We start from the raw sequence: 130407 nt of genomic DNA on the forward strand, positions 1-130407 counted from the left end.
AAGATTATACACCAAAACATGCTTTGTCTGGAAAACTAATCCATGCACTTGAATATGCCCCAAATACCTTTTTATTATTTTAAGTCAGAACAACTTAAACATCGTCTAGAATTAAGACATAGCATTACAGTATTTGATTCCAGAAAATGTCAAAGTTCATCTGGCCAAAACTTAAAAAACTAGACACTTCCTCCTTGCCCCTTACTGGTTGGACCAATGTGATCAACATAGCTGTATATATAATAATCTACCTTAACATTTCCATTCATTAGCATTTTATCTTCACATTCAAAGCCTGGCATGCAATTTCCTTGCAAAGGCTTCCCCCCAAAAGATGTAAGCACAAAACACCAGGCAGACATTCTTCAAAGTTTTATTTCACTAACTTCAGGTCAAATTTCCACAACTGTTTTCTGATCAATTTACTATCCTCGCTTGACTTCCCAAAATGGTAAGTACCAGAAGATTTGTCGGGTAGGGAGAGGAGACCATTTTAAGAAAGACTGCATTTACTCATCTTCCACAGGGCAATAGAGTTGGGCATCTGATTGTTCAACAAAACAAAGCTTTAACAGCATCCAGGAGGGCAGGCAGGCAAACCAGGCTGTAGACACTCTTCCGTTTGTCAAAATCAGACCAGAGAAAACCTACTTCACAGACAGAAAAAGTAACACCACTCATCTTTTCTTTTTCTGTTGCCGCAACATTTTTCTTCTTTTAATTATCATATCATGTAGTTTCTCAAGTCCTTCCTTCAGTCCGTCTCCTATGATTGCACAGGCGGGCTGCAAATGCCAGGGAGTTGATGAACTCAGTTCACTCACTGCTAACAGTTTCTCAATTTCTAAGAGAGACAATGAGTTCCTCAGGTCTTGTTTGTTAGCAACTATAAGTACAGGGACTCCTTGGTTTTCTGATATCCTGGTTATTTTATGAAGTTCAGTTTTGGCTTCTTCCATCCTTTCGACATCAACAGAATCCACAACAAACACAATGCCATCTGTGCATCTGGTATAGGACTTCCACAGTGGCCTTAATTTCTCCTGACCACCTACATCCCAGAAGTGAAAAGTGACTGTTTTAGAATTTCCCAAGGTTACCTTAATTTTTTCAGTGTTAAATCCTTTCGTAGGTACGGTATTTACAAATTCATTGAATTGCAGCCTGTATAATACAGTTGTTTTTCCAGCACAGTCCAAACCAAGAATAACAATGTGGAAGGACTGAAATGAAGGCAGGCTGGACAGGATAGAAGTCTGGTCTGACAGTCCATTCCCCATTTCCAGTTGCAAATATGTGTTCCAAATAGAAAATGCTTTCTTCTTACTGCTTTAGAACTTCTCTTCCTAGGGGATCCAGCTACAACACTGCTGAGGGGGAAAACGAATAAGTTATTCTTGTGAAATAATGGACTACACCTGTTTTCTTTCTGCTAAAATAAGCAACACGAGGAACCTGATAAATAAAACTTGCTTCAGTAAACAAACCAAAAGAGATATGAGACGTACAAAACCCAAGGCAAAAGACAGAGTAATCATTGCCATTGAAATATTTTAACATTCACTGAAATTTCAGTAATATATACTTTACTCGCCTGGATCCCTAGACCTCAAGCACCTCATTCCGGAGACAACCTAGTCACCTGCATCTGGTCCAAGTCGCAATAACCACAGAAGTGCCTTTTTTGGCAGAAAATTTGTAAGACATAATCCGATCTTCAGGATCTAATTCCACATGTTTAACATTAGACCCAAGGTCACTATTATCCTCAGCCACCCTCCCAGTAAAAAACCCACAAAGTTCTCACCTCCTGAACTGGAGACGGGGTCCAAACGAGCAAGCATGGGTAGGCTTTTCAACGCGAGGGCGGAGAAGAACCCCAGTTCACTCTGCTTAGCTCTTCACGCAGCTCTGGCGATCGCCGCACTAGAAACCGTGGATTCAGAGTCCGGCCACGCCCACTCCTCACGGCCCACCCCTGAGCTCAAATCCCATTGGCCACCTGCGTCAGCGCGACCCTGCCACTACCGCCCCCGCGCCCTTATTGGTGAGAGCAACTGCCGCTCTCAGCGTGGCGGGCTCGCCCTCGGTCCGCAGGCACCACCTGTTGCCCTCAAGTTAGAAAACAGGGCACCTGCGGAGGGAGCCGAGCGGCCCCTGCAGGGGAGGGGGAGCCTCAGCAGTCGCTCCGGCCCCCACCAGCTGGCTCGCTCCGCCCGCCCGGGCGCACCTGCAGCGCGGCCCACGGACGCTGCGCCGCGTTTCTCACATCCGGGGCCCTCGGTCACCGCCGGCGCCTTAACCCTTTGTCCGCTGGCCGGAGGGTGCTGCGTGCGGCCGCGCCGGCCTCCTGACGTGAAAGACCCGACCTGCACCACCCACCCAGCGGCCGCGCCGGCCTCCTGGCGTGAACGGCCCGCCCTTTGGCACCCAGGAGCCCTTCACCTCGCCCCCCAACCCCCGGCCGGCTCTCTCCCTCGGCAGGGCGTGGCCACACCAGCTGCCCGCCCCGCTGCGGCTCACCTGACTAACCGTCTTTCCCTCGCCTGGACCCAGCGTGGCTCACAACGGCTCGGGAGCGCGTAGTTACCAGCCGGGGAACACCAGCGAGGCCTGGGCGGTGGCCAGGGACCAGGCGCCGCTTCCCGGGGTGCTGGGCGGGCGCCGCGCGCCAGGCTGCCCTAACGGCGCTCCGCCGACCGCCCCCGGCGCTGGCCACAGCCCCGCCCCCTTCCAGCGCACGCCGGGACGCCGGCCCGTGGGGGGCGTACGGGAGCCGGTCTCCTAGCAACGCCAAAACAAGGTCACATTCGAACCGGCCTAGCGCGCCGGAGGTGGGCAGTTCGGGTGGGGCTTCCGGTCTCAGCCCCCAGAGCCGCTGCTGTGTCAGACGCTTTCTGCAGCCGGCCGCAAGCTTCCGGCGAGCCCCACCCAGGTGGTCCCACCCTGCGCCGGCTACCCTCAGGGCATCGTATGGCGTCCTCGGCGCGGTGGCCGCTGACGCAGGGTTAGGGATTTCAGAGGACAACGGACGGGCGGGCACCTTATATAACGGGGTGACGTGGATGTACCTCAGTAGCTGCCCAGAGCGTCTTGGGCTGGACTGGTGTCTGTAACACACCCTCCTTTTGCAAAGCAAATAAATGTTGTCACGTGATCCTAGCAATATCTCCGTGAGGTGGCGACAGGTAGAAATCTGCCGGTTTTACAGATGAGGAAATCCACTGGCTGATTCTAATAACCCAAGGAAAATTAGTGGTAGTCCTAGAACTTAAAGCCTAGTCCCTAAATGCATAATGCTTTCCACTGGATAATTCTGACTCTATTTGCGTTTGTGTGCTCGACCTATAAATTTGCAGGTATTTATGGAACACTTAATAGGCAGTAGGCACAATTCTGTGGGCTTGGGGATAGAACAGTGAGCATATCACTGTCTTTGCTCTCGTGGAGTACTGGAGTCTCATGAGAGAAAAAGAAAGTAATCAAGTTTCCACACGAGTAAATTTAATTACAAAATATGATCATTGATAGTTTCAGAGTACTTATAACAACAGATAAGGAATACTGACAAAGTTCTGAGAAAGTGTTAATGAACAAATAAATATCTCTTTGGTGGAGACTGTAAGATATTGGAAGAATCTTTGTGGTGCACTTTTTTTTTTTAATTTGCACTTTTTAAATATGGATTGAAATTTCCTCAAGAAATTTCCTGGTTTTTCTCAAGACCATTATTGCTGTATTTATCTCATTTATGGCTAACAGGAACAGTAACTGTCAAACTAGATTTTAAAAAATAACTGACATAAAACCTAAGGACTAAGCACAATGCATATTTTCAAGATGGCAACACTAATTTTGGAAATAAAGCTACAAGTCTCAAATGGCATATTCTATCAAGTTATTGAATCTAGTATAAGCTGAGGCTTGCCCTACTAGTTATAGTTGTGGAATCTCATTAGCCATTTACAATAATCAGCAAGTAAGTGATAAAGGACTAGTCTCCTTGGAAATTTATTAGAGATTCTTTATTAAGCTGGAAAAAAAACTTGCAAATTCTCATTAAATAAAGAACTAAGGACAAGATTCTATGACAACTTTTGTTTACACTAGCTTGTAGTCAGGCAGGCTCTTTCCATATTAGTTACAGGGAAGCATTTCTGCATACACTTCCCTGAAACAAAAGAAGGATGAGCTAGGAAAATATTGAGAGCTTACAGCCTTGCAGAATCATCTCAACTGAATTGTACTTTAATGTTGTATATGAGGCTTATAGCTAGAACCTGGTTGGAGAACCACAGCCCGTGGGCTACATTCAAGAGATAAGAATGGGTCTTACATATTAAAAGGGCTGCAACAGAAAAGGTAAGGTAAGACTATGCAACAGAGACCATTTGGGGCCCTGCAAAACTTAAAATATTTGCTCTCCCACTCTTTAAAGAATGATACTCCCAGGGGGGAGGGTATAGCTCAAGTGGCAGAGCACATGCTTAGCATGCATGAGGTCCTGGGTTCCATCCCCAGTACCTCCTCTAATAAATAAATGAATAAATAAAAACCTAATTACTCCCCCATAAACAAAAAATTTTTAAAAATAAAGAATGATACTCCTTCTCTATGAGCAATAACACCCATGTGAAAAATGCAACAAACAATAGAAAAAGTGATTAAATTCATGGAATATACTGTCTACTTTGTCGCACAATCTTTCTAAAGAAGGTCCATGCAAATACTTAATTTTGATGCTATGCCAGGAGAATGCTCCCTTTAGGCTATGATTCATAGACTGTGAGCTGAGTTGCTCTGGGGTGCCTCAGGGAAATTACAGGAATTTAATGGGACATTTTTAACTTTTTGAGGGAAACACAGCGCCATCTGTTGGACTCTGTCAACAACTACAACTATTAAGTTTTGTGGATCCATCTACTTAATAAATGGAACTTCAGGGTATTTCTTTTGGCTTGAGGCACCATGAAAAAATTACTGAGACAGTAGGCACTCTGTGAACCTCTGCCTTTAGTTATAGTTTTCCAAACTTGACTAATATGATTATTCAAGTTCATGTATGACTAATGCATTATGCTGTACACCAGAAATTGACACAATACTGAAAACTGACTGTTTATCTAGCTATCTATCTATACATATATATATCTGACTATGTATATATAAAGAAAATCCTAAAGACTTTGTGGGGAAAAAAACTGTTAGGACTAATAAGCAAATTCAGTAAAGTTGCAGGATACAAAATCAACATACAAAATCAGTTGTGTTTTTATACAATAACCATAAAGTATTTGAAAAAGAAATAAAGAAAACAATCCCATTCACAGTAGCATCAAAAAGAATAAAATACTTGGGAATAAATTTAACTAGGGAGGTGAAAGGTGCATTCACTGAAAACTATAAAACATTGATGAAAGAAATTGAAGAGGACACAAGTAAATGAAATGACATCCTCTGTTCATAGATGGGAAGAATTAACACTGTTAAAATTTTCATACTAACCAAAGTGATCTATAGATTCAATGCAATTTCTTTAGAAATTCCAGTGACATTTTTCACAGATAGAAAAAAATAATTCTAAAAATCATATGGCTAATAGCTAAAGCAATCTTAAGAAAGAAGAACAGAGCTGGAGGCATCACATTCCTGATCCCAAACTATATTAGAAAGCTATGTAATCAAAACAGTACAGTCCTAGCATAATAGCAGTCATATAGACAAAGAGAATAGAATCAAGAGCCCAGAAAGCACCATGCATATGTGATCAACTAATCTATGTCAACGGTGCCAAGAATAGAATTGAAAAAGAATAATCTCTCCAATAAATGGTGTTGGAAAGTTGTATTCATGTGTAAAAGAGTGAAATTGAACCCTTATCTTGAGGCACACACAAATTTTCACTAGAAATGGATTAAAGACTTAAATGTAAAACCTGAAATTATAAAAGTCATAGAACAAAACATGGGGGAAAACTCTCCTTGACATTGGTCTTGATAATGATTATTTGGCTATGACACCAAAAGCACAAGCAGCAAACGCAAAAATAAGTAAAGGGACTGTATTAAACTAAAAAGTTTCTGCACAACAAAAGAAACAATCAATAAAATGAAAAGATAACTTTACAGAATGGGAAAAAATGTTTGTGAACCATCTATCTGATAGTAGATGTATAAGGTGTAATATCTAAGATATATAAGAAACTCATACAACTCAGTAGCCAAACAAACAGAAACCCCACCCAAAACACCATTCAACTGAAAAATGGGCAAAGGATCTGTATAGACATTTTTTTTCCAAAGAAGGCATACAAATGGCCATCAGGTACATGAAAAGGTAGTCAACATCACTAATCATCTGGGAAGGGCAAATCAAAACCACAATGAGATATCGCCTCACACCTTTTAGAATGTCTATCATCATGAAGACAAAAGATAAGTGTCGTTGAGGGTGTGTAGAAAAGGAAACCCTTGTATGTTGTTGGTGGGAACATAAATTTGTTCAACCACTATGGAAAACAGTGTGAAGGTACCTCAGAAATTAAAAGTAGAACTACCGTATGATCCAGTAACTCCATATCTGGATATATATCCAAAGGAAATGAAATCACTATCCTCAGATACCTGAACTCCCACGTTCATTGCGGCATTACTCACAATAGCCAAGCCATGGAAACAACCTGTCTGTCAAATAGATAAATGGTAAAGAAAATGTAGTATACATACACAATGGAACATTATTCAGCCTTAAAAAAAAGAAGAAAATTCTGCCATTTTCAACAACATGGATAAACCAGGAGGGCATTATGCTAAGTGAAATAAGCCAGAAAGAGAAAGACAAATACTATATGATATCACTTAGACATGAATCTTAAAAAGTTGAACTCATTAAAACAGAGTAGAATGGTGGTTGCCAAGTGCTGGGGGGAAAGTGAATGGGGAGATGTTGGTCAAAGGATATAAACTTCAGTTGTAGAACAAATAAGTTCTGAGGATCTCAGGTACAGCATGGTGACCATAGTTAACAGTACTGCATTGTTACTTGAACATTGCTAAGAAGCTAGATGTTAATTATTCTCACCACATACACGCACACACACACACACACAGTAACTATGTGAGATGATATAGGTGTTAGCTAACCTTACTGTGGTAATCATGTCACAGTACAAACATATATCAAATCATCACCTTGTACATCTTAAATTTACACAATATCATATGTCGATTATATCCCAATAAAGCTGGAAAAAAAGATGTGCTCAAAAAGCAATATTTTCCTGCACCCCAAATAATAGAAGAAAAATGGATGCATTTTATTATTCTGAAGTGTATCAATATCATTCATACTCAGTAAGTTATTCATCTTTTATAACCATATAGTCAGAAGGAGTTTTTGAGCTAGACTCAATTTTCAATTGCCTTTTGAACGGCTCTGCCAAATATCCAGCATATTCAAAACCTAATTATCACTTCAGTATCATTTCTGCTGAAATATGCCCCTCCTTTTTTAGTCCCTGTTTTGGTTGATGGTGATTTATTTAATAACCTCAAGTAGAAATCTCAGAGCCACTTAAAAAATTCTCCTATGCTTCACTTAACGATTAGCCACGATTAGTCTCTTTAATCCATTTTTTTCTTTACATTCCCATTTCCACTACTTACATCTGGTTCTCATGATGTCTCTCCTAAGTTATTTAATTCACCTCCTAACTGATTTTTCAGTTAATAGGCAGTGGCGCTGGGACTTGCTTCCTATGTCTGGCACCGGTGTCTGTTCTCTTCTCCATAACATTCAAGGGAGTCCACATTTAGCTTAATTCACTTTGACTCACTGTAGCATCAAACCCGGGTATAATTTTTGCCAAGACTTTTCAGAAAGATGTCAGAAGGAAAGTACAAGCCAAAGTTCACTTAGAATGGATGCCTAGTTAAGAATTCACTGGGCCCACAGGTCCAAAACCCTCCTTATTAACTATTTTTTATGGTCGGCTTCCAGGTCTAGCTCCACCACTTTCAAGTCACAGGACAGATGGCCTCATCCTCCAGGAAGGTCTCCATGCGCTTCTGGACACTTCATCCAGGCCCAGCTGCAGAGAGACCCAGGGCAGAAAGATGACATGCCACATCACACACAAGGCCTCCTCACTACAGCCCTAGTCTCTGGCCTTGAACCTGCCTCTTCAGGGATGATTGTGACAGTGAGAATGTCCTGTCCACCAGAGACCCAAAAAGGCCATCACATCAGCACAGATGAGTCCTGATTCTTCCCAGTTTTAACTCACACTCTGTGTTATGTTTGATTTCGACAGTCCAGTTCTGTCCAGTCTTCTTTAGCACTTCTGTCTTCTGTCATGAACATCTTAATCCTCTCTGTTACAGGTTTCCCGTCCTCTGATTGGAGTACTTCAAAGCTCAGTCCTTAAGTCTTTCTCTTAGGTAATCTGATCTAGGACCTAGGCTTTGAACACCCTCCATGCTCCCAAATTTGTCTCCAACCTGGCCCTCTTCCCAGAACTCCACAACTGAGCTGAATGTAAGGATCTCAGACAACCTCTAACCTGCTCCTCAGACTCAGAATTCCTCATCCTATTCACCGGCAACACGATTTACCTGCTGGCTCGGAGCAAGACCCCAGGGGCCATCCTCATGCATTACATCTAGTCCACCAGCGAGTCCTGTGGACACATGTACCCAAACCTGACCCCTTCTCACCAGTCCAGCACTGTTGCTCTACTTCGTGTCCACTGTGTCCCTGGTCCTCTCAGATGGTCCCTCTACTTCTGGGAGAAAGCTCCTCCCCCAGGCTCACATATCACCTCCTGAAAAGCCATTCCCTGAGTCCTTTATCTAAAGTATCTTCCCTGCCCTCCCTTCTCCACCATCACTCTCTTTTCCTTATCCTGCTTTATTTTTCCTTCCTGGTACTTGTCACTACCTAGTCTACAAGAGGCATAATTTGTACTTGCTTATTGTATGCCCTTATTAACTGCCTGCTTCTTTTCCATTGTAAGTTCTCAGAGGCAAGGATCACGTCAATCTTACACGCCGTTGTATCCCTGGTATCTGGTGCAGTGTCTGGTACATAGTAGGATTCAGTGAATTTATCAAATGAATATTTAATATCCTAAGGAGAACTGCCCAAATAGGAACCCATGGATCTCCACAAAAAAAATAATAATTTCAAGGCACAGTTCCACACAGAGAAAAGAAAGCAAATGACTTGTACCTCTTTGTGCTTAAATAGCTAGCAGATCCTGTATAAACAGTTTTGAATGTATCATTGTTACACAATGGAATGCTTAGCTTCTCAGTGTAAAATATCTGCATGAACAGTCATCTCAGTGTTTTTTAAGACTAATCGTCAGGTACTTGCTGTGTTTTTATAACTAATGGGCCCATTCAGGTGGTTTTCAAGAGCTGAAGGACCCAAAGGAGTGTTCATATCTTTACAACTTTTGAGGCAGAAAACTAATAATTTGAGGCAGAAACTCATTATAACTTTGAGAATAAGAATGTTCTTCTACCTTCAAACCATCCATGTTCCAAATATTTTCAATCAAGTTTCAGCCAGGTGTTTCCTGTTTTAAGCATTTCCATTTTTTTGTTTTGTTTTGTTTTCACCTAGTATTTGCTTCTTTGTATGACTAGTTGTGGTCCTCCTGTGGGGGTGGGGGGGACAGTTATCAAAGTGAACATGGTTAACACTGTCACACTGTTCCCCTTGGATAAGAAATGAAAAACATTATCATCATGAGTCAGGAAGAGGCAGAAATTCCCCTTTTCAGTTCCATAAAACGTATCCTGATACTTTCACCATCAAGAGTTCACAGGGGCCCGGCGTACAGTGTGTAACAATCACTCTGGAAATGACTATTTAGAACTGTCATATATAATTGCAAGTGTTCCCTCTTTTGTTGAACACAGAATAAAAGATTAGATAACTAATTTCAAATTCTCTAATCTAAACTGAACATCTGTGTAAGTTAGTGAGGGAAATTGAGTTTTTACTCAAGATAGACTTGCTATCGTAACACTTTGGAATGTTTTAAATAAGATAAAACAAGATTTTAGTATCTATTGAGATGGTACAGAGTAGAACTAATGCCTCAAATATTCCCTCATTATTGAAGAATTCCCAGCAATTTAAATCAGCTTTAAATGAGCTTTATGGATACATATAAAACAAAGAACTAGACTAGTTCTCTTTACAAAAAGCTACCTACACAATAATTGTATTAGGATAAATTAGAAAGACTATGGTTTGATATTTAGTGAAAATAATGGAAAGGGAAAGTTTTGTTACATTTCTTTTAACCTCATTTTTTTTTTATCTATTAATGCACTTAGTTAAAAATATACTTCACAAATATTTGATAGAGCAGTAGGCTAGTACCAGAATACATATGTAAAAATCTACAACTTGCTCTTTGCCTTAATGAGTGTGTGTGTGTGTGCGTGTGTGTGTGTGTGTGTGTGTGTCTGTGTGTGAGTGAGTGTGTAATGGTGTTGGAGGAACTGACCAGGTGTGGCAGGTGATGATCTGGAAGAAAGATAAAGGTTAAGTCAAGTAATTCAATTTACTAATCCTGAGGAAAGAATAACTAATTTATGATGATAAATAATTGATAAAATACCTTTTCATTATCGTATATTTAACATTTAGCAGCAGCTTGGATTCTTTGTTTATTTTAAAATTGTAAGTCAGTTAGAATCTTTGCTTCCATTCAATGAGTTCTCATGTACTGATGAAAACCAGCATGCTTTACTGGAAGCTGTTCCTGATGCATGATAAGAAAAGATTATTTAATTAAGAGAAAGATGACAATTAAAGTACATCACATATGTTTGAGTATCAATATATCTCTCACTCTATAAATAATGTTTCGGTTGCCTATAGAGAACATTACAAAACTTAAGTGAGCTTTCTATTATGATGCAAAAGTTGTAATTAAAGTCTAACCCAGTAAGCCATTAATTACAAAGAGTCCCTTACACCTTATTTGATTTTAAACTTCTACTCCTTATTTTATGTTTCAGTTCACAGGAAGGAAATCTTTGATCACTTCTGAGATGATTGTTGAATGCTGCAATGCTATCACATGTATCACATCAGTTATTTTACTTTAAGTAAAATGACGTTCAAGTTGCTGGACACAGAAAATGTTTTTGTGGTTCAAAATATAAGTGGTGGTTGTTCAAATGATGTATCGAATACCATGGTTATCCTTTAAGATGACATTTTAACAATAAGTGGCTATAAAATGATTCCCAAATTAACCTGTCATCAACAAACTTAGTCTAGTACAGTTATGATAACAATAATCCAAGGTAGGAAGATGTGAGGGCAACAGCAGAGGTACGCGTGATGCCGCGGAAACGTCTGGTCGCACGGGTCTACTTTCAATCAGGAAGAGCAGGCACACGTGGCGGAAAAGGTGACATTGAAGCTGGGTCCTAAGAGAAAGCTTTGAGCCCGTGTGTGCCGGGAGGAGGCAGGGAAAGGACAGGAGCCAGGAGAGGGAGGGGCACGCCAGGGAGGAGAAGGAAACAGCATAAGCAAAGGCAGAATCGGATATGTTCCAAGGACACTGCAAGTAGCTTACCAACTGATTAAAAACATAGGGTTGTGTGGCATGAGGCAAATTCAGAAAGAAAAAAGAAACTGGATCCTTATGGTGGAGTGTCTCATGTCTTAGTAAGGAGCTTGGACTTCAGCCATTGATGACGCTTTCATGTTACGTCCCATCCAGTTACCTCCAAGATCCACGTACAGTACTTAGTAGAGCACCTGGCCCAGAGCAGAAACAACTCAAAAGTAGGTGACAATGTTCTATTTCTCAACCTGGGTATTGGTTACATAGATGTGTTTACTTTCTTACAGGTTATTAAGCTGCACACTTATGATTTATGTGCTTTTATGCTTTTCAATGTATGCGTGTTATGCTTTTACTAAAAAAAATTAGAAAAAAATTAAGTTTAAGATGCTGCAAAAGAATAAGAGTAATTAGGGCTGAACCAACTTCTGGAAGCAGTGGTCACGGGCGCCACATTACTTACCATGCAAAAAATCACCAATGACCTCCCAGAGTGTTGTTTTAGTAGAGATAGAAAGATAACTATTCAATTAAGTTACTAAAACAAGTCTAGTTATTATTAAAGGAATAAACAAGAGGGCTAGGGTATAGCTCATTCGGTAGAGTGCATGCTTAACATGTACAAGTTCCTGGGTTCAATACCCAGTACCTCCTCTAAAAATAACTAAACCTAATTACCTCCCCACCAAAAAAAGAAAAACAAATAAATAATAAATAACTTGTAAATAAATAATCTATTACTTTTTAAAAAGGAATAAACAGATTAAATTTTAGTGTAAAGAAAAAAAGAATTCCTGTAAATCCCCCTCCTCCCAAGAGAAAGTGAAAGTATTTCAGCCAAATGCACCATGTTTACACTTTAGATTTGCATACCCCTAAAATACTCCCGTGGATCCCTGAAGTTGTAGTGCTTCATTCTGCAGACCTCGGATGACTGTTTTAGCTGGCTTTCTAACCTCACCTGCACCATTCTCTCATTCTCACTCTCCCACCCTCATTCCCGTGCGCCATCCACATGGCACGACTTCTGCTCCTCCAAGTGTTCCACAGCGTACTGTCAATGAAAAAAAAATCAGTCTTTCTGTGAAAGAAATGGACATTTTAATTCGGGTCCCATTAAGGATTATAACTCAGAAACAGCTTCTCAGAAAGCTCCAAGAACTGTTCCACTGGTTAGAGGTAAAACCACAGTCATATGTTTCTGAGTCAGAGGACTATAGATTAAATGATGTATTATTGACAGTTTATACAATCTAGCAAGCAGTGAGTGGGCCATGGGTCATCGTGGCCCCTTACGAGATCAAGAAGGAACGTTATCTCTTAAGGAGCTGTCTTGTTGGTGCCAGGAGAACGTTGCGCTGTATGGTTGAGCAGGTATTTCTGCCGATGGCGAGGTCTAGTCTGATGCGTGATACAGATACACGAGGCACAGGAGAGGGGAGTGAGGAGGCCAGAGGACAGAGAAAATATGTTATGTTTGTTTTTCTTGTCTTGCCATAAAATATGAATTTTATTTCACAGTACCATGCTAATTCATGCCTTCTCACTTTTTATGTGATTCCTGCAGCACCCCCCATCCACCCCTGTTCAGCCCTGCGCTGACCCTTGTCCCCCTGGAGATCCGTGTACTGCTCAGCACGAGGTTCCACAGCCTGCACTTTGGTGAGGCTTCTCTAATTTTCCCAGAGTAAGTCACTCTTTCCTTTGTGCCACCTGTAGCTCATGTACTGAGCACTACTTAAGCACTGATCACTTTGAAATTCTTTGTTTTCATGTCTTACTCTCCTGCTGGACTCTGGGATCCCCAGCACACAACGCTGGTACAGAATTTATCATACCTTATTTGGCTGATTAGCGTTTTAATCCAGACACAGCTGCCATTTAAAACTCATCAGGTGCCTTTCTGACCGGTGCTGAGTGTAAATCTTCTTGAGGCCTATCTTTGGTTGGAAAGAAGCACTTTAAATGCCTCCTTTTCATTCAATAAATGTAAGGCAATTAGGTAAAGATTGCCTGGGAAATAAGACAGAATAGGGTCTTTTTTGTGACTAGTCAAATGGAATTGTCACCTGGGGAAAGACAAAACTTTGTCTACAACATCCTGGGTGGAAAAGAAATAAAATACATGTATCTTATTGAGTCTTTTCTTCTAAATTGAGATATTTTCATCCAAGGTCTCTGGCAGGAGTGGGCCAGAGTGGGGAACTTCTGCAAGAGAAGAAGGGGGAAGGTCTGCACTGTGGCCCGGACTTGGACACCAGGATTCGGATGTGGGTGGAAGGAAAGCCTAGTTCTGGTGCACAGTGTAGGTGAATCAGAAAGTGCCCCCTCATCCTTTCATCCTGTCATGGTGGACTTCCTCCCGAGGTGGGTGCACGCTTTCTTCATGTCGTAGCTACTGCAACCGCTGTAGAGATCTGGATAGGTAATCACATTGTGATAGTAGGTCCTGTTTGGAACAGCAAGTCTGCAGACTAGAGCAGCAGCGGCTGAAACACAGAGGCCTCCGGAAGACTGGCCCGATCATCCTGGACTCTGACATTACGAAGCATTTAGAGGTGGGATTGTCTCTTTAAGGTTATGGGATCACTCAGGAAAGAGGACAAGCCCCAAGAGAAAGATGCTGGTATTACTGCTAACCTAATATTTGATCCTGAGGTGGTTTTATTTAGAAAAATAAAATTTGTGACTTTACTGGTACCCCCAGCTCTTAAAGAAGGTCGTATCAATCACAGAATAAATAGTCATGAAAACTTTTTTTTACTCACTACTATATATAAAATAAACCACAACTAAACTGTACGGCACAGGGAACTATATTCAATATCTTGGGTAAACTGTGATGAAAAAGAAATATGAGAAGGAATATATGTATGCATATGTATGACTGAAACATTATGCTGTACACCAGAAATTGACACAACATTGTAAACTGACTATACTTCAATAAAAAAAAAAGAAACATTTTTTAAATTTAAAAACGCCAAGGTCAGATCTGTGCTGCAGGAAGATTACTCTGGCCAAAAAACGGGTAAGAATAGAGGGAGGAAGACTAGTTAGGAGGTTTAGTAAGACTCCTGATTAGAGCTTAATAACAGGAAACAAATGGATTGAGGAGGAAACAGGAGTTAAGTAATTTGGAGGGAAGGTTTACAGGTCCTAGAAACTGATTAGATAAATGAGGTAAGGGAGGTGTCATATGGCTCTTATGTATTTAGCCAGAGTAACTAGAAAAATATTGGAACGATTAACAAAAAATAGAAGGCACACAAAAAATAGGAAACACAAAAGGTGACATTAGTGTGACAGAGAAGTTAACGAGTCTGAAATAAGTACGCACGTTTGAAGTGGTGGTGACACAGATGCACACATACAGGGCAGTCTGGTCCTGTGGTTTTCAAAACTGTTATCAGAATCACCTGGTGAGGTTTGTTTGTTTATTATAGAGATTTCTGTTAGTTGGAATTTTTAGGTTACAAGTTAGATATATCATGATTGATTAAGCAGGCAACATATTTTGATCGCCTCACACTGTGGACAAACTACCATTGAATATAATGCTGTCGTGAGCAGAAAGTAGCAGGAAAAATGATTGGAAACCAGCATTAGGCATTAAAATAAGACCTGTTTTCTTGGGCAACAGCTGCTTTGTGTGGCTCTGAGCCTCCAATGTCAACAATTTTTCAAGTGGTTAGTTGTATATAAGAATTCCACAGCTAATAAGAGTTCTGGTGGGGGGAGGGCCGGTAACAGACAAGCCTGTATGAAATCAAATCTGGATTTGTTTGATTTTATATCTATTTTACAGCCATCCTTTTATTGTCGTTAAAAAGAAAAGGTGCAGGAAACATTACTTTTCTATATGACTAAAAGTTTCCAGCTTCTAACTCTCTTATTTTTCATTGAAATATTTATCTTAATAGCACACTATTTGATAATGCACGGTCTCTTTGGAATACAACTCTAATGTATGGTCGAAGATTTTAGTTTCCCCACCCAGACCTACTAAATCAGACTACCTAAGGGTAAGGTCTTTAAAAACCTCTGGAACGAGACATAGCTGGAAATCATCGACTGATGCTGAGGATGAAAGTTGGTGCAAGACAAATGTGCAGTTTCTGGTGTACACACAGGGTAAGTGATTATTAGAGGGGAGGACAGAAATTTGGAAGAAAGTCCGTGCTTTCACATGCATAGCAATTTTTACAATTACATTACTTCATTTAATTCTTCAGCTGTCAGGAAGGGGGTCAGAAGAGATGGTGCCAAAAGAGATGGGGGGTCAGAAGGAGAGGTGTGTTTGCTCCAGCAGGGGAGACATCGTCTCTATTATGCATACAGCCTAGATGGGTGTGTATGAATATTGTGATCTTTGTGGACAGAACTAAAAGAGGGCTCGGGCAGAGGCTGAGGGGAGATTTGCTACTGTTCGGCTACATTTAATCATCAACTGCTAAGTACTGAAACGAGGGTCTTCCTTTGACTGGAAGGGAATGTATGTCATCCGCGGGCGGGAAGGCTGTGCTGTGAAAGTAGAACGAGCCCAAGGGGAAGGGCGCCCTCTGCAGGTGGCACAGGATCAAAGGAAGAATCAAACCATCTTCCTTTTAAATTCTACTAGTCCAGTACCTGGCAACTGACAGGCATTTAGAAAATATTTGTAGCATGAGTAAATGAGCTAATTAAGTGTGTCTTAGAGTCTTTGTACCTAATTTTCTCCTTTGGTTGTTTTTGGGCACTGAATGAAATTACTCTATGCATAACAGTAATTGTTAGATAAAATAGTACTGTTTTGACTTATGATTTCTTTCATTTTTAACTTCCTGAAGATCACAGGACTTATTAACTGAACAGCACTTTAGTCAAAAGCAATCATGATTTAAAAATTGCTCTAAGTTACTGAAATTTTGGGGTGGTGGTGAAACAAGTAAACTGAGCAAAGAGGCAGCATAATTTCTCACCTGCTGAATAGAAAGATAAAAGTGCTGGCTATTTGCAAGCAATTTAATAAGCAAACTGAGTCCTAAATTTGGTGTTTGATAAAAATGTGTTTTCTATAAAAAATCAGTATTTGTTAAATAAACGAATAAATAGGTGTTAGTTTGCAAAGTTATTTTCTATATTTATCAAATATCCTCCAAACTACCTTCAAAAGAAAGCAAGAGCTGTGTGATTTATCCCAATTTTATAAATAAAGAAACTGAGGCCCCATGAGGTTAAGTGATTTATTTGCCAAGGGTGACTGTGTTAGCGTTTGGGGTTGTGACTTGACTGACTCCGGAGAAGATCTTTGCCTGGGACCATGTGCTGACTCGCTTTGGGATGTGGAGTGAAAGGGAGGGAGGAAGGTTCTTTCAGGAAGCTTCCATTGCAACAGATCAGGGCAGCAAAAAAATGTGGAAGATCAATATGTCCTTGCTTTGGAAGCACATTTTCTGTTTTTAGCCCAATAGTCCCTCAGTATGCTTCATTTATCATAAGGATATAATATTTAAGGATTAATAACTATCAGCCTGGAATCCATCGAGAGTTGGCAGCAAATTTATGATGTTCTCAATTCTAAAGGATTTTATTATGGTCTTAAGACGGATCCAGATGTAGTTTTAAAACCAGGAAATGAAATAAAGTTTGAAGTTAATATCACTCACACAGAAACAACTAGTGCTGGCTGGGGAACTGTCCTGCTCTCTTCTATTTAAAGATAACTCTGACTTCTCAGTGAAAACTAGGGGTGTTCATGCCCCATGTAATCATCATACATTAAGCCAGCAACTCTTTGTACTTGTTTTTCAAGTAGTAACTCTCTGTGATATAAATGGAAAGTCTGCTAGGATGGCTTATTAAGCTTAGAGTCAATATGCTTTTTCAAGAACCTGAAAATTAAATTAGCCTGGTATGCAGGCTGGGAAATCGCTTCTGTTTTAAACCGTATCTTAAGACATTAGATAGAAAAGTTGTACCAAGCCAGGTTCGCAAACATTTCTGTTATTCTGAAAATAATTGTCTCCAAGATGTCCCAAACACTAAGTATAATAACGCAATGTTGCTTCAGGAAAAATCTGAAATATTAGAAAGCTGTGTATTTAACTTGAAATCCTGCTTTATATGAAATAGTTTTTGATATAGACCACAAAAAAGAACTCAGTCTTACCAGTTTAGGCCCTAGAAAAAGATTTATTTAATTCTAAAACAGAGGTATAGAGAAAGTATAACTGATCTACCAGAATAACTTGAGGTGACTTCTGCTCTCAGTGTGTGTGTGTGTGTGTGTGTGTTTGAACATCTGATCCTAACAATAGATGCTGTTCACATGAGAAGATCAATTTACCTAAAAGTAAAATCATAATTTCTTATTGTTGCTTATTCATATATAAAAATGGTAAACACATCTGGAAAATATTAAGAATTTTCTATATTCTATTAAATAAAGGAAATTATCAATAATGGACATGGGCATTTTCTACTTGAACTTCATTTAGTCAGAGTTTAGAGGTGAGCATTGGATTAGCTTATAATGCAGGAATGAACGGTAGAATGTAATTGGATCTTCTGAAGTTCATAAACATCTTGTAAACTTATAAAATTATAATTATATGTAATATGTAATTATAATTATATGTAATATATAATTATATGTAATATATAATTATAAATATATTATAATTATATGTAATAAAACAAAAAATATATTTTCCCTTCTTTAAAGAAATGGTAAAATCAAACTTCTAAAAATCAATTTCCTTTTAATATTTTGGATATGAAACTATACTTTCCAAACAATTAAAAAATTCCATTTGTTTAAATTTTACTCAAATATTAAGTACTATATTATATATAATATGAAAGTTATAAAAGTTTAAAGTTTTAATAAATTCCCAGAATATTAAAATATTTTGATATTAAAAAACTATATGCAAGTCCTGATGGGAATACAAGATGGGCAGTTGCTTTGGAAAACTGTCTGGCAGTTCCTCATAAGGTTAAATATAGAATTATTGTATAAGCCAGCGATTCCATTCCTTGATATCAACCCAAGAGAAATGAAAACACATGTTCACACAAAAACTCATATATGAATGTTCCTAGCAGCATTATTCATAGCAGTTAAAAGGTGAAAACAACTCAAACTGATGAATGGATAAACAAAACATGGTGTATCCATACAAAGGAATATTATTTGGTCATAAGAATAAATGAATTATTGATGTATACCGTAACGTGGATGAATCTTGAAACATGATGCTAAGTTAAAGGACCCAATAGTGTATAATTCCATGTATGTGAAATGTCCAGAGATAGAAAGTGATTTGGTGATTGCCTAGGACTAAAAAAGGGGAAGTTTGAGGAAGAATGGGGAGCGACAGCTAAAAGGCATGGGATTTCTTTTTCGGGTGATGAAAGTGTCCTAAAATTGATTTTGGTGATGGTTGTACAACTGTGGTGAAAAGATGGCAATAGCAATCTCTTTTAAACTAATCAGTTTGTGCCAGTAAATCTTGTTTCTTCACAAGAGGCTTGACCACCTGCCAATGCACCAGGATATTTAAATCTAGTACATTTATAGAGGTAAAAAAAAAAATCATTTGCAATACTTCAATACTTCAGGATATATAGGTAGGCTATTATTCATGTTTAGAAGAACTAATATTTCGACCGAATTCATTGTAGTTCTTTTACTGCAGAGGGAAAGTATCATCAGGCTTTAACAGATCTTGAGTTTTTATAGCAAAATATCTGATCATCTGAAGAGTAACTGGCTGACAAGCTAATAATCAGCACGTACTAGCTGACTGTCTCCAGTTGCGTATGCAAGACCTCGCAAAACAACAGAATGCCTTTGAGGGGTTCACTTTAGGATTGTGTCCACTCTGTGTTTTCACCTCTCAAATTATCCATTCCAAATAAAGTATAAAAATCGCACTGCGAGAGCATCAAAGAAGAGGACTAAACAAAGATCAAGCGAAGGTATTTGGCAATCCATTGCACCAGTGGATGGAGATGCAAATCTCAGTTTTGGCAGCTGTGTTTGTATACATTGTAATCCAGGCTGAACATTTGGACTCCTTACCAAGCTGAACACTCATGGGACTGAGAAAACGTTGGCGTAAACACACACAGTGTTACGTATATGGATTCCATTTGCAGACTGATATTTATGTCTTGGAAATTAAACATGAATTTATGCAAAGATAGAGTGTATCCGTACATATGTACAATATTTAGAGACTGCCTTCTTGCCAGCACTGTGCTAGGCTCCGGGGAGTTAAAAATGCATGATGATACATATTTGTAAAAAACATGCAAAAGAGATACAAGAGGTTCTTTAACCATTATTACAGTAGGTCTCACCACATTATTTTTCCTCGTAATTTTAGCTCTAAACACACTATAAGATTTTTAATCAAATTCATAGAACACATTTAAGTTTGTTCTGTTTTCCCCTGCGCCTCTTCTTTGCATATAACTTGAAGTGACTTAAAAGAGATCAGGATGCCAGACTTCTCTTTTTCCATCCTGAGGAGCTCTGACAACAAATCTTTCACACATGGAAGGGAGAAGCTGTTGGCTCTTCCTTCGTTTTCGAGATATCTGCAAATATCCACTAAAGCCACTCTGGGGACTCTTCTGAGCTCATGGAACAGTCTGCATTATCCGCTAATATTCTGGAATTCTGGACGTGCAGCCTCCACTGAGGCCGGAATTAGAGGTGACTACATGGGAGGATCCTTTATTTTTTCCCCAGAAACTCTCAATTCCAACACTTTGATCTGTGTATAGCAGTCAGTATTCTTAGTTGTCAACAAATGGAATCACTTCTAGTTAGTTAAGCAGAAAGGGGATGTGCAAAGGGACAGAGAGCCTTGCTTAGAGGCTGTACAGCCAAGAATCATACCTCCAGTCCCACCCGCGATTACCAGCACCAGCCAAGTCACCACCGCAGCAGTTGCTGGGGGATGCCACCACGGACCACACTGCCCACGCCGCTGAGGGTGAGCCCTGGACAACACTGCCAGAACCTGGGCCACAGGCACCTCTGTCAACTAAGCACATCCAGCATGGCTCTCAATCAAGTAGATTCCACAGCACCGATGCCACCAGCTCCCAATTCAAGTCTGGTAGGGTTGCAGATGATGGTGGGGTTTAGGCCCTGCACTTGCCCCAACAACTGCAAGGAAAGATGGGAGCCCGGGCTTCCAGCCTCTTGGTAGGAGAGGGCTCTCAAAAATAGGGGGAAACATTGGCCGAAAGTGCCAGATGGCCGCAACAACCTAAAATATTCAACAGGACATGAAAAACACATTGCTTTTCAGATTACTTAGCTAATTTGTGGACCGTGTGTCTCTCTGCACTGGGAACATAACTTCTATGATAGGTGGAGAGGATGGGGGAAAGCGATTCTAATTAGTTATTCCTTCCCAATTGTGCTACCGCCTTAAGCAGAGTTCTTGCATTTACATGTTCACTTATATATAATTTTCAGCATCATAAAATTTCAATGCCAGAGTGCAAAATTTTATAATCAATTTTTGGAATAATTTTTAAAGGAGAGAAATAAGAGAAGCTGAAAATAAGGCAGAAGAGTCGATGTGACTCTGCCTTCGTCATGTACCTGGAATGCTTCTGGGAATAACTTAGGTACACAACCATAGCATTTGACACTTTCATAAATTCGTGGTTTTGAAACACAAATGGGCTCTCAACATTGCTCCCCTCTCATTTAAGCTTTTCTTTTCTCAAAACAGTCCTCTCTCCAAGATGGTTATTTTAAACTTCAGCTATGTGCCTTGAATATCCAAATACACCATCTCATCCTGCACAGGGCAGGTAATTGTCCCTCATTTTTTGACCCCCATTCCCCTTCCCTCTCTTGATGGTGGAAGCGGAGACCCTCCTGCCTGAGGCTGCTCTCGCCTGGGCTCTGGGTCCCTTCTTCTCCGCTTTCTCACAGGACCCCACTATCACTTATTTCACTGTCTCATGTGTTTGCAAACTCTTTCCCCTTGGCTTGTAAACATGCTTAAGACTCTAACGTCCCCCAAAACATAATTCTTCAGTCAAAGGTCTTCCTGGAGGAACTGAGATTTCCATTGCCGTTGCTGCCAAACTTCTTTCAAGAGTTTCCTGGACTAGCTGCTTCTATTAGCTCATCCCATGGTCTCTCTTCAGCCTCTGAGATCCTACTGTCCTCTGCTCGCAGGAGTCAGCAAAGACTGCGAGAGCTGAAGCTCACAGTCAGTTCTTAGACTTTATCTTCCTTGATCACTGAGCAGATCCAAGACTAATGACACTTCTTTTCTTTTCTTTTCTTTTTCTTTTCTTTTCTTTTTAAGATTTTTTTTTAAGTGGAAGTCCTGGGGGTTGAACCCAGGATCTGTGCCTGCTAAGCATGCTCTCTACCACTGACCTAAATCCTCCCCTCAACACATTTTTCTCTGAATTCTTCTGATACCACAGTCTCTCATTCCTCCCCTCCTTCTTCAGTCTTCTCTTCTAAGACTCCTTGGAAGGCTTTATTTTCCTTCCTTCCCGCCTGTCTCTTAAATGTTATTACTCCCCAGCCTTTATCCTTGACCTCACCTTTTCTTTTCCTTCATACCTCCTTGAACTTCTCCATTTCCTCTCATGATTCCAAATATCATCTAAATGACAATGACTCTGAAATCTATGTCCTCTACCTAGAGATATACTGTAAGTTCTAGATCTGTGTTTCCGACACTTTAACTCACACAGCCTCCTGGAAATCCCACAGGCATCACAAACTCAGAATTCTCAAAACTGAGCTCCTGATGGCCACCTCAGAGCCTGCCTGTTCCCACGTCCCGTCTCTCTTCCTCGGCGAGTGACACCGCCATCCTCCCAGCTGACTGAGCCAGAAAACCGCCAGCACCCTTCACTCACTGAATTTTTCTCGCCCTTTATACTCAACCATTTGCAAAGTTCTTCCTACTGATTTACCACTTGAGTATCTCTCAGAACTGTTCATGTCTCTCCATTCCTGAAGCTGCTCCTCTGGTTGACGCCATTACCATCTCACATCTGGATGGCTGCCTGGCTTCAGTGGTTTTCCTGTCTCCATGCTTGTCCCTTGCATTATAGTCCCTATATTGCTGCCAAGGTGGGCTTTCTATTATGCAAATTTGGCTGCTGGTTTCGTTATCAAACAGGCTCCCAGGATAACGTCTAAACTCTTTGACGTGTGTGAAGTCTACGGTTAACCTTGCTCCTGCTCGCTTTGTCAGCCTTAATACCCACTCACAGTGCACCAGTCACGGTCTGCACTCTTTCTGTCGGCTCAGCCAGCTACTCTCTGTTTATTTTTGTGCTTGATCATGCTGAGAGGTAAAAAGGACAGTAACACTAAGAGCAGGAATTGGGCTGGAAGGTGAGGACAGTGAGGGTGGGAAGAGGATAAGAAAAAGCAGGAAAAATGAGCAGATTCTGTGAAGAGCAGACAGAAGATGTGGGGGAAGACTTGCTCTGGGTTCTAAAATATTAATCCTCCTCTGTTGCCTTCTCCAGGGGACGTCATCCACACTGGAACTACTTCAGCGGCTCTTGGGAGCTGGGTGTTTTTCCTCTAAGATGAATTATCCTGCTGAGGTCAGTGGGGTGATGGGGAACATTTATATTAAGTTACACTTTTATAATCAGAAAGCAAAGGTAATTTTTTTCTGGAAAGACAGGATGCGTAGGAACATGTGTGCAGATGTGTACCAAGCTATGCTTGATCTCCTGTATTCAGAGATGGCTACAGATGTTCAGGAAAAGAAAAGATTTCTTCTGCCCTGGCTGGGGGCACCTGATCCATCCAGACTTAACACCGTTGGGACTTTTGCTTCTAGTTGGACAACAGATGTCCTCTCATCTTCAGAACTTCCAGCCCTGCATGATTTGACTGGGAAACTGGCCCCCGAACTATTACTTTCACATCTAAAAATGGAAGTTGCTTGACACGTCTCCCTTCTGGGCCCTGAAGCGCTAATCCAGTTATAATCCACTGCAGCCCAGAGCAACTGCAGAGAAGCTCCAAACTCCTCCTTCGGCCGCATAGCCTGCATATCTTAGCACTGCAAGTGTATCATACTTTACATGCAGGGCACCTCCCAAAATTGTAACAGCAGCAGCAACAGCAATACTGCAAAACCCTCTGGAACCCCAGCTGTCAGTTTACCAGGGAGTGAGAGATAAGGCCCAAACAGGAGAATATCTGTGCTCTGAAACTGTGCTTTTGTTGAGTCTCATCTGGCACTGAACGCATGAGGCCATCATGAGCCCCAGATACCCACCAGCAGCAGGCTATGTGTATGAACACTCGAAGGCCATCTGTGGGACACTCTGTGTAAAGTGGGGGACTATATATTTTGCATGGAACAGCCTATGACCAGGATTTGCCTCTGGGCCCTTTTAGCCAGCCACTGTGGCTCTGTCAACATATTAAATATAGTTTAGAATAGGGACAGTGGTTGGTGTTACATTTACTTGTGATACCTGTCTCCAGGGAAAGTAGTAGTATAATCATTATTTAAACCATCTTCTGCCCCTGAATAACCATGGAGACACTTCTTCTGGATTTTATCTCCTTCCTAAATACATGGTGCTGTTAGGTAGCTACATCAAAATGGCACATGTTCCCTAGCACATGTCTTATCCTCACTCCAGACATTGCCAGTTCAGGGAATCTCCTGACTCTGTAGACAGGTCCAGCTACCTGACTTTTTGGCTCCTAATTTTTAAAGATGGTATTAAAATACAGCCAAGTCTGTATTTACCTTTCCATTGTTCACTATCCATAGAGAAGTAGATTAGTCCATCGAGAAATGGGTGATCCAATGTGCTCTCAAAAAACATAAGCAGTGGTGTCCTTCCCTCTGTTCACACAACTGAATTTAAAAATATGACAGCTCCAAGCAGAGTACTTCATACTCCGTGGCAACTACAATTTCTGTTCCTCATATTCCATGAGTTCCTAGACTTCACTGATACCCTTGAGACAATCTGTATCTAAAAGAAATGATGAGATGGATACAAACATTTCCAGGACTCCTTCCCACAGACAAAAGGCAGGATGTAGTGCCAAGCTAGAGAGAGACCATACCAGAGAGTCCTGGCATCACCCTTCATCACAGGCATCCTTGCCAAGCACGTGGCTCCTCTAAACTGACGGGGACAGTCAACCTTACCTCGGCTGCCCCACTTCCGTGTTTTACCTTATGCCCCATCCTCTATCTCCATGGACTCCATCATGCATGGCAAAACCTGAAGTGTGGAGCAAGGCTTTCCAAAAGGTGTTAGGTTACTGAGGACTCCATGCTTCGCTGCTGTTTCAGTTCAGAAAGGGAATGTGTCAGGAGGATTTTCTAGCTCCATAGCATCTTTGATGGGTCAATGGTCCAGCAAAAACTTGTCCACATTCATCTCTTCCTCTGACCTTTCTAAGGCATTACAGGCCATTCCCTGTCATTCTCACTCCATTCCAGCTAGGGCTCATCGGTCCTGCAGGAGAAAAGGTCTGACAAAACATATTCCAGCTGCAGACCTAGCACAAGCTAATACCAATGCCAGGTAATTAGAAAAACTAAAATTAGTTCATTCTTGTTTACTTGTTTACCGAGGAGTCAGCATTAGCCAGAATGACTGGAATAACATCAACATTAGTCTTAATTCATGAATTATTAAAGCCTTAAACTGAGTCATAGTAAATTTGCAGGAATAATGTTTTAATTTGGTACTGTTTGCAATCAGCACAGAAAGAATGGGAAAGCATTTTATGATCAAGCATTTGTAATAAAGGTGTCATTTTTATTTTAATAGCATTAAAAATAATCCCTCTAAATATGATGAAATGTGTCTTGTTAACTGAATTAAAAGACCCATTTTTCACAGGTAATAGAAAACATTATGACTACTGAATTCTTCTTGCACTAGAAGAAAACTATTTTACAAACCATCATTCTGAAGAGATGGAGACCTGATGAAATACATGCAAATATCACAGCCAATTATATGCTGAAAAGGACACCTTAATAGAGACTTATGTTTTCAAATAACAGTTGGCTGCTGTTCATGTTATTATGAAAGAGAGAAACACAGCACAAGTTGCAAAGCACAAGGGTAAATATTAATACCTCTGATTTGTCTTCCACTGATTGCTTTATACAAGGAAATTGCTAATCGGTATCTCCATTTCTTTGCCAATGCACAAAGAAATTTATCACTTAAAAATTCAGTGACTTTCTTTGATGCACTTTTGTATGCATTTCTGCAGGGTATTTATCATGGAGTGGAATTTCTGGGCCATAGGGCTTGTGTATGTTCATTTTAATAGAAAGTGAAAGTTTTTCAAAATCAATGTGTCAGTTTCTTACTTTGCCAGCCTTGGATGAGTGTTCCAGTTTCACTGTATCCTCACCAGTGTTTTCACTTGGTATTGCCACATAAAATATTTGATTTTGACCACTCCCCTATGAATACTTGGCTTGAACCACTTTTTATAGGTTTAACGGCTTTTTTATATCATTCTTTGTGAAGTGCATTTATACGTCTCCTCCCCACCCACCTCCCCCACGTGTCTGTCTTACGCGGGACAGCAGCAAACTGGAATGAATGATCATTCTATTTTTAGCACAGGCAGGCTTTAAAATTCAAACTCAGTTCAAATGCATAAAAAATACTTATTTTTTTTCCTTTTAACTCAAATAATCTTCCACTTATTTTTTTAGTAGAAGGGCCAGTTCCTCTATATGACGATGTATGTTGACAGTGTGTAGCTTTGGAAAATAACGGGTGTGAAAACTGCTGCACGACTGATGGTGAGCCCGGTGGACAGATGCTTAATGTTTAAAGCTAGAGAGGGTTCCTAACCATTCCTGGGGGCCGGGCATTACTACAAATACAACATGGAGGCAGTTCTCTTTACCAGGACAGTTAGAAATATGTGGTGTGAAAATTTACTTGATAAGCTTGAGATAGGAGATGAGAATACCAGGAATTATGCTTATAGAAAGATAGATGATCTCTAAATGGCTCTCAAGGCAGAGGGTAACTGCAGGATTTTTGACTGATGGGGTAGGGTATGTACCTGTGGGATCAGAGAAGAGGTATGAGGAGAAAACAGTAGGTCTGGATCCCTGCGAGATCCAGGAAGAGGACCTGCCTTCCTTGCCTCTGATTATGTATCAGATAACTGTGCCAAAAAATCAGCTTGAAGGGATGTTACCCTATTAGCTTACTTAGGAACACATATGTTCCTCTCTCTTCCATGGGTACCCAGCCTAATGTCTTTGATTTTCAAGCGGTGCATAATTTGATAAATACAAAATTTTCAGGTATATTTTTTACAAAAATATTGCTGCACTATAGATCAAATGTTTTGACCAATTTATATACCCACTGGTAGTTCATTTGTGAATCTGTGTCCCTCTACTTTGCTGACCACTAACATTTTGATATTTTAACATTTGCTAATTTGGTAGATAAATAAAAATGTTTATTCTGTTTTATTTTGAATTTATTAAATTATGAGTGTCACAGAACATCTTTTCAATATTTATTGGTCATTTTCACTCTTTCCCATGAGCTGCCTCTTCATGGACTTTGACCATTTAGCTCTTGGACTGTTGACTCTCTGTTGATTGGTAAGCGTTCCTTTTCAGTGACACAAGTTAGTATTTGTGTAGCTATAATGTTCACTGTATGCATTACACATTAATTCCTGTTTCTTATCTGGTTTTGGTAGCATGTGTGTCATATTTTTATGTAGTAAAACATATCATTTCTGCCTTCTGAGTGCATGTATTTTTGCTGTGATTCATTCAGAAATTAGATAGCTCTGTTTTCTTCTCTTGCCTTCTCTTGGGCAGGTGAAGACTGTGACAAAACTGAGTAATCATTTTAGTTCTCAAAACATTCTACCTTACCTTGCCACCTGTCCCATTTTTTAAATTGCAATTCAGTAAATATGAACTGAGACCCAACTACTTGCCTCAGTCCATGCAAATTAGAGATGAGAAGAGCCACTAGCAAGACAGTGTCAAATACAATCTCCAGCAACTTGCTCTTTACTAACTTCTTGATGTCTTTGAACATTTCCTTCTCACTAGCCTTAAACCGGTATAACATTAAGCTTGCCTCATAAGATACTTATAAATACATATTTCTGATTATTCTGTACTCCATTATTTTTCCTAGAAGTAGTTAAATGCCTTCCTCTATCACATTTGTTGAATGCAGGGGAAGGGCTACCTTTGTTAGCGTACAGCTTAAGCTGCTAGAGCAAGAAGATTACTTTTTAGGCAAATATCTTATTAGGTAAATATCAGCCCTGAGTCACATGGCCACAATCAGCTCCAAGTGAGGCTGAGAAATTTCACTTCTACTTGGACAGCCACATGTTTGCTCAGATTTTGGTGGGTTCTATGATTAGAAGGAATTAAGAGATAGTGAATACCAGGGGATGCTCAGCAGCTTCTTCCATAACCCATGTGTGTGGCCACTCAATTATCTCATTTCTTTCACCCCATGCAAAAGGACACAACTCTATTCCAAAGGTGAACAATGTAGAGGCCAACCCAGTTTCGCTCAAAGTCTAGAATCTTGCCTGATGCAAAATTCTTCCCATGAGTCCTGAGGATGCACCTTCTGGTTCTGTGACTGACAAACAAGTAGGTAATTTCACTGTCACTCCCCCAACCCCCATGTCCCCACACACAAACACGTAAATCCACTGATACACAGTAGTGGGGAGAACGAGGATAAAAATTCCTACTTGGAAACAGAAGAATGGGAATCACACAGAACCACTTGTCTACAGCAATGCTGAAATCTTGTTGGGCAGAAACCCCAAAGACTCCTCTCATTAGCAGTGGAGTGAGTTCCTTGATGAAATTCTGACTCTGCTCTCTGGGAAAGTCCCTTGTCTGTTGTCTTTTTGGTCTCCTGGCTTTGTCCTTTGAGAAATTCTCCCCTGCCTATGATCTCCTGGGACACATCTACAATGCACATTGGAAAGCTGACCCTCTGTTCCCTTTAGCCGTGATGCTGGACAAGGAGTTCTAGGTTTTAGGTTGAATGCAGCAAAAGTTTGTCAGCAGATGCAGGGTTAGGATCTCAGGAGGTGCTTTATGGTCAAACAATCTCAAACTTTTGTAGATTAGACTTGCAAGTTCTTCAGCAATATAATTTGCTGAAAAAAAAATAGTTGACTTCTTTTCTATTTGGTTCCAGGTAGTTGTATATAAAGAAACCACAGGCAAAGGCTTTATCTGGATGTAACTCTGACGATGCTATCATCTCTCTCTCCTTTGAATTAACAGCAGCTACACTGGGTATGAAAACAACACCCTTAATCAGATTTTGGGCTGACTCACATTCTTGGTCGAGAACACTTAAGGGAAGGCCCTTGAGGGAGGTCCTGGGTGACAATTTTATCTACTGTTATTTTGTTTACAGAAACAGTTGGCTTTTCCAAGTTACTAATCCCTGAGTCAGTTTAGATTAAAGGCCACCTGCCGAGAACAGAGCAGAGTTAGAGTCCCCCTTCATCTCTGCTTTAAACTGGTTAATTCTTGCCTGACTCATCTCTCTCTTTAGAGGGCGTTGCTAAAAGCTGCAAGGATCAGCCAACACACATTATCATTCTGAATTTTCCTAACCCCTTTCCAGGAGATACAGACTTGGTAGGCACATGATCTGCCTTCTTAGTTACCATGGGTAACAGTTTTATTTAATGTTTGCCATAAAAAGGATTACTGGCTTCCCAGCCTGCACTCTTTATTTACTCACTCTCAGCAAGCCTATCATTAAGGCAGGGCCACAGATATTAGAACATTTTTACAGTAAAACTCCTTTTCTGATACCGGTTTTTCTATTAATTAGGGTACAGGCTGAACTGCTCTAAAAAGGAGACTCAAAAATACAATGGCTCAGATAAGAATGTTCTTTCTATCTGCTAGTCTTAAATACGCAGATCGAGTCATAGCAGGGAAGCTCTACCAGCTGCTCCACGTGGCGTCCATCTCGGAGCCCAAGGTGGCTATTCAAGCCATTTCGCAGCCAGTGGAAAATGGAGTAGGACAGTGGAGGACAGAGAGCTTCCTTTTTAAGGAAATGACTGGGCACCTGCCTTTATAACTCAGTGAACTTCTGCTCACGTCATTGGCCTGAATTTAGTTCCGTGACCTTGCTGCTGGGGACACGGAGAGTGTGACCTGCTAAGTCACACAGGTGGGTTTCTATTACTAACAGAAAAAAGGGAAGGATGGATAACAGTGACCAGTCAGCAGATACAGATAGCACACTGATGTATTTTGCTCTCCCCTTGCTTGGTTTTTTGACATCGCTTTGGGGGAAAGAGCATGCATATTTAGCAACAATATTTTTAGCTTCCAAGTTACATATGAAATTACGTATTTTCAATCTGCCTTTTGAATATCTTTTAACATTCATATTACAGTCTTAATCTTTTAAAAATCTTTTTAATATTCAGGCTGTTAATCAACACCAAGTCACTAATCAATAAAAACATTTTTTTATCTGTGATATTTGCTGCTTTTTTTTTATTGGTCTTTGTCTTGTAGGTTATACTCTGTATTTTGTTTTTTGTTTTCCAAAGCTCTCTAAATTTCTACCTTCTGAAATGTTCCATAGAGCCGAAATTTCTTACTGATGTTTAATGGTCAGAGACTACATATGGCAAATGCAAAAGATGAGTGAATACATAAAAGAGTTGATGGTATTTATATAAGAGGTGGGTTTTTTCCTTCCAAAAAAGAAGGAATTTTGTCTACCTTCTGCGTAGGTATTGTTCATCTTAATTTTTACTTCTCACCTCCGTATATATAACTCATCTCATTGAGCACAAAGTACTGCAAGCTAGTAATACTAGTTTCTGGCATTCAGTTTTCTTCCCCATCATGCCACCCTCACCACCATTATTGTTTTATTTATTCTACTCAATCCTTGAGCTTTTCCCAATATTCCCTCCTCTTCTCCCAGTTTCCCGAAGTTCTTGAACAATTATGTTTACAATTCCCTTTCTCAGCATATCCAATTTTTGACATATCTGTTCATTTTGGCTTTGTTCAGAGTCTCTCTTCACCATCTTCTCCACGTCCAGGCACTGTGCCACACTCTCCTCCTCCTCCCTCTTTTCTCACTGGGCTTAACCTGGGGGAGCAGCTCAGCCTCCACCTCCTGACTTCCAGCAGCCATGCTGGTTTTTTTCCAGCACCCACACTAATTGGTGAAGACCATCAAATACGTGGATTGTAGGGTGAGTAGGCAGGCAGATGCATGCTTTACCCTTAGAGAAACTGAGGTTAAAAGACAATTAAGTGATTTACTTAATACACTTGGCTCAACTAGTAATGGTGGAGCCAGGATTCTTCCCATGGTCTTTTAATTAAAAGACCTATCAAGACACCACACAGTGTTCACTGTTGGTGGGAATGTATTTTGGTGCAGCCACTATGAAAAACAGTATAGAGGGTCCTTTAAAAAACTAAAAATCAAGTTACCCTGTGATCCAGCAATCCCACTCCTGGATATTTATCTGGGAAAAAATCTAATTGGAAAAGGCACATGCTCCCCAATGTTCATAACAGCACTATTTACAATAGCCAAGACATGGAAGCAACCTAATTGTCCATCAACAGATGACTGGATAAAGAAGATGAGGTATATACATATATAATACAATACGACTCAGCCATAAAAAAAAGAATTAAATAATGCCATTTGCAGCAACGTGGATGGACCTAGAGATTATCATACTAAATGAAATCAGACAGAGAAATACAAATATCATATGATATCATTTATATCTGGAATCTAAAACATGATACAAATGAACTTATTCACAAAACAGAAACAGACTCATAGACATAGAAAACAAACACATGGTTACCAGGGGGGAAAGGGGGTGGGAAGGGATAAATAGGGAGTTTGAGACATGCACATACTACCTACTATATATAAAATAGATAAACAACAAGGTCCTACTGTATAGCACAGAGAAGTATATTCAATATCTTGTAATAAGTTATAAGGGAAAAGAATCTGAAAAGATATATATAGATAGATAGACAGATATCTCTCTCTATATATATCTGATTCACTTTGCTGTACGCCATAAATTAACACAGCATTGTAAATCAACTATACTTCAACAAAAGTAAAAAATAATTTAAACAATTTTAAAGACACCATACAGTGTTTTTAAGCATTGCACTGTTACTGTAACCAACCGCACTGCTTTCAGACAAAGCACAGGAAGTGTGACAGCACCAGTAATCTGTCAGTTACATTTGGCTATTCCATGTCATAATGGGGAGGCCCCGGAGGGGGTCTGGTTCTGCCAAGACTGAATAGTTTACTTTCCAGGGGAAAAACTCCGCCTAGAAAATTGAATGAAATTACACCTTTTTATTTTGGGCCTCACTCAATAATCATCTTAAAAGCCAAAAGCACAAAACACGTTTTAAAAAACTCATATAGCTGGAAATTTTAGGATCAGAGAAGATTTTAACAAACTACAGGGTACCTATAATCCTTATTGGGAAATAGAACATAATTTCCATACTTTTTTGTTATGAACTCTTTTTTCATTAAAAATTGGAGAATCATTGTCCTGTGACTATTTTTCTGAGATGCTTCTGAGTTTGTGGTAGTTCTGGTGCTGGAATATGGAATGATTTGTCCTGTGTATCATTTATGAAATTCCTTGAGAAATAGATTGTGTTTATCTGTGACCTCTCCTCTTAGGGACCATCATCACGGGAACACAAAGAAGGAGGGTGTGTGGGGCCTACAGGGACAGTCAGGCATTATGCAAATGTTCTGCTTTGACTAACTGATAACCTCTTGGTGTCCGAAACATGACAAAGGGAAAAACAAAATGCAGACTCAAATAAGCAGTTGATTCAACTGATGTATAAATAAAGATGTTATCTGTGGTGCTCTCAATAAAAGTTCATGGAAAAATAACACTAGACCTTATAAAACAGGACCTTTTTTGAAACACGTTTATATTCAGAAGTTAAAAATCTCAAATAATGATGATTCTTCTCAGTCCAATATGGGTTGGATGTTATGGACCATTAGAAGACTGCTGGTTACCCTCACGGATGACCTGCTGAGAAGACTGTCATTCTAACAATGTCCCTCCTAGGTCTTCAGATACACGACTCACAGGGATCCTACGACTGGGAGTAGAAAAACTCCACTCAAACACCAAAGCTCAAAAATTATCTTATTTAATTAGCTGTTTAGTTGTTCAAAATATTTTGTTTCTGTTTCAAACAATCTGTCATACCAAATCCTTTGTTTCCAAGTTGGCCCATGTATACTTTTGCCTTTGCAGTAGTGTTACCGTTCCTGTGAAGACAGCAAATGCCTTATGCAAACCTAGCGTGGGAGATTTCTTTCTGCCTCTGTTTAGAAGATTGTCAGGTTGGGACAAAACTGTACCTTGCAAGGATTAGGAAGGAGATGAAATAAATGTTGGCCAGATTTCCCCTCAGCTACAATCACATTTATTTTCCACTTCAGGAATAAGGGTCTAGGCTGAAAGTGTAAATGACAGAACAAAGTGGAAAAATCTACTGGCTTTCCAGATTATCAGCTTTTATCCAGTACATCAACTGACTAGACTACTGGTTTCATTGTATACTTTTCTACCCAGTGTGGTGGGTGGAGAACCAACTCCCCAAAGATGGCTACACCCTGCCCAGAACCTGTGAACGTATTACCTTACAAGACAAAGGGACCCTGTAGATGTGATTAAATTAAGGATCCTGAGAAGGGGACATTACCCAGGATTATTCAGGTGGGTCCAAGGTAATTACAAGGGCCCTTATAGGTGAAGATGGGAAGCAAGAAATTCAGAGTCAGAGGAGATGTGACTGATGGTCACATAGCAAGGTCAGACAGGGAGACAGAGAGATTGCTGAAGAGGCTTCTAGCTTTAAAGATAGAAAGAGTGGCCGCAAGCCAAGGAATGCAGGAGGCCACGAGAAGCTGGGAAAGGCAAGCACAGAGATGCTTCCCCAGAGCCTCCGGAAGGAAGGCAACGCTGCTGGCCCACTCTAGGATTCTGAGCTCCAGAAGAGGAAGGCAGTATGTTTGTGCTGTTTTAAGCCACATCATTTGGGATCATTTGTTACAGCAGCAATGGGAAATGAATGTACTACAATTCAACGATACCCATTTTAAACATACAGTATCAAAACTGCAGCATTAAAATGTTTTTTTAAGTATTACCTTACACATATAACTGTATCCATATATTTTGTATCTGTTAAATAGTTAGGTCTTAATTGTAGGGTCGCTAATGTCATGATGACAAGAATATGGCAAATTTCATTCATTAATTAAGAGCTCTCATTTGGTCCTTTATGTGAAACATCATCTAAAAAAAAATGAAGCAGCTGTTCCACAACACGGTATTATCTCATTTTAGCTTGTTTCCTTAAAATTTCTCTGAAGTAACACATTACTTTATTTCCATTTTGAAATGCAGTTACTCCAGGTTAGGGATTCAGAGCCTTGGCACTACTGACAGTTTGGACGAGACAGGCCTCTGCTGCGAGGGGCGCTCCTGTGCCCTTACAGCGTTGGGCGGCACCCCTGGCCTCTGCCCACCAGATGCCAGTAGAACAAGATGTGCCCCAGCAGTGACAACCAAAACTGTCATCAGACATTGACAGGTATCCCCAGGGGAGCAAAATCCACCCTGGCTGAAAATCACTGCGTGAGGTCACGCACAGTTTGGGGAGAAATACCCCATAAGCATCCACTAGAACATTCACCAGAGTATTTGGTTATATTGTTAGGAAATCATCAGAAAGGCAAAGGTTGTTGCTTCCTTAAAATTCACGCTTGTCCCTAAAGGAGGTCGCCAACCTCAACAAAGCATTCTCTCAGGGACTCCCGTGGTCGTCTTCTTGCCTCACTGAGACCGTCGCATCCTCCTCGCCGGCTTCGCCTCACCTCCCGCATCCCTGTGTGGTGAGACATCCCCAGGAATCAGTCATCCTGTCAGATCTTCCGTATGTACACTCACATCCTAGGTCATCATGTTCATTCTTGTGTCTTTAAATGTATCTATATGCTGACCCAGAGCAAATATAGGTCCCTGGCCACGGACTCTCTGTGGAACTCGAACAGCTACTCGGTAACTTCAATTAACTGTCCAACAGGACGGGCACCTCAAAAATGAACATGTTTAGCTCCTGTTTCCCCAACCAAACCTTCTCCTTCCACAGCTTCCCAGCTCAGTAAACGGCAACTCCTCTGAGACTCGACTTCTCTCATTTTCTCACACCCTCCATCAAATGCACTGTCCTCCTGTGGGCTTCATACTCACAACACACAGGAATCCAGCCCCCTTCTGCCCCCGCCTCCACCAGTTCTGCCCCAGGTTATACGCAGAGCCTCCTAACTGGCCTCTCCTTCCTGGCTTGTCATCCTGTCGTTTCTGCTCAATTCAGGAGCCACAGTGAGCATTCCAAAACGTCAGACAAGTCATGTCACTCCACTAAAGCCCACCCAGAGAGGGAATGAAAATGCCACAAGTTCTGTGTGGTCTATGCTTCCAGGACCTTCCTGACCTCACCTCCCGCACGTCTCCATCTCTCTCTATCACTCTCACCAGGCTGGCTTCCTCACAGTCTCTTGAGAGAGACAACCAGCTTCTTAACCCTCTGCATGGAGGGCTCTGCTGTCCCACCCCCTCCCCAGAGATATGCCCAGGGCTCTGTCATTAGTCATGGTTCTCCAGAGAAACAAAAACCAAAAGGATGGAGAGGTAGATGGGGGGGGGGGTGGAGAGAGATCGCGGTATCTAGCTGTATCTATTTTTTTTAAATAAGATTAATCGTAAGAAATTGGCTCACGTAACCTTGGAGGCTGAGGAGGCCCACAATAAGCTGTCTCAAGCTGGAGACACAGGGAAGCTAGTGGTATAAATTCCAGTCTAAGTCCAAAGGCCTCAGAACAGGAGGTCTGATGGTATAAGTCAGTCCCAGGGCAGGAGCACACAGATGTCTCAGCTCAGGCAGGCAGAGAGAGCCAATTCAACCTTCCTCCACCTTTCGGTTCCATTCAGGCCCACAACAGACTGCATGCTGCCGGACCCCAAGGCCGTCTGCTGTAGTCAGTCTCTGAGAAACACCTTCACAGGCAGAGATAACGTTTAACCAGAGAGCCGGGCATCCCACGGCCCAGTCAAGGTGACACGTAATAGTAACCATCACAGACTCATCCCCTCACTTCCTGCAGATCTCTGTCCAAATGTCACCTTGGAGAGGCTTTGCCTGTTCACTCCACTTAACACAGAATCCCTCATCTCACAACCCCGATTTCTCCCCCTGGCCTTACTGTTCTTCCTGACACTTACTGTGAGATGGCAGACTATGGATGTTCATACTTATGTCTTTTCTGTCTCCACCCACTAGACTGTAGCTCCCTTGAGGGAGGGCATCCTTAACTCTCTGCTCTCTGCTGTATCGCCAGCACTAGGCTATGTACCAGGATATACAGAAAGAGACAGATACATACATAAGTATCTTTCTCTCTCTCTACATACATATCAGGATAACATGCCAGGATAGCGTAACAGGTTGCAAATACATTATAAGAGCAATATGTGATTGTATTCTTTTGACCCTCAAAATTGGAAAACAGTATAAAAATACTTCTCGACTAGGAACACAGCCACATTTGGCCTGCCTGGAAGCATTATTTGTTTCCAATCTAAAATAAAAGGAAATACGGCTGTATCGCTCGGCACTTTCAGAAACTAGCGAATGCTGTCACCATTAACAAGGACACAGAATGCCCTCTACTGTGCTGTTTGGATGTACCCATCTCTTTGAGGAAAATCAAAGACAAGAAAGCAATCTAATGTTTCATATTAAAAGTTAAAGCAATAGCACCATTCAAGAAAAATAGAAAATTAACTAGGAAACTTTTATATTTATTCATTAGGCTGTATGAAGCTGCATTTCAAATCCCAAAGACTAAACCTACATGGGTTTACATATAATTGGACTTGAAGACTCTAGAGTATCATAGAACAATGGCCCTTCTGTAATGTAGCCAATGTTCCCTTTTTACAAGGAGACTGGTTCCCCTCCCCAGCCTGGCAGCACAAGGGTCGTAGGTGTTTCTTTGAGCCACACCAGCTGCGGGTGGAAGTGCAAACGGCAACTCCCTAGCTCACCCTTCCAGGTGATTTTTACAAACCCTCTTCAGCGCCTCTCTCCACCAGCTGCCCTTCAGTTTACTAGCCACAGGCCTCCTAGGTCTCCTTGGTACGGCTGCCGTTGCTGGGAATTTCCGGGACCACCCCCACGGCGTCGTCTTCCCCACACTGCTTGTGCTGGTGACGCAGCCGTCTCCCCGGGTGTCGCCGTCCCTGCCTCTGAGTACGCGGGTGTGGGATGGGGGAAAGCAATCCGTCCACAGCTCAGACTTAAACAGCAGCTCTGCGTAAGGTGAAGGTTTTGGAGTCCAGCGGCGACAGGAGGAGAGAACCCCAGGGATCTCCCTGCTTCTTTAGACGTCAGTGTATGCGGCACGCTCTCACCTCCGGGGCCTCGGTTCTCGGCGTTCCCTCTGCCTGGGTGTGATCACAAGGTCCACTCCCTCCTCCTGTCCATTCTGTCTGACCATCACCTCCACCTGCACTGCACCTCACTCTTCACTGTTTCTTGTCCTCCCTCCCTCTTTTCCTCCACAGAACTTACCTTCTAATATATTTTTATAATATATCTACTAATTGATTTTGTTATTAGCCTCTTCTTGAAATGACAACTGGGATTGTCTGTTTCACTCACGTTGGAGCCTAAGTGCCCAGAACAGCACCTGACGCCAAGTAATGCCGCACAGATAATGAACAAATGAATGGCCCCTGGGAGTGAAGCTTCTCACTGCTTCCTCTCCACCCACATGAGCCCCAAGTCTGCAGCAGACCAGCTACCTTTAGGTCAGAACGGGCCTGGGCCCACGTCCCCAGGCCAGGACCGCGTCTGAAACACACAGCCCTTCCTGCCTCCAGCGAGAGGGTGCGAAGTCCTCAGACCGCTCCTCTCCTCTGATTCCCCTTTCCACCCACGTGTAGCTTTCCCTCCTCAACCAGCCATGCCCAGCTTACCTGCAAAGTTAGTTTCTACCTTACTGGAGCTCCATCTTCTGCCCCAACTCCTGTTTCCTGGGTGCTGTTAAGTTACTTAAAACAAAAAGGCCATTAGACTGCGATGGCTCTAATGCAGTGGCAGCCGATGTGAGCGAACCAAAATCTAAGCCTGTAAATGCCTCACGATTACAAAATCAGGGAAAATCAGTCACAAACAGCCAACGCAGCTTGAAGCTGTAGCCAATCAGTGATTTCCTTGCTTTGTTTCTGCCTTTTCTCGATGACCATCTCTCCCAAGTGCTCCATTTAATGCTGCCTGCCCTAAGTCGAGTTTTGCTCAGAAAAACTCTTAAAACTTTTCCTAAGCTTCCGTTTATCTTTTAACAGGGCCCAGGTTTCATCTGCACTATGATTTTTAAAATTGAAAATTATGGGTAAACACTAAATTCTTGAGCAAGGACACTAAATATCTGGCACTGAATTATTCTCTATTCGAACGGAGACCTACTATCTGTTAATGCGTTTTGAAATTGAAATTTCTATGTCCTGAGCATGAAGGGCTTAACAAAAAGGTACACACACACCATACACAACTGAGAGTGTCTAGCTGTTTTAAATTGAAATGTACAAATCTTATTTGGAACAGTAACTTTTTTTAGAACCTATCATATGCCTACTGTTCAAAAGAATAAAGTTCATAAACAGGAAAAAAAACCAGAAAATTTTGTAACCATGGAAACGTTTAATTTTGACTACTGAATATGGATGAATTAAGAAATATTAAATTCATATTTATTTATGCATAAAAATAATTTTAAAGTTAACCATGTAATTAACTCACATATCACATTTGAATAAAATGTCACAACCACCTTTCCAAAAAGAGATGCGTTTTAATGATGAAAGACAAGATAAGTGAATTTTTTGGTATGTATCTTTTGTGATAGTAAACATGTACTATCATATATAGAAACGTGGATAAGAACACAAATTATTTTGTCAGGAAAAAGCTGTGCTTTCAAAGTCTTTTTAAAAGGCCGAAAAGGTAAAGTTTCTCTTAAAAAATGACTCTTAGGAGTTAATGGTATCAAAGTCACATTGGCTAAAGAAGGAAAACAAACTTTCAAAGCCATCTTAACAGAAATCTTACTGCAAATATACGATTCTTTTGAACACAACACATAGAAAGGAGACTGACCTCAAAGGCATTTATAACTGTCTTCTCTGGTACATTAAAGAACAAGTTTGGCTTATGGGTCCTGAATTGTAAAACTTCCTGACAAACTCCCCTAGATTGTGCATAGCGTTTCTCCTTTAAAAGGTCATATGAAAAGATGTAAGTTAGCTTCCATCAGAGCTAATATTGGTCTAAACAGAAGTTTAAGTTATTTTAAAGTATTAACATAAGAAAATTCTAGTTTGAAACGAATTTCAAACCAATACTAGGCATTAAAGGATAGCCTTACAGCTGAGGTTAATTTTCTCAAGTCAAATAAACAAACAGACCCTCCCTTTTTTCCCCAAACACAGCAAGGGGACAACTGCCCCATAATGTTTGTTTGTTTGTTTGTTTTCCTACAAAAATCACTTTACCACCTGCTGGAATCCCAGCCCAGGAACCAGCCTGTGAATGTGGGTGGCTCATGGCCCTGTTTTATGATAACAATTGGTGTCCTCTTGTCTCTTCCAGAAGGGTCCGTCTCAAGGTACATTTTGGCTGAAAAGAGTTAAAAAGATGAATTCAGTTAGTTTCAATTACAGTAAAATAACCATAGAATGTAAAGTCTTCCAACAGAAGTAGTAAACCAAATTTTCCTTGCCCCAAAGGAGCCAATGTTACTCCATATGAACAATTCCTTATTGATTTCTCTCTTCTGCCACAGAATGTGCGGGAGAGTCTCATTATGCCCTGAAAAAATTCCAAACTTTATGGAATTATCCTGACAGCATAATTATTTTTCACTTTGCAATAACACACACACACAAAAAATTGTGCCAGAAAGAGCAGCGTTACTGAAAAGGAATTTTTTTAAAAGCTAGGTTATGACAGTTAGGGAGGTCTTACTATTTCCATAATAAAAAGTGTTTAAGTGAATTAAAAATTTTCAGAATAAATTGATATATTCTAAATTAGGCAACAAAACATATTTTTCTTATTCCTACTCTGAAATCCTTCAGTTAAAAAAAATTCCATTATTCTTTACTTCTGAGGATGAAAGCTAAGACTCGTAGTCAGTTGTGGAAGCTGTGGTGAGAAGGGCAGTCAGGAACTTGGGAACGACTACTCGGGGTTACCGGCATTGCTGCCCACGGGATCTAGCTTACCAGACTTCAGAGACTCTGTCTTCTCAACTTCATTGGCATCCTTGCCAATCCAAATAAAAATCTGAAAAATGAAACCATAATAATACGTATCGTTTGGGAGTGTTGACTCGGTGCAAGCCGTATGCAAAGAGCTTCTCACACGTTTTCATTGAATCTTCCAACAACCCCAGAGGTTAGGGATGTGGAGATGGAGGCGCAGAGAAAGCTGATCACCTTCCCAAAGTCTACACCTACTAGGAGACATGGAAATTTATATCCCACCAGTTTGCCTCCAGATTTCACATTCTGGTATTTTATGTTTATGCAGTATTTTCCAGTTGATAAAGTGAACTTTCCCCCAAACAACGTACTGGCTGGTTTCCTGCACCCACCCCTGGGGTGTATGAGCCAGTCAATATCCCCATATTATTATCCTACGTTGGGGCGGCCACACGTAGCTTGTTTGTGGGCACCCCAGACTCCCTTTAGGATCCCTAACGTAAACCTAGTGTTCCTCTCTGATGGCATTCTATCCTATAATACTCTGCTAAAAGTGCTATATTGATTTTTTAAAAACTGATGCATATTCTATATGTATCCTTCTTGTCAAATGTATAGGCTGGATACCTCAATGGCGAAAAATTCTCCTGAGTTACTTTATATTTAAATCACTTTAAGACGACTTGTTGGGAGAGAAATTTTGGTCAAATTAGTTTTGACTGTACTTTAATTCACATTGAAAGTGCTAGAGCATTTGCTTGCAGAGCACAGAAGCAACCACGACAGCAGTGCTAATGAAAATGAAAAAGCATGATTTACAAAAATGAAATGCAGCACAGGAAATATTCTAAAGTACGCATAAACACAGAAGCAAGAGTTAACCACTAACGGAAATACATTCTTCTGAATAAGGAAATGTCATTCTTATTTTATAAATTCTTAAATACACAAAGGTATTTTATCGACACGAGGTTTTACATATCATATCTAGAAATAAGTGACCTGTTCACCTGAGGAGAATCCGTGACTAGATCCCAAATTCAAATATGGTAATTCTAGACCAAGCTAAGGTATGATATAACTGAGTGACCTAGCAGTTAAGAACAGACCTAAGTAACACTCTCTGTGGTTGACTCTAAGACTAGGCCCACTTCAGATAACTGTTTCATAATTTTTCTGTATAATTTAGTTCCTAACATTTATTTTTCCCTTTCACTATTATTAGTTTACAGAGATTAAAAAAAAAACTATCAGATATAGTATGTCAAATCACCATTAATTTTCTACCAAATAAAGATATATATAACAATAGTAAATTGTACTGTGTAGATTCAAAACTATCCTGTGTCTGTTTCTTCCCCAGGGAAGGGGACCCCATGACTTCTTGTCAAATTTCAAGAGAAATTCTGAATATTTCAGCTTCCCCTGAGGCATTTACCCCCATGGTATTGTGCCCACTAATGCATTTATTACTTAAATGAGTGGATGGAGGAATGGATGAATAAATTAGGAATGAGTGAATTTTACAAATAAATAAAAAATCTATTCAAGATGGTAGCCATGGAACCATCTCCACCTTAAGAAGCCAACTTGCCACATGTATCAGGTTTACTTTTTGCCAAAACTGTGGTGAGTTTCTTTTAAATACAGCCGAAATCCATACATCTGTTTATTATTAGACTTGCCACTTCTCAAAGCAGGTTTTGTCAGCTCCCAACTGTAAGGACACTCTCTTGTTATGAACAAAAAAAAAAGTTTTACCTGTTCCCAAGCATCTAGTAACATGACATCATCTTCTGCTAAATCATCCTGGGTGAACTCTCCTGGAACCTCTTCAATCTGAAAGGGTATGAAAAAGCTTTGTGACCCAACAGCCAAGCGGTGATTTTTCTAATATATAGAATACCAAATGCCTTGTATTTGGAGCATAGCAAAAATAAAGTTTGGCAGTCATTTTTTCCTTCCTTTTGGGTAATAAAGATTTAAATAATTGTTTATCTGTTTAATGGTGTATCACAAACTGATGGTTTGTGCTTCACATACGTATTGTATCTGAATGCCTTAGGGAGGCCATATACAGTCGGTTCTGCCACAGCTGTCTCTACTTCCAGTTCTTTATGACAAGTTGCCTCACAGATTTATGTTGCCTTCTTAGTTCCTAAAGACATTTAAGTTTATGATCTGGGTATTAAATTGTCTTCCATTTAATAGGTCAAGATTATTTTAATAAAATCAATAGGTCTGGTCATTTTTATGAATCAACAATTTTCAATAAGATATTATAACACTATTCCATATGCAAAGCGTCATTATTGTTATTTTAAACAGGTTAAATTGTGTTCTATGTAGTTAACATTAAAGGGTAATGGAGAGGGTTTGTTTCATGCACCCAATAAATGGGTATACATTAATCTAAGTTCAAAACTTTTAAAGAATTCTGGATGAACCACCCCCTCCTCCCCGATCCTTAGGAAAGATTGGATTATGGATTATAGTCTGCAGTTCTTCACTCCTTCCCTCTGCTGTGTGACTCTGCAATACAGTGGAGCAGGTGAGGTTGACTGAGGCCTTGGCTGTGTCATATTAGCACATGGGACTCAGCGGGGCCCTCTTGTGCTGCTGGGCTCTGTCCTGGGAAAAACAGGCACGCACCTAACCTATAGCCCCCTGAGCATGGCAGTACATATGGTTGTAATTCAATGAGATTTTTAGACTGTTATACAGAAAACAAACACTAACATTTACAGAAGGCAAGAAACTGGTTTAGCTCATCTTTTTACAGAATAATTACCAATCACATAGTGATTTAAAAAAAGCAAAAAACCTTAATATCACTCAATCTATGCCAGGTACTATTCTAATCTTTTACATGCAACAACTAATTTAATATTCACAGGCACTCTACAAAATAAGTACTAGAATTATCCCTATTTTTCAGATGAGAAAATTATAGCTCAGAGAGGGTAAGCAACCAGCCTAAGGTCACACAGCTAGAAAAATAATATCACCAAGTAAGTGATATCAGGCAGCCAGACTGGTTCTAAAAGGTTTGCTTTTAACCAACAGGTTCTGCTCTCTTGTATGAATCTATGTGTCTAAAGCCTGCTTTCTGTTGGTGGTAATAAAATCAAACAGTTGTTAGTAATACCCCTTTTCCTTAAAATGTGAAGGGATTAGAGTTCAAAATATCAAACAAGGAAATCAGTAGGTGCAAAGGGAAAGTAAATTTCTCTTAAATATATGCATGATAAAACCCCAAAATTAATAATTTTTTTTAAACCTAAGAACAAAGTCGAGGTATAATTTTTGTAAAATATATCTTCATTGGAAACAAACATGTTATTTACATCAATATTAGCAAATAATACTAATAAGAAACTATAGGAGCATTGTGCTGAAAAAGAAGTTGTTTGGATGCAGTATCGAATTAACAGTCAAAAGAGTAAAACAACAGACTTTTCTGACAAGTATATAAAATACAGGGATTTCCTGCAAAGTAGGTGAACAATTGTGCCCAGCAACCTAATATTTATCACAATCTACCACTTAAATCTTTAATTTTTAGACCAAATCACTCATAAGCTTCAAAAGTGGTTCACCCATGAGCAGTTTCTTCTTCAAAGCATTTTACTTCTCGCACGCAATGTACCTGAAAAAACACTTCGGCAATTTTCATGTCTGTGTTGGAAAGCAAAACTGATATTTACCAAGACATGGTGACCAAACCTGCAGATCAAATTTTATAGGCAAGGAATTCACTCTTTAAGAGAAAAATTTACACAAAAGCCTCACATGTCAAACAGAGAAAGCCGAATTTTTGTGGTCAAACAGGACATATTTCAGAGCCCAGTAGAAAAATCCCTCTTGTACACAGGTATTTCTGCTTCGGATTGCCTGGAACTCCAAGCCTGCAAATGACTAGGAAATAAAATACTCCTGCTGATTTCAGTTCATTTGCAGGTGTGTATATAGCTTTCTGTGATTTTGCCCCATGAGCATAGTATTTCCATAATATTTTTTTATTCAGTCAACATGGTGAAACTTTTTATTCCCCTGGGAGACCAAAGTGCACAGTTTACCTAGTTTGATCAGAGGAACCACTACTGTTGCCCACAGAAAGTGTCACAGGTTTGCATTATCAAACCCAACCACACGCATATTCGTACAGCAGTGACCACATGCTGACACAGGTGCAAAGTGGCTGCTATTTCTAAGAGCAGCCTGAGTCACAGAGTACCTCACGGTACTCCCATGCTTTCCCAACCATTACGTTGTGGGCTCCTAAACCAACCCCGTGCAGAGCAAAGACTATCATCTGTGATTTTCGGGGAAACTAAAACTGAGACTTGGAGCAGGAACATGGCTGGAAAGAGCCAGAGCCAACACCAGAACACCTCTTCCAACGCGGCTCGGATCTGCCCAGTGTTTCCTGAGACACTCACAGTGAATCTTCCGGTCTTGTTGGAGCAGCCGTAAAGCCGAGGAGGGTGGTCTTCTGCCTGGGTTTCTAGCAGGGGAGAGGTCTGGTAGCCTTTTTTCCCTCCAAGGGAACTCCAGAACTCCTCTGTGGAAAACACACCGAGTTATCCAATGAATCTTCAGGAGCATGCGGTTGGAATTGCTTTACATCAATAAATAATAATATCTCACTTTGACTCCAGTGTTAAGAAGTTATTTAAATATAACAGGAGAAGTTACTCAAATCCAGCAGGTACTGTCACCCACTTTTGCAACTAATGAAAGGGTTCTTAAGGCCCTATAACCAATACAAAGTTCCCATTTCTGAAAAAATAAATAAATGGCAAGATTAGCAATTATCCCAAACCAAGTTCTAGTGAGTGTCCTTGGCCCCACCTGTACACACCTGGTTCCTTGCCTTCCTGAATCCTCGTGGTTTTGCATTTAAGGACATTTGCCACATACTCTGCTCCTTTCTCCTCCTCCCGGCTGGCACCCTTTCCGAGCCAGGTGTAGCCGTTGTTTTGCCGAAGTTTCAGCACAAAAACGTCATTGGAATTCAATGAATTTGCATCAACATCGACCTAGAGTATAAAGAAAAAGAACACAATGATTTAAATTCATTGCTGCTCCCTCAATAAACATGTCCAAGAAGCTGTGACAGTGCCAAGCCACCTACAGGCTTCTGTCCTGATCCCAGTGTGTTAAAGCAGGGCGGCACCAGGACCCCACAATGGCCTTAGTAGCATGAGAGCACGAGCACTTTTGCTCTGTGTCACTTTAACGCTCAACTGCCTGCAGACAGCAGCACAAGTCTCTAAGCATAAAATTAGCCCAGCTTAAGTGATAAGTAACAAAGATAATGTTCAAAGAAACCATGAGAACGAGGATGGGCTATAACACATGTTTGGAAAGAGGATGTAATATTCACAAATGATGCATGTAAAGCACAGAAGTTCAGCTTTTCTCTCTCCCACTGAAAAGGCTTAGCAAATCATTAAAGGTACACCTAAAAATCTTAAACAGGAACTGGGGTCCATTTTTGGTAAAAATATAGTAACACAGAATCACTAAAAAGTTCACCAGGTCATACTTGATATAGCTCAAATTATAAAAGACTATTTATGGGGGATTAAAAACACAGCACTGACACCACCCCTTCCTTTCAACCGAGAAGTTTGGACATCGCCTGCAATAGGCCAGGTGAGCAGTTCCAGTCTGTGTGGCCAGAGTGAGAGGCACCTGGATGAGACCAGACTGCAGCCTGAGGGTGAGGTTACAGGTGGAACCCTCTCTGGGCAGGGACAAGGCATGTGCTGCATCTTGGGCTTGAGTAAGCCTGAGGGCCAAGGATGGGCTTGTGTCTTGGACCGTATCTATGACCTTGTCATTGTGTGTCTCTGTGCCGGTCTTTGTGAGACCCTCTGTGTAGCCATATGACTGTGTGACTGTGACAGTATGTGCGTGACTTTCTGTGGGACCATGGGACTCAGTGTGATGGGTGCTAACAGGGAGATGAAGGAGAACCAGTAAGCAAGACAGTGACAGAGCAGCCACGAGAAGGAGGAAGAAAGCACGAGTGCAGCGTCCTGAGGCCAAGCGAGGGGGTGGGGGGCTTTACAAGCGGGCTGGTGATCAGCGGTGACAAATGACAGCGTTTGACCACCCGTGTGGAGCTAACAGATGGAGGCATCAACAGCATGGAGAGCTGGGTTTCACCACGTTCGTGGGGACCCTGTCCCCAGAGGAGCAAGGAATGGCTGATGGAAATTTTGAAGATGTGTCCCAGGTGTTGGTAGCATTCTGGGATGTGGTTATCATCCTCGTCCAGTAGGAACGAGGCCCGTGGATCAAACTCAAAGGCATCTATCAGATGTGATGATGGAGATTTATAGGAACCATGACTTCCAGTTTCTAATCTAAAAGGAAAGAGCTTGGATGGTGGTGAGACAGGTGAGAAGAGGCCCACACCCAGACTGCTGCGGGGTCAGGAAGACAGTTCCCGCAGAGCAGGACAAAGCTTTAGCCTCCCAGTAGATGAAAACAAAAGTCTTCCAATGTTTTGACTAGTGCATTTCAGAGAGGCTAGGAATGCGAAGGCTGGTTTGAGAGGCTGCAAGAAGATAAAGCATTTACATCGCAATCAGCTTACGATGCCCTATGAAGAAGCGCCCACTGGGAAGATACCGGGAATGTCATGATTCTTGGTGATTCCCACGTCTGAAATCAACTGAGACTGCCTATAGATGAGAGCGTAACTGTCACTTGATAGATTAAAAAAATCAGTCATAATCGAACACATGAGAATCCAGGTCCAGAATGTTCTGGAAGCAATCAGTACATAATGGAATGTAAACTGTATGAATGAGATCACTCTGAAGAGGGCCAAGACTGAGCCTTGGCGGGTCCAAGGGCTTCGAGGACAAGCAGAGGAGGAGGATCCAGCAAAACCGGACTGGAGTGAAAACACCTTCAGAAGAATGGCCCTGAAGTGTGGAAGAAATCCCGAGAAGTGTGGGCTTTCAGAAGAGGCCTAGTGAGAAAGAAAGAATGTTTCGAGAACAGAAAAGGACGACTGTGGCAAATACTAGCAGGAGGCTGAGCAAAGTGGGTGCACAGAAGAGAGTTTTGACGGCAGCTATACGCAGGTCATTGGCAAACTAGGTGAAAACCATCCAGGTGGAGAGACGGGAATGGAGGGCTGAGGAGCGGCTCCTGGGAGAGTGGGCCTAGCAAGGGGGGGGGGGGGAGGCAGAGGGCGACTGAAGACAACTGTTTTGAAGATCCATACTCTTAATGGGGGGCAGAGAAGGGACGTGGTAGTTGGGAGGGTCAGGGTCAAGAGACAGTTTTTAAAGAAAGGAGGGGAATGTTTAAAGGCACATGTGTATTTCAAAGGAAGTGATCCAGGATAGAAGATTAAATTGGTGATACAGAAGAGAAAGGAGATGACTGCCTGCAATACTGATAAACTGGAACTGCATAAGAACATGAGACAGAGACCCAGGAAAGTCCTTAAAAAGGCCAGGACAGGGGACCCTGGACAGAAGTTGGTGATGGTGTGGGGCCAAAGGAACTTGGCCTGAAACATGAGTCACATTTATTTATGTAATAAGTATATATTCATTTCTATCAATATATTACTTTATACAAATGCTATTATTTTTATTAATTTATGGACAAAAATACATTGACATTAATTCATAATTTAGTATGTATACATAAATAATGATTATAAAATATTTATTAAATGTTAAATACAAGTAAATTAACAACTTACATTTATTTCATAAAATAGGCAGGAAGGAGAATACACAAGTACAAATGCAGACAAGGGGGTGAGCTTGGAGGGGAGCAGATAAGGTGATTCCTGTATGATTATATCTGTGTTCTCCGTGAACTCAGAATCCGTGGTCAGTAGAGAGCAGAGATGTTGGAGATTTAGAGAGAGAGGAGGATGTGAAGCATATGACAGATGGAGAGGGTTCATGGACTCAGGTGTGAGACTGGAGAACTGCTGGAGTGTGAATCCTGGAGAAAAAGCGCTGACGGACAGGAGACGGTTGTCAGAGACGAGATGTTTGAGGTGCTAAAGTTACTGCCAATGGCAAAGTTTAGTACAGGACCACGTGAGTGTGAGAAGAAGTGGGGTCAAGGCGAGTCTGCTGGGTGAGAGAAGCCAGAGTGATGGGGAGAGTGAGGCAATGGCTGAAGGCCGCAGAGAACAAGACGGGAAGGACTAGCAACTCAGCAGATGACAGCACACGGGGGTGGGGGCGGGAGACTCCAGGAAGAGAGTAGTCAAAGGGGCCAGGGCGAGCAAGGAGGGGACCCCGCCACCCCATCCCTGGTAAGAGGACACTGAGGAGAAACACAGCTTGCACTGGAGAGGGCCGTGTGGGAGTCTGCGTCCTCAGAGGACAGCCACAGAGCAAGAAAGGAAGGCAGCTTAGAGAAGAGGCTGCAGGTGGAGGAATGTCACCTGGTTTTCAGGGCTCAGCGCAATGGTTGGGCAGATGGGTCCAGGTCTGGGGCTAGACAGAGAGGGCAGGGCAGTTTGGGGTGATGGGTTTCAATGGCAACTGAGGTGACTGGGTTATGAAGTATGAGGAATCCTCCTAGAGGTCAAAGCACTCAGCCATTTAAAAACCTGGGCCTTCCCGGTGGGGAGGGTATAGCTCAGTGGTAGAGTGCGTGCTTAGCACGGGCGAGGTCCCGGGTTCAGCCCCAGGTACGTCCATTTAAAAACAAAAAAGGTATAAAAAGCAAAACAAAACCTGGGCCTATTGGCCTTGCCCACACCTGGAGGTCTCGTCTTCCGACACTGTGATCTGGGGTTTGACTTTTTTCACAGCTCCTGTCCTGGAGACAGCTAGTTTGGCCTGCTGAGTTATGGTCTCGGCCCAGTGTGGCGAAGCTTGCTTTCCACGTTGGTTACACTTGTTCAAATAAGGGCCTTCCCTCTGGAACTTCACAGTGTGGTCACCTGACCACCACTTGCCCTCCACCTTCCCCCAGGCCTTTCAAGATAGAGCTTAAGCTGCCTCACATCTCTGACAGCTTGATTTGTTACATTATTGTTAAAATTAATTTGTTTCGGTACAAGGCAATTGAAAAACACGAGAGGCCTGGTATCTGGACTTCACTTTCTACTTGATTCTCCTGCTTTTAGTTTTTGTGTGTGTGTGTGAATGCTCGACTAATTATAGAAATGGAGGGGGTTGACTTGCCAGTTTTTTAAAGGCTAATATTTGTTAATGGCTCAGGTCCACTGGGAAGCCCATAGGCAGGGCAGGTTTCATTGAATATACGACGTTACCTCCAAGATTCTGGTGATGGATGCCAGGTTTCTCCGGACTTGAAAGAGGCGTGTAGGGGGGGCCGGCGCCTGACCTCCTTTCTTTGATGTTCCATTCTTGTAAATAATGAGCGGTTTATCTTTGAACAAACTCAGCAGGTGAGCAGGTTCTTTGCCTTGGGAGACTCGAACCTGGGAGCAGTGGGGATAAAAGAAGCATAATAAAGCGTGCGGGCAGGAAGGCTATATTTCCAAATGCGTTCTTATTTTTCTTTTTGAAAACAAAATTAGAAATAAAAAGTCAAGAGCAGAAGGAACGATGATTAACAGAAAATATAGGTTAATGATAATCAAGCAGCATCTCCTTGCTGACTTAGGAATTGTCTGGGTTACTGCAGACACAGCATCTTCTCAGGGGACCCGGCACCATACTGCACAACCCTCTGCTCCCAGAAAGCACCAAGATGTAAGTCTGTTCATCCACATCTCCAAAAGGGAAAAACAACAAAGTGCTGAAGTGTGCCATCTTTTATTTGATGACTAAAATTACTCTTTCCTCACGGGCACCAACACTTTCCAGATGCTCAGGGCTACACCTGTTGCTTACATGTTTCAGATCTTGTTCAGAGGGTGAGATGTGCATTCATTCAAATACTTCCAAAAGTAAGACAACAAAAAAGCATACTTGTTCTTTCTACATCTCTACCACTGTGAGATGAAAAAATGTAATCAAGTAATCATAATCTAGGGATGAACAAAGATTTCGATCCAAACATCAAACACTGGCAAAAATAAACAGAACAGACTTTCTACTTTTTAACTTATCTATGGAAATGGTAATAGTGGATTTGCTTAATATAACACTTTTAAAAATACAATATAAGGACTTTTCAAGATAAGGAAATTGAAAACAATAAATGGTAAATTACTTAATTTCACCTATTAGTTAGTTTAATATCAGATATTGGATTAAACATGAATTCCCTGTTTCTTCCATAAACTATTGAGGCATTAATTTACATGAAGAGTTCAAACTTTGTGTCAGTCCCCTATTTCTTCAATTATTTTGCCCTGTGCTAAAATTGAACTGTCTCAACTACCCTGGTCTGTCTTTTTCTAGAAGCCAAGTGAATGGCACATGCCATTGCGTAAGGAGGCTTAGGGAACGCTGAAAGTAACTAACTCCACAGGTATCTTTCACTTAGCAGACATATGAATAAGTGAGTAGCAAATTATAAAAATGTCTTCTGAGTCACAGCCCTGAGCTTGGGGTGAGGTTACCTGGGAGCACCTAAAATTGCTGTTGGATTCACATTTCACATAACATTGAGAAAATCTCAACTGTCAACTTGGGAGAAAGAAGGCCATTAACTAAGACCCATTCTCCACTGCAAAATGAAAATAAGACAGGGAAAAGTAAACTGAAAATCTTTCAGTACTGTAATATAGTCTACAAAGAAATTGCTTAAAACAGCAATTTAGGACTTTTGTTTTTTGCATTATTGTAAACTACTGCCATCTAGTGATGAAACTAAGCATTACCATTTCATTGTCAATTTAGGATTCAACTGGCTAACAGAATGGAAACTCATTCATTGGTTGTATCAAATGTTTAACTATGAAATATAGAGTTTATAAGGCACAGATCATATCCTCAAAGTTCTTGCATGAATTGGTAAGAAACAGCTGAAAGATCAATTAAGTGACATAGATGATTTCAGTTCTTAGAAATATTTCATTCAAGAATGTAACAGTTTATGGGGAAATTCGTGGGGAAGTTCATGAGGAGTTAGCACATTTAAAGAATTCAATCATCTTGTTAATTTGTTAATTTACAATGAACAAAGTTGGTTTATTTTTTGAAAGTTAATCTGTACTTTTAAATTTAGGTCTGACCTGCTTTACATAGGTACTAAGTACTAAGATGGAAAGGAAACCAGCTGGAAGACCAAATTCAACCTCCACATCTTAGATTTTATGTACTAAAGTATCTGACTTACATTTCTACTTAACTGATACTTTTGAAGAAGCCATTACACTTTCATAAAGATTTGAAAACTGGAAAGTGATCAGCTGGAAGTGGTAACTCAGAATGGTTTTAATTGACATCTGATGTGATTCTAAATGAAAGATTGGGGGTGGGGCTCCTAAATGTGTTAATAGTTTATTTTTTAAATTCTGTTTGCTCCTTCTTTTCCAAAATCTAAGAAAATTAGTATGGCATGAGAATTGCAATAGTTAAGTTCCAAAATGAAAAATAAAAAAGGATAATATTTAGAAAATGACAAATTCCTATCCCAACTTGGGGGAAGGGTTTTAACTAGACACTGGGCTGGCAGAACTTTAGCGTGTGTGAGTTTTGGGGGTAAAAACATCCCAACCTGCACAGCCTGTCCTCCAAGGGACCTGTCCAACTGAACAGTCAGGAACGCCGATGTCGTCAGCTCATCCCCCGTGGCATTTGCTCCCTGCCTGGAGGAACCAAAGAAAAATAAATTAGCTTGTATTTAACTTTTAAGATCATCTAATGTAGGCATTTCAAGCAGAAATTTAATATCATGGAAGATCAAGAAGAAACTAGCTGTTTTGACACGATACAGCGACAAAAGCTATTGCTTTTGGAAAGTACCAACACTGAGCCATGAACTCTCCCGTGCACTGTCTAGAACTACACATGGGAGGTATTTTAATCTCTGTTTTCTAGGTCTATTTGCAGTTCTTTATGTAACTTAGCTAAGTAATCAAGTCTGTTTGATTTCACGTTGGAGCTGCCTATTTTGGGAAGCCATCTCCATAGTGAAAAATAATCCACTTGAGTAGAATATAAGCCAGATCTATTGGGTTGAGTATTAGAGGCATTTTATCTTTCCATGATTATTTGGTGAGCATGGTAACAAATGTCTGCACCCAGAAAAAGCAAGAAAATAATTATCAGAAGTGGGCAGTAGAGAGGCCCCATTCTGTCATTCTAGCCATTCTTTAAAGGAATTATTAATAACACGGTTAGAGTTTAGACTACCAGTCACCCAGATAAGAGACAATCAACCAATGCATCCCATTCATCTGCAACTTCCCTTCCTAGGGTAGCCTTTGTATCACTCCAGTCAGTAGCTTAACCTACAGAGCAACCTCTGGGAGATCTGCCTATTCGACGTGTTGTGGGAGGGCAAAGCCAGTCAAAGCACTGAGCATTGTTTGTTTCTAGCCAACCCTCCCATCCCTATCTGACTGGAGGTCAGCAGGAGGAACACTAATGCTGGGGCTGGATTTCAAAAGTTAGTTATATCTTTTCTTCTGCAGCTTTGGGAGAGACCTACTATTTCATATCCAGAGCAGACTAAAGACAGCCCCCCAGCCTGGGCAACACACCCAAACATGCACATATGCACACATGCCCCAAGACACTGGGTGCGGGGAGCAGGTCCTACTTATCTCAGCGTATTTCCTGCACAGAGTCAAAGGGTTGATACAGAAATGTCCTACAGTGGGGTGCCGAAAAAGAGAGAAAAAAAAGGAAGGACATACTCACGTCAGGCACAAGTCTAAAAAAATTAAAAATGCTTTCCATTATATATGGACGCTCGCAAAAATACAGTCTTTAATGCTAATTTTAAGCCTAAATTTTCCAGGAGCCTATCCCGCTAACAGTCACTTCCGGGAGCACCGGGTGAGGAGTAACACGGAGCTGAGGTAACAGCAGGAGTCTGTTCTCCCCCGTCCTTCCTTCCTCACATCTGTAAGTTCCTGGCTATTTTTCCATTTTCTTTTTTTCTGCACGAAAAAAAAAAAATCCAACCAAGCAATAGACAACATCTCTGCACTACTGTTGCCATTTTACCTTTTTTCCCTGGTTTTCCCCTGGAATATTTCAACCAGCAAAACTGGAAAACCAAACTTCTGCCTTCCGGACACTCTTAATAAATATTTCACTGCTTGTCTCAAGCCCTTCTTCTTCTTCCTATAAAGTGACCTATGCTTCCATCCACGCAGATTCACGTTATTCTGTTTTACGGACCTATGACCCAGGCCGTCAAGGACCCCACTACAACAGCGGCAGGACGGGTGAGCCGGCCCGGGCCGCGCTGCGGGGGCGGGGGCGGGGGGGGGGTACTGCGGGGCTCTTTGGCACCGGCGGGCAGACAGGGCAGCGCGCGAGCGGGAGCCGTGCGGGGCGCCGACGCGGAGGGCGGGGGAGCGCGGCCGCCGCAGGCACGTGGCCCGGCGGGGGGTGGGGGGGGCGGAGTGACCGTCCCGGAGTCCCCGGGGGACCCCGCGGGGGTTGCGGGGAGACGCTCCCCTGAGCGCGGGCGCGGGGCCTCGTTCCTCCGCGAAAACGCAGCCATCCGGACGCGCGTGTCCAAGTCTTAGTTGGTTTACGGGGAACTTGGAGGTTCGGACCCTGGGCCAAGGTGTGATGCCAAAGCCTACCGGCCTGTAGTCCAGGTGAGGCTACTGTCCGAGAAGACGTTAGAATACGGTTGAGTGTTTTCACGGGGGAACTAAGATCATTTTGATTTTTAGAAAAACAAATAAACAAAGGACACCACTACAATCAAGATATAATGAAGTTGCTCTTTGTCTCTAATTTTGAAATTCTATGCGTCGAAACAGTCTACTTTGGTATGACTTCTTCTTTATAAGTATGTGGTACTTGTTACTCATTAAAAATAAATACTGCATGAAAATGGAATTTACTGCTTCAAGGGACTCATCACTGCCACTGTCCAGAGTCTGTTCAATTTCAATTACTTGACATTTCGGAGAAAAGATCACTGCTGAAATTATTTTTCTCCTATCATTTTCGAATACAAGTGGTTTCAGAAATAAAAAGACAAATCTGGGTACTGAGTAGCTGATTGAATTCTAGTTTGTCACCTTTAACTCTGCCTCCTGGACTTAACCCATTTACACCCCTGCAGTGAAATGAGCACATAAACTGGAAAGCTGTTTAATTTGAAAGCCAGGCTTCAAGAGTTCTGCCTGTTTTCTAAATGTCCTCTTCACTACCTTTATGGAAGCTTTTGAAGTCCCACAAATCATACGACAATAACAAACTGACATATTTAACATCCATATTAAATGACAAAGACTCACAGAAGGACTCTGAAGTATCTAACTTGTATTCTTGATATCTCAAAAAGTCATACATTCTCATCATGGAAATCTTGAACACATCAAATTGAAAGGAGACAGTATGTCCCCTCCCCCACCCCCAGTGCTAGTCCAAAGGTAATACCTATTAACAGTGTGGCACAGTCTCATCTTCCTTTTCTCTTTCTTTACAGTGAGGGCCAAATTTATCCTCCCCGAGTTTCTTATTTCCACAAAAAAAACACTACCCACCTGTGCACAGATCAGAAATCTGGGGTCACCCTTGCCTTGGCCATCTTCTCCGTTCCCCGTAACCAGTCATTCAGATGTCAGCATCTTAATACACTGCAACTTGTCTCACCCTTTCCCTTCCCATTTCCCTTACACAGTTCTGGCCACATTATCATTCAGCTGGATTACTGCAACAAATCCCCCACAGCCTCTCTGCCACCAATCTCCTCCCACTAGTCCTTTCTTCACACGTCAACCAGAATAATTTCTCTAAGATGAAAACCAATCATGTCATTCCCCTATGCAAACTCTCTGACTGGCTTGCAATGCCCTGAAATAAGGTTCATCCTCCGCAGGATAGTAACAAAGCCGTTCACAGCCTGGCTCCTTCCAATTTCTCTGGTTTTATGTTTTGCTCCCTAACTTTGCTCTAGTGGTACCTCATTACTAGTAGGTCAGAGCACACTTTTCCCTGCCTTGCTTGGGATAGCGTCCATATTTGCTCGCCTTCCCAGCTCCAACTTCGATGTCCCTTCTAGGAGCTCATCACCAATAGCTTAGGAGTGGGCTTGGGTGACTGTCCCTAATTTCCCAAAGATCACTCAGCTTGGTCTTATCTTAAACGCTTCATACTTCATTGAAATGCCCGTTAATCATCTTCTTCTCTTTAAAGTGTAAGTTCTTCAGGACACAGGCTGTATTTTTTTCCCCTCACTGTATCTGTAGTATCGAGCACAGTGCTTGGCACATAGAAAGTGCTCAGTAAACATTTTCAAACAATTTAAGGAATAGCTACTGCATTTAAAATGTATAACCTGATTTCGTCTGTTTAGTTATATCCACATAGTCATTCATGTGGATTGTAAATTGATGATTCCTCAAAACATTCTTTTAAATTGCTCAGTCTTTCCTGTTTGGTCTAAGTGCCACAATCAATTGTAGTTTTTACATACAAAAGAGAATTAAGAGGAAGACAAGAAACAGTGTAAAAGAAAAGCTGGCTGGGAACAATGAATTTACCCCTATGAATGCCATGCTTTGCACAAACACTTTTCTGAATTAAACTTTAGGAAGGGAAATTGCAAAACAAGGACACAGCTTCTAGCAGGGCATAGCTGCACTCAAGCTGTAAAGAAAGCTGCCGATCAAGGTGTGAAATGTTACTTCACCAGTTACAACAGTTATGACTGTGGGTTCAATTACTTCATCTGCCTGATTCCCCCCTCCTTTTTTTTTTTTCTTTTGAAAATAATCTGTTGGTGAGGAAGAAAGATAATTCATGGAAACATCCAGCTTTTTGCTAGTGCAAACATGCTGATCAAAAAAGTGGTTGCTCATAGATGGACAGGTGATCGTCATACTAAGTAGCCAGAAAGAGAAAGAAAAATACCATATGATATCACTGATATGTGGAATCTAAAAAAAAAAGGACACAAATGAACTTATTTACAAAACAGAGACAGATTCACAGACAAACAAACTTATGGCTATGGGTGGATGGGGGAGGGATAAATTAGGAGTTAGGATTTGCAGATACTACTATATGTAAAATAGATAAACAACAAGGTCCCCCTGTACAGCACAGGCAACTACATTCAATACCTTGTAATATTCTATAATGAAAAAGAATAGCAAAAGGAATATATATATATGTATAGCTGAATCACTATGCTATACACCAGAAATTAACACAATATTGTCGAATTGACTTTACTTCAATTTAAAAAATGGTTGCCGTGAAGATGGCATCTTAAACACACAACTAAATCCGAAATACATTCATATTTGAAAGGGTATGATGTGACTGTGGGGTCAGAAACGTCCCTGGGCACAGTGGTTCTCATTAATACTATGGTGTATATTAGAATCTCAGGAGTCCCTGTGGGCCAGGCATTTGAATTTGTAAAAAATTGTCCAGGTAATTATGTGCACCTAGTGTTTAGAACCATTGCCTAAGGCAGTGCCTGTCAATCATTACAGCACATATGAATCATCCTGGGATCTTGCTGAAATGCAGGTTCTGCTTTAGTGGGTCAAAGGTGGGGCGTGACATTATTTCTAACCAGCTCCTGGGTGATGCCAATGCTTCCAGGTCCCAAATCACCCTATGGCACCAAGAACCTAGGGGACAGGGATAATCATCCCATCTCCTGAACTTGGTTAAGCTCAAGGCATTGGTGAGTGTAAGTGGTTACACTATGAGGACAGAGGTGGCTCTGTCATCTGGTGGGACGCTCACCACAGAGAAATGTCACCATCTCAGCAGAGACCTGAGGTACGTTCAACGTGCTCACTGAAGAGCACCATCACCAGGTGGGCAAAGTTAGGATCCTGCTTCACCCTTGCACCTTCCACCTACACGTCTCAGCTTTAAGATCTTTTTTAAAAATTATTTTCTTTTTCTCTGTCTTCCCAGAAATAGTCTATTTTACCTGATTTCACTTAATAAAGTTTGAGAATCCCACATGAGATGACTTGTTGCGGAATACTTGTCCTTTTGGAATAGTCCAATGGTAGCTACACCTAACTTATTTGCTGGACCTTCCCCATTGGCAGTGACTCTCTTTAAGTAAACTTAACCCTCAATTAACTAAAATCATTATTCAAAACCATACAAGATAGGCTACACTGGCATTTTCTCCATTATTGCTAAGAATTTCATGGGACCGGAGAGTAAGGATGCATCAATTTGAGGTCTCTGGAGTATGACATAGGATCATAAATTATACACCTGTGCCTTAGAGGGTTTGCCACCTTGCAGTGCTGCAGCTCCAATCAGGATGGACCACTGTGAATTTCAACGATACGAAGACATGGTGCCCACGATGCTGGCCAGATGGAGTGTTAGCTTGCATAGGAGATGAGATACTCAACTACATACCCACCAGGAGAACACTACCCTTTGGATACCAAAACCTTTTTCCTAGATTAAAAAGGATGGCTTTTATCTAACTCCTCCCTCTTGTGGATAGCAGCTACAGAATACAGTCAAAATCATATTGAAAGAAAATACTGCAGGCATGTTATACAAATCTCACTGGGGTAACTACAGGGTAATTCTACTCCACATTGCCTGGAATTCAATGAAATTTAACTCTGGAGCAGAACCTGGCCTCTGTGGAACTTGAGATCTTATGAAAGAGGGAACTTACCACGTGTAGATAATCTGTCCTCGGGGGTAAGTGTAGAGTATAATGTAGCAGTCACCGCCATAGAATTCACCGTATGAGTTCTGGTCAATTTCCACCCTACCATTGTGTTCTACCCGCCAGATCTGAAGGAAATAAAACATGCATACTGAAATTCAAATTTCCTTGATCTAATAACACTTCTCAGAGCTCTAAAAATTTTTTTTGGTTTAGATCTGTCATTAAACAACTTTTAAATTCCTTTTCCAAATCAAGCAACAGGAAGAAATTTTATCAATCTGGCAATTTGTTTACTGACTTTTTAAGCACTCACACTTCCTTTGTACCTTCATAGTACTTAGTTCAGAGACTGATGATTAATAAGTAACCGACCGTTTGATCAATATGTGAACATAACGGGACACTCAAGTGGAATAACAAACCACAACATTCAGCTCAGAGATACATCTCTTAACTTGTATAGAAGTTTTCGTCGGTTGGGAGGTAATTTTTCACAACTCTCTTTCCTGTCCTGTAAGGCGTGAGATAGATGACTATTTCCCAGGTTAAGTGGCAGACTGTGACCAAATAATAAAGATGCCCCTTGTGTGACCTCTATTTTCCAAAGGTGCCATCTAAGCATAAGACCGATAGATAAAAGCAGGCAGAACTGGTTCTTTTTTTTTCCTATTTCCTCATCCTCATCACAGATTAAAGACAGTTTAATTAATGATGAAAAGCTGGAGAGAGAAGAGCTGTAGATGAAACAGTAAAGTAACATATGAGTGAGAGACTGCCCAGCACTGTGAGCACACATGCCCTCCAGCCTGGGTCCTGGGGAGGCCCAGCACAGATGGGCCTTTTGCTTTGAGACTGGAGTTAAGCAAGTGGGGAGGAGCGGAGCAGTGCTGTCTGAGAGCAGCCCTCCCACGCCATCCCGGAGGAGCACAGCAGCACGGCCTGGCTAGACCCAAAACCTACAGCGAGCCCTGAAGTCAGCAGCCCTGGGGAGGACATCTTGGAGACACTGGGGCCTGACAGGGAGACTGCAGCCGGGACATCCTTGGTGCTGGGGAACCACGTCTTCACGGGGCTGTTTGGCTGTGCTGAGCTCCGGAAAAGGATGTCGGAGCAGCAGACAGACCCAGACCTGAAGCTGCTACCCTTCTGACCACCATCGTGGGAGGCACTTCCCCCTTTGCGGTTCCCACAACCCCCTGCACAGCTTAGATTCACACATCATGTCTTTGAAAAGAGGAAAAACTACTTCCTAAATCTCTTTACTAGATACTCCGGCCCAAACATTGTGGTATGCTCTGGGAGAACAGAGATAAATGATTTTAATTCCTTCCCTTGAGGAACTGACAAGAGGTCTAGGAGAACAAATCTGTAAGTAAATGAACAATTTTGTGGTACTTACATGGCAAATTCTGTGAAAAATATAACTTACGGTTTGAGCACAGAGAAAGGTCACTTTAGGGAGGAGGGAAGGCTTCATAGGAGAGGCAGCTTGTGACTTACTGAGTTACAAAGGGGGAGTGGGACTATCAACCAGATGGTGGAGGGGAAGCGGCCTCGGGGCAGTGGAAGGGTGAGGCACAGAGGAGAGGAAGGACCCACCACAGAGGGTCTGTGAGGCCCCGCTGAGGATGGACGTTCTCAGAAAGACCATGGAGAGCCATCAAAATATTCTAGAATAGGAGTGACATGACCCAGTTCCCCTTAAGTTAGATGATTCAATAGCAGATTGACTGAAAAGATTCTAGTTAGGGACAGTTCTTAGCTGGGAGTTAATAATTTTTGTCAGAAAAAAAGAAGCAAAAAAGAAAAAAAAATCAACAAACTCAATTTGAATGCTCTAAAAGTATTGGTGAGTTTGGCATATAACACATGCCTGATTTGCTTTCGTGAATGCCTCTGAGATGCAAGGGAAGCACCAACTTCCGGTGTCGGTGCTTTCAAAGCAACACACCCTCACTGGGCAATCCCAGGTCTGAGAGCAGGGGCAGTTCAGAGCCAGGAAACCAGATAGAGATGACTGGGTTCCTTGCAGGCCTCTAAGGTGACAATAAGGTAATCTCACACAAATCACTTAACTTCCTGGAATTCCAAAATATACATTATAAAACAGAACTAAAGGTCAGACAACATCTCTTCCAGCTTTAAATTCACTAATTAAATATATAGTTTGGGACCATCTTTGTTAATAATTAAAAATTCACGTTTTACAAAGTTTGCAATTTCTTGAAGTTGTATTTCCACTTATACTGGCATAAATGGGCTTGATAAAGACAAACAAATACACAAAAACATGCAAATACCTTCACTTTGCCAGAACCATCATCCACCATATTATGCTGGGCCGCCATTTGTGGAGAAGTGTGTAATTTGGAGGCATCGAATGGCACTTGTTTTATTCGAGCCACTTTCTCTGTGACATACACTTTCCCAAAGCCATCGCTCTGATCTTTATCTCTCCAGTCTTTAAAGAACTGTTTGAAGATTGGTGTTTCACCTCCTTCCGGAAGCACTTGAATCTGAAATTTAAAAACTAATAATCATTATAAACAGGAAAATAAGAGATCAAGGAAAAACATGAATCCAGTAGTACCATTACAGCCAAGTAAGTCTGAGTGTTTTTTCTACATTTGGTTCCTAAGAGGGCTGTGGCATGAAAGAAATGATCTCACTGTGTTACTTGCACCGGGACATACAAATGAAAAAATGAGGCTGAGAGATTCAGAAAGGAAGATTAACTAGCCAGTGTCTAAGCTGATCTCCATGAAGCCAAATATTCTCTGGTCATTCATCCATGTCTACACAGCTTGCTCTATGGTAAGTCTTCTTAGTTAATTCAACTATGGTTGATCATCTCGACTTAAAGTCTGGGAAGAAAGTGGATGGGCTCTAATTCCCAGCATGCAGCCCCATGGAAGGTCTGATCTCCAGTGTCTGAGAAATTCCATCTTCCACACAGATACAGTTCTAGGGACACATGACACAACACTGGACGCATGTAAGTGAAGAATGACTCCTATGCATATGTTGCTTGGGACCAAATTCTTTCATGAGATTTGTGGAGATGTCCTGAGCTCTCATGTTTAACAATGTTTTCCTAGCCAGTTCATTTCCACACATACTTGAGTATTTTTAGAATAATTCATTTGCTCCAGGAATTCTTCAGCTGTCTTCATGGCAGTCTTTCTCTCCTGGGGATTAGCAGCTTTACCTAACATGCAAGATAAATGAAAGAGACAGAATTTCAGAGAGACAAGATACTCCATGATTAAGAAATACTTGTGCACCAAAAAAATAAACCTAATTATAATTTAACTACAACACTGAGAGAATGACAAAAATTTCCTAGTACACTAAATACATTTAACAATATCATAATGAATGCTATAAGAAACAGATTCTTTTTATGGCAACCAAAGGCTTTCTCTCACCCCATCATCCCTGGCAAATGATGCTCTTAGAAAGAAAATATGGTTTGGATGTCTGCTTTTTACAGATCATGCATCATAAAGATAGGCTTTTTTTTTTTTAAATCAGAAAAGATGTTTTATTTACCTTCCTGAAAAAAACTCTATAAATCTGAACAGCATCGACAATGTCAATGGCAGTTCTTACCTTTCCACACGAAAATTTGTTTGGCGGCTCCATGGTCCAAAATGAAGCATTCTTGGGAAAGCAGCATTGCCATGGAGAAGGGGTTTTCTTCTGCCACCACACTCACCTTCATGGACCCACTGGCATCTGAAACCTAACATACAAACCGGGAGCTCATTTGAGGATGATAAATATGTTGTAGACTCTGATCACAGTGATGGTCACACAACTCTATAAACGTTAATAGCAACCACTGAAGTGTACACTTAAATGGGTAAACTTTATGTTACATAAATTATATCTCAAGAAAGCTATTTCAAAGAAAACAAATGAGCAAACAACCCCATGAGCCCAATTACACCCTAAAAGGCTTTTATAAACTCCGTTGGAGTAAAAGTCTACTAGTAAAAAAAGTTAAGTTTCAACACAGAACATACCAGTGATAATAATAATGGATAAAGTTTGTTGATTTTTCATATCTACTAGGCACCATGTAACAAACTTCTCATGATTACTTCTTAATTTTTACAACAATCTTTTCAAACAGGTAATAATCTTACACTCATTGCACACACACAAAAAACTGAAGCTTAAATATTCATTCATTCATTCAACATTTACTGAGTACTACCACATGTAAGGCACTGTGCTAAGGAAGGCTTTGATACATTACAATTTATGCTTACAAATTTTCTTCAATATGGATCCTGTAAGTTAAGTGTATTTTGTGTAAATTATCAAAGTAGATTTCCTCTGTCATATATAAATTGTTATTTACCTAGACTCTTGAGGTTTGGAAATGACAACAGAACATTTTTCATAAGTTGGCAGAGGTCTTACAAAGTTAAAAGTATACTTAATGCCCAGGTTAGAATTCACTGTTTTTCAAATGCCAGCTTGTAGGCTGCAAGGTAATCACCTGGGCACTTGCTAAGTATGCAAATTTCAGGGCCCTCCCTAGACCAGTGGTGGAGCTTTCCTGCACTCTGGTGGGGCTTGAATTCTGTATTTTTAATTCTAAGTGACTCTGCCTTTCAGTTTTGTTCAGAAATCCCAAATTAAAATATTTTCAAACAGACTTTAGACTTTAGATGTATGCGATATGTTACAGGTCCACTAGAGGGAGCAAGGATTCAGGATTAACAAAGTCACATTTTAAAATATTTCTTTAGACCTATAATGCTGTCCAAGAGGGAGAACAGATTCATTTGCTAATGTATCATAAAAAATATCTATTAAACTACTGAAATTGGGTTCTAGAAACAGTAATAAAAATAAGCAGCCACAGAATTATTTCTGTATGGTTTTATATTAAAATTACCAGTATTTAGGAGTGGTAATCACATTTTCCTTTACCATCTAAGAAGAAAAGAATCGAGTTCCCCTTTATAAAGAGGAAGTTATTCTACACAAATCAGTAACTCGATCTTCATTTGAAATCACAGAGTTTCTGAACTAGAAGGTCCTTTAGGAGCAGCAAATAGAACTCCTTCCTTTAAGAGATAAGAAAACCACTCAGTTCTGCAGAGAGATTAAGGTCTGTTCTAAATCACGTGCTTGGAAAGTTGTGAGGGCAGGGAATGCTTGAAGGATCCCATGTGAGCAGTTTCCTCATCTGATACATCTTGTCACCAGCAATAAACTCATAAAATCATAGAGCTGGGAGGAACCTGAGTAATCTTCTAATGTCATCTCATTCTCTCTGTTTCTCTCTCTCTCTCTTTCACATAAGGAAGTAAGACCCAGGATGGTCACATCTTGCGCAGGGTCACCCAGCCAGTCCTCCCCACAGAGCTGACATGGCACCAGGTCCTCCAATGCCCGGGACAGGGCTGTTATTACTCTGTCTCCTTCCAGCTGTTTGATTTGACAGCCTTGCCCTCCTGAATAAAGCAAGCCCTCATGATGGCTGAACAGGATATTTGAAATAAGGTGACAATGTTATAGCATCTCAAGATTTTATAAGAAAGAGTTTATAAAATCATTTTCCTCCAGGAAGGGAACGTTTTGCTGAAGGCACTATATCAAACCATATTGTTGCAAAGTAGAACAGCAACAACATGTAATTTTATTCAAATCACAGCAATAAGTTCACTTATTATTTTTTAATAAAAATTTTCAAAGTGATAGAAAGAGGAATTGTCATTAACTATACTAGAACAAAGAATGGACTCTGCCCACATACTTCTCTTTGAGGGCAATGAAGAGAATTATCAACTGTGGCGAAGAGAGTCCCCTCAGTGCAGGCCTCCCCGGAGCATCCAGTCCAGTAAAACAGTAGAACCCCCAACAGTGAAAACTCACCATGTAGAGCTTGGCCATTTTCCTGTTGGTTATGTCTGCTCTGGTGTCATCATCATCTTCTCCATCCCTAAGCTCTGGCTTTTTCCCTAACACCTGGAAAAAAATTGAACAGATAAAGGATAAAGACGTCTTATTAAAGAATGCAAAGTTAAAAAAAAAAAGTAAACCATCTTACATTTTGAAAGACACAGATTGTAAAACAGGAGCAACTGAAATGGCCAGGCTCAGACATTTCTCAGCCAATCACACTACATTGGCCTTTTTCTAGGGGTCAAATCAATCAAGGGCATTAAGTAAACAAACACCGCGTTCACTGGTGATGTGAACTTTCAAGGAAGAGAAATCCCAAACTTGAAAGTGTAGGTCTCCATATTATGGAAAATCAGCAGGAATTAATTAAAATATGAGTTCTAAGTTCAGTTCTGCAACAGAATTTCTTTCACAACAATCTATAGGTTTTATTAATTTATTACCACAAAGACCTGGCCAAATTGCTACTTAAGGGCAAGGTACTCTTATCATTACTGATATGAGCTAAAGTGCAAGTGAACCATATCCTGCTTTGTTTCCTGCTCTATTTTTGGCACAGAACAGAAGAATGTCAAATGAATGAACGAATGCATCTATTTATCCTTTGCATATCTGACGCAATCCAAAAGTTCAAGTAAAACACTCAATAGAAAATACATTTGAATCGGCTTTGAATTTCTGTGCACTAAAATCACAAAAAATATGTCTAAAGAGCACCTTAATTAATTAATTTAAATAACTGACACAAATATAGGATGTTAAGGACAGGGATCAAATATAAACATTCTAAACAATGTGAGTTTTATAACAACATAAATACAAACTCAAATTCAGAAAATGCAAAGAAGTTATTCATTTAGATTCCATAAATATTCAATATACAGGAAAATTCCTTGCATAATGTGTTTTATATTCGGTATCCCTTACAATATGGTGTGTGAAAATACATAACTGCTAAATACCAAACAACAATGAAAATGTATACAAATTCTAATCCTTGCATGAGTACAGCATAGGCTCGATTTAGAAATAATTTAAGACATTTCTTCTGGGAGCATGTCTACCTTTCTGTTTAAACAATGATCAATAAACCATTTTAATTATCGAACATACTACATGATTGTAATACAGTTTTTCTTTTCTGCTAAAAGTAGGATTAAGGCAAAAATTAAAACACTTGCAACCAAAAGCTTTTTTTTTTTCTTTAACAGTTTTACCTTGGTAGAAGTATGTTTATCTTATAAAAGCAGTAAAAGGTCTCATATACACTCTTGAAATTCTACTCCAACCAAGAGAGTAGTTTGGAATCAACAGTTTGGGTTAAGGCCATATTTAATACTGGGATGTCTCCCAGCGGACTAAGCGAGTCTGTGATTTGGGGCATACTCCAACTTTTAATTTTCAGATAATCATTCCCACATTAGCTAGGGATCTTATTTATCCTCTCAAAGGACTGTAGCATAGATGTGAAGTGAACCTGGGGGATTTACTAGAAACAGGCTTAACTCCAGGGATACAAGGATGCTATACATTGCCGGGTGTCATTTTAAAATTCAGTTCAACAACTAAGCATTTACCAAATACCTCACTGGGATATACAAAAGAGCGCCCCACCACCTCACATAACTCTTAGAAACGTTAAACCTTTCCTGGAAAGAGGAAAATAATTTAAGGTCTGCACTTCATCCACTATGCCATATATTTTGATCTTTGAAATAAACCATAAATACAGCTTTTCTTTTCTTTTTTTTTTTCTACAGGAAGGATAATGCCTAAATTTAAAACACACACTTTTAAGTTTCTCAAGTGATAAGCATTTAGCTCATATAATCCCTTGTGTGTGAAACAGTCTATATTTTGATAATTTAAAGAGGAAGGGAAACAGAGAAGACTCCTCTGAGGATGTTCCATAAAAGTTTCATCTATTGTTCTAGCCAAGACCTGTCTCTCAAGCTTGGAGCTCCCCTTTCCTTCAATTATTTTCTGTAAGTTTCCACTTAAAAGTATCATCGTCCTCTAACAGGTTCCAAACTTACCTTATCTTCCTACAAAACTGACCATTCTCGATTTTCCCCTTGTGTTGGTGAATCTCTACTCCTCTGCTCACCTGGACTTAAAATCACGCTGTCCGTTTTGAACACTCCCTGCCCTCCACTTTGAACCTCCCAGCTGCTTAGTCACTAAATTCTACTTCTTGATGGTGATGTTTAGAGTCCCCAACTCCCGTCTGCATTAATTCCCACCCTAGCAGAGTGCTCCATCACCCTAGCCGCGGGTTACACCTCCTCCTGGCAGTTCCCGTCTGCCCTCAGTCCCACCTTGTCTTTTCATCCAGAAAGTTATCCTGGGCACCGGCTGGAAGGCCCCTTATTTCACTTCACTCCAGTGTTTCAAGAATAGGACTCCAGGTAAAGATTTATATCTTTTATCAGCAGCCGTGATTCTTAGGGTTCATTGTGTCACACCTGGGTACCTTGAGAAAATACAGATTCCCCACCGCCAGCTATTAAGTCAGCAGGTCTGGGGTGAGGTCCAAGAATCTATGCTCCAGATGATTCTGAACTGGATGCTCATGGACACAGCCCACACTCTCCTGTGTGGGTGCCAAGGCCCCTTTAGAGGCTGGATGTGACCTACCTTGCATCATTTCCCAGCATCTTCTGCCGAGTAGCCTTCTCTAATCCGGCTAATGTTCTCGGTGTCCCCTGGGAGCCATGCACTTCCTTCCCCAGGGCTGCACCTAATGCTGCCTGTAACTGCTACCTAGGTGGACTGGGTGTGGCAGAAGCAAAACTAAGCAATTATTCCTTGGTTCAGCTAATTATAACGAGCACAGTAACAGTCACCACTTACTGAATGCCTACAGAGTCACACACTAGATCAGAAGCTTCAGACACATGTAACTTCAACCTTGCAAGAGCTCCCATGAACCAGATACTGTTACCATTATTTTACAGTGTTCAAAGAGGTGAAGCAAATGTTTCATATAGCTGCTAAGTGCTGAGGCTGAGATTCTGGCACAGGGTCCTTTAATGCCATTTCTGCAACTTTTAGAACAACTGGTTGCATACTTTCCTAAATCAAGGAAAGCTGGGCAAGGTTTTGAAATGGACAAAAAGATTTTTTCCATGGATGGTGCCTAGGGGACTGTTCTGATGTGATCTGATGTGACCTGATGTTATAGAGGTCTGCACCTTTCCTTTTTGCAGAGTTATTTTTTAATTCAGTAGAAGACTGATAGCAGTAAATGATTCAGTCCACAGAGATGCACAGGAATTCTGTCCGGTGGAGTTGAAAGTAATTTCTGTGGAAGAGGCCAGTTTTGCAGTTATTAGCAAATTCATTTCAACACCGACTGCCATACCTTTGTCTGTTCTTTGGATCCTTCTTTGAATTTGTTACAGTATCTTATTAGCAGTTCTTTTATTAATGAATACAAAATCTTTGACATGGGTGATTTTATATTTGCCTGAGATACATGATTTTACTTCTTTGAAAACCACTCTTTAACATATAGTGCCCCTTTGTCTAAACCTATTTATATATTTGTTGCCTTTTATTATGTTACATGCATTTAGCTAATACTTTTCAAGTGTTATTACCTGCCACGTTAAGAACTTTAAAAATATAATATAATCAATGCTCATATATCACTATGTACCAGACCCCATTCTAAGCCTTTTACATTTAATAAGTCATTTCCTCTTCATAACAACCCTTGGAGGTAGCACTGTTATGAGCCCATTTTAAGGCTTAAGAAACAGACTACCTACGTAGCTTGCCCGAGGTCATGCAGCTAGTAAGTGACAAAGTCGGTATCTGCCCCGGCTCCAGAGTGTGTTCTAAACTAGCAGCTGTGCGCCTCTTGGAGGTACTTCGGAAGATCTTCACTTAACTCTTTTAGCCTCATCCCTGGAGATGAAGCAGAAGTTGTCTCACAGCGGAGATTGTGCAGGGACCACTTCTATTCCCCCTGTTCTGATCGGAGCAATGGAAGCAACTACCCGACGCAGCCCACATCCTACACACTTTGGTTAGTGTTCTGCCTTCCTCTCCGTATAGCTCTGTTTCCATCTTTCTCCAGATCCCCTCTGTCTACTTTCCTTTCTTCTTGGTTCTGTCTACGCTGTGGGCATGAAAGGCTGAGAGACAGAAATTTTTTTATCATCTCATAGTGTTGTGGGAGCAAGAAGCCCTTAATAAAAAGATAAAACAGGGTTCAATAAACAGGAAAGAGCTACCAAAAGAATGTAAAATAAAAAAAATAACTTTTTTTACTTGCAAAATTGTCAAAGGTTAGGAGAACACTGACAACATCCAGTGGTGGCAAAGATTCGGTATTCTGCCAGGCACTCTGGTGAGAAGCAACATTCTTGAAAATGATGAGAAGTAGGTAACAGAAACCTTAGAAGCACACCAATCATTTAGTCCAACAATTCTATTCTAATAGTTTAGTCTAAGGAAATAATTAAAATATATACAGAAAATTAATCTAATGAGCATTCATCACAGCATTTTATAATATTAAAAAACAGAAACCATCTCAATGCCCAAAATGGGAAGAACTGATTAAATAAATTAGGCTATATCCATACAATGGAAAACTATACAGTCGTTATAATATTATAAAAATTACTGAATGACCAAGAAAATGTTCATAACACTTCAACTAAAAATTTAGGCTGCAAAGCATTATTTACAGTATGAATTCTTTCTTGAAAAAGCACAGAGATATGTAGGTGAAAACAAAGATTAGAAAAAAATTGGTTACTTTTTTTCAAAGGTGGGACTTGGAGTGATACTTTTCTCTGTCATGATTATATTTTGTAAAGTTTCAACAATAAGCATTTATTTCTCTTAAATAAAGCTGTAAAATATTTTACTAAAAAAGGCTGACCTCCTGTACTTGTTCTCTGTCCTAGTGGTGTAAACAGTGATATTTTGTTACTTTCAATAGAGTAATTATTACTTCATTTTAACTTACATTGTATCGGGGGCTTCTGCCTCAGCTTTCTTCACTCAGTTCGTCAAAGGATACTAAATTTGCTTACTGGATTCCTACCTGCTCTAGGCATTTTGACCAGAGAAGCATTTGTTCATGCTTAGACCTAGAAGGCGCCACCACGGGTCTAGAGTTCTTGAGTTTTCAGCTAGGGGAATGAAGTGGTTCCAAAGATCACAGGTGCTTTTTTGCAACAGATATGAAATGAATTCAAAAATGGGAGTATCTATCTCTTTTCCTCTCTGTCAGTAACAAATTGGAAATGTTTAATAACATCTTTTTTTTTTTTTTTTGAGTGAAGGTAGATTTATTTAGAGAGATACATACCGCATAGAGTGTAAGGCAACAGAAAGGCAAGGAAAGAGGTGTGGGAATTGGGTGCTCAGGTTAAAGTAAAAGTAGGTACGCACTCCATAGAGTGCGGGCCGTCTCCGCAGAGGAGGGAGTGAGAAAGGGCCGCTAGGCATGGTGTTGCCAGTTTTTATGGGCTCGGTAGCTTCACACACCTACAGGTGGGACCATTTTAACTACCCTGGGGAAGGGGCTGGGATTCCCAGGAACTGGGCCACCGTCCATTCTTTGAACTTTTGTGGTTTGCCTGTCGTGGTGCCTGTCAGTGGAATTGCTTAATAACATCTTAATGATGTAAGGCACTACTCCAAATACATGAAATGAAAGGTTGGAAATGTGTGGAAATACAATTGTTTTCTGCTTAAAGAGACCTCTTCTGCTGTTTGCTCTGCCTTCAACAGGAGTTCAACTGAAAAGAACTCAGAAGATATTTATATCAAATCATTAAAGCAAATACACAGTCTAGCTTTAGATTCACAGTCCCCTAGTTTCAGAATTTCTAGGTTTTCATGACCTGTGTCTAGATACCCTCTTATGTTTTTTCTGTGTGACCCACCGTGACTTTCTTTTAAAACATACGCTGGCCTATGTGTAAATTTGTTTTCTTAGAGAGAAGGACCAGGCAGTTAAGAGAAACGGAGGCTGTATTTTCATAATTCTTTCTGAATTTTCACATTTCCATCTGTCTTTATTTAGCTTGTACCTTTTAGCCAGCCCAGCCTACTCTGGATGTGAAACTGCGATACATACAATCTTGCTTACACAAGATGCAGTTAGCCTCCTTTACCTTTCTTCGGAAAAGTCAAGATGCTTGGACACTTTATAGTAAATATTTGAAGTGAATAGCAGGAAAAGAGGGGATAACACATGGTCTGGAGGAAGGACAGTGCGTAATTCAAAACTACAGATCACTTTGGATAAAAATGTTCTAAGTTGGTGTCAGGTCCTACTAAAAGCATTTAACATAGAGGATCTTATGTGCTTCTCAATGTGAGTTCAGCTTGATAGATTAGAAAAATGAGGCTGAGGGAGTCAGGAGTTTTGCCTGAGGCCCAAGCCTTGTAAATTCTGCCAAGGGTACGAACCCCAGGTCTTCCTCCTCCTGCTGCAGTGTTTCATACAGAAAATGAGACATGGCATTGTTCTCACTGTAACTATTTTAGCATAAATGGCTCTGCTTCTTTTTTTCCCCTAAGAACAGAATAAGCTCTCAGGTACTAAGAGCTAAAATTTTAACTGCTCAGTAATTTCTGTGTCTTGTTTCCTGTCTTACTTCCTTTCCCTAACTGGGGGAAAAAAAGTCAATACATTGCCAGCATCTGGTGAATAGAAATACATTATGAGGTATAGCCTCATCGTTGTTTACTTGCTTCAAGATATTTTATACATTTGGTAGGACAAATATTTGGTAACAGGGAAGAAACAGAGATATAAAATGACAGGCAATTCTGAGAAAAGCTGCGTCCTCATTTAACCAGCCCCGCCTCCCCTGGATATGTTTCTAACATCGCTCTTCTGCTCTCTCTTAGCGATGTGCCTCCCTGCCCTTAAACGACTTCATCTCCTTATTGACATATGGAATTAAGAGTTATTTAATATATCAAATAGTGGATAAGCTATTTTAGACCTGAGGAGAGCATGTGAAATACATGTTTGAATAAAAGGACAAAGTGAACCGAGTCCCTGCAAGAGAGGTTCCGCTACATCACCCAGCTCAGGGCTGTCCAGCACAACTTTCTGTGGCTGTAATATTCCGTATCCGTGTTGTCCAACACGGTAGTCACTGCTGAGCACCTGGAACGTGACTCGTGCGACCAAGTCCCTGAATTATTAATTAGATTAATTTTAATTACTTTAAATCAAATCCTAAATGGCCACACACATTTCACAGATGCTGTATGTGACAGTGCAGTTCCAGAGGACTCAGAGGATGCCGTGGCCTTACAGAACTCATCGTGATGCAGGCCCTAATCTCAGTATTACCATAACGTCAACGTAGCAGAGATTAGGTTCACAGGGTCAAATTCATGAGAAAGTCAACTCATAAATTATTATAATATGGAAAGCTAATTCACGAGTTATTATTATGAAACACTAACTTTAATTTCTTCTGTATAGCACAGGGAACTAACTATATTCAATATCTTGCAATAACCTTTAATGAAAAGGAATATGAAAACGAAAATATGTTTGTGTATGCATGACTGGGATATTGTGCTGTACCCTAGAAATTGATACATTGTAACTGACTGTACTTCAATAAAAAATACAAAACAAAACAAAACAGAAACTCCAGTACAAAAAAAACCAAGTATGATAACGCGGAAAGTGAACTCACAAGTTATGAAAATGCATAAGCCAGAACGTCAGCTTATTACACTACAGCAGTTGTCTTCACCAGCTGCATATTAAACCTGCCTGGAAGTCAGGATAAAAGAACACTGAAGGCTGAGAATCCCAGCCCCAGAGAGTCTGACTGAAGCCCCTGCACTGTGTACTTTAGAAGCCCCCTGGGCCTGGTTTGGTGGTAGGATTTCGGCCTTGAGTGGCATTAGCTTTGTTAGTCTGGCTCATCCATTTCAACCATCAGGACGGGTCTGCCAAGCATTTCTGATTTTCATGTAGCTTCACATAAAGAATTTCTCCTGTGGACAAATGATCATGACCTGGAAAAGATTTGAGGCCATCTGCTCTTTCTGGGGATGATGAATCCCATTTCTGTTAGGTCTCAAACCCATCGGGACATGTCTACTTGGCCAGTGCTTGAATGGCACCTCCATCACTTGCCTTTGGGGTTCCTAATCTCTATGTACAACGATCAACCCCCTACTTTGCCTTTCTGATAATCCCTTCATTGCTAAGATCAAGCCATCTCAGCTGGATGGACCCACTACTCAGGGACTCCGTGACCTCGCTCCCATATTTAAAATGGTGTAATAATTAATACCACTCACAATTATGATGATGATTAAGTGAGGTAAATAAACCTGATTTACAGATAACATTTAATCAGATTAGGTGGAGTTTTACAGCAAGAGAGTTGTGAAAACTTCCTCTTTATCTACATAATTCAGAACATTTCCAAGCACCAAAATTTAATTGAGTGAACTCAAAATGGCTTTCATATACTCTGAAGGGCTTGAAAAACATTTGCATATATTTCATATTTCCACTAAAAGAATGTATTTTCTTTCAAAAAAGTCTGCCCAATAACCCTGCACCTAATGCCTCCACAGTATGGATAAAGGGTTGAAAAAGAGATATAAAACCAAGGGGCAGGCCAGCCCACTGAGCACAATATTACTTATGATATAGTGTACACAAAATAGGTATGACTGTCAAACATGTGGCAACATTTTAGAAGTTATAAAATAATTTCACAGCCTACAGGATTCCCATCTCCCTGCATGTTCACGCTTTACAAAGCTCTGGAATGAAGACCGCCTGGCTGTGAACCACAGCCCTCCCACCCCACTCCCACCTGGGCAAGTTACTTGGTCTCTCTACAACTTACTGTCTTTGTGAAGTGAGGATGTAGAGATGCTATTGGGGCCCTGCCCATCTCACCTTGGTCCCCCTCAGAGGTCATCTGCAGACAATCCCTTGAATGTCAAGGCCTTCTGCTCCCTATCTGATGGCATTCTCTGGCCACTGAGCTGTACTGTACCCACACTCAAGGCAGGCTGGGGGTTCTGGGGAGTTAGCACTCAACAAGACTCTCAGCCAGGGCAGGATGGGAGTTATTGGCTAAATCCCGCAGCCACTTCAGCCTTCAGCGGGCTAGTCCTGAAGTGTTTTCCATACATTTTCTCAGAGGGGTCCTCTGGGATTAAGCCCCAGTTGCCTGCAGCAGGAAATGACTTATTAACAAACTATTGCCTCGTTTTACTCCTCCTCCCTGCTTCCAGGATCATCTTCCAAATAACAACCTGCTCCCAATCCTTGCCTCAGGGTTGTTTTTCGGAGGAACACAAATCAAGGCAGGGAATAATAAATGTATGTGCTTCACAGGGCTCTTGTAAGAATTAAATTAGCTCATCCACGTAAAGCCCACAGAAGAACACCCATCACATGGTAAACACTGGATGTTTGTCCTGGTTGGGCTTGTTGTTACCTCCTCTGCAGCAAATAATATCCATGACCAATTTGTTTCTCAGCGTATGGAATTTCTGTATTAATGATAAGAAGCACTTGTGTTACATATAGAAAAATGCAACTAGAGAGAGTGAACAGAAAATTCAGTGAGCCATCTGCCTTCAGCCTTGCAGAGCTTCACAAAATGAAATCATGTCTTCATCTAGCAGCAGAGCGCCACGCCAGTGAACATCACAGCGACCAACGTTCCATTGTAGCGCATTTGCTACTTGCTTCAGGATAGTTTTTAATCCGCGTATTTGTCTTGTCCTTATGTCCTCTATCAGATTTCATGAAGATTTATTTTCAGTTTGGGTTTGCTTTTTCAGTCACTAGCATTCATTGAAATAGAGCATTGGTATTTAATTTCACAGCTGTGCTTGGTACAGGACTTCACTCCCCAGTATATTTGTACGGCTTCTTGTGTGTCTGCATACAGACACGAACGTAGTTTCTTTTTAACTGTATGTTAGTAATTTTTTCCTGATGAGTAAAATGTCATGGAATATCCAGAACTGAGAATTTCCTACTGGTTTCCACTGAGAGTATACGTGTTTACACGAATAAACCATGCTCTCCTGACAAAGTCACTTCAAATCCTTCTTATAAATGTGTATGTGTTATGTTATATATCTATGCATATGCAAAACAAGGTAACCATAAAGTTGTGATGCAATTGGGTACTCATGTGAACATAACAGCAATTCTAATAGCAATCACATCACTTTCTCATTTGCACAAGTACGGTCAGTATAACTCAATTCCACCACTTGGCTCTGGATAAACAGGACTTAAAAGCACAATCCACATGGCCTCCATTTTAGGGAGTTCTTTCCAATATGTGAACACATTTCCTCATGATATTAAACAAATGTTAATTACAAAGCAAATACTAAGGAGCTGTGAATCACTGAATCTTGAAAAGTCAATTTTTTAATATTTGGGTTTGGCTTACTCTTAGCTCAAGATGTTAGGAAACATACAAAGTTAATATTACTGCTAATTATTATTATATATTTTATACTATTATGTATTTTTAAAACTACTTAATTTACAAAGTGGATGTCAAGGAATTGTGAGTCACTGACTCTTAGAGATCTGGCCCTTTGATATTTGAATTTAGCTAATTCCTGGCACAAGGAATAAGAACAAATTAACCTAAAATTGCCAAAAGAAAGTATAGTCTTACTCCTGCTTTTTAATTATATTTTGTCACTAATATTATAACAAACAGGAGGAGCAATATAAATAACAAAGAGACTAGAAGTCTGCCATTCTAGTTTAATATTTGTGTTAGTTTATCAATTCAGAGATAGATTTTGTGGGGCAAAGATCCACCCTTCCACACAGTCCATCTGTTTTAGAATCACATTATCCTATTTACACTGTTCCTTCCCTCCAGCCACAAACTAAAGGATAAATTACGTCATTCAGAGACGCTTGCCAAGTAGTTATCAATTTGGACTGATTGCATAAAAGAGACACCTTATCAGTCAGGTCACAAGTCATCATGTGGAACTTCGGTGGACAAAGTGAAAGATTATCTTATTGTAGTATATGGCTAACTATACTGTTACTATATTTTGTATCTTTGTTCAGAATATTTCAACTTCACCCAGTGGATGAATTGATGAGGAGCAAAATGGGTATGTGCACTAAATACTAGAGATTCAAATAAAAGTTCCATTAAAATAAATGACAACAAGTGAACAGTGCCTCAAACAGTGTCTGGCACATAGTAAGCTACCAATAAATGGTAGACACAAGCAGCTGCAACCACAGTGCTCCTGAGAGCATCAAAACCTTGCAGCATGCACTGCCTGGCGCTATAAGTCTTTGGATTTGGGGTGTGTACAAAGTATCATTGCCAAAAAGCAGAATGGAGGAAATGATTTAATTACAGTGCAACAGAAAGAACAGGAAAGATTCGTATCTACTGGCACCTCTCTACTCCATATGTAATAAGGATTAATCTAGAGAGACTAGCAAATACTTTGGATCCCTTTAACTTGAAAATCTTTGAATGGTAAACTCAAACAAATCTTCTCTCTCCACGTGGCTACTGCCATGTCAATCAGACGACAAATCCTGGTGAACACCTCTGATGTGTCACACCTCATATGACATGAGTGGGAAATTCCAAAATATGTAAGACATTGCTCAACTTCCCAAGAACTTACAAAAAGACTCCGGAAAATAAAGGAGAGGTAAACAAGGAGCCTAAGCCAATTAGCACACAAAGAGAAGTGTGCCTCTCTGACAACACATTTTTTTGTTGTCTCTTAACGTTAAGTGTTTACTCTATTGGCCAAATTAATATCCCAGGCAACTCAAATTTCCAACTTTACAAAGTATAGAGTTTTAACAACAATGAAATAAATAAGAGGGCAACAGAAAGTAGTTTAATGAGTGATGTGTGTGTGTGTGTGTACGTGTATTACAAACAAACTCACAAAATAACTTTACATCTCATATTAAGGAATTCAAAACACCCATATTTGTTCCCTCATGCTAAAAAGCAATGTGATTTTAACTTTCATTTATTATTAACTTTCATTTCTTTATTAACTTTCATTTATTATTACTATTTATCCTATAAATCTTTAAACCTTTTAAAAATACTGTATACTCATTATTCCAAAATGGTCATGAGGAGGATTTTCAAAACAGCTCCCCATTTCTATTACTAGTACTTCTTTGGCTCATTCTACAAAGATAAATGGGGACTGATTTATCTAATCAAAAATCATCCCCAGAAAGTAACATTTCTGCCGTTCTCTATGACATCATTTTCAGACTGATCAAGCTTGATTTAAATATACAATGTTATTTTAGTTAAAAGATTAAAATATCCCACGTAAATCTGGTAAACTCAAGATTATGCTATGAAGCAAATGTTTCCACAGAGAAACTTTATGGAATGTTGACAGAATTCTAAATTTCCAAATTCCAACTTGATCTCTTGATCTTTTACTTTACATGCTGACAATGTATGTCTACTCCAGTACTTACATTATTAAATGCTTAAAATCACTCTTGATTTTACTTTCTGTAAATTTAAATTATGTAAGACCTCAGGAAGCGTTAGCATATGCACAGCCCTCTGATGTTAAGTCTGGGGGAAGAATAAGACAAATATATTGGGTGATCTCAAAAATAAAGCTCTACATCTGTATAGTTCCTTGGTGTTCGTGGACCATGTTCACTTTTAACCCAGTGGTGAGGAGAGGCAGCTCCGGGACCATGGACAACAGCCAAGCAGAGGGGTCAAGGCCAATGGACAGCAGTGATGAGTGCTAGAGAGTGAGGGGAGTGGGCTTTTTGGACACTAAGTGGTCAAACATAGAAATGGTGACCAATTTTGCTGGACACTAAGTTGGCAGTGGCGGGAGGGGGGCGGTGACCTGATCTGGGAAGGAAGATTTTACAGATGGCAGAATCCAACTACAGCTCCTGGGGACATGTGCTTTTATTCACAGGAGGAATAGTTTTAGACATGAGCCATTTATTTCCTACTGTGCCAGGTACTTTCACCTGGAAGAAATGCAATTTACCTAACACATGGGAAGTAGATAAGCTCAAGACTCAGATATTACTTTCCAAGATGTCAGTTGGAACTCTCCATCTGTAGAAAGAAGACTAGCAGAATACATGAATCATCCTTATCTAAACACTAACTGCTCCTATACAAATGCAACTGGTTTTAAAAGTTAATCAACAGTATGGCTTTGTCAATATCTTTACCATCACTATCATCTAAAACACAAGGAAGTTTTTAAAGCAACGCTATTCTCTAGAAAACAGAAGAACAAATGTAATTGGTTTTCTGGCACCACAAAGGTCACAGTTAACTATATTAACTATAAAATATTTATGAGCATGAATTGGAACCTTATATCTTTATACACAAATATAAAGACGGTACCCGGCCTCAAGGAACTTGGAGTAACCCTGATAAGATATAAATTTTATTTGGCCAAATACTTCAGAGAAATATGACTAACGTCTTACTCTTTGCCTTAACAGACATCGCTAAAGGATAATTTAAGAAATGTGTGCACTATTCAACTCCAGATTTTACTTACAAGATACCCAGATGAGCACATCATAAATATCTGATCAACTTGTCAAGAGAATAATTAGATAAATTATTTTATTTTTGATTAGTCAATTATGACTTCCAAAAACAAGATGAATACAATTCTTATAGGGAGATTCTTTTGAGATTAATCTATCTTATATGCTATTATCATATAATCTAAAATATGTAAGTTTCATCATGAGAAGACTTCCAACCATTGGCAGTATCATTCCAGTCACACTGTCTGGCATTTGAAGACCCTCACAATCTGTTCCCACTCTTTGACTCTGCTTCAGAGCTAGTGCATGCTTATCTTCTCAATCAGACAATAAAATAAGCAGAGTCTTTGAACTTTATTGGGAACCAACCCAGCCATTTAAAAAATATGACATTCTCATTTTTCTTCCAATTTCCTTTTATTTCCTGTCCAAAGTCTAACATAACGATGGTGTATATGACTTTCTAGGGAGCCTTAGTGTTTTCCTAAAAGCAAGAAATCTAACAGTTCAGCAACATAGCATCTGCTTCCAATCTCCCTGTAGTACTTTTACTGCCGGTATTCCTCCATTAGCACTTGCAAATGATTATAGACTTAACAAGCTCATCAAATGATACTGAAAAAACTCTCTGGGTTAGAAAAATTAGTTATTTTGTTGTTATTTCAAACAAGTTGTCACTTCTTCCTTCTCTCTTTGATGTCTACGTGATACTGCCTTTTTAAAAATGAAAGTCAATTAAACTGATTGATAAATTATTGACCTTAACAATTTCTCCTCACGGGACTTTTCAGACTCCCTTCCTAATGATTAGAGAACGAATAGAGACAACAAAGAAAGTTTGGGAGCGTAGGGCTAGTGACATACTTTGTTTTCCTTCACATTCATTGATTATTTATTTTAAATAGGAAAAGAAGAAAGAACAAGAAAAAAGCTTTACATAATTTATATGCAGCTTTTCACACAAATATGTTTACAGTGAGGAGAAAACAGGCACAGGGTAAATGTGCCTTTAGTTACCGGCTTAGTTCTTCTTACAGATTACTTCCATATTTAGGCATATGAGCTTTTAAAAGTGCTGATGAGACAGATAAGAGGCTGCCCACACATCCTGTTTCCCCAGACGGTCTTGTTACTACATGCTGGGTCCTATCTGGTTAGTGCCCCCTATTACTCTCCAAAGTGTTTTAGTTGGAAGGATAAGCTGCATTAAAATTGTGTGAAAATAATATTGTGATGATAGATAGCTGAATCACCTCAAAATAAAGATCAATTTTTCAAAAAATTCTCAGAATAATTATTTTTCAGTATTTTCAGTGTTGAGTACTTTAATGCATTATCAAGACATGTTCCAAAAATTCAGCACTGAATGTGAAGAAATGATAATATAATCATTTAACCAGTTGAAAAGTCCTTGGTCTCAAGCCGTTACCAACCTTTATATATAGACTTTCAAAGTTTTTGAAGATAAATAATTTTAAAAGACTCTCATTAAAAAAAATAAGTCAGTTAAAAGGTCTATTTTAAAAGACACTTTGAAAGAGTCTTAGATTTTTAGAATCCTTCAGTAGCAATGTTAACAGTTGCATCAGAGTCTCAGAAAAAGAAATGACATTCCATCATCTCAAATGAGGTAACCTTTTGTGTGTGCTCCATTGACCACTTTGGACCACTTTTGAGTATATGAACCCCAACTAAGAAAAATATTTTTACACATATAAAATAAAATACATAGTATTACAATAGAACCCAATTATATTAGAATACAGCTATCAAAATATCAAAATATATCCAAAAAACACTTGTGATAAAGTAATACATAAGCTTCTTAGTTAACTCATTAATATTACTGAATAGCAGGTCCAATAACTGTCCTAATTACCAAGTTGTGATGAACACAAATGATACTTTGAGGTTATGCATGATACAGTGTGATCTGAAAAGTCACAGGTACTGCTCATGTTACTGTGGTATGTCAACTACACTCACAATCAGAGAAAATTTCCATTAAGAGGTTAGTGAAAATGATGCTGCAATATCTTCCCAACCAAGGTCATGACCTCTTTGAATTTTACTGTTATAGGTACAACATTAAGAAAGCCTAGAGGTCAAACTAGTTTATCACAGGTGCATAAATAATTCATTAAACAACTACCTACCCTTGTAATCAGGCAGCAAAAGAACATTTATAAGAACAAAAATCCCCACTGAATGCTTTTTAAGAAAAAAAAAAAAATGAAGGCTTTCAGTGAAAACTTAGTTCAGTTCAACAGAGTGAGAGCTGTTCAACCATAATGCAATAAACACTGAATGTGCTGAATGGAAATAAAGTAGGTGTTTTCCAGGATAATTTAGAAACCAAAAAACTCAAAAAGCTCTAGAACACAGATACAGTGTTTTATATGAAACAGTATGTCCCTTATTCCTATTAACAATATTTTAAAATCAGTTATATTTTAACAAACTTTTTTCTTCTGGTTTGCATTCTCTCATTTTAATTTAACAGCATAATATAGTAATTGACTATTTAAACTTTTCTTTCTCAGATTATTGACTGAAATCCAGTAAGCAAGGACATCAGAAGTCTACATGCACAGTTAAGACCTCAGCCTCAGTGGCTTCATTTCCTGGAACAGACTACAAATGACTGATAGTTAAACACAGCTACTGCCTAAGTAAGGGACAAGGTTGAATCACAGATGACTGGAAACTAAAGGGACCAGGGAAGCCACTTCATCTAACCCCTCACTTTACAAATGAGGAACCAGAGACAATCAGAGGTTGAGGGATTTTCCAGGGTGACCGTGGTAGTTAACGCAACCTCACAGTTAATGCAACACATGAATAGTTAATTCCCTCCAGCTCCTGACAAAGGCAAATCCTGCTCCTGGGGCAACTTCTGTCAAAGCATAGCTATTGAGATGTGAGGTTACCGTCAGTTAGAAATACATCTCATCTTTGCTACCAAACATGAGAATTAGATGACTTAAATGGTGATCACATCTCCAGAACAGAGGCCTTCAAAAATACTGAAAAATTAAGAATTTGCTCTAAATAGTTTTTGAGGTCTAATTTATTAGCGATGTTATTCTGACTACTGAAAACCCAGTTAAGCCATCCCTAATTTTATTTTAGTTTTTCAGATGGCCTTTTTTTCTGATTATAAAAGGAATACACATTCATTATGATAAATTTTGAAAACACAGACAAATGAAGAAAATAACAAAAAGCCACATCCTCAGAGTCAACAATATTATTGGTAATAGTTCAGCACATTTCTTTCCAGATATAAAAGTACACATATATACATACATATGTACATATAAACATGTATTATTAATATAGTATATTAAAATTTTTATATCCTGCCTTTTCCCTTAGCATTATACTGTGAGGGTATTCCCACGGAATTAAAGTTGTTTCCAAAACATCATTAATGTGACAGTCTGTGTTCAGTGGTTATTAAAGTCATAAAGTTTAAAGACATTATAATCAATAAAATGATCTCATTATTATTTTTTGATTACTGGATTGTGTAGGTTTTCACTGGATCTGGTAACTCTAATGCATTAAATTGCTCTAAATCAAACAATTAAAAATATGTTTACAAGATAGCCTTTTGAAAATTTTAAGTGCAAATGGCTAAAATCATTGGGGAAAATGAACAATATCCCAGGAAATTAGAGAAATGAAAACTCAAGATACCACTGGCTACCATTAAATGCAGGAAGATTCAGAAAGGTATTACAACAGTAAGTCCTGACTGGACTCTGTAAAATCATGAAGGAACACAGGGCTTGTGCAAGGAAGCAGCAATTGGTAAAAGCACTAGGGCCTGGCTCACAGTAGGGGTTAAATAAATAGTTGTTGAATGAATAAATGGGAGTCAAATTTACCAACATGTACTGAGAAACCTGAATATGATTATACCCTTTGACTGATCATTTTACTTAAGGGAATATATACAATTTATAAACTCAGGTACTCACTGTAGTTTTCTTAAAGGGGAAAAACTGGTCACAGGACTTGTATATTTGTTAAGTGAAAAACATAGAGACAATTCAAATTAATTTAACAACTATAGTAAAATTATAAGTATTTTGCCTATACTATAATTCTTAGTTTAAAAATGATTGAAATATTTAAAATACTGGTTTATTTAATCTCTTGGAATAAGACTTTATTTCACAAAAACAATTTTTTAATAAAATTTTTTAAAAATTTTATTTCATTTCTTTCATGAACTAATTATTAATTTTAAAACTGAAGAAAACCACTGCATTAAAAAAAAAAAGTTGAGAAGCCCAGATGAGGAAACTATTATTTTTCTTCTAAAATATTTTCTTATAGCCCATCTCAAAAGTATCGCCCACCTACGTGTCCTAGAAGAGCACAGAGGACAGGGACAAGGCTTCCTTTCACATCACACCAATGATGAGAGAAAACAGTCTTGATGTTCTATTTTCCTGGTACCATGACTCTGATGACTCTAATATTTTCTCTTATCTAATCTTAGCCTAAGTATTAGAGCATTTGTTAAAACTAACACACACAAACACACACACACACACTCACACACACACCTTAGAGCGGCAACCTTCTAAAAAGACAACTCACTTACCTCTATAAGCTCTGGCGGTTCGCTCCCTTCTTCCACCACAATGAGCTGAGCTCTTCCTTTCCTCTCATTGTCCCGAATGCCAACGGCAACCTGGCTGGCCTTCAGACGTTCATATTTGTTGCACGAGGATCCACACCACTGGTAAATTTCCTATAAGAAAGAAACAGGTCTTTTGACCACAGAAATATGTGGAGGACATTCAGCCCTGGTGTACTACACACTGTGGCTAATTAGGAAAAAAACAAAAAGGCATAAAAAATAAAATTAAAGCTATCTATTGCTGAGGTATACATAATTTTACATATTTAAGTTATATCTCATTCTGTATCCTGTGGCTTTCTGTTAGCATTATAACGTAAGCATTTTTTTAAACATGGAAAATATGAAGACACATCTCACCATTTATTGTGTATATAATCCACTAAGCACAATTTATGAAAGTAACTTTATGTAGATTATTTAAATTCAGAATAAGTTCAATATTTCAGAAAGTTAGTCAAGAATCTGTTATAGTAACATGTTCTCAATGATCATAAAAAAATGATATATCTCTTTTGTAAGGCAATTTAACCATTCTTATCAAGAGCTATAAAAATAGCTTAAACCTTTGACCCAGTAATATCACTATCTGGAATTTATTTTAATAAATTATTCATAAAGAGAAGAAAAAAACACATGCATAGGGCTTGTCACTGCTGTGTGATTATGTTAGTGAGGCAGTGGGAAGACATTAAGTGTTCAACAATAGGATAATAGTTATATAAACTACAATACTTAGAAAAAATTACTAAATATCAAAGTTATACTTTAACAGAAATTTAGAAAAATAGAAGCAGAACAACAGTTTGATAAAGCTTTAAATTAAATAGATTGCATTAGTTGCCATTTAGATTATATAGTTTAGATTTAGGCACAGTGTTCAGAAGATACACAGCTACAAATGTAAAATAACAATAAAATATCATTGTCTCCAGTAAATGTGGTTTAACAAAAGAAAGAAAGAAAGTTCCTGGCACGGAGGCCTGGGGGGATGTGGGAGTGCACATCATCACACACCATGTGGGTCATATGTCCTGACACAGGCTTTTTCTGAGGGCAGTTTGACATCATATCAAAAAAAGTATATGTGCTTTTAGAAGGAGGAAGTTCCATTTTTAGGAATTTATCTTATAGAACTATTCAAGTGTGGGAGGCAAAGACAAAAAGAAACAAACAAAACAAAGTCAAATGGCCATCAGTAGGGAGATGGCCACATATATGTCCTTATTTGTGCACTGCAGACGATTCTTCGGTGGTTACAAATTGAGGAAGATGCTTAAATACTGACGTAGAAATATCATAAAGAATAAAGGAAAGCCACAGAACAATATAGTTCCCCTTTAAGTAGAAACAAAAATATAAGCTCTGTTTCTGCCTTTTCTGCATTAAAAGATTTTTCAAGATACACAGTTTTAATGCATGGGGAGGTGCACGTATTTGCAGAAAGAAAGCCTTCAGTTTTTACTATATCTAAATCAGTGTTTTTTCTTTTTTTTTTCCAAACGTAACTCACTTTTACTAGGTGCCTATTATGAGCTAGGCGCTGGGAACAGAAAGACAAATGAGGGAAAACTAACAAGGAGAGACTGACATGCAGACAACAACGCTAATACTGCCAGCTCTACACTTGGTTTTCAAAACATTTCCACACATCTGTATCTGGTCCATCTGGAGAGGCGGGGACATCGTGGTTAAGTGTGAAGGAGACAGACCGGCAGCCACTTACTGGCTATGTGACCTTGTGTTTGCACTTTTTAAAAGGGGAAATAAATCAATAACAGCAAAATAAAAGAGCACCCCAAAATTCAGAGAGTCCGGCTCTTTCCTCTGATTATAAGACATTCTCAGTCCAGAGTCATTTCTTCATTCAAAAATAGTTAATCGATTGCATGACAGTGGGCAGGTCCTGGAGGCACAACTTTGAAGCACAGAAGCCTGGGGCAGTTTCTCTGACCTCTCGTATCCCCTCGTTCCTGACCGACCTATTGCATATTCCTCTTTAAGAGCAAAATACAAGTTTTCAGAATTCAAGCCTTTATAAGAAATAAAATAAAAAGGACTTAGTTATTCAGTGTGGTCAAGGGGTGTTTCTTTCCTGCCTTTGAGAGAATTATGTGTTGCTATGGTTTCCTCTCTAAGCTCTTTTCTGCAGCTGGGCATCTGACTACAAGGCTCACATTTGGAGGCAAGTCTGAAGACCAGGCCCAGGTTAGCTGTTAGAAAGTGTGAAAACAACTGGTTCCCAATGATCACCCAATGCCTAATCACTGAGCATTAAAATCAGGTGGGGGAGCAGGGGGGTGACTTTTAAAAATACAGATACCTGAGGCTACCCTTAGGGACTCTTGGGTGTGTTCTGGGCAGCCGTGTTCATTGAACGCTCCCCAGATGATTCTAAACATTAAACCATCTGAGAACCCCTGCTGGTCCCTGGGCGCACACTGTACACGACAGGTGTTACAGGGACGCTGTAACTTCTAATTACCCACTTCAGCCAAGCCTGCTCCTCTGCTAGTACACTTAGGCTCTGAGCTTAGATTGCTTTTCTACTTTATTCCATGATATTGTGCAAACAATTCTTTTCTTAGTTGGTCTGAGAAAGCCAATATTGCACTACAGTGAAATACAGGATGTGGATCCAAAATTAGCTCTCTAGATTTCTCAGACTTGTCAGCAGCTTTTATTACTGGCTTGCTCCGTATTTTTATTTTCATCTGACAGATGTTTAGAGTCTCCCTACCTTAGTTGTATGAACGACCTCTCACCTACTTCAGAGAGATTATATAAAATCACGCTAAATTTTATTAGCACCTGTAAAGCATTATGGAAGCCTGGTAAAAGGTGTTTAAAAATGAATTATGGATAATGATAATTTTATGAACATAATTACTATTCAACATAGAATTTTATAATATTCTTTGGGTCCCAAAATATTTTCTACGATATTACTTTGGGTTGGGAGTTTTTATGTGCAGTATCAATTCACAAATAAATTTATTGTAGAAAATATTCCTCACCATTGCTTAGAGACCACAATTTCAATCTGTAAAGTAGCAAAAACATACCCAGTAAATACTTATAAAAATAATAAAACTTTTAAAAGTGAAATTTTCCTTTTAACTAAAAGATGACTAAATCACTAAAGAGAGTGTTACAAAAAAATTCTTACTGAGCATGAAAATGAATGTTTTGTGTTATGCTTACTCATTACTTTCACCTTATTTTATGCTAATATTTCTATAAGTGATATATAGTATCTTATGCACTAGAATTTTCAGTGTTTCACTCAGATAGGAAATATGATAAAATATGGACTTTAATTTTAAATTACTAAAAGCCAGAACTGTTTAAAAGTTAATTTAAAAACCTGTTTCATTCAATGCTAATTAACTTTTTATGCAAACAGTTTGATTATGGCAGCAGCACATTAAAACATGCTTTAAAATTTTAAACAGAATTTGAGCAATTCATTTAATTTGAGCCATTTATATACCATCACATGTAGACGATGTCTTTAAGACATCTCATTTTAACAGTGCTCTACCAGGATGAAATTAGTTTGTATAGTACTATTAATAAACTGTACAAGCCCAACACTTGCTCTGTTTAGAGGTAGTTGGTTAAGACTACTTCACCACTCTGTGCACAAGGAAACTTTGTACTCGGTTGGCCCTATGCTTGAAAAACTCTCCTGTAATTCAACTTTACTGTTTTTTAAAGGGAGTGGGCTAAAATAAAGAAATTCTGCATAGAGCTGAAAAAGCTGATAGATTTATATGTATTAAATTACAACAGAAAAGGTTTTATTGTTTTACTTGTAATACTTTAACTTGATTTAGATGAAAAACGCTTTGTAAATCTGGTTTATGTGTAATAGACACTGAAAGTTGTAAAGAAAACATGGTTTCAGAAGCAACTATTTTACCATCCAAGAGCCTAAGGAATTTAACAACTCAACACTATATGTTATATTTCTTTGGGGAAAGGATATATAAAACCCCCCTGTAAACACAGAAGCACCCATTCAATTCAGAAAACGTCCACTTAAATTTCGGCCAAAATTTGCCGATATGCATAATGCCCATGAACACCCTCTGGTAGAAGTCTGTGACACTATAATTAACTCAATATATAAACTATTAAAGGAAAACAAAATTACTCTGGATAGTTGGAAAAGGAAGAAATAAGGGAGTAAAGACAATCCATTACTGGCAATTAGTTTGGACCACTAGTAACAAGAAATAAAAGCAAGCAAGCGATATTTATAGAAACAACCACACTGGGCAAACCAGAGATTTCTAAAATTTCCTTTAAACTACATGGTCAGAGTTAACCAGTAAAACATCAAAGTACAGCCAAACTTCATTTGGGGACAGGAAATAAGAACAGAAAAAACAACAGTCAACAATGCCCTCGAAGGGAAGCAAGATTTCAGAAGCTGAGTTTAAAGGCAAGCCCCCAACAGCAATGTGATGCTGGCTCATACATAACATGTACAAAGAATTCAGTGTGGACTTGCTCCTCTTCTGTCCTTTTCTAAGTTATTTATTCTAAATACACCTAAGTTTACAGAAGGAGGAGGGGCAGACCTCCTCCCCTCCCTTGCTTCTGTTGGCTTTATTTTTACTCTGTTTAGTTTTAGATCTAGTTAACTAAACATAGAAGTTTATTCAGAGATCCCTTTGGGTGGAGGTTCTTTCAGCACTGCTTAAAAAATGATGACTTGTGTGATACTTCCAGGAGTCCACTTTTTTTAACTTTAAAACATGACTCTTTTTTTTAGCTTTTGGATACACAAATGTTTATTTATATTCTATTTCATTGTTGTTTAAAGCCAAGCCAACTCAACATCCTTCAATGACACATACACGTGTTTTAAAAAACATCTCTGACTGAAGGATGGAAGACGAACACAGTGAGCGTGGAAGGTCACTGAAGGCTTGGCACAGAAAGGGAGGAATCGCATGTGCGGTAGGGCAGAGCAGTGGTGATGGAGAAGCAGAGAAGACAGAGGGATATTTAGAAGGTTAGAGCCTACAGGGTTGGTAAACAATGCCTTTGGACGGATACTGGAGGACTAGGAAAGGGGGAAATGACTCGGACAGTTCCAGCTTGGCTGTGGCAATGACTTACTGGGTCCAGGTGATGGCTTCTGGAGCACTCCTTTGGTAGCAAGAGAAGATGAAATTGTGCTCCCTATATAATCAAAGTATTTGGCAAAGCAAGGACGTTTTACAGTCACATTTTATCAAAAAATAATTTCTGCCAGCCACATAAACTGGTGACTCAACTATTTTTTACTGACTTAACTGGTACTTCAGACATATGACCCTAAATTTTCCAGCACCTTTAGACATTTCCCATCCTGAAATGGTCCTCAACAGTCACTGTACAATGTAACAGCCTGGGGGTGGGGTTTAAAAACAATCTACCTCAAAGTTCCATCCCAAAAGCTTAAAATCAGAATCTTCAAGAGTCAAATCAAGGCACCAGTATTTTTAAAACCTCTTCTAAATGATTCTAATATGAAACCATGATAGAGAATTCAAGTATAAATCCGAACACAATGAGAGTTGTCTTCCTAGTGCCCTCGTCCGTTCTCCGGTTACAACGTGTGTGCAGTTCCATTCCAGCATCTCTCACGTTCTACCTGTCAAACTCCGCCTGGTGTATGCGTCTGTGTTCTCACCGCTTCACAGTGCCTAGAGGTCGAAGGCTATCTGGTTTTCATCCTTATACTCCATGCGTCCAGCACACACTAAGCACAAATGAAATGCCATTCACCCACACTTTCATTTTAAGGTAAATTTTAGAGATTGAAAATTAGGCTTATCTTTCTCATTATCTTTTCTTGTTGCCTGAAGGCTCTCTCCAATAAATCTAATGGAATGCATTACTTTGGGGCAAGGATAAGTTATCTAAAACAGAGAAGATTTTGCTCAGTTTTTAGTTTAAAGTAAGCCTTTTTAAGTAACAGTAGAGACCAAGTCTGAAAGCCAACATAGCTTTAATTTAAAAGAACCTTGATTTTGCCAGAGTTACGTCTTTTGGGGAGAGAAGTGAGGATGCAGTCTAGAAAGCTGGTTTTGCATTTCAACAACCAAAAGTCTCGACCTTAGGGGCAGAGTATATTGCAGGAAGCACAGAGTAGGCAACAGTGTGAAACAGTGTTAAGACTAGTTAGGTCCAGAAAAAGTAGGTGATTACCAGGGAACTAGGAAACTTGATCAGATTGAATGAGTCTGTGAGAAGAGTTTGGTAAACTTCTACCTATTTGTCATACATTCATCCATGATCCTGAGCATTGGAGCACAAACAACTCTGGGCAGTGACTAGGCAGTTGGAGTAATGGGTGCTGGTACCATCTGGGTACAGTGTCCCCACAACTCCAGTGTGATGTGGGAAAAACAGAGCAGAGTTCCTGAGAGGGGTGCAGTAGAGGTTAACAGAACCAGCGAGGGTCTTGAAGCAGAAACATGGGTGCAGACATATGGGCATCTCAGAAGACCAAAGTGAAGCTATGGATATTTTCCAGCAACTGTCATGGGACAGAGGACAAAGCCCAAAGCTCAAGAATGAATGAAGTGACTTCGCCTCAATGAACGTTAGAGAGGAAGGAGGCTGCATGCTGCAAACCAGACTCACACTTCCATTCTTAAACCCGTCCCCTCTCCCACGCCATAATACTACAGATGCATCTCCTGGGATGGAAAAAGGGATGAATGGTGTAAGCTTGATTTGCTTTAATGACAAACAAAATCTACCTTCATAAGGCAAGATTATTTTATTATTAACTTTCCTGGGGAAATAGAAGAAATTTGATAAACAGATTGAATTATAGGTGAAAAAAATTGCATCTCTATACACATGACTGCGTGAGACTGCATGCTTTATATCGGACAGATATACATTTGCTGAAACTTTGTCAAGTGAGTCTAAGTTCTGTGCCTAATACTAGGAAAAAAAATGAGGGAGGGAGGTCAAGAAGTGGATGAACAGGCAGTGCGGAAAGTGCTGAGAGACAAGTCTCCACACCATGATAGGAAAGTGAAGGACCTGCCCAGCTCTTCAGGGTGAGACATGGAACAGGGCAAGGAGAGAAGGGGCGTCGGGGAACACATTATAAAGAAGGCACATCTGAGTTGAATTTGAGGATGAGATGATATGGTATGCTTGCCAGAGAAAGGTGACACAGAAAAGGAGAGTACTCTCAGCTAAAAAAAAAAAGTGCAAAAATGCAAAAGCGTGGCGTCTTGAAGGGAAGTGTGAGGCACAGGGCCCTGAGACAGTATTGTGCTGTTGAAGAGGACAGGAAGGATTCAGGAGACACTAGGAGGTAGAACAGACGGGGACAGTGACCAGCTGAATGGGCAGCACTTGGGACAAGCTGTCAGGATGACTCCCAGATGTGGGGTTTGAGGGCCTGAGTGATCAACGGTTCTATTCACAAGGAAAGGACAGTAAGAGGAGAAATCTTTTGGGAAAGAGAGGGTGAAGTTGATGAGTTCTGTGTAGAGACTTGTTGAATCTGAGGTTCTCATGATACACACACAAGCAGAACTACCTTGGAGGCAGTCTGAAATACTGACTAAGAGCTCAGGCAAGAGTTCTGAGCTAGACTGTAACACTGAGACTTACCAGTGGGTGAGCAGTTGAAGCTTTGGGTGAAGACGAGTTTAAGCAGGAGGAATCCATAAAGAAAAGACAACGATCAAAAGTAGAATCCTTAGAGAGGTGGGCAGACCAAGTGAAGAAGAATGAGAAAAAGTGGTTTGAAAGGGAGGAGAAACAGGAAGCCAGAAAAGGAGTGAGACTGAAGGAGAAGGGAGTAATCAAGAGTCAACTGTAGCACAGAGGTCAAGTGGAAAATGATCAAAGTGTCCACTGATCTAGCAGAAGGCAACGATGCTCATAGGAAGAACAGTTTGAAAGAAATGATGGGAGTCAAAGTCCAAAGAAGTGGGTTGAAGGCCAACTGGTTGATGAGGAAGTGTAGGCTGCCATTTCAAAGCAGCATGACTGACCACGAGAGAGGACATGACAGATTACAGATAGCCAAGGCAGTAGAGCAATGCTGTAAAACTGACCAAACAAGTTAGCGAGGAAAGAGACCATGCAGAACATCACGATTAATCACTCACCACAGACTCCTACCCCTGTGAAATCTAAATCTCCACCAGTGGATGGCTCTGACATATATTTCTAAAAGAGTTAACTCCAGACCCCAAACTGAGAATATGGGCTTTTTTTCATTATCATTCATATTCTGGAGTTACTGATGCTTTGTGGCAATATATTTAAATGTGATCTTATTAGTTGATTTCACAAATACCTCATGTCTTTAAAAATAATGGGAAAGTAATGATTTATAAATTCACCAACATTAAAATATATAGCTCAAAAGCCTAGTTCCAATGATCCAGTAAATTCCAAATTGCTGAAATCTAGCAATGTCCCTTATTATTTTCTGAAAACACATGAAATATAAGACAATTTATGCAAATTACCCTCAAGAATGTTGATGATTTTCTTCACTTTCAAAATGAGTAAGTGAGTAATTTAACAACCCCGTGCTTGAGACTGAAGCAGTTGCATTGTCACGTCTAGGGAGTATTTGCTGTAGTCTAAGATCCTATCACAGCAAATGTCTCTAAGCCATTTGGTGTATCATCTTCACAAAGGGACTGTTTACCCCACAAAGCTCACTTCTCTCAAACACAATCAAGATACGGGATTTAGGCTACACCCGTCACCTTAGTGTTGGTCAGCTGCCTTTAGCTGGGTGACACCTGTAGATGTCTAACCTACCTTTTCCATACCTGGGTAATAAAACAAACTTGAAGAAGTGACACTGGCTTCCCTTCGTGCCCTCTAAGCAGAAAGTGATCATGAAATAATTAACTCAGTAACTGCTATTAAAATACTATGGTAAAGAAAATTTTGACTCCATTCTTCTTTACTGTGACACACCCCAAAAATAAAGTTCCCAAGGTAACTGCAAGATCTTATCACCATCTAGAAACTTTTGGCGACATACCAACTGGTTAAAGGTTAGTAACATAAACACAGGTCACATGGGTATTTGCTCTAATGTATTCAGGAATCCAGGGCTTAAGTCCTGCCATGCTATCCCTTTAGGGTGTGGGAAATTTCAACAATATGAAAGATCATCCGCTTCAAGTGTCTCTGTAACAATACTATTCCAATATCCCTAACCAGGCACATGAGCAAAAGACAACCTGAAAGTCATTAAAGATAATTAACGACATAGAATAAAGAAAATTTACTATTGAACAGGTTCACGTCCTTGAGCCTTATAATAGATGCTCTGTCCCTATTGTATGAGCCTGGATTTGTGGGTCACAGTCCTATGGGTAGATATTACCTGCGGGAAGAGAGCATATGCTACTAGCACTGCAAGCGATCTACCACCACATTCAACTGTCTAGCCCGTTGTGGAAACTCAGTACTTGCTCAAAAAAATAATAAATCACTTCAACAGTAATAATAATACCACTTTCAGTAGACTGTAAGCCAGATCAGACATAATCGATTCTGAAACTGCTGAAAGACACTGTTACAGAGCCATACCATCTTCTACGCTACCAAGTTCACCTAGTGGAGTTAAAAGGATGTGAACCAGGAATAAACAGAAAAACCCCGGTCCGACCCCAGGTCACCACTCAAGCTGCGCTGACGCCAGTGACCTGTTCACACCTCCTAAGGCTTTTTCCCTCCTGTGGAACTGGATGATCATTGCCGTTTCCAGATGTGACTGTGTGTCAGATGGGACTGAATCACAGCCAGCTGAGGTCCGTAGTGTCTCAAGAACCAGAGTTAAGATAAAAACAAAACAAAAAACCAAGGCAGTTAAGGCTCGAAAGGCTCTGAGAGGTTAATGACTTGCTCAAGATCAAAGGGTAGATAGTTGGAAAGTTGAACAGGGCATTGTTCATGACAACTAAATTGCATTTGTAGAGCATTTACATTACACATTAATAGATGTTTTTCCAAAAAGAAATACTTTCCAGGAATGGCAGTGATGAATCACATTAGCAGTGGGAAGTGTCTCTCTTGTTTAGGGGCCCCAGAGAATATCTAATCAAATACCTGACTTTTAGAGATGAGAACCTGAGGTTACACTAAACTTGGATGAAAACTGAGGTCTCCTTTTTCCATGAAAAGTACTACATTGTGTGTAAAGATAGTTTATAAATTACACAGGCATAAAGGGCTATACTGTAAGTGTTTGAGAAAGACAATTACCGTGCAAGGCTTTGAGAGACTGCAGTAACTGCTTCTGCAACCGTGCGGCTTCATATACTTGATTATCTATCTGGGTAAGTCATGGTTCTGGTTGTAGGGAAACGGAGGGATAGGACAGCATCTGCTTTCTGCCTAGATCTCTAAGTCAGGGACTTAAGCCTGTTTAGGGGAGCAGGTTAGTATTTCTAATTCAAAAGGACATTTCCATGAAATTCATTGCAAGACGCAGGGCAAGACCACTGCCATTTTGGGATGTCTAAGTGTGACACTGGGAATTGTATTTGGGGCATTAACGTTATGCTCTCAACTGTGCACACAAGCTGGTGTCATCCAAGACAGTCAGATTATTCATCAGCAGTAATAAAACCAGAGGTGTACCCTAACTTAGAGAAACCAGTGACGTTTCTAGCTTGGGTCATTTTCCAAACCATTCCTAACCTTAGCATATTTAATCTCTGTGCTGTTGCTAAATTAATATTGTTCAAACAGAACCTTGATTGTGGAGCTCCATTTTTCAAACCCTCAGTGTCCCTTCTCTATACATAAGGAATAAACGTGGCCTCCATCTGACACTCTTTCCCAAAATACTGCCCGCAGGGAGGCAGTAAAATGCTTAGATGGGAATGTGACATCCATAGGGTGTAATCCTGACTTCACCACTTACTAGCTGTGCAACCTTAAGTAAGTTCTCCAGGCAGCCCAAGCCTCATGCTGACTGATGTAACACAGGTCAGGTCAAGTCCCTGAACAACGCTGACCCAGAAGTGTGAGGGGTGGCAATTAGAATGCTGGTGGAAGTGGTGTGATGAGAATGACAAGCCGGAGAAGAAGGACATCATAATCGTGCTCTGTGAGTCCTTGCCTTCTCTATCTTTGCATGCAGGATTTCCATGCTTTTACATCCTTACAAAGTGTTAAAGACACAACTTAAATCCTACCTGCTAGAGTCTAGCACAAGACCTTGCAATAATACTTCTTCGTCATGACAAGAATAATAAGTATACCTGACATTAGAGAGGCCTCTTTTCTTGGGAGAAAACATAAATCAGATGCTGCCCATACCATTAAGACGAGACTCGTTATTTGCACTTGTGCCTTTCCTTCTAATAATTCTGTGAGAATTAAAAAGTGTGGAATAATATGGTGTGTGTGGATGAAAGGGAAAAAATTAATATTTGTTCAAATATCTTCCCCAAATTCTTCAGGCAGGCTGTTTAGACTCAGCCTACGTCCATTTAAAATTCCAGAATCTTTGCTTCCTGGGGGAATCAATTTCCCCCTTGTGCAATGTTTTCCCACACATACTTTATGGACAAAAATAATTGGAGGAAGCTCTGTTCAGGGAGAAGGGGGAAATTATGAAAAATTATTCAATTTCTGTTCTATAGTAGGAAGAACTAAATCATGATTCCATTCTAAACCTATCAAAGAAAATAAAAACTTCAAAGTCCTACTTTATGTGTCATTTAATTCCTTGCCAATTATTCATACGGTGTGATTGCCTCTCACATACATAGACGTGACCTCTTTCTAGCGTGCAGAAAAGTGATTGTCTTCCGTGATGCGTGCATCTGATTTGAACTGAAGGCAGTTTACTTTCCTCTAGGGGTCTCCATGTGTGTATAAAACTTACAGAGCCAAGGTCAATGATGAAGCAGTCACCCCTGTTGAAACTGTCCCAGCTTAAGGGAACTTCCGTGGCCCTGACCACTCTCCGGCCCTTCACATGCAGGAGCTTCTGCGCAGTCAGGTCGTTAGTGAGAACGTGATTCAGTCCCGACGCCACACCTCCAGCCTGATGAGTGGGAGGAGGACAGAAAACGAAACAAAATGGATGAGGCTTCAGACTAGACACAGAAGCTTCTAAAACCACAGGTGCTGTTGCCAAAACGGCCTGCTGGGCCGAGATAAAATAGCTACCTAAGTGCACGTGGGAAATGAAACATGCAGAAGAGAAGTTCCCGGCAAATCAACAGGTTCCCGATTTGTCCTGTGTTGTTTTAGGCTCTTTGTCCTGTCTATTTTAACTATTCAGTTTAAGATTGCAAAAATGTATTGAGAGACTTCAGTGTGTAAAACGTGCGACATAAACAAAAAAGAGTTGTAGCTCCTGTCCTTTGGGAACTAATGATTCTCGACCACTGAGGGAGAAGGCAGACAAGGACTTCAGACAAGAGGGTGACAGGGGGTTACAGGGGAGTCACAAGCACAGCCAAGGAGGGCTCAGAACCGGGCAGCCGAAACTCACACCCTCAACAGCCTTAGGACCGAGAAGGAGCTGAGAGCCTGCATATGGTATGGGCTGCTCCTAATCATGGTGTGGTTTTTACATTAAAAACTCACCTGTCTGTCTGTCTGTCTGTCTTTCTGTCTTTCTGTCTGTCTGTCTGTCTGTATGTAAGTAAAAGGAGTTTACAAAATATGCCAGGCCTAAATATTTATACTCTAAATTTGGTTGCATATCCCCAAATAAAGTACAATCACACTGAACTCAGAAATGCTGAAGAAAAAAAATTGACTGTATCAAGTATATTTAACTTCTTGCATTATTTGAAATAGGCTTTTACCTTTTTTCCCCGCTAATTAAATGGTAGATAATCTTGGGTTTACTTTCACAATTAATCACTAGGTAATGTGCATAATAAAGATGTGGTGTAAATAGATCTCTTATTTATTGATCAAAGGTCTCCCGCAATAAGCAAGTTAGCAGCATACGAAACTCTAAGCAAGTTAGCAGCATACGAAACCTGTAAAATAACCCAGCTCTCAAGTTACAGAAACATATACAATAAATGCAAAGAAAGAAGTCAGGCTGCCCATGTAGCAATCATTAACACATTCTTTACATTTCCACTGAGTTTAGATCGCCTCCCTTCTCCAAGAAAAGGCCCTCATGAGTAAAAAGGTTTTATTGGTATAGGCTAAATGCTGACTTGAGGACAATTATAACCACAAGTTTTTAGAAATATATAATAATTTCCCAGTTCATAATTTTACACAGGTTGCCATATTTCTGACTGCACAAACTCAGCATTATACAATAAAAATAAATACAAATTTTCCATCTATATACTACTGTTCTTGGCCATTTCAATTTTTTTTTTAAATAAGAAGTACACTGTGATCTGATTAAGAAAACAGCCTAAGAACACCGTGGTCTGAAGAAAAAGTTATAAAGCATAGAGTTGACTTAGACTGAGGAGCTATATATATAATACATAATACATATTTTTTATTATATATATATAAAACATTTAGGCTAATTTCATATAGTGAAGTATCAGAGTACCATGTAGTATGAGCATTTAATAATATTTTAAAAATTAATTTGTCTGTAATATTTAATGCCAAAATGCACAAAAGAAAAACTTTGTTTCATATATGTCCCTATCAGACAGTAAGTCGTTCCTCTGTGAATACTGTTTAAATTAACCCTAGAAACTCCCTGCCTCTTTCCATCTATCCTACAGAATGAAAACCAGGTGGTAGATTCTCCAATCAAGGGCACCATAAATACACTTTTACTGGCTGACAGATGCCTGCCCGTCCCTATTTATAATCACGGCTGAGGGCTGGGTCTTGTTGAGCTTGGGAAAGCTGAGCTTAGCCCAGGATTTAAAATAAGGAAGTTGTGGTAAGTCCTCTAAAATCCTTCCCCAACTTCCTATAAAACCTCACAGAGTGAAAAACCTCAAGTCAACTAAATGAGATGGGAAGATGGTTTGAATGTTTCCCAGTTCTGTCTTTACATTACACCTGGCAACTAAATTTGGTTGTTGCTGGCTTGGTAATGGTAGGCTTCGCCAAGTTCTGGCATTCTAAATCAACACAATATCCTTTTCATAGAGTAATGTTAAATACAGAATTCATCCTCACATTTGAAACTTTACTTGCCTTGAGAATCATAGGATCATGGTCAGCAGCTCAGGTGCTGGAGTCAGATGGTCACCCCGTCACTTACCAGCTGGGAGACCTTGGCAAGTTCCATCGACTCTCTAAGCTTCCATTTACTTATCTTAATAGGATGATAATCATAGAACCTGCATACAGAGCTGGTGTTTGGCTTACACGAGATCAGATGTGGGGATGACTTAGTACATTAAGCAAGAACTGAAATATAACATCAGTCTTTGCTCTTCTGGGTGTTAATGATCTCTGCTTCCACATTTCCTATGAAGTACTGGTGCATCTGCACACACTGTCATCCACTCAAGGCCACTAACGATAAGATAGTAAACTGATTTTTTTGGCTGATAAATTTGACCTCCATGTACAAACATCCTCTTTCTAAAAAAGGCTGATTTGTGGTGGTTTGGAAGTTGATAATTTGAAGGGAATTATCCAATAATTCTAAAATTACTCTTATCAGGTCCACTTTTAAATATGTGCCCAGAAGTTTGATTTCAGAAGTCCTGCTTTATTAACCCAGAAGAATTAATAATAGCCTAAGTCCCAAATGACTGCATATGTACTACAAAATAGGTATTTTTATTGTAGTTATTTTATTATAATTTATTATAATTTAATCCTCAAGCCTCACGACACCTCTACAAGGAGGCGGTTGTTATACCCACAGCACCTGTGAGGAAACTGAGCCCAAAAAGCTTGTGTACTCGCCTGGAGGCAAACCAGTCACATGTGGCAGAAATGGGTTCATAGCCAGGATGACAGCACAGTATGTGCTTTTAGTAACGACAAGTCCCGGCTTATTCACAATGTTAGGTGCACTGCCATGAAGGATGTTTCAGGAGCATTTGACAAACTGTAGTAACTCGTGTGAATTAAATAAAATAAGAGGGACGAGTTTCATATGTAGGGTGGCTCCTAGTCTAGAGTCAAAAAATGACTTCAAGAGAGAAAAGAACTGGTAAGTGTTTTGTCCTGATCTCAACAGCATCACAAAATATTCAACTAAGACTCTGATCAGGAAAGAGTAGAAATAAACCCTAGCATCACAGTAGGCAAATCTAGTATATATTCAGAGTTCTAGTTTAGTTCTGAGATTTTGAGTCTCTACTGGGTTAATATGCTGGAGGGGTTGGGTGGTAGGGTCCGCAGAACCCCTGTGGAAGCACGTTTGATTTTGAAAAAAGTTGTTTCTGAAGTGTCTGTCTAGGGAAGGTATCCCTCACACTTTAACTGAACACTCCTGGGGGCAGAGGGGATACTGAAGGATGGCCAGTCTATAAAGGTCACAGAGAGTATTCCAGAAAAAAGCTACCCTTTACTGAAGGTTGCCTTCAAAGGATAGAACTATTTAACTATTTGGGTTTTTCATTTGTTTGAGAAGCAAAGCCATTTGATGATTAGAGCTTCAGGCCAAAACAGATAAACTCTGTGTGTATGTGTGTGTGTGTGTGTGCGTGTGCCAGTGTGTGTATATTTGAGTCTGTGAGGCTGAATCACACATATGTTCAACTCAATAGTTTCATTTGTATCATTTCCAATATCAAACCACATTATTTGGGAAATGTGTGTACAGTTCTTTGTATTAACTGAAGTTATAATTGTTATAAGTACTGGATTAATATATTCCAAAACAATTGAAATTCCCAAGTTGTGGGTTATTTGCAGCAAATTAAGAGATTCTTTAGAATAACCAAAAAAATTATTAATGCCCAAGTTGCCTGTATTTACTTAACTTTATTAAAAACTAATCTATCAAATGAAACTAAGTCTATTTTACATATTATATCATATATTCAACAAACATTTATTGAGCCCCTGTTGTGTGTCTAGAAAGTCCTGGGGATGTATCAATGAATATAGCAGATTAAAACAAAAACAAAACCAAACCGAAAGCCCTGTCTTCTATGAACTTTCCTTCTATAAATATGTGAAGTGTAGGGGGATCGGAAGAGAAAGGGGGTCATAAAACGGCTGCAGAGAGCTGCTTACCTTATACTTCAGACCTCCTTTGAAATAGCCAACAAAATCAGTGGACTCGTAGCCTTGAAGTTCTCTGTTCTGTACTGGCTCGCCACCCAAATAGTCATCCATCTGAACAGTAAAGATGGCAGCAGCTGTACTTTCATCCTGAGAGCACTCCTTCCCTGAAATAGCAAATGAAAGCAAGGGGAAGGAGTAAGGTAAATCTTCTAGTATGAAGAAATTCAGACTTTGAATTATATACCAACACAATAAATTGATATATATGAATTACTCATCTTCAACAGAGCAATCTTTTAGCAGAAATGGTGTAACATAAAACATTATTTTGCTAATAAATAAAAGAATTGTTTTGCTCCTGCTTTCCAATTCTCTCTTTTTTTTTTTAATTTTAAAAGAAATAAAACTGTCTGAATAGGTTCAGGAAGATATGAAAATATTTTTCAATTTTTTTAGCCATTATCAGCATTAATCTCTAGGTTTCCAATAAATGAATATGTTAATATCTGCAAGGAATACAAACGCCATAGGCCAGAGCTAAACAACACTCCTGAGAATGGGAAAATAAATGTACCTAGACCTTACCCCTATTTTTGAATCCCAGTGTCCCCACTTCACTATCTCACTGATATAAGGTAATATTCTCTGAAGGAAAAGGGGCGAGTAAAGGAACCTGCATGCTACATCTTTTGAATGTTAATGCATACAGGATTACCCCCAGGAAGTTAACACACAATACACATTTAATTTTCACAATTTGAATACAGATCCCATCCAGGCAACCTCACAGTGGTTGTGGCTGGAACATCAATTCTTAAGACCCAGTGTCTTCAATGTACACGAAGATCAGAGCCAGGACAGTCCTGTGGGAACCTCAAAATTTATAAGACATTTTTAAACTTTTATTACCTCTGACCTGTGTGAAAATCATTAATGATTCTAGAAATAATAATGTCTATTTCTATGTCTGCTACGGGCCAGACAATGTGCCAGTGTTTCATGTGGATGACCTCACTTAATCTTCAGGTGACCTAATGCAGCAGAAGCTATTTCCTTCCATGTTACAGCAGAGGCTTAGACAGGCCGGGTAACTTCCCTGAGGCCATAAACTTGGCCTTTGGTGGAACATGACCCAGAGACAGGTTTCTGTGACTTTGAAGTACAGGCTCTTAGAAACCATAACACTAGTAGGTATTTTTTGTACTCAGACTCTCATTAGCAGTAAAATTTTGCAGAAATTGACATATGTTCTTTTCCTCTAAGGATGACTGATGCATAAATGTTTAGAAGCCGTAACCATAACTATAGTTCACCTGGAACCTCAATTAAGAGTATCCGTTAAAGTTGAAGAAAGAAAACCAGTCAGATGTATTAAAGAACATATTGGATTTATTTACAACTCCTCTCTTACTCTCAAAGGGGACCTGCGTAGCAAGTGTGTTCTCAGGAATAAATTCAGTAGCTAGAAGAGTATTTGACATGATATCAGTTTTGCGAACTTGTTGTGGTCAAAGGAAATGATTCAACAGATGTGAAAAACACATGCAATTTTGCAGTCTGAAGGGGCTCTGGTGTCATTCTTCTGTCTACTTTCCCATCCATAAATGAGATTACTAATAAAGGCAAAGATGGAGATTTGTACAGAGATGCTTTAAGAGGGAAATTTAAATCAAGGTTAATATGAAAGGTGTTAAGGATGACATTTTTGATATAAACATTCTTACTTGAGTACGAGTTGAAATGTGAATCTCTTTAGGTAGATGCAAATGAACAGGCATGCAATTAATGAATGAACTAGAAGTAAGTTAATTAAAGTATGCTATCATTTTGATGCTTATGTTTTTGTGCTAGGCCAGGGAATGTCAGTATGAATTAACCAAAGTCCTTGCTCTAAAGAGGTTGAAAGGTCTTAATGAAGCCAATACTAGCTCTTGACTGTGAAAACTAGAATCAAATTCAGTTGTATCATGATGAAATTCTAGTAAGTGTTCAATAACTTATGAACTTTCTATATGAGTTCGGCCTACAACTTCATTTATTTTCCCCATGTTGATTTCCCCAATGCCTTCAGTATTAATATGTTGTTTTGTGTTATTTTATATTGTTACCTTGTTGTATTTGTATATATCCTGTAAACTTCCTAAGATTATTTGGAGGATGTGATTATTATATATATGAAACACAGATAAAAAGGGAGGTTTAATGACTAAGTTAGTTGAACATCCATTCACAAAAAAAAAAAAAAAAAAAACTCTCACCAACTTAGGAATACAGGGGAAAATCCTCAATTTGATAAACAACATCCACAAAAAACATACAGCTAATACAACTCTTAATGATCAAAGAGATTGCTTTCCCCCTAAAATCAGCAAGGCAAGTGCCCCTACTCAGCACAACACAGGAAGTTCTAGTCACTGCAAAAAAGTTTCAAAAAGAAATAAAAAACATAAAGATTGGAAAGGAAGAAAAAAATATCTCTATTTAGAGGTAACAAGATGGTCTACATAGAAAATCCTAAGGTATCTACAAAAAACCTTCAGAATAAGTGCATTTAGCAAGATAGCAGGATAAAGATTAATCAGTAACAAAGAACAGTCTCATTTTTATATGGAAACAATGAACACGCAGAAATTGAAATTAAAAAGGCAATATCATTCACAGTCACTCCAAAGAAAATGAAATACTCAGGTAATATATTTAACAAAACAGTTACATGCTCTACATGCTAAAACTTACAAAACGGTGATAAAAAATAAAAAATCTTAACAAATATGAAGACATAGTGTTCATGGATTGTAAGACTCAATATAATAAAAATTATAATATATTTATGTATACAATATAATAAAGATGTCAATTTTCCCCAAACGCATCTAGAGGCTTAATGCTATTCCTATCAAAATCATAGCAAGGTTTATTGCAGATTGTATGAGTTTGTTATAAAATTTATATGAAAAGGCACACACCTTGGAATAGGTAAAACAATCCTGACAAAGAAAAATAAGGTAGGAGGACTACCTCTGTCTGATATTAAGGTTTACCACACAGCCTCAGTCATTAAGACAGTATGATAGTGGTGGAACGACAGACATAGAGATCAATAGACCAAGTTTCCTCCAATGCAACATTTTGTAAAACTAGAATACGTATAGTTTGGTATACTACATAGCATACTGCAGAATAAGCACGTAAGTGTAAGACAGCACAAAATGCCGCAACCACGATATTGACATGGATACAATGCATTTATGTTTTTCAAATCTCCCCAATTTTACGTATACTCGTCTACTTGTACTCATTTACTTGTACTTGTGTACATTTGATTCTACACATTTTATCACATGTGTAAATTTATATACCCACTATCATAGTCAAGATTCCATATAGTTTCATCACTAAGAAATCTCTTATGCTGTCCTTTTATAACTACACCCACCTGCATCACCCCCTCCCTATCTCATCTCTAACCTCTGATAACAATGAACGTTATATAAATGGAATCATATAGCATGGAACATTTTGGCTTTTTTTTTCACTCAGAATAATTCCCTAAGGGATTTATTTGAGTTGTTGTGTTTATTGATAGTTTGTTGCTTTCTGTTGCTTGATTAGTATCCCTTGGTGTAGATGTGTCACCTGCTTAACCAGTCACCTGTTGAAGGATATCTGGGCTGATTCAAGTTTTTATTTATTCATATAAAGCTGCAATGGACATTCATGTATACAGGTTCTGGCATGAATATAAAATTTCATTTCTCTGGAACAAATGCCCATCGGTGCAATTTCTGTGTCATATGGTAGTTGCACATTCAGTTTAGTAAGAAAGTAATAAACTCTCTTCCAAAATAGTCATACATTTTATATCCCCCCACCCAAAGCAAAGTATAAAAATCCAGTTTGTCAGCATCCTCTCCAGCCCTTGTATAAGTTCCTTGTATTATATGCTGTATATTGTAATCCAATTCTGTGGGTTCCCAGTGCTTTGCATAGGGTTCAGCACAGACTAGTTGGTAGGTGTATTGAAACTGTTAGATATAAAGCTGAAATGTTTTTCAGGAAGGACCAATGCAACAAGTTTTAAGTTCTATGCAACAAGTTCTTACTTTGTAAAATGAATAAAAGAAAAAAAAATAAAATGAAAGAATCAGATCTGCAAGGAGATTATGCAAAGACACTGAGGGAAAGATGTCTTCCTCCATTCTCCTCTTTTAGGTCCCATTTCTTGTTTCCCCTTTCTACCTTTTACTTGGCCTGTTTTGTCATTTCTACACTATGCACCTTTTTTCATCCTAGGATGATTTTAACTTCATTCTCTTTCATCTTCCTTCCAATTGATTTCCTTTAGTCAGACTTTGTTTTCCCTTGAACTTCTGGCTGGCCCTCTTTGAACTTTCTCTCAATCTGTCCCTCTGATTAATCCTCATGAACTCATCCAAATTTAGTTCTTAGAGCAGAATATTTAGAGTGAAATCCAGCTTGCTTCAGAGAACTGAAGTAGAAAGAGCTGCTAAGAATTCCATCCAAAGGTCTTGCGGACAACTGCACTCTAAACTTTTCCACGTTTCCCATGGTTTTCCCTTGGCACAAGATCCTTCCCTATTACCCTCATTCTCCCTTTTTCCATCAAGGCTTCTCTGCTTCCCCATAATCACAGACACTTTGCATCTCTTTCATGGTGCTTATCACATTTTACCTGTGCTATATCAATGTCTGTTTTATTGCACCTTTGAGGCTGTAAACTGTTAAGGAAGGTTTATAAATTATTCACATGCAAAAATGCCTTACACAATGCTGGGCACATTGAAAACTACTGAATTAACCTATTAATTAACACACTATTAAGTTCAGTTTTAGTAGATCTTTAAGATCATACAATGTTTCTACCCAAAGTGTTTTCTATTATATTTTTTTTGAAATTGGTGACCACTAAACAAAATAATTAAGAGTTAAATCTGTAAACCCTACAAAACACAGTGCTTAAAGAGCTTACATGGATAAGAAAGAACTTATAGAATTAAAACAATTCTGTTCAAAGCCCCCTTGCAGTCCTTTGACAAAGTCAAAATCTATAGCAGGATATGAAGTTTTTTCACATTTTAATTCACCAAAAAACAAGTGTGGCACTTCAGACACTTTTACTCGTTCCTGATCCAAGTTCTGAATAGAAAGATAAGGTGAGGACATTACTATTCTATGTGGCATCATTTATTCATGAACATAATATGCATTAAGCTTTCAGACTATTTTGGTACAAAATATAAACAGGTAATGAGAGTAGTGATGTTACACTAGGAAAACAAAATGAATTTGGAATTCAGCCTCAGCCTCTTCAAGCAAGAAAAAACAACATTTCAGTATCAAATGCCGTAATGAAAACAGTCCTGTCTCCCTCTGGGTATTTCTCATTTGGAGTATTTGCTCCAGGTGTTCCCTAACACTGAGAATATCACTTCTCAATGTTTCCTACCATTTTGTTTCTTAAAATCTTTTAAGTGGGGGAAAAAATTACTTTCAGGGACTTCAAAATGTGTATGTGTGTGATTTTGTGTGTTTTCCCCATAAGCTTATGAATAAAACTAAAAATAAACCCAGTCTAGGGGAGGCAAGCTAGTTTTAAAAGCAGGCAGTAAGGCTCGGATAGTCAGTATGTTGTTAGACCGGGTGTGCCCACTGGCACTGGATCTCCCAGGGAGAGGTTAGACACTCAAGATGTTTACGAGTAAAAGTAGAAGGTGGAAAAAGTGGAACACACAAGACCCAGTGTCCTGAGAGCCGGACTCGGGTGCAGCCCAAAATAATTACTACTGATGAAGGAGCCGTTTTGTTCCAAACTGTGTCCTTGTTCAACTAGATCAATAATAAAATTTAAAAATAGCCATTATTATTATTATAAAGTAGTTCATCTAAATACAAAAATATGCCATATAGAACTGTTTACTTATATTGACAATATCTGTACTTTTTTCTCCTGCTTCCATCCGAGGCTGCCAGCGTCCTGATCCACAGGGAATTTCTGTTAGCCAAATCTAACAGGCAGGCTCCCAATATAAAGCGGCCCAGAACACTAATCGTCGCAACTAACAGAGAAATGTAAGCAGATGCCCAAGGGCAAAAACACTTTTTTAAAAAATTTCAAGGCTTCTCGCCAGCTGCGGCGAATGCCCACAAACTTGTTTAACTTCATCTCCTCTCTGTCAAAGAAACCAGGACTGAACTTGTAGGAAGGTGAACGGAACTTGGCCAGCGCCAAGGTGCGGCGCGCAGCGGCCCTGGGCGGGCGTGGGGTGTGGAGACTGGAAGGCGAATAGGGAAGAGGCTAGAGGAACCAGTCCCATAGTCCGGGGAGATGGACACGACAAAGGCCAGTGGGGTAAGACTCTCAGGACTTCCCTGCGCCCCGGGTTCGCAGCCGCGTTTGCAGGAGCGAGCTCCGGCTTGGGGGAAGGTGCCCAGCCCCAAAGGGGCGGCCCGCGGCGCCGCAACGAGGCTGCCCGCCGGTCGGATCTGCACCGCCCTCCCAGCGAGCCCGCAAACCTCAGCCCCCTGCGGCCTCGCCCCTCCGCGACCTGCGCACGTCGGGACTTCAAAACGTGTATGCGTGTGGCCCTCCGCTCCTTACCCAGCCAGAAGTGCAGGCGGTAGGTGAAGCCCCGGCTGGCCTTGGCCGTGTGGAGTACCAGGTAGGCATCCCCGACGTAGAAGTCGCCGTAAACGTTCTCGGGCACGGGTACCAGCTCCAGCTTCTCGATCCTCCAGACCTGCAGCCCCGCCTGCTTGCCCGCGCGGGCGAATTCCTTGTGGTACAGCGCCTGGGCCATGGCTAGGGCACGCGATGCTTCGGGGAATTTGTACGAGACCTCGCAGACCTTGGGTCAGAGTGAACCGAGACCGGCGAGAAGAACACTGTTCGCCGCGGTTTTATAGGGTTTGCTCCGCGGAGAGGCGGGGCCCCCAAACGGGAGGGGCTAAGTGCCCGGGCAGCAGTTGCTTCGGAGTAGGCGATCCCTTCCCAGCCCGAGCGCAGCGCCTGGTACCCACCTCCTACGCGCTTCTGCGCAGCCCAAGGGGAATCGGGGTTTCAGAAATCGTGAGATCCTGAGGGAACTTACTGAAACTCCTGGAAATTCCTCCTCCAAGGAAGGACATTATTACCTGGCAACCGATAGAGATCAACAATTAAAACTCTGGTTGGAGCATCTTTTTTTTTTTTTTTTTAATGGCTGCCCAGGTAATAATCGTCAACTCCATCATTTTGTCAGCCAGTCTCTCCATTCCCAAAGACCAAAGTTCCTCTGTCTTATCTTCCCAATTTGAAAATGCCATGAGAAACAGCATGTCAGTTTTCTTGGAAAGAATAAAAACTTGGAAGGCTGGCGGTCTCACCCAGGGGAAAGAGCTCTGTTAATCCCCGGGGGGTTCAGGGAGCTGTGGTTAAGCTCTTTGCCACCTGCCTCCTTTGGCCAAGGAAGTTTTTGAAAACAAAAAACAAAAAAAACAGCAGCAGTCTTCCTAGGGTATTTTCAGGCAGAGGTGTTTGTGACTATTATGCTTAGTCTTCCCTGTGAGTTACCTGTTACTTGGCTTCAAGGTGCTAATTTTCTCATTGTTGCATCATGGGCAAAGCCCCATAAGATACAAATGGAAATTTATTCCTTATTTTGCATTTATTTAACTGAAGCTGATCTGGCAAAGGATTTTCTTGTTTTTGAGAAAGCAAACCGATCATGGTGTAGAGTAAGCAAGTATGATTTTTATGCGTGTACATTTTCTGTCACTGTTTTCCAAATTACAGGAGTCCCTGGAAGGTCACTAATAATGTACAATTCAGCTTCTTCCTTAATTAATTTATGTTTTAAAATAGGTATTACATGGTACAAAATTCAAAAGTACAAGGTGTGCAATAAAAATGTATCTCCATTTCACCTGCTATCCAGTTGCTTTCCCTGGAGGCAACTGACTTAGCAGTTTCTTATGTTTTTTTCCAGACATATGTGATATTCTTTTATCTACAAGAATATAGATAACATAGTAATTTTTATCTTCTAGCAGGAATAGTAACATACACACTGTTCTGAACCAATATAGCAATAAATGTCACTACCCAGTACTCACAGAGCTGCCTTTTTACTGACCACATGGTATTCCATCTTATAAGTGTACTATAACTTATTAAATCTGTTCGTGTTCATAGGCATTTAAATTTTGTCTACATTTTGCTAATTTCTTGTTGCAAACAACATCTTTGACTGTAATTATGCTCATGCATTATAACTATGAGATAAATTCCTGGAAATAGAATTGCGAAAGGGTCTGGAATTCAAAGGTTTTGATGGCAGTGATAATCATGAAACCAGTCACTGCCATTTATTGCCATTTAGTGGGGTGTGGCACAGATTGCTTTCATCCAATTCCTCCATTCTTGGTTCTGAGGCTTTTGGCAAATCACCTAACTATACAGCAAGCCTTAGGTTCCTCATCTATAAAATGGGAAGATAATAGTTTTCACCTGGAAAGACTGTCATTTGAATTGAATGCACAAGTACTTGTGTCTGTTACAGGGGAAATGCTCAGGAATTATGAGCTATTATGATGTGGTGGTGGGCTTCCTTTTGCTCCTCTAGATCCCTTCTCTGTCCTTCTGCACCTTTTCCCTTCAGGCCAACCCACATGGGCTAAAGCAACTGGGCTTCAATGCCCTCTAGCTTAGGGTTTGGTTGGAAATCAGGGGGAGAGATGAGAGTAAGGTCAGAGTATTTATTTTTTCCCTCCACCAAAGGTCACTGTACTTTCAAAGACAAGTAACTCTATCTGCCCTTTTCTCTTCTTTGGATTAGGGCTGCTGTCCTCTCAGATGCACTGTCCCTTTTGCCTTCTCTGTTCTACTATATATAACCTCTAAAAAAAAAAAAAAATCTCCTGAATTTTCCTGTTTGGTATGTGCTGTCTGTCAAAGGTTGAGATCCTAATTGATAAATATTATCAGCTACATTCTCTTTTTTCTTTCTAACTCAATGATAGGTAGGTATGAGACGGCTTATTTTATGAATGAGGAAACTGAGGCTTTGGAACTTGTCAAAGATCACCCAGCTAGTGAGAGTGAGTGGCCAAAGGAGAATTCAGGCTCACTGTGTCTAATTCACAAGCACATGTTCTTTATAAAATTTTATTCTTTCAATCCAAATTATCTGGCCAAGATTTGTTCATATAAGGATACTTTTTAAATTTTCTTGTTCTTCAAACTTGTCCCTAGAGAAGCTTCTGATCTAGTGTGCCCCATTCAGCACCAGGAAGTTTAGTTTTAACTGTGTCACTGAGCCATTACATGTCTTGGGTTTTTTTTTTTTTTTAATCTGTAAAGTAGAAATCATTTGTTCTCTTCCTTTCTCTAGGGGAAAAATATGAAACTGGTGATCTGGACTTAAGATAATTTAAAAATCAGAGTTATCACTTAAGTTCAGTTTCAGTTTTAGTGATAATTCCTTTCCTTTTAGTGAAGGAATTCCTTTTAGTGAATAAATAAAAAGAAATGGAAATAATTTCCTTTTAGGGAAGAAATAAAAAGGAACTTTGATAGATGAATGAAATTCCCTCTTGCTTAGGCCAAGACTAGCTGGAGGCAAGTGAGGAACCTGCCTGGGATGCAAAACTGACAAGGGCACTGGAAAGTTCAGTAACCAAGGTCAATACTATTTTAAGGCAGTATTTTTAAAAAAATCAACATTCCTGGAAAAAAATGATAAAAATAGCAAAATTTCTAATAAAGGCAGAATTGTTAACAATGCCTGATGGGGGGTGCATACTGGAGGCTGAAGCAAAGGAAAAATACTGATCTTCCTTTACTTAAAATTGTGATATTTTAGTTCATCATTGTCTGCATTACTTTTGCCATTTTAAAAAGTATCACATTAAAACCTTCTTGATCTTGACTACTGTTTTTGTTTTCCTTTTTTGGCCGTCTCTCTTAAACTGTGTTTTTGGCAAGTGCCTCACTTCTGTCATGCTAGTTCTGTCCTGGCTAAGTGGCCTCCAGACTCAAAGTTGAAACTTCCTGGTGGAGGTAACTAACTACTTGATCCCACCAAGGTCAAGTTCAGCATGTGCAAAATTATCTCATCATTCCTTCAAAACATTCCCTTCTCCTGTCTTCCTAATTTCATTACACATGATTTAGTTATGACTCAGCACTCTCACTTCATCTCCACATTCAATCAACTAGGCTGTCCAAAGTCTTTCTCATATCCAGCCCTCCGCTGCCCACTGGCCAGCCGTGACTCCGAGTCCCCCATCTTCAGCGAGGCAGGCAGTGGGGTGGAGTGGCCTAGCTGAGAGCGCGGCTTTGGCCTAGGTTGACTCCTGGCCCCTGCACTCCTCAGCTGATTAAACTTGGACAAGTTCCCTCACATTATTGTGTCTCATTTTTCTTATCTATGAATCGGGAATACTGACAGACATTACCCTTTCTAAGATTATCGTGAGTATTAAATGGATAAATAAATATAAACCTGGAATAGTGCCTGGCATAAACTCAGCTGAGACTGAGGGGTGGTTAACTCACTTCTCCAAATCCAGTCCTGTAAGAATCTTTCTAAGTCTAGTTCAGGTAAGGATTGCCCATTTCCTGTACAAAAAAGTTCTCTAAGACCAGAAGCCAGTTTCCTTTCCATGCCCTTTTTTTCTCTTTCTCATATCTGAAGTCCTTAAAAGTAGATTATTTTCTCTTCCGCATATTATTGCCTTGCTCCCAATATCTGTCTGTTGAAAAAGTTTTTACCACTGCTTTAAGGTTCAACTAAAAAGCTACACATCTTCATCATCGTCAGTCCCTTGGCTCCATCAAATGTCAGCATCCTCTGCTCCCACTCTTCTTGATGTGCCTTACATTACAGCAATCACCACACTCTGAAGTGTGTTTTCTCTCACAAGCCTGTAGACCCTCTCAGAGACTTAGGTCCCATTATTTTATTCCCTGAGCTTATGGCAACACATGCTGAAAAAGTGCGATTGAATAAGTTGATTTTGAATTAAATTACATTTTGGGGAGGGGGGGAGGTGCAGAGCATAATTTACCAATCCTCTCTCAGTCCAGTTAGAAACAGTCAAGGTGAAAAAGTTTTGTTTTGTTTTGTTTTTTTAACCAAGAGTCTGGAGGTTTGCAGTGTGGGGCCTGTGGCTGAATTCAAGGTAGGTGTTCTTCTAGAATGTTAATGCCCAGGGGGAAATGCTACGTAGTTTAATACTGGAAATAAATAACAGCATTAAATAATGTAATTGATTCATTGTGCAATTCATTGGAATGAGTTATTAAAAAACAAAACAAAACAAAAAATTGGCTTCAAGTGGTCTACATTCCCCAAATCATAAAATTTTACATCCATTACTGCATCAGGACCACAGAATTGTTGAACTTAAATATATGTGAAAGACAGGAAGTACATTTGTTTTCCCAGAGAGGGGAATGCTTCAACTATGCTATTTATTTGGTTTCTTTTGATTATAAATAATGAAAGAATGTAATTAAAAATACATTTCTTTTCCTGGTTATCCTGCTAAATTATAATAACATGTTTGATTTACCGAATAATTTGAGGGTTTAAGCGTGGAACCTGGAGTCAGAAGACTTGAGTGCTGTGAGGATTAAAAGAGGTAATGTATGTTGAAGCCCTGGAAACACAGTCAATAAACATGGTTAATAATCAGCAAGAGCCCTTAACCCCAGTACTCATCAAAACCAGGTGATTATTAAAAGTGAAAATTCACTCTAAGGAAGTGTGTTTTCATCCCTCTTGTCCATACCAGACAAACTAGGACTTTTCTTTTAATTCACCTATTTTTTTTTTTAGATCAGCCAGGATCTAGGACTTTTTCTTTCACCAATTAGTTAGATTAAAATCGCACATAATATTATACCTATAAAGGCATGGTCATGGCTCAATACCACAGTGAAGGTTGTTTATTGGTCTTGAATGTCAGCTGTTGTGATAAATAATTCATTTCTTGTAAACCTTTTTAACACAGCAGGTTTATTCAGCACTTTCTTTTTAATAATTTTATCATATATAAAATCTATTATTATTGTTGTTGTTGTTGTTATTATTATTATTATATAGGAAATAGCTAGCTCCTATGAGATTACGGACAGAAGACATCATCATTGCTTTGGGAGTTTACATATTAGGGGATGCCTATGACCAAATGAAAGATTGAGGATCGAAGGTCTGAGAGATTTATGATCTAAAATGATAACTTTTGCTTCATGTTTATGCAAATAGAGATCTGAGGATAATTCTGGTTTTAAAGCTATGATGAAATTGAAGCTAACACTGCTTGAGACGATAGCAGGATTTTTTTGGCTGATTTTTCTAAATGTATCTATTTACTAATAATCACAATTGACATTTTATTCAATTTTTCTTGTTTGTAGCATTGACTTTAACAGCTTGTGAGAAATAACTTCAAATTTTCAAAGAATATGTCAACAATTACTTAGAACATTTGAATGTCAGAACTGTGTGACCATAGAAAAAAACGGAAATCAGACATGATCACATCATGGTTTTACTGTATAGGTAAAAGGTTAATTAATTCATCTAAACCAAATGGCAGTTTGTTGAAAAGAGTTAAGGCTTGAAGATATCCTTCTCACTGACCAGAAATCACTTCCTTTAGCAAATTAAATTCTTGACTCATTAGCTCTTTATATGATTTTAAATTAAGCAATTTGACTGACATTCCTTTTACCCTTAGGTTCCCCCGATCTCAGTATTTTGGAGCTTCCCTAAAATCACAAGGTTCTATAAACTATTCAAATTGATTCAAAGGTTTTTGTTAGATGTTTTATTTTACATACTTCAGAGAACACTGTATTCCAAACCTGGCACAGGGAGTTTCACGTCTTCCATGTCTACCCAGTCCGTCTCCTGAAATGACAAAAATTAAAAATAAGTCATTCAATAACTATCTCCTGTACACTTGGTTCCCATGCTTCTGGCCGAGGCTGAAGGAGGAAAAACGAAAAGGCAACTGGCCTCACCACAGAAATCGTGGGGCACTGAGATACTTGGGAGACTTTTAAAAAGATGCGTGAGAATTCTTTTAATTTTTTCCCACTATTTTTTATTTTAATATTTATTGTACATTTTCTGATTACATTAGTTACACATGTTCACTAAAGATGATTTTGAAAGTACCAGCTCTGAATGCGATTAAAATTATCCCTAAACACACCACCTACAGATAAGTTCTGATAATGTTTTAAACAAAATTAAGGTATTATATGAAACTACATTTTGATATGCAGTTTGTTTTATAATCTATAATACATGGATCTTTTCACTGGGTGGGTGGAGCTGAAGATAATGAGAATTTTCAGAAGTTCCATCCTCCCCTTGGAGAAACACTGGTTTGTTAGGCATGAACAAATCTGGTGTCATTTTATAATTTCTGAAAGTATAATTTTAACTTTTATTCTCATTTGAAAAATTATAAAGGAATTACACTCACCCATAATCATCACATCTATCTTGCTCTATTTTCACAAACATTATAATATTTAAGAAGTGAATCAGCTACACTTCAATAAAAAATAAGAATTAAAAAAGATTAAACTAAAAAGACATCAGGACCAAAATGGAGTCACTTCTGCTTAACCGCACATCGTAAAACCCAGACTTATATACAGTTTTGGCTCTCCCAGAAATGAAATCTTAAACCAGTCAATCAGGAAATCACCTGATCAGCAGTGGTTAGGTAATAAGCCTGAAAACCTGCTTCCATAATCAATCTGCTTTTTGGTCTAGTATTATTTTCCTTGTTCCTACTCCCTTCTGCCTGTAAGTCTCTCATTTTGTGCAGCTCCTCAGGGCTACTTTCTATTTGCTAGATCAGATGTTTCCCAATTCATGAATCACTGAGTAAAGCCAATAAGCTCTTAGGAAAAAAAACAAGAAAGAAGTGAATGCCCCTCTTGGCCCACTGAAGTCCACATCTCAGAGAACACATTTTAACAGTTTGATACATACCCTTTTCAAAGTTTTGCACTGTTACAGATATATCCATGCATCACTTTTCTGACTTTCGAGCTGTCCATTTCTGTTCATCCATCCATCCACCCATCTCTGTCCTTGCTAGTGGTTAAAGAGCACAGGCTTTGGAGCCAACTGTCCTGGGTTCAGTTCCTTGCTCTGCCAATTCTAGCTGTGTAACCAGTCGTGTGTTACTCTGCAGCTCAGGTTTTTCATGTCTAAAATGGGGGTACCACAAGATAGGATCGTTGTGTGGATTAAATGAGTTAATACAGATAAGGTTCTTGAAGAAATTCTTGCCAGATGGTAAACTCTCAATAAATACACATTATTATTTCATACACACACACACATACTCACACACATTTCAACCAAAATGGAGTATATATTCATATGCAGCTTGCTTTAAAAAAAACTATGAATAGATTATAAACATTCCTTCAGGTAAGGATATACGGAACCTCATTAAAAATAATACGAGCTCTGTGTTCCATTGTATTAATATGCCATTTTCCTAATTATATACTTTTAGTTACTTCCAAAAGCACCAATTCAAATATGTCAGTAAATAACCTTCCATACATATTATTCTTTATATGTACATGACACTATTTCTGTAGAACAGGTTTCAAAAGTGGAATTTCTGGGTCAGATGAAGTCTACCCATGTCTATGTACTGATTTGAAATATATTATTATACATAAAATTCTTATTTCTAGATTTCTACTCAATCTACTGATTTATGTATTCATTTATCTGTGGCATGCTTCTTTTATTACAATACTTATATTTTCCTTTAATTTCTGCTATGGCAGATCCTCACTATTTTTTTCAAAATTTTCTTATTAGTTCTTACATAATTTTCCATGTGAAATTAAGAATCAACTAAACATTAAACTTTGAAAGTGACATTTGTTTTCTTTCTAATATTACAAGAAATACATAAATGCATAGAGATCAACAATCACCCATAATCCCCACCCCACAGAGATAACCATCATTAACATTTTGATGCACTGACTCCCAGTGTCTACATTTTTTTTTAACTGAGGTATAATTGGCCTGCATCACTATGTTAGGCCCAGGTGCACAACATAGTGATTTGATATTTCTATATATTACAAATGATCACCATGATGTGTCTGGTTGCCATCTGTCACCATACAAAGATATTACAATAGAAGTGACTATATTCCTCATGCTATACATTTCATCCCCATGACTCATTTTTTTGGAATTCAATCTCCCTCACCTACTTCACTCATTCCCCCAAGCCCCATCCCCTCTGGCAATCACCTATTTGTTCTCTTAATTTATAAATTTGTTCTGCTTTGTTATGTTTGTTCATTTTTTTTTTAAGATTCCACATATAAGCGAAATCATACAGTATCTGTCTTCCTCTGTCTGACTTATTTCACTTAACATAATACCTTCTAGGTCCATCCATGTTGTTGCAAATGACAAGATTTCATTCTTTTTTTTTTTAAGGCTGAGTCATATTCCATTTTCTATATATACCATTTTATCCATTCAAGTATCAACAGACATACGTTGCTTCTTTATCTTGGCTATGGTGAACAAAAAGGTGCATATATCTTTTTGAATTAGTGTTTCTTCCTTTCTTCAGGAAAAAAACAGTTCTTCCAGAACTAATTGCTGGACTATATGGTAATTCCATTTTTAATTTTCTGAGGAAGCTCCATACTGTTTTCCACAGTGGCTGCACCAGTTTAAATTTCCACTAACAATGCACAAGGGTTCCCTTTTCTCCACATCCTCACCAACACTTGTTATTTTTTGTCTTCCTGATAATATCCATTCTGACAGGTACGAGATGATGTCTCATTGTGGTTTTGACTTGCATTTCCTTGATGATTAGTGATGTTGAGTATCTTTTCAGGTGTCTGTTGGCCATCTGTATGTCTTTATGGAAACATGTCTATTAATTTTAACATTAATCTACTATTTTGGGAACATGGTATAATCTTGGCATTTGGTCATGTCTTGGTTTTTAAAAGTCAATATTATTTCAGAATTTTTAAAAATTCTTATTCTTAGACTTTTTATAATTGAATATATGATACCTTTGTGTCTTTAACTATATACATATATCACTAAATATGTATATATTTAATTTTTATTTATGTTTGCTGCTATTCCAGTAATAGGTTCATCTTCAAAAATAAATGAGTAAAAACTATACAATTACATTAATAGATGATATAATAGGATTTGATAATGTTTAGAAGTTACTAAAAGTTATATTTAGAATAATATAGAGTGATTGGAAAGCTTTTCATAAAAAGTGAATGAAAGAAAAATAAAACAAGATACAAACTGGTAGGATCAGATTTGGCTTTAAATTTTAAATATACATATATTACTTTGAGTATTTTGAGTGCTATGTACTATTTAAATGTTTTTCCAAGCATTGCCAACTCAATCACACAACAATCATATCATGTGGGTGCTACTATTATCATCTCCCTTTTCATGAAGGGAAAACTGAGATGGGCTAAGAAACTTGTCCAAAGCCACATTTGTGCTCAGTGCTAAGTTGGCAGCTGAACCCAGGCAAGTGGAGTTGTGACTTCACCATCTCAACCACGAGGATCATGTCAACACCTGCTACAGTACTAACATATCTAGGCCCTAACCAGGTGACATAGCCTAATTCATGAGGAACAGTAAATTGATTTGACACGTATTTAACTTTACCTCAGCAAGACTATGTTTTTTTTTAATCTTAGAATCAAAGATAGAGATTGAAAGTTGATAGGACCTTGGGGAATATGCAGTTTTCAGTTCCAGTAAGTAAGATACAATTTGTAAAAGTAATGCTAAGTACAGAATAACATAAATTATTTTAAAAATCAAAAAATATTCTAAACAAATAAATATCAATAAATTTGAAATTCAAAAAGTAAAATCAGTGTATTTCTAGAAAATGTAAAATGCCAAAATTAACAAAAGAAGAAATAGAAAATCTTAATTGAATAATATATGTTAAGTAAGCAACACTCCTTAAAAGGGAAGAACTTTTCTTCAATAAAGTGCTGAGTCCAAGAAGTTTTATATGTGAGTTATTGTATATTTTCTATTGTATACAAATGTATCTGGAAAACAGAAATAAAGGAAAGCTGCTAAAACTATTTTCATGAAGCAATTATAACATATAAACCCCAACATGGGCAGTTCAAGAAAATAAAATTACATTTCAGTTTCATTTACGAAGATCAACACCAGTATCCTATCTAAAATTTTATCCAACCAATTAAAAAATGTGTTTTGTTTAAAGGGAAAAAATAAGGTAATCTCAATATATTAAAAAAAAATAAAATCCCTTCTTGTCAAAATTTTTAGAAAACTAGGTAGAAGGGAACTTTCTTAACTGAAAGACATAATGACAAATGACATCAGTAACACATCAAATGGAAACATTTTAGAAGGATTCATTTAAGATTGGGGAAAAAAACAGTAAGAAAAGAAAAAAGGAACCCCAATATCTCACTACTGTTCAACAGGGTACAGGAAGTTATGGACAGTACAGGATCAGAAAAAGAAATAAAAGATACTAGGAATTACTAGAAAGAATCTAAACTCATTATCTGCTGATAATGATCCGAATGTTGAAAGTCTAAGAATCCTCCTGACAAACTGACAGAACAAGAGAGTTCAACAGGATTATCAAATGATTAGAATACTGTGATGTAAAGTGAAACACAAATTCAAAAGAATTAAAATACACAAAATTGGGTGTGTCTGTGATTTCAGAGTAGAAAAAAATTTCTTAAAACAATGCCAAAAAAAATAGCATGAAATATGAAGGGAAGCGTGGATAGCTTTGACTGCATCAGACTAAAGATACGGCCTCCAAACAGGACAACAAAGACAAACTGAATGATGGGCGGTAGACTATGTTAAAATCTTTCAATGTCTATAATTAACCAAGGACATCCAAAATATGTACAACAAAAAGAATGCAGCAAGAATAAAGTCAAGGAACTTTATGGAAAAGCAATGTAAAGATACGGAGTCATCTGGCCACTAAACATACAGAGTCTTCATTGATTTGGGCCTCACTATTAATTGGAGGAATTAACATTGACAGCAGATACTTGAGTTCTTACTGTGGTCAGCCACTATTCTAAGTGCTTTTAAAGTATCACTGTTCTGTTCTGATCCTTACAGCAACTCTATGAACTAGGCAGCATCATTCTCATTTTACAAATTACGAAACCAGGAACAGAAAGTTACACAAGTATTGAGTGGTAGAGCTAAAATCTGAATCTAGATGGGGTGGCTTTGCGTCCACGCACCTTACCTCCATGACCACTATGGCCTACTGCTCTATTACACAATTTTATAGCCATCAGGCTGTTAAAAATTAGAAAGGTAACATCAAAGGCTGACAAGGATGTGGAGAAATAAGAAATTTCATATCATATTGAGAGGGGCAGCTCTACGACGGTGTAGCCATTTGGAGAGCAATCTGGCAGTGTTTAGTGAAAATTGTAGGCATACACTTTGTGCCTCCAAATTCCACTTTTGGGTGTGTATGCTAGAGATGTCCTTCACAGATGCACAAGGAGGCATGTGCAATGATGCCCCCTAAAGCACATTGTGCTAGAAAGAAGTCGAAGGCAACCTAGGAGTTCAAAAATAGGTAAATGTATAAGCAACGTTTATTGTATGGATACGCAAGAGAGGAATACAAGTGTCAGAGGCAACGATCCACATGGAAAAGAGAGCAGTGCAGACAGATTTCAAAACTACAGAGTTGAATAAAATAGTAAGAAACAGAATGTGGTGCTATTTGTGCCATTAAAAGCATAGCTACATTAATAAAAATAAATTTCATCAATGAACATATTGCAAATGACCATGAACCATGTGAAATGTGGAAGAGCATATGTTAACTGCATGTCAGTGTGCCTGCTGGGGGTGGGAGGGAGATTGATGATGCAGGAACGAATGGGAAAAATCATAAAAATAAAACATAAAAGAGAGAAGGTGCACTGGTTGACAATAAAAATGTGCCAGGAAACAAGGAGTATAATCAATTCAATTCTGTGCACCTGAGATACAAAAGCCCAAAGCAAACAAAATTAAAGATACCAACAAAATTTTAGAAGTCTATCTATCCGTCCATCTAGCCATGTGATCGATTTTTTTAAAACATTGGTGTATCAGTATATAAAACTTAGACTTATTATAATAAAAAATTATGTAGGGATTTAAAGAAATTTGGGGCCATAAAGAATAGCACAGAGAAAATTACTGGGGATGAATACAGTGGTTTTAATTCCATTTTTACCGTATATTCTTTTAGCTTGTGTAACAAAAAGAAAAATCTTTAACACAGTAAGTGTTTCACATGACTTGTAAAACCTGGATTACTAATGTACTATCTTATTACTGTGTGATTTCAGAATGTGTAGAAAAATACTTGTTTCTATGACCTGAAATCTTGCATCCTTACAAACTACCATGACAAAAACGTCCAAATGATTAAGGATAATGTGCTTTGTACTGAATTTATGTTGGCCTTTCATTTTTTCTAGTTACAAAACTTTTAATGACCAGAAAACATATTTACTTAATGAATCAAGGAAATTGCAAGAAGGAAACAGGGTGCTGAGTACTTACAGAAAAGGCAGAAAAATGGGAAAAATTTTTCTTCTCTTTTAGCTACATTTTTTTCCAACAGTCTGAATTACTTTCCTCTTGTATTTATGGCCTACAGTAAGTATTGCAATATTTAATTATTTAAATAATGACCAAAAATGCAATGTATATATTCCTTAACAATAAGAGGTTAAAAGGTAAAAGCATCTCATTCTCACTTAGAGATATAGTAAAATATTCATGAATTAAATGACCCAATGTCTAGGATTTACCTTGAAGTACACCAGGAAAAACGCTGGGGAGGGACAGGTGAAATTGGCGAAGTGGTAACAATTGTTGTTGAGTGACAGGAATACAGAAGTTCATCCTTCTTTTGTATAAGATTAAAATTCTTCATTATAAGAAGTTTTTCTTAAGAAAATAATAAGCTTGGGCTTTGTGTGGTTTTAAAGATCATTTTGCTGTAACTGCTTTATGAAATATTTATGAAATGAACAAAGCTCTCCGAGCTGCATGGCTGGATTCACGTGGAAGAGTTTATGATGCCGGTCCAAAGGCCAGCCACATTCAGGGTGAGGTATATGGCCTGACACATGACTCCCTTTTCCAAGACAACTGGCAAGCGTGGGCTGCTTTTCCACATGTGTGGTAAGCACTGGCCAGATTTCTTCTCCAAGTTTGTGTGGGGCAGTTCCTGTCTAAGAACACTACTTTCCCTCTCGTTGAGCAGTTTAAAAATTAAGCTGTCAAGTAATGAACATTTATTATAATCAAGTAACTTTGCAAAGGAAGAGGAAGGTTTTTGTTTTGTTTTGTTGGTTTGTTTACAATTCCCAAAAGACAGTACAGAGATCAAGTCCCCAAAAGGAGACTGGTGAGTGAAATTGGTTAATGTTATTGACACAGTTTAAGCTTATGAGTAATTTGTTTTAGGGAGAATTTTCTATACTGAAATATCAGTTGAAAATTAATAACATTTAGTTTGAAAGTGCATGATAATTTAAATATTTTAAATTATGGGTACTAAAATCTGAAGGAAAATGTTGAAAGGCTGATGAAAACAACTCTGGAGGTTTCTGCCAAGCAGTCTATCTGATATGACTACATAACTAGTTGGCATTTTTCCCTTGTCATATCAAGTAAGTTAAGCTAATTTTTAGAGAAGTGTGAAATCTTTCCAAAGGGCACCAGGAGGTTAACTTTCTTTTGTCATTTGGATAACCAGGGCAGATTTTCGACTTATATAGCCTTCAACTTTCCTGTTTGAGATTAGGAGAATAAAAGTGAATCGTTTCTACAGAAAGTGCTCTGCCCATCTGCTAAAAGAAGTTTTCAAGTTTCATGATGAAATTAAAATAGAAAAAAAGCTTAAAGTTCTACCTCAATAAAAGAAAAAAAAAGGTTGAATTTTGAATATTTTAACTCTGTATTTCAACCAGTGAAATAATTGAATGTCCCCCCACAGTCATTAAGAAAAAAGACAGTTATATTTGCTTTGTTTTTTCCTTCTGTCCTAGAAAACACAGAAAAGGCATTCTTCAACTCAAAGAAAAGAGTGAAAACCCCTTTTCTGCATCAAATTTTGTAGACAAATGAATATGTCAAATACTTGGTAGTTCAGAAAATACAGTTTAGCTTGGTTTTCAGAATTGGTTTTCCACTGATAAAATTAGAGAGGAACAGACACTTGAAACCTGTTTCCCGCCCTTTGCATGCTCTATAGCTCTTAAAGGCTCTGAGCATAGCAGTTAGGAATCTGGACTTTGTGTTAAAAAAAAAAATCCCCAAATGACCTGGGTTTGATTTCCACATGCTCCATTTATAAGCAAATTAGTAACCTCCTCAACCTCCATCTATAAATTGGTGATGATGAATATATACTGAATACATATACAGGAAAACAGCTATATTGTTGTAAAGGTTAAATTAGATTGTGCATAAAAGGTACATAACAAGTAACTAGAACATTCATAGACATGCTTAATAAATATTAAGCTATTATTTGCCCTGGGACAGCATTTATATTTAATTTAAAATATATAGTGATGTAGAGGTCATTATGCTAAGTGAAGTAAGTCAGACAGAGAAAGACAAATACTGTACAATTTCACATATGTGTGGAATCTAAAAAACAAAACAAATGAACAAACATAACCAAACAGAAACAGACTCATAGATGCAGAAAAACAAACAGGTGGTTGCAGAGGGAAGGAGATGAGAGGAGGAGAGAAACAGGTGAGGGACATAAAGGGGTACAAACTCTGAGTTACAAAATAAGTGAGTCATGGGTATGCAAAGTACAACGTGGAGAATATGGTCAATAATTATGTAATATCTTTGTATGATGACAGATGGTAACTAGACTTACGGTGATCACTTTGAAACAAATTGCTAACAAATTGCTACGTTGTGTACCAGGAACTAATATAGTGTTGTAGGTCAGTTATACTGCAAAAACAAACTAATAAACAAATTCATAGAAAAAATGATCGGATGTAGTTACCAGAGGCGGGGGGTAGGGGTGGAAGTGGGAATTGAACAAAGGTAGCCAAAAGGTACAAACTTCCAGTTATAAGATAAGTAAATACTAGGGATGTGATGTACAACATGGTAAATATAGTTAACACTGCTGTGTGCCATATATGAAAGTTAAGAGAGTAAGTCCAAAGAGTTCTCATCACAAGAAAACATTTTTTTCTACTTATTATTTTGTGTCTAAATGAGATGATGGATGTTCACTTAACTTACTGTGTAATCATTTCATGATGTTTGCAAGTCAAATCATTGTGCTGCACACTTTAAACTTATACAGCATTATATGTCAATTATACCTCAATAAAACTGGAAGAAAAAATCAAAATAAATAAATAAAACATAGAGCAATGAATATGTATGACTAACAAAATAACTCTTTTGAAAAGATTGAGAGGAAAATCCAGCATGTATCTGCACAGTTGAATGGTTCTAAAAGCTGACCTGAAATTTCCTGAAAGAGAAAAAGTCTTATTATTGGAAAATTACATTCTCTGAGTTTTAAACTACATCTGGTTTGAATTAGCCTTGGAAATCACTGCTTTGTTTTTCTAAAATAAGTGCTGGATAATCTCCACATAATCTTGATGACGGCATCACTTTGTTTTTTTGAACAGATACTTGATTTCTCAAAACTTTCACAAAGAGAACCATAAGTAGCAGGCTGTACCTGGGCCTTTCCCAATTGTCAGAGCAATTGTTTGTTGACTAGAAGCACGTGAACAGGTCCCTCTCTAGCTCACCACTGTTGTGTAACTGTATGCAAATGTAGAACATTTCTCCTCTCCGCTTTCAATTCTTCATTATCAGTATTCCCACCAACCTCAGAATTAAACGAAAAGCTTCACACAAGTGACAGTATTTTCTCCATATTTTCCCAGTATTTTCTCACCTAACAGAAACTTAATAGTTTAAATTCATTGACCTTCCATTTTACTTCATAGAGGTATTAACTGAGAAATCAAAGACAGGATTCAGCTTACCTGTTGTTGGAGAAGAAAAGGAGCACAAGCCTTTGAAACGTGCACACGAGCTCCCAGAATGCTCATGGAGAAGGGAGTCCAGAGTCCGAGGCGTCAACACTGACCAGGCTGTGTGGTCTGCTGTCCTGTTTCAGGCCAGACCTATTCAGGCAATTTTAATGAAAGGTTTAAGAGATGCAGGTCCTGCAGAACAACTGTTGAAATAAGTCCCAGCTCTGTCACCTGCTGTGTGACCTGGGCAAATTGTGGTCTCCTGAAAAAGGGAGAATACCAATCTCTAGCTCGTTGGGTAGTTCTGAGGATTAGTTAAATCAATCCATATAAAATGCTTAGGATAGTGCCTAGCACAAGGTAAGGGTCTATGAAATATTAGCTATCATCATTATAAACACGCAGGGTAAAGCATGTATAGATATAAATATATAAATATACATATGCACATATATGTAAATATGCCATATGCACCAGAATGGTAACCTTTTGGTTTTATCTTGCACTACTTACTTACCATAGACTACTTTTTCGGGTAAGTACATGTAGATTTATCCCATTAAAAAACTGCTGTCTTCTAGCACATTATATTGATGTAGTTCTCTTACACTGGTATACCTTTAGTTTTTTCTTTTTGCTTTACAAATAATACTTAAAGCTACAATGTTTCTATACATAACTTTGCATATGAATACCTCTCTTTCTAATGAATAGATTCCTAGAAATAAAACTGAGGGAACAAATTATATTTCTATTTTTTTAAAATTGATATTCTAAAGTATTCTCCAAGTATATTATGCTCATTTTATATTTCTAAAAACTATAGAAGACTATCCATTTCCACAGACCCTGCCAGCATTTAATGCTATTAATTTAATTACTGCAAATCCAATGGGTATGATATTGTGTTGCATTTGGTTTTAATTTGAATTTCCTTGCTAATAGTGAAGTTGAGCATTTTTCCTTATATTCATGGGCTGTCTATAGATATTCTATGACTTTTATGCTCATTATTTATATATTTATATATTATGTGGTTTCTTTTCCTGTATTTCTTTAATCATTGCATATACTAGAAATATTAACTCTTTGTCTCATATATGTGCTACAAATATTTTCTCCAAGTCTGTTGCTGGTTGCATCTAGACTTTTACCCTCTTTAAATAGGCCTTTCCACACTGGGCTTAAAATATTCTCTCGTATTGTCTTCTAGCAATTTTATAGCTTTGTTTTTGCTCTTTAGATATTGAGTCTACATATAAAGTAACATTGCATATGGTGGCTGTAAATATATAGCTTTATATATTTTGGGCAGCAAACTTCCTCATAGTTAAATAAGTGTGAAATCAGGGCTAGAAACTGAGAGGTGGATGAGACTTTAAAGATTATTCAGTCCATAGTCCCATCTTGCTATTCTGATGACTCAGGCATAATAAGAGAAAACCAAGTCATTTACCCCAGTGCTTAGGGGAATCTGATGTGAACGTTAAGGCATGACAGCTGATCTGAAGTTGCTTCATCTGATCAGATCATCTCTTCTCACGACATTTCCTGCCACGTGGATCTGTATTAAGCAATTTGGCTAGTCCTACTTTCTTGTTCGGCTTCCCCTTCTAGATATTTTCGCCCTTTCCGGAAATCATAGGCCTTTATAGAAACAGTAGATTAGCAGTAGACAGTAGATAGATAGAAATGATTTTGAACCCCTTTTCTTTTTAAACTTTTTTTTCCCAAAGCTCTCACTGAGAGAGCCAACTTTTGGTTTGGTACAACCCCTCTTCTGAAAACAATCAAGTTTAATATTCCACCTATAAATATATCTACCTGACTTGAAAATATTCGCTTTTCTAGGCCAGACTCAGGTAGAAAACATACAATTTGATTCTTAAAATAGAGGAACGCTTGACAAAAAATTTAAGGGGTTAATTTGTGGTACAAGTTTATTTTGAGAGGGATGATTTTAATTTGGTCTTAATTTTCATATTAACATTATTTACTGGCATTTATTCTTTCTACTTGCTAAAGTAATACATATGAATTAAAGAAAATTTAGAAAATATATAAAAATAAAAAGAAAAATTCTATTCTGCATAATGACTTTAAATATTTTGATACATATTCTTTAATCTTTTATGTATACATATGTGAAATTTTAAACAAAATTGATATATATTGAACCTGATTTTTCTTTTTGAAGTTTACTTTCATTATTTAAAATAGTAGTCGAAAATTATGAGATTTAACATTAAAATCTGGGAAGATTTGTGTCAACTCAATTTATAATCTCCTGTTGTCCTTGGGGAGAATGTATTTCTTTTACATGATTTTAATTTTTAAAACTTTTCTCAATGCTTAACTTTTATATTTTGTGTCTCACATTTTGAGAAATCTAAGTACATACAAGAGCCAAATTGTCAAAGAAGGTCACACTCTAAAAGGGAACCATAGTATTTTGCTTCAACAGGAATCTGGGATGAAATGAAAACGCTGTATATCAAATCCAGCTTATTGAGCAATTTTCCCTGTGAGGGAAGTATTTGAAAAAAATGAAGAACACCAGACCAATGCAACAAGTAGAGCTAAGAAAATATAATGAGGTCTTGTAGAATGTGTGCTTTTCACTCTATGAGACAATTCAAAGCTAATACACCAGTGAACAGAGGTAAATATATGGTTTTGAAAACGTTAGAGAGTAAAAAAGAATATTAATTATCAAAGTCTTCAAATAAAGAAGATAAAAAAAGATTAACAGAATAAACAAGCAACAGCAAAAAAATGAAACAAAGGAATAATAAAGATAATGTCATTAAATGAAATGGAGACAGAGATATGATTTACAAAACTGAAAGCTATTTTTTCAAAAGATCAGTAAGTCAGACATACATTTCAAAAAATTGATCATCAGTAAAAGACTGTGAATGCAAACAAACAACACTCAGAAGTAAGTGAAGTAACTAGACATAAAAGACCCATTGAAAATAACACGTTGTAAATTATAATTATGTTGTAAATAATAATTTTAACCGTACATTAAAAAGCCAAATTAAATGGACAGTGTAAAAATGTAGTGACAAAATTATAAAAAATTAAAAAAGCAGCTTGCATAGCCACTAAATATATTAACTGTATTAACTAATTGAAAGTTTTCTCTCTTAGAAGACCCTAGCAAAGTTTATAGATAATTCCTACCACATATTCAAGGAACATTGCTAATCCTTATTTTATACAAACTGAACCAAAAAATAGGCAAAGAGGAAAAATGTCAAACGTTGTGAGGCCACATTAATTTTCCTTGGCCACATTTTCTCAAGAAGACATCTTTAAAAAATCATTAAGAAAGGAGCTTTTTCTAGGTCCATTTCAATATCAATGTTCTATTTCCATTTCATTCTAAAAGGTCTTTAAAATTGAACTTTGTGATAGTGAGAATTAGAACTAATCTTCTTCCTATCAAAAAAGAGCAGTTTACAAGCCAAACCTATAAAATAGAACTGAGACAGTCCTTAATTTTAATTTACATAATGATGTATAGTTATTTAGCAAATAAGGTTTGAAGGAGTTAATTCTGAAGTCATTTCTATATACTGCATATTAATACAATATGCAATTAATAGCTTAGGCTTTGTGGTTAGAAGCTTGGACCTTATTTCCAGTCCCTCCTTAAAAGCTGTGTGGTCTTTGGTAAGTTAATGTAAACACTCTTAGCTTCCCCATCTTGAAATGCTAGTAATATCTTAAGGAATTTTTGTGAGAATTAAATTAGATAATAAATATGAAGAGATTTAGAGTAGCCGACTCAGAGTAATTCTCAATATGTGTTAGTTACCATCTGTACTGTGATAGATCTTGTTAGAATAGTTCAATTACAATTTAAAATAAAGAGTATTTAACTAAAATCTTAAGCAAGATATGATTGACAGGAAATGTCTTTAAAATAACTTTAAAATACATTTATTGTACTAAATGAGGTAATGCTGTAGAAAGATGGTATTTGTTATCATTGACTGCCCTGAGTTCTAATAAAAAAGACTAAAATTCCTGGTGGAGAAGTATTCAGTAAAATAACTCAAAACTTGGAAATAAAGCCAAAGAAGTACAGGATGACCCTTCAACAGCACCCTAAAATAGTACTGTTTAACAAGCCCATCCAATGATTATTTAATCATCTAGAGTTACACTGTCCAACACAGTAGCCACTCTCCATATGTGTTTACTGAGCACCTGAAATGTGGCTTGTCAGAGTGGAGATGTGCTGGGAGCATAAAACAGACACTAGATTTTGAAGATTTGGTATGAAAAAAGAATGCAAAATATCTCACTAAAAATTTGTTACATTACATGTTAAATTGGTAATATTTGTGATGTACTTGGCTAAATAGAGTTTATTATTAAAATTATTTTTCTTTTTTCTTTTCTACTAATGTGCCTACTGAAATTACATACATGGATGATATTTTATTTCTATTGGATGGTGTTGATCTAATGAGAATATAGCCTTGGATGATTCACCAATTACAATTAATAAAAGCCTGGAATCTATGAAGTTACATAGTAACTGGCAAATTTCTTTCCACTAGGGATGTAAATGATTTCCCTCTGATAGAAAAGATAGCCCTACAGGTTATAACTTCATTGTCCTGAAGGACAGAAAGCAGTTGTGTAAACAAGCTAGAAATCTTATTACAACATTTTAAAAATCATGTGTATAACTATCCAGAATCTCAAAATGACCTTTTAACCAGCTTTGCTATCTTCTTGACTCCCTCATTAATAAATTAGTAAACCTTTGCCAGGTGTTCACTCTAGAGGATTTAATAGATATGATTTAGAAGAGTTTATTTCCAACTAATAATATACATGAAAGAAAGCCTTTTTAATTTTCTGAAAAGCATACTTTAATGGAAAAAGTCCTTACTATGTTGTAAAATCTTTGAATTAGTTTGGCTTTTACTGCTTTTCTTCAGTAAACTTGATTGCATGATACTTTTCTTAAAATTCAACTATGACATGTGTAATCTAATATTTTCTGAAAAGTCACTTCACAATTCACAAATCACAAAAATTGACAAAGAGAAGTTCAACCAGTTTATAGTATAGCTTTTATCCACTGTCCACAAGGATGTGAACACAGATCTCATAGAACTTTATGTTAATTAGACCATTTCTGTCATTCAGTTTTGAGCAGTTAATCATTAATGTTCTCAGCAAGCCTTAATGGCAAGCCTGTCTATGGCGCTAATAAAAAGAATTACCAATCATTTAAGTGCAAGCATTTTCCCTAAAGGCTTCATTTCTTACCTCGTGGCATGGTATTTCCATTTCAGGTGCAATACACAAGAATCTTACAATTTTAACATTCCTGCCAGATACAAGACAGTGGATGTCTGTACTACTCTACATAGGTACTCTAATTTCACTTAGAAATCAAGGTTAGTTTCCACCTATTGTAAGCTGGAAGAGAGTGGTAAATAGAATATATACATATCCCAGTGCTCTTCAACTACTCGTGGATAACTTTAGCTTCACTGGCTCTGAAGAGAATCAATAATTTGGTCATCTGTGTATGCAGCTTCCAAATTATTCCAGCAAAGTTATTCATTCAGCAGATATTTAATAAGCTCCTACTCTGCTTGGCACTGGTATACAACAGTGAACACACCGACAGATTCTCTGTCTTCATGAAACTTCCCTATTAGTAGGAGGACCCCAGTGCTGGGGAAGAGGGCAGAGAAATAATCAGGACCAGACAGCAAAGGACCATGGAGGGTACTGAAAAGACTTTGGCTGAAGATGTAAAGATACTGGAGGGTTTTGAGAAGAGAAATGACATAATAGGAACTGCATTTTACAAGAGTCAAACAGCTCTGTCGTTGTGTTGAGAAGACTTAGGTGGGAGTGGGTCTGCAGGAGACTTCCCGATAGGAGGCTGCTGCAATATTTCAGGCAAGAAATGATGGGGATTTACATCAGTGTATTTACTAGACGTGGTTAAAGTAGACGGGGTCATGGTATAATGTGAAGTATAAAAATGACAAGATTTGCTGATATAGAATAAAGAACAGAGACAAGGATAAATCCATTTTATTTTTACTTTTTTCCTGAGCAAACGGAAGAACGGAGTTGCTCTTTAATGACATAGGCAAGATTGTGAGAGGACTGGGGAAGAATATCAGGGCTAAGTTTTAGATAAGGTACGTTGGAAGGGCTAGTAGACATTAGATGTCAAGCAGTCTGTCACGCGTAAGAGTCTAAGAGTCTGGAGTTCAGGAGAGACACAGGGCGAGGAATACCCATTAAGAAGTCCTAGGGATGTGGATGACATTTAAAGCAGCGAGAATGAAGGCAATCACTAAGGGAGTCTGTATAGATAGGAAACAGATGAGGGCCAAGAACTGAGCCCTGGAGCATTCTACTCTTTCTGTTCACATGTCCCAAGTAAATTCACCGTCTGATATCTTTAATTCACTATCTACATTTAAATTTTTCTAAAGAATACATTTCATTTTCATAAATCACCTATTAAAATTCCAAGAAACTTGAATTATGCAGATCATCCTCTGGGAAATGAAATAACTCATTGCTTCATCTTTCCACTTAATATTGCTTATGTAAACAGAGCTATCAAATCCTTCTTTGACTGTATTCCAATTAGTTTTGAAATTGGAAATTGGAAAGAAGGTAGGGTAATTCACTTGATAAAAATGCCAGTGACATGAGGTACTATCCCCTTTTTGTTTTTTATTTAAAATAATAATTATCAAATCTTGATCAGAAACAATGAAGAAATTTTAAGTCATTTGTTTTTTTTTTTCCTGCAAGATTTTTAAACAGAATTTTAGAAAATGATTTCAATATGTTAAAAGAAAGACGTTTTTTCCCCTCTGGAACTATCAATTCTCCAAGGCTGATGATCTTCAAGGTGGACATATTTTGTCTTTATTAGTTGAAGATCATCTGTCTTTCAATATATTTGAGTGTCTCAAGTAAACTTCAAAAAATGCATTGGAAAAAGTGAAAAATAAAGATTCAGATTTTGCCTCAATACGCAGTAAACATACAAAGTAAATTTTGACTGTCATAGCCTCTGTCACCTTTTAAACGTGAACAAAAAATTCATACACAAAACTTTTGAATTTTTTTTTGAGAAATAAATATTATCACAGATCACCTGGCATCCTAAGATTCCTGAAATAAAATCTGCTTCCAGGAACAACTTAAAAGTTTAGTAAAACATTGCTGTGCCACAAATTAAACTTCCTAATTTTTTGTCTTTGAATAATATCCCCCTTCAAAAGTGTCTTATTTATGTGTGAGTGACTTCAATTCTTATCTCTGTTACAACAAAGGACTTTCGAGTTAGGCAATTTTTTAGTTTGAAAATTTTGCTGGCTTAGAACTTTTTTGGGCCTCTGGGAGAGTGCATATTTCCCTAGAATCAAGGTTGATGCTAAACCATTAATTTTTCATAAAGGAGCACACAGAGGATGAATATTCAGGAGAGATTTCAGGAAGCCCTATGTCACTTTGTTCCATCAGCTATTGATTGAAATGAACAAAAGAGAAATGTGAGACCAGGATTTCCTGAATTAGCTTCTGTAAAGAGTGACACATGATGACCTGAGGCATCACTCCCGGAACCAGAAACTTTACTGCAAACGGAAGATGTCCTCTGTTCAGTCCTCTTATCTCCTTAAGGAGAAATCCATCTAAAACCAAGCTCATAACTCCATGATAACAAGAAGGAGTAGTTGAACAGGACTAAACTATGATGCGGAATGAGAACTATACTGTGCTAGCCAAACAAATTTATTTTGGGTTATTTAGCAGAACGTACACACGTGCCACTGTGATCTGCCTCTCATTGTGAGTGTTTTGGATTGACATCTTTAATAAGTGCTGTGAACACTCTATTTCTAATGAGGACTTCAGTTTCCTGGTTTATAAAATTGTAATAGTAACACTTAACTAAACATGGCATGCGCTGGAAAGAACTGAGTGAAGCTATGCCTATGAAAGGAACTGCACATTGCTGAATTTGATGTGTAAAAAGCTGACAAAAGGATGCACAAATCAAGGACTCCTAAATACATCCTGTCTCCCACAGTTAAATATTTCCTTCTCCATCAGCAACAGGATGATGGAAGAATGCTGAGGAGTGTTACAGTGGACCATTTTACGTCTAATTCCTGGGAATCTATATCAGTGAACCTCATCCAGTTTCCAGCATTCATTCAATAAGCAAAGATTCGAGTATCATATTCCACGCACTTACCTACAAAACAAAATCAGACAACACCATGTTTCTGAAGTTGTTTACTATCTAGCTGGAGAAAGAAGCAGTACATCACCTACAAGCATGTACATACCTGTCAGCATGACTATCATCAAAAAGAACACAAAAAATAAATGTTGGCGAAGATGTAGAAGAAAGGGAACCCTAGGAATGTAAACTGGTGCAGCTACTGTGGAAAACAGTATGGAGGTTTCTCAAAAAACTAAAAGTAGACTACCACATGACCCAGCAATTCCACTCATGGGTATATATATCCCCCCCAAACCCCAAAAACATTAATTCAAAAGATACATGCACCTCAATGTTCAGAGCAGCATGATTTACAATGGCCAAGATATGAAGCAACCTGAGTGTCTATCAAAAGATGAATGGATTAAGGAGATGTGGTATTTATATATATATATACACACACACACACATACACACACAACAGAATACTACTCAGCCATAAAAAAGGATGCAATTTGACAATATATTTCACAGTAACATGGGTGGACTTGGAGGGTATTATGATAAATGAAATAAATCAGACAGAGAAAGACAAATACTGTATGATATCACTTATATATGGAAACTAAAAGACACAAGAAACTAGTGAATAGAACAAAAAAGAAACAGATTCATAGATACAGAAAGGGAAGGAGGAGGGGTAAGATGGGGGAGAGGATTAAGAGGTAGAAACTACAATGTATAAAATAAATAAGCTACAAAGATATATATTGTACAACAGGGGGACATAGACATTTTATAATAATTATAAATGGAATATAACCTTTAAAAATTGTGAATCACTATTTTGTACACCTGCAACTTATATGATACTACACATCAACTATACCTCAATTTAAAAGAAAAAAGAAAAAAAGCTATGCTAGAGGTATGCTCTGGATGGAC

The 130407-nt window shown here is 38.9% G+C and overlaps 2 protein-coding genes and 1 long non-coding RNA gene across 5 annotated transcripts; all 3 read right to left on the minus strand.

Moving 5' to 3' along the window:
• Window positions 1-357: 357 nt before the first annotated feature.
• ARL4A (ARF like GTPase 4A) lies at window positions 358-2991 on the minus strand. Of its 3 annotated transcripts, none has more exons than XM_074367418.1 (3): window positions 2524-2991; window positions 1808-1926; window positions 358-1367 (listed from the first exon to the last, which is right to left on the minus strand). In XM_074367418.1, exon 3 carries the CDS (start codon window positions 1278-1280, stop codon window positions 678-680), a length of 603 nt encoding a protein of 200 aa, XP_074223519.1. In that variant the 5' UTR covers window positions 1281-1367; window positions 1808-1926; window positions 2524-2991; the 3' UTR covers window positions 358-677. The 3 variants fall into 3 exon arrangements, with proteins under 3 accessions (XP_074223519.1, XP_074223518.1, XP_010970317.1); XM_074367417.1 differs by having other exon boundaries at window positions 358-1370; XM_010972015.3 differs by lacking the exon at window positions 2524-2991 and having other exon boundaries at window positions 358-1370; window positions 1808-2492.
• Window positions 2992-38452: 35461 nt separating this feature from the next.
• Window positions 38453-105102, minus strand: SCIN (scinderin). Its single transcript, XM_010972025.3, has 16 exons — window positions 104685-105102; window positions 98075-98229; window positions 93810-93971; window positions 81872-82021; window positions 63657-63749; window positions 61374-61506; window positions 60881-60969; window positions 60062-60277; window positions 57765-57886; window positions 51672-51762; window positions 49312-49482; window positions 44899-45076; window positions 44477-44598; window positions 41796-41873; window positions 40056-40116; window positions 38453-39447 (listed from the first exon to the last, which is right to left on the minus strand). The coding sequence occupies exons 1-16, from the start codon at window positions 104881-104883 to the stop codon at window positions 39320-39322; spliced, it is 2148 nt and encodes a 715-aa protein (XP_010970327.1). The 5' UTR covers window positions 104884-105102; the 3' UTR covers window positions 38453-39319.
• A 5027-nt stretch (window positions 105103-110129) lies between these two features.
• LOC123613730 (uncharacterized) lies at window positions 110130-121472 on the minus strand. The gene is made up of 3 exons (XR_006721169.2): window positions 121230-121472; window positions 112084-112304; window positions 110130-110982 (listed from the first exon to the last, which is right to left on the minus strand). It is a non-coding gene; the product is annotated as an uncharacterized LOC123613730 (long non-coding RNA).
• Between the last annotated feature and the right edge of the window lie 8935 nt (window positions 121473-130407).

This window comes from Camelus bactrianus, chromosome 7, assembly GCF_048773025.1.
Source record: "Camelus bactrianus isolate YW-2024 breed Bactrian camel chromosome 7, ASM4877302v1, whole genome shotgun sequence".
NCBI lineage: Eukaryota > Metazoa > Chordata > Mammalia > Artiodactyla > Camelidae > Camelus > Camelus bactrianus.

Coding starts and splice junctions, on each gene's coding strand:
- SCIN (XM_010972025.3), bottom strand. CDS start 104,883: ATGGCCCAGGCGCTGTACCACAAGGAATTCGCCCGCGCGGGCAAGCAG. Junction 63,750..81,871: donor AACCGCCAGAGCTTATAGAG/GTAAGTGAGTTG, acceptor ATTTTTTTCCAG/GTGTTAGGGAAAAAGCCAGA. Junction 60,970..61,373: donor ACAAATTTTCGTGTGGAAAG/GTAAGAACTGCC, acceptor CTTGCATGTTAG/GTAAAGCTGCTAATCCCCAG.
- ARL4A (XM_074367418.1), bottom strand. CDS start 1,280: ATGGGGAATGGACTGTCAGACCAGACTTCTATCCTGTCCAGCCTGCCT.